This window comes from Anastrepha obliqua, chromosome 6 (genome assembly GCF_027943255.1).
Source record: "Anastrepha obliqua isolate idAnaObli1 chromosome 6, idAnaObli1_1.0, whole genome shotgun sequence".
Taxonomy (NCBI): domain Eukaryota; kingdom Metazoa; phylum Arthropoda; class Insecta; order Diptera; family Tephritidae; genus Anastrepha; species Anastrepha obliqua.
In genome coordinates, this window is record NC_072897.1 from 28776786 (window position 1) to 28920964 (window position 144179).

Genomic DNA, 144179 nt, shown 5'->3' on the forward strand with positions numbered 1-144179 from the left:
ACTCATAGCAATTCATTTTTTATTTATTTTGATAACATTCTTCATTAATGGCTGTTGCATATCTTCTTCTTTATATTTATATAAAAATGAATGTTTGTCTGTATGTCCTCGATGAACTCAAAAACTACTGGACCTATTATTATAAAAATTGGTATATAAAATATTTATTTTCACTTCTGGCGTGTTACATATCCGACTTAATTCTAATTCTTACAATAAAAATAACCCCTACTTATACTACCGAAGCCGCGCTACCGACGCCCGCTGTACTGCAGAAGCTCGTTGCGCTGCCCTACTGCTTGCGTTAGGTAAGAACTAACACAAGACTACGAATTGCTGACTCAGGCCACGCGCAAGTTTTTCGTGTGACTTTTGTGGCTGTTTGTAAGATGATCCTGTTTGTAAGATAAACGATCACGCTGACTTTTAACTAAGCTCGCTGCGCTGCCCTACTGCTTGCGTTAGGTAAGAACTAACACAAGACTACGAATTGCTGACTCAGGCCACGCGCAAGTTTTTCGTGTGACTTTTGTGGCTGTTTGTAAGATGATCCTGCTTGTAAGACGAACGATCGCGCTGACTTAGGCCACGCGCAACACTTTGGGGAGAGTTTAGTGGCTAAGCATTTTGTGTCAACTCCTCCCCTCCTAAGTGAGGGACGTCCCCGGACCTTCCAATTGGTGTTCGCGCTAAATTTTCTACCACTCTTGCTATTGCCGCTTGCCCCCTTCGCTTCTTAATGACAGTTGCGAGTAGAATTATGCCGACGGTAGTAACAAATATTATTAGGATCATTGGCGTGTCTGTTAACCCTGTTTTATAGCCGATAGCAAGATTGTTCATCAATTGTCGATTGTCTATTTCACGGTGTCGCAAGTATGGTATGCTCATAATATCGTCATTGCCCGTTATGTTTATCTGAGTGGCCCAAGGAATTTGCGCCGCCCTTATTTGAAAGGTATTTCGATTCAGGAACAATGTCCCGTTTACACTCGCCTTATCCAAGAACGTCACTAAATAAGTGCCTCTCGTTAGCAAAATAGTTTCGTTATCAGAGGTCACTATTGCGCTATGGCCGTTTATAACAATCGATTTCCTGAATCTAGCTGCCCGTATGTTGTCCTGCATTTTGCTATTTGGCCATTAATTGTTGAGCACATGTCATAACGGTCGATTTTCTACAAAATTTCATTACAGATCCTGCGCAGCCATCTAAAGAGAATATATCTTTTCCACATACCGCTACGGCGTTTTCTCGTAAGGATAGCATTTTATTGTTGTGGGCTACCGGTAGTATAATTTTTTTCTTACAAATAATGTTAGGTCTAGGATACTTAACTAAGAAATGAAGTAGATTATTATCATGAAAAACTTTAAACTTAGAAACTAACAGCAAATCAGTTACAGTTAAATTGTTGAGGGACTCGATTTTAAGAATTGAATCTATTTCGACGTTGTCTAAAATAATTGGATTTAATAATCCTAATTGTGCTAAAGCAATTGACAGAATTATATTGTCCAGGTCATTTATAATAGCCCTATTTCTAGCAAGAAGAATTTCGTACAGATGCCCAGTGTCTATTTGTTCTAGCTTCTCTACATTCAAAATTTTATTTACTGTATTTGTTAGATCTGCAACCTGCTTTTGTAAAAATTGTAAGTATAAGAAGTCTACGGAAGAAGAGGAAAAACGGTATAGAACTACAATGAATTACTTAGGTAGACTAATTTATATTATCGAATATTACCCTTATGGACAATTCTCCCGTTAACTCTGATTTAGGATCCCAAATCCTCTTGAACAACGCCCTTCACATACAAGGGCGTGAGTTTATTTCCCAAACGTTTATTTGATTTGATATGAACCTTCTCTCCTACTGAAAAGGTCCTTGCAGATCTATTTTTGTTATGGATTCTCAAAGCTGCCTCTTGCGCTTTTTCGACCCTATTTTTGGTTTCTCGCATTTCTCCTACTCGTGAATGGAAGACATCCAGAGGTTTCTGCCCTGTCACCGAGTGGATACTTCTGTTATATTCGACTCTGGCTAGCAGGATTAAATCTGTTGTATCTTCCATTCCTTTTTCTAATTTCAAACATCTAGCTATTTCTCCTATAGTACTATCAAATCTCTCAACCGGTCCATTTGAAATACTATGGAGCGGAGGAGCATTTACTATTTCGATATTGAAAAAGTCTCTAAGACAAGATCTAATAGTATTTGAATTAAGCGACTTTTCGCTATCGCAAAAAATAGTTTTGGTACCTGCGAAAAGGTTGACTAGTTGTAAGATACGTGGTTTAATGTCAACTATAGTTCGTGACGGAATGGACTGCACAACGGCAAACTTTGATAGCTTGTCGACGCATGTAAGAAAGTATGTAGAAAAAATATCAATATGAAGTATTTCGCCGGGAAAACTCGGTGTTGGTGTTTCTCCTATGGGATGTTTTACTGGGTGCCTATCGTATTTAGCTTTTACACAAATTCTGCAATTTGACGCTATTTCCTTAACCTTTTTCTCCATTCTTGGAAAAAAATAATCATTCCTATGAAGCGCGGGGAGCTCTGTCATGCTATTGTGTAATTATCTCCATTTGTTTGTTAGGATCAAATATATCAGTTACGAACTTTGATGTGTGACGAAATGTAGTATGAGGAAACATTTTCACTAGTTGATTCGAATCTGAGCCAACAAAGGTAGCTCACAATAGAGGCCATTAACCACATCCGTCTTTAATAACATTTTAAACAAAGTTTCGTTGTCAGGAAATATAATGTGATGCCGTAATTTGTTTCCGAAAATGATAAATGTCCTCTTGGACGGGTGATTTCCAGATTCTAAAATTAATTGATTTCTATACACATTTACTGGTTTTGACACGGTTTCTATTGTATAGGTAAGTGACTCCTCACTGTGGATAGTGGCGGCATCTGATTCAGGCTCAGGATCTAGGCAGTTTATGAATTGTCGTGACAAAGCATCTGCCACCAAATTATCTTTTCCTGGTTTGTAGTGCAGTTTTGCATTATAACCCTCTATAAAGGCTTTTCATCTCTTTATTTTCGGGTTCGGGTTGCGATCCGACACTGCGAAGGTTAGGGGTTGATGATCCGTGTAAATGCTTATTTCTTTAGCTCCATATAAATAATGCGTAAGGCTTTTTAATGCCCATACAATGGCCAAAAGTTCTCGCTCATTTGTGGCAAAATGCTCTTCCTTTTTATCGAGCGTCCTCGAAATCATTGTGATCGGTCTCCCCCCTTGAGAAAGCACAGCCCCAAGAGCATGTGAAGAAGCATCTGTAGTTAGGTCAAAAGCTTTCCTAAAGTCAGGATAGGCCAGCATTACATCTTCAGATGGAAGTATACTTTTTAGCTTATTAAATGCATTAGTTTGGTTTTGATCAAATGAGATATTAATTTTTTTTGATTGTGAGGCCGATACCTTACCAAATTCTCCTCTGAGGATACTTGTTAACGGTTTGGCAATTTTCGCATAGTCGCGAACAAAACATCTGTAGTAGCCGGTCATTCCTAAAAAGGAACGAAGGCCTCTTAATGTAGTTGGGGGTGGAAAGCTTTGAATGGCTTCAATTTTCTGCGAACATGTTTTTATTCCCCCATTTGATATAATAAAGCCAAGGTACTCGAGTTCGGTCTTAAAAAATTTCGATTTTTCGACAGAAACCCTCATGTTTACTTCCAGTAAGCTCCTTAAAACAGCTTCTACATGTGCCAAATGGTGTTCTGTGTCATGTGAGAAAATTATCACGTCGTCGATGTAAACCAAGCAATATTTACCAATATGCTCCCTAAGGACATCATCAATAGCTCTGTGAAAGATTCCTGAAGCATTTTTTAGGCCAAAGGGAAGACGACAAAACTCATATTTACCATGACAGACCGAAAAGCTGTTTTCTCACGGTCTCCAAGGTCGTAAATAGTTGAGCTTTGCCTAAATTTGCTAATATTACCCCTACGTTTGGAATAGGGTAGGAATCGTCTATTGGTTTTTCGTTTATTTTCCTAAAGTCAATAACCATTCTTTTTTTCTTTATTCCGTTCTCATCAAAACCCTTTTTGTCTACCACCCAAATGGGATTATTGTAAGGCGATCGCGAAGGTCGTATAAGGCCATTTCGGAGGAGATCTTTTATTTCTGCTGTCACGAAGTCAGCTACACCCAATGGGTATGTTTCGCATAGGATGGGTAAAATTTCGCATAGGACGGTTCGTTATCTCTAGTACGGATGGTTGCCACCACGTTAGTGTTATATGGCAGTTTTTCATTTGGATCGGCAAAAACCGCCGAAACTTGTTTAATCATAGTATTAAAATTTTTCTGTATGACGAGTGGCACAGACTCAGTCTGAAGTCGAAGATGGCTAACATCCTCACCTTTCAGAAAATGAATTATTTCCCTACCAGTGTCAAATTCAATAATATGTTTTTTTAAGTTTATATTTGCATGAACCTTATTTAACAAATCAAGCCCAACTATACCATCGAACATGGTTAGATCTGGCAAAATAAAAAATTCTGATACCACCCAAAATAAGTGCATCTTGCATTTGTTTGTTATATTGTTGAATCCAATCTCAACTTCATCATAAAATTCAATAACGCTAGAAGAGCTCTGTCTTAAAGTGGGTAGTTCCTGTTCTATTAAGTAAATTGGTTGCTTGTCAGAATAAGTGAAGTCAAGGCGGGCTATAATAGCATCAAAATTTAAAATTGTACTAAAAGATGATAGAAGTGCGTCTGCGGCACCACGGATTTTGTTTCTTATAATAGTGACTGCCTGGTAGTGTCGTGAACTGCCATCATGGGTCTTGAATATTTCATAAGCGTTGTGTGCTGCTTCGCGCCAGGACACATAACATTCCGATTGGCCCGAAAATTCGGGTAGTGACTTTACAACCTCAAGGGACTCCTCACATACTCTTCCTGCTGTTATCTTAATTTTCTTATATTTTGCCACTACAGGCTGCTGAGATAATTTGATCATCTGATCTTTTAAACAATTAAGCTTATCCTCAAATTCCCTTCTTTGAATTCCTAAGGCAGCCGAGACGGCTGCGTTAACTACCTGCGATAGCTGAGCTTGGTCCATGTCTCTACGTGAGTCTGATAACCTAATATTCTCAAATTCAAAGATTAGTTTAGAAAGATGAACTGTCTGTTCGTTGCTGTGGTTCATAAACAAGTCAGCACTTTATAAGATAATTTTTAACTTTAATAAAACTTTCAGAATTTCAATTCGAAAATACGAGTTTCTCAACTTACATCACTTCCATTTTTCGTACAGTCTATGGATTCCTCTGTTTAGAGCAGCTTGTTGCAAATTGTTTTACCACCGAAATAATCCTGGCTTCCTTGTTGTTTAATATTGATGCAGATTGTTGTTGTAAATTGTTTTACCACCGAAATAATCCTGGCTTCCTTGTTGTTTAATATTGATGCAGATTGTTGTTGCAAATTGTTTTACCACCGAAATAATCCTGGTCTCCTTGTTGTTTAACATTGATGCAAATTGTTGTTGCGAATTATTTTACCACCGAAATAATCCTGGCTTCCTTGTTGTTTAACATTGATGCATATTGTTGTTGTAAATTATTTTACCACCGAAACACTCCTGGCTTCCTTGTTGTTTAACATTGATGCAGATTGTTGTTGTAAATTGTTTAACCACTGAAATAATTCACTTGTTTCCATAACTCACTCGTGCCCCACGTTGGGCGCCAAATATTTATTTTCACTTCTGGCGTGTTACATATCCGACTTAATTCTAATTCTTACAATAAAAATAACCCCTACTCATACTACCGAAGCCGCGCTACCGACGCCCGCTGCACTGCAGAAGCTCGCTGCGCTGCCTTACTGCTTGCGTTAGGTAAGAACTAACACAAGACTACGATCCTGTTTGTAAGACGAACGATCACGCTGACTTTTAACTAAGCTCGCTGCGCTGCCCTACTGCTTGCGTTAGGTAAGAACTAACACAAGACTACGAATTGCTGACTCAGGCCACGCGCAAGTTTTTCGAGTGACTCTTGTGGCTGTTTGTGAGATGATCCGGCTTGTAAGACGAACGATCGCACTGACTTAGGCCACGCGCAACACTTTGGTGAGAGTTTAGTGGCTAAGAATTTGGTGTTAACTTATATATGTATTTTTCCACGGAGAAGGTTTGTAGAATATGCTCAGTGATACCACTCGCCACCAGGTGGCGCTGCAGAGTAGCAACCTCTGCCCCGTTCAACCGATTGTCATGAAAATCAGTATGACCATGTGTTTTTACACAGAGGAAACGAATATGATCTTCCGCAATTGATTCCAGAGCAACGCATTGCGTTTGACAGAATTATGCGTCTAATCACAGAACAAAGCGGTGGACTGTTTATCATAGATGCGCCCGGTGGTACAGGCAAGACTTTTCTTCTTTCACTAATTTTGGCAACCATACGATCACAAAATAATATTGCTCTGGCAATTGCACCATCTCGAATTGCGGCAAATCTTTTGGATGTGGCCGAACAGCGCATTCTGGAATGGGGAAAGTACTCCAAACGTGTCAAATTATCATATGGGGCGAATTTACAATGTCCCACATGAAAGCATTGGCAGCGCTTAACCGTACACATTCAACACCCGCTGATGAACTTATTGCAGGCCTTAAATCATCAGTTCTATGGCGTCATTTACAGACATTGACATTCAAAACTAGCGTGCGTCCAAAACAATTATTGGATATTGGAAATGGGCGAATGGAAATTGATGAATCTACAGAATGTATCACCCCGCCAGCAAACTTTTGTAAGATCACAGAAAGCATCGACGAATTGGTGCAAAAAGTTTTCCCAAACATTGTACAAAACTACAAAAACCATCAGTGGCTCAGTGCGCGTGCTACAATATATTAGCAACCAAAAACATCGATGTCAATACCATCAACTTCACCATTCAGCATGGAATACCCAGTGAAACAAAAACACATATGTCCATCGATACTGTGGAGAATCAAGACGAGGCTGTCAACTAACCAACTGAATTCTTGAATTCGTTTGATTTGCCAGGCATTCCGTCGCACGTTTTTACATTGAAAATTGGTGTACCCATCATATCGAGGCAACAGTTTTGACTGGAAAATTCAAAGGTGAAGACGTACTGTTGCCACGTATCCCAATGATCCCGATAGATATGCCATTCGAATTAAAACGTTTACAGTTCCCGGTGCGACTCGCAATGTCTATTAACAAAGCACAGGGACAATCGTTACAAGTGTGGGGATTAAATTTAGAGAATCCATGCTTCTCACATGGACAGCTCTATGTGGCTTGCTCACGTGTCAGAAAACCTTCTGATTTATTCGTCTACGCACCAGATGGAAAAACAAGAAATATTGTGTATCCCAAGCACTTCAATACACATCGAATTGAAACTAAATTTTGTAATGCCACAATTTTTTCGAAATAAACAAAATCAATAAAATGGTTTAGAATGACATATATATTTTTTTCCTGATTTTTCTGTTGTGGTTCTTAAATTTATTTTAGTTGTTGGCGTAGCAACGCGCGCCGGGTACAGCTAGTATCATATAAAAATGTTTCGTCAGCCATAAATACTTAAATCTAATGGACTATGAATAAGTTCGTGCGGTTTTACAACAGATGGCGTAACTTGATTATTATTCCATCGATCCACGTTTCCAAACATTCATTGGAGAGCTACTGTCGTAAGGCACAAACGTCAGTATAAGTTTTTTAATATATTTGAAGCGTAAACAACAATATTTTTACCACACTTGAAAATGTCGAATTTCGTGCCAAATAATGTGTTTTTGCGGGGAATTCTTCTTCATTATTTTAATATGAAGAAAAAAGCAGCCGAAAGTCATCGTATCTTGGTGGAAGTTTATGGTGAGCATGCTCTAGCTGAGCGAACGTGCCAGAAGTGGTTTGCACGCTTTAAAAGTGGTGATTTTGGCTTGGAAGACGAAGAACGCGATGGTGCGCCGCCAAAGTTCATGGATACCGAATTGGAGGAATTGCTCGATCAAGATCCGGCTCAAACGCAAGAAGAGGTTGCAAAAACTTTGGGAGTTGATCAATCAAATCAAATTCCAAACGTTTAAAAGCCATGGGAATGATCCGAAAGGTAGGCCATTGGGTGCCGTATGAATTGAAGCCAAGAGACGTTGAACGCCGTTTTATGGCATGCGAACAACTGCTTCAACGGCACAAAAGAAAGGGTTTTTTGCATCGAATTGTGACTGGCGATGAAAAGTGGGTCCATTACGACAATCCAAAACGTCGGGCAACGTATGGATACCCTGGCCATGCTTCAACATCGACGTCGGCGCAGAATATTCATGGCCTGAAGGTTATGCTGTGTATCTGGTGGGACCAGCTGGGTGTTGTGTATTATGAGCTACTGAAACCGAATGAAACGATTACGGGGGATGTCTACCGACGACAATTGATGCGTTTGAGCCGAGCACTGCGAGAAAAACGGCCGCAATACGCCGATAGACACGACAAAGTTATTTTGCAACATGACAATGCTCGGCCACATGTTGCACAAGTGGTCAAAACATACTTAGAAACGCTCAAATGGGATGTCCTACCCCACCCGCCGTATAGTCCAGACCTTGCGCCATCCGATTACTATCTCTTCCGATCGATGCAACATGGCCTGGCTGACCAGCACTTCCGTAATTACGATGAAGTCAAAAAATGGATCGATTCGTGGATTGCGGCAAAACCGACCGAATTTTTCACAAAGGGAATCCGTGAATTGCCAGAAAGATGGGAAAAAGTAGTAGTAAGCGATGGACAATACTTTGAATATTAAATTTGTAACCATTTTACGTCAATAAAGTTTCAAATTTCGAAAAAAACCGCACGAACTTATTCATAGTCCTATTAAAGAACACAAAAGTTAATAAAATATAATTCAAAACCACTTATAAAATAAAAAATTCTTCACTCAACACTTAAAACTAAAATTCAAAAATTCAGGTACTTATTTCCCTAGTTGTCGCGTAGGACTTCTAGTTTCAGTCCAATTCGCGCGATGCCTATTGACTGCGATGCTTCTCCTCTTTTATTGCCAACGTTCTCTCTTGAGCTGGCACCAGTTTGACCAAGTTTCAGTCCAAACTCCTTTGGAATTTACACATTGATTTAAAATTTTCTTAGACTAGCGCTAGCCTCTCATCATTCTAACTTATTTCTCGGGTGTTCTGCTCCGTGGAGTTTTGGTGCGAAAAAAAGTGTATGCTAACATCGATGGGCCTGATAAGGAGCTACGACAAGAGTTTACCGCTTCTTCACTGGAATCACTGTCACTGATATTTGTGTTGTTTGATGTTTGCGTAATTGAGGAATTCTAAATTCTTGTACATTTTAATACCATCTACGCAATCCTTAAGTCCAGCTGTCTCGATGATTATCTTTTCACGGGTAGTAATCACCTTTTTGCTAAAGGGTCCTCCACGAGTCCGCTGTTTGGATGCCTTGTTGAAGGCAAGCTTTTGTTTTTTGCCTGGTATTGCATATACATGTTTTTTGACGTGTTTTTTGTGGCTTATTTTTTATTTACTTAAACTTTGTATTATTTTTAGTGAATACGTGTCTCTTTGAACACTAATTGAGTATTCTACTTCTGTAGCCGAGTAAATAATTGTGTGTGCATTAAATCAAATAAAAATTGAAACTTTTGCAAATTATAACAAGCAAAAAATGTCAACAAGAGGTAAACTTACACGCCAAAAGGTATCCACTCCGCAAAGCAATGTGAGCAATCTAAATAAAGCGGAGTAAAAAGGGAGTTCAAATAGTGATAGCTGCGCATGTCACACAGAATGTGAAGATCCCGATACCCCAATCGTTGACGACGGAATTGTCGTGCCGCTACCCCACCATGACGAGGTGAGAATAGCGATAACGCGGCTAAAGAACAACAAACCACGGGCGCCGACGGACTGTCGGCTGAGCTATGCAAACAAGGAATTGGATTGGAATTTAAGTGTGCTCTGCCCAATCCATAAGAAGGGCGATTCTGCAATCTGTGCCAATTACCGCTGGATTAGTCTTCTAAATAACGCCTATAAGGTTCTAGCGAGCGTATTGTGTGAAAGGGTGAAGGCCTCTGTCAACCAACTGATTGGACCTTATCAGTGTGGGCTTGGACCTGGAAAGTCTACCATCGACCAAATATTCACAATACGCCAAATCTTGGAAAAGACTCATGAAAGGAGAATCGACACACACCATCTTTTCGTTGACTTCAAGGCTGCATTCGACAGTACGAAAAGGAGTTTCCTGTATGCCGCGATGTCTGAATTTGGTATCCCCGCAAGACTAATACGGCTATGCAAGATGACATTGCTCAATACGAGCAGGGCCGTCAGAATTGGGAAGGACTTCTCCGAGCCGTTTGATACCAAACGAGGTTTCAGGCAGGGTAAATCGTTGTCTGTGACTTCTTTAACCTAATGTTGGAGAGGATCGTACGAGCCGCAGAACTTAATCGCTCAGGCAAAATTTCTTATTCGCTCAGCGTACAATTGTTGACGTATACCGATAATATTGACATCATCGGCCTTAACAACCGCGCTGTTAGCTCTGAATTCTCCAAACTGCATAAAGAGGCAAAGCGAATAGGTCTGGTGGTGAACGCGGACAAAACGAAGTACCTACTGCCTTCAAACAAACAGTCGGTGCACTCGCGTATCGGCACCCACGTCACTATTGACAGTTAATATATAATTTCGAGGTTGCAAATGACTTCGAATATTTAGGAACCAGCATTAACACCGAGAACAATGTCAGCCTAGAAATGCAACGTAGAATCTCTCTTGCCAACAAGTCCTCCTTTGGACTAAGTAGGCAACTGAGCAGTAAAGTCCTCCCTCGACAAACAAAACTAACACTCTAGAAGGTCCTCCTCATGCCCGTCCTAACGTACGGCGCAGAAGCGTGGCGATAACAACATCCGATGAAGCGTCGCTTGGAGTGTTTGAGAGAAAGATTCTGCGCAAGATTTTTGGACCTTTGCACGTTGGCAATGGCGAATATCGCAGGCGATGCAACGATGAGCTGTATGAGCTTTATGACGACATAGACCTAGTGCAGCGAATAAAGATCGAGCGGTTTCGTTGGCTGGGTCATGTCGTTCAAATGGATACAAACGCCCCGCCTCCGAAAGTATTTGATGCGGTACCAGCGGGTGACAACAGAGGAAAAAGAAGGCATCCTCTACGTTGGAAAGATCAGGTGGAGAAGGACTTGGCTTCACTTGGTATGTCCAACTGGCGCCGGTTAGCACGAGAAAGAAACGACTGGCGCGCTTTGTTAAACTCGGCCAAAATCGCGTAAGCGATTATCGCGTCAATTAGGGAGAAGAAAAAGGGAGCTCGCTACCTCCTTTCTGGCTTGAGCGGATAGAGGAACAACTCGAATTGCAGAGAAGAAGTGTCATGGAAGAGATTTCGGAAGGAGTGAAAGCTTCCGAAGAACGAGTGATGCAGAGTTTTGGCGTAATATCGACTGAGATGGCAAACCTGAGAAAGGCAATGGAAGACAAAATAATGGAAGACCGTGTGGGGAAAGCTGAAGTAGAAATTGAACAGAATGGTCTACTGCAGGGTGAAATTGCGCTACTTAAGGCTCAGCTTGATGGGCGCCAAAATCAAGCTGTCTCCACCGATCTCATCATCAACGTTTTGACACATATGGATGGTGATAATATTGAAAATATTAGCACCTCCAGTGCGTCTCCTGTTATTATTAAGTTATCATCTTCTGCTGAGCGCTCAAGAGTGTTCAAATCAGTGCAAAGTCAAAAAGCGGTCACTATTACTCCGATTCTGGACTCATATCACAAGGTAAATTACCCATACACGAGTGTCTCACATTGCAGCTCAGGAGAGAGCAAAAAATCACAGCTACTTTCTCAATTCGTGGTTAAGGGTATGTACGTGTTCGCCCTAAATGCAAAGCGGTTAGGATGCTTAATATTGAGTGCATTCAAAATGCAGTTCCTGCAGCCACCTATAATGTGCTCTTTTTATGGCTATCCAGTATTTTTAAAATGTTTTTCATGCTCTATATAATTTCTGTTATTTTATATTCTTCCCTTATTTTACTGCCTTTCTCTATTGAGTAAGGAATAACAGACAGTCACAATCTCGAACAAAAATTATTTTGTATGGGGGGTGCCAGCACTGGCGGATGAAATTTAAACTGATAGCGAAGTCAAATACTCCAGAAATGAATACTTATTTACTGAAGTATCTGATGGCGCGAATAAAATTTTAATTCCATGTGTTTACAATCCTAACAAAGGTACACTATTTATTGGCCTGTTTGAAATTGTCTTAAATTACGAGCTTATCATGTTGTGTGGTGATTTTATTATAAACTTTTTAAAAAATGAGCCTAGTATTAGTAAACTATTCGACCAGTTGGCAAGAGCAGGACTTTGTGTTGTTAATGGAATTACACCAACGAGATGTGTAAATGACTCCCATCCTAGTCTTCTTGATTATTTTATAACCTGTGACTTGTTACATATTCTTAAATTCCACCAAACTGATTTTACCTCTAACCATGACTTAAGGGGTAACACCACTGTAGAAATTTCAAAAAATTGATTTTTTTTTTATAAGCTTAAAAAATTCTTTGAACCTTTTAAAATACAGAACAAAAAGTTGTATACGTTACCGAAGTTTATTTCATAAATATTTTAAGCTTTTAACCAAGCGTTAGTGACTGCTACCTAACGACTTCTCCAAATTTCCAAACTTTAAACGCGTTTTTCTCAAAACACGTTTTCTGAAATGGGCACGCAGCATAACTCAAACAATTTTAAATATTTTCAATCAGGTTTTTCACTACGTCTGTATAATAACCTTCTTAAGAGAAGAGCGTAGGGGATTTTCGATAGATTAATTTAAACGATTGTTATAATTATTTAAGTGCCGTTTTTTTAGTCCAAAATAGAGTTTTTTCCTTCAAATGCTTGCTAATTCCACAAAAATAAATATTTTTTAAATCCCCTACGTGTTTCTCTAGCTATTCTTATCTAGATTAAGAAAAAAAATGTTTCCTTGTTCCAGATTAAAATTTGCACCCTCTGTGCTGCGTGCCGCGGACCCCCTCAAGAGAAATCACATTACAAAAATGGCTCCAATGCCGCCATTTTGTAAAATTTTTCGATCAAACTTTGTAGTTTTGTATTTTAGTATATAAGTAATAACTTCCCAAATCAGAGTGATTGCTTCCCCTTTCCTTCTATACAAAAAAATTCTTTAAAAATCGTGTTTATTTTACGCGTGTACAGTGGTGTTACCCCTTAATATTATGTACTTTAGATGTTGTGATGAATCATCCAGATTTAGGTGCCACCTACGAGTATCGTGATTTTAAATCGTTGAATGTTAATTCTTTTTATTCAGATATGGGTTTTATAAGTTGTAATGAATGTTGGTTTCTTAGTACTATTGATAATAAACTTGACTTACTCAACCATTACTTGTCCTCAGTAATGCGTATGCTCCACTTTGTTCTGTAAAAGTTTTAAGTAGCTCATGTGACAGGTACAACTCATCACTTCGATCTGCCATTAGAAAACGCAACATGTTTTATGCTAAGTGGAGAAGGCCGAAATACGTGAGTTCGAGGAGCTTGAGATGCTTAAGATGCTGGCCAATAGGAACCACTCCCGAAAATTCTACCAGAAAGTTCGACAGCTTACAGAAGGTTTTAAGACCGGGAAGTTTTCTTGACTGGCGCGCTTTGTTAAACTTGACCAAAATCGCGTAAGCGGTTATGGTGTCAATTGTTTTAACATATTTTTGGGTGGGATAAAGTTTTTTAAAATTCGTAAGTTTATTTCAAAAACCATATTTAATTATATATATATTTTCACAATTTACTTACATCTTTGGTTTGATCGTTTACAGGCGGTAGTCGGCGTTCGAATAACAGTTCGATCAAACGAGTACGTACAGCACTAATTCACATATGTATGTCATAGTACGAAATATTCATGCTTCAGGTACGAGTGGTACGTTCACTGAAGTGGTGTTTCGAGCCCTACAAATGAAAGACATTGGAGACAGACCATCTAAAAATGAAATGGCGACAGAAAGTACTGTGGCTAGGGCATATTGGGTACGAGTGGTACGTTCACTGAAGTGGTGTTTCGAGCCCTACAAATGAAAGACATTGGAGACAGACCATCTAAAAATGAAATGGCGACAGAAAGTACTGTGGCTAGGGCATATTGGGTGCAGTCGAATACCTTTAAAACTTTTAATGTAGTTCTACATTGCTTATGGGAGATCGAAGACGGAAATCACTATTGTGATCTGATTATAGTTCCTGAATCCAGACTTACGTCCGTATTAGAGGAATTCCACAATGGGCCAAATGAGAAGTCGTGGAAAACTACAGCAGTACAACTCAGGTCAACTATTTGAGCAATTGGACATGGATGAGGCAGATCCGTTCCCAACAAGTGACGCCGGCAACAAATATGTGCACGTTGTTATGGACTACTTCAGTAAAGGCCACAAGTGTACGTTCTACCAAACCAGGTGGCCAAAACTATTGCTGAGGAGAACCGGGTGACTAGGTTTGGAGTACATATTGAATTGCATTTAGACCAAAAAAGATCTTCAAACCGGAGTATTTAAAAAGATGTGTTGCTAGTTGGAAATTAAGAAAACACGTACAACACCCTTGCACCCCCAATCGGATGGAATGGTGGAAAGATTCAAAAGCACTCCGGAGGAACACTTGCGAAAGGTAGTTGGAAAGTGCCAACAAAATTAGGACAAACACATTCAAATGTTCCTGTTGGCCTATCGCTCATCTATACATGAAACTACTAGCCACTGCAAGGACCATCTTAGCAAGGGATTTAAGGCTTCCGGGTGATTGAGCGTTCGGCTGCCACTGCCGCAATGGACGAATGTAGTCTTTGGGTAGTCATTCAGGGTGGCATGGATGAATTACACCATCATGTGAGGCAACATACCCAGCTAAATAGAAACAAGATGAAGGGCAGATTTGACCGTGCTATGAACTCCGAGGGATTCAGCGAAGGTAATTTATTGTATACAAAAATGCGAACCGAGATACTAAACGAACCTACTGTCCGCAACAATGAGCGAATGAGATACTAAAACAAAAATACGAATTCGGCTTCATACCAGATGGTACCAGAAACGATAGTTATTTAGCACATGTACATATATGTACATATACGCAGAGGGGCATGCGCATAGGTTATTCAAGATTAAGTTAGGAGATGAATGTGTAAACATAATGTAATAAAGCAAGGACATTATGTTGTCATAAGTTAATGACTTTGTATGTAACAATACAGTGATCGAACTCAGAGGAATTATTGTGAAACGTTTTATTTGGATAAAAACGTAGCAAATTTGTTACAATGTTCATTTTGCACAAGAATGATAGAATACAAGCCAGGCGAATTCAATGAAAAGAAAGTATAAAACTACGTACAACAGTTGCCATGCAGTTAAGGGGGGATTCTACTGTAAAAATCAAATTTTCATGGATTTTGTTTTCATACTTGTATTAATTTAATTAGTAAAAAAAAGTTTAGGGTTACATAAACACAGGTCTTGAGTGTACAAAAAAAATTTTTAAATTTATTTTCATTTCAAAATGGCAGCTGTACAGCCGCTCCCCCGAAACGCCTTTTGAAATCTGCCCACACTGTCGCGCATTTAAAAAAAATCTGAAATCAAAAAACCCAAATTTTTTTTATTATATATCATTATTTTTAGTTGTTAAGCCTATTACTTGCAAAAAAAAAATTTTTTTGTAAAATTTTTGAAGTTTTTTAAAAAATCGACATTTTTTTGTTGTCATTTTGTTATTAAAAAAGGGGTTATAAATAATAAATTTTTCCCCACCATACCTTTAAAAACTAGTAAATATTGTTAAAAATATACTATCAAAGTTTGAGCTTGATATGTTAATTTTTCACGGAGCTGTGATGTGGGCAATTTTGAAAACGTGGTTTCGAGAAAAACACGCATATGACCGTAAACCTCTCGAGCGCTCAGTTTATACCTGCTTTGCTAAAACTTTTATAACTTGAAAACTATTCAAGATTTCTTTTTAAGATTTTCATGGAACATTCTGGAGTTGTTTCTGAGTATGTTTCAACAAAAAGTAAAAAATCGATTTTTTTTCAGTTTTACAGTAGAGTCCCCCCTTAAAGCTAGAAGCACACGACGATAATGTGAATGAAACGTCGTTTCTTGATGACATCCTAATGTATACGGCGAAATAAAACAACACAAATTAGCTGTTCACTAATATCACGGTGTACAGAATAAAGAAGGTGGAGCCTTACGTAAACCGCTTCTTTATTTTTCGTAATTTTGGTCATCGATGACATTATCTACGAATAAACAAACAAAAGGGAGGGAGCTTACTAATTTGTAAATATACAATGAATTGTATATTCGCCATTCGCCACTCTTCTGCTAGCTAGAAAAGCATTCATGTGCAACATCAAAGTTATCGAGCCAGATTCGCCGCTGGGAAATTTGATTCGACGGCCCGATCTAGTAGATTTGACTGGCTTTGTTTCGATTGTAATAGGTTTAGAAATTGCTAATTGATTGTCTGAGTCGTCGATTAAGTTCTCGACAAACGCTGGTTTAAGGCGATCAATTGAAAAAAATTTATGTTCGCCGTTGATGTCTACCTTAAAGTGTTTAACTCCTTAAAGTGTTTAGCTCCTTAAAGTATGATATTTAAATCGGCGTTTAATGGTGCTTGTAATGGTGTTTAATGACCGCTAATACGGACGAAAACAAACCTTGCTTTTGGCAGCTCTGGATGTATTGAAACTGACGACGAATCATGAAAAGATATTTCAAGAGACTTTACTTTGTTTAATGATTGTTTTAATGAAGTGATAAAATCATTGTCGCTCGTTCTGATGATAGGGTCGTTGGAAAACTGTTGTGAGTGTTTTTTCAAAAGCAAGCTCAGCAGGAGATACCTTAAGATCGTCTTTCACAACTGAACGTAAAACAAGTAAAATGAGAGCTAATTCAGTGATTCTGATATGCTTCACTCCGAGCAACTTGTTTAGTTCTTTGAATAAAACGGATTCGAACTGACGGCCTTTGTCCATTGTAATGCACTTAGGTACGCCAAAGCGAGAGATCCACCTTGATAACAGGTCACCTCAGGCCAGCGGCTTGCCCTATCAATGCAGGTAAGAAAATATGTAAGACTTTTCGATTCGAGTAATGGCCCAACAAGATCGATGTTGATATGTTCAAAGCGGTCACATCTGTTGTTGTATAATATGTTTGATTGGCGATCGTGTGTGGCGATGAGCTTTAGCTTTCTGACATGCAAGGCAATTACGCACAAACTGCTTGCAATCTCTTCGCATGTTGGCCCACACAAATCGCTGAATTAGCTTCGTGTTAGCACGTACTCCTAGGGGACTCGGACTGTGGAGTTTACCTATAACGAGATTTCGAAATTTGTTAGAAGCAAAAGGGCGAATACAGTTACCAGAAATATGGTAATATGGTACTGGTAAAAGGAACTGTGATTTGACTGAGTTTAATACTTGTATTGTTGTCGTTGCGTAGTGAATTGAATGACTTGTCGTTTTCTTGTTCGTCGGACATTTCTTCAAAATGTATGTCTCTTAGTTCAATAGAGTCTATTCTTGAGAACAAATCCAGAACTACGTTGTTCTTTCCTGGAACGTGGCGAATAGTAATTGTGAATTCACTGATATAACTTAATAGCGCTGCACGACGTGGATTAATTTTTTCGCTAAATTTAGTGAATGCAATTGACAGTGGCTTGTGATCGCAGTAAACTTCAAAGTCTCGTCCAGTAAGTTCTCGAAGTATCTTATTGAACGATAAATCGCCAGTGATTCTCTGTTGTACGTCGGATAGCGGGATCGGTGTCGCTGAGCCGTTTTGAGAAAAACCCAAGCGGTTTGCAAATGTTTTTCTCAACTTGATGAACAACCCCTCCAATAGAAGTTTAACTGGCATCCGTTGCCAGAATGAGCTTAGCGTTTGCAGCTGGATGAACCAATAACGAAGCATTTGCTAACTGCTCCTTGTACTCGTATTGTTGGAATGCCTGTCTTACATCTTCAGTCCACGAGAGACTGCGTGAATTTGATTTCCGAAACCGATGTTATTTGGCTTGATATAGATCAGTTGATCTGATCTGCCGATTTTTGTTCACCAATTCTTCGTTTAATTGAATTTTAAGCGACTGAATCTCTGTTGAGAACTCCTCGTTGGTAAGCATTTTGTTGACATTCACGACCAACTAACGTACTTTTAATTAAATGTTCTAATGCGGGGCACCAATTTTGGTGCGTGAATGATAACACGTTTTTGTTTTTTTTTATTTTAAAGGTTTTATTAATGTTCAAAACATAAGTGCACAATTTAATAACTAAATAAGAACTTTTATCTTTAATTACCACGCTGAAATAGTCTTGTCGGAATGAAAAAAATTAACCGGTATGAATGAGGTACTCATATAGTACTCTCAAACAAATGTAAGCTTTGGCAGCTCTTTTCCAACACTAAAAACATACATATGGTAGTGAACCAATAAACTTTACGAACCGACTGACGACAATACAGAGTGAATAGACCTTTGCGCCAAGCGTAATAAAGTGGCGAATAGGTGAAGGAACTGGTATAAATGAAGATACATTGGCAACGCTGGAATAGAGCTGCCTTAAGTTACACGTAGTTGTAAGATAGTGAGTTATACAAGTTTAATGAGGCATAACCATACTCGTTAGCGGCGAATTTTGTTATATAACTTTGTTGTTGCTTTCACATTCAGATATTTCGTCAAGTCAATTGAGCATAGAGATAGCGAACGGGGAATTGGCGAAGAGAAGAGGCCTAACGAGATATTAAACAAAAACATGAATTCGCCTTGATACTAAAAGGCGAGACACAATTCGCCAGAAAAAACGAGTTGCTAAATCTAAAAATTGCGATAGTTATTAATCACATGTGCATATATAAGCAGAATATAATATAATCAAGTAATTTACTAAAGCCAGTAAATGTGTTGTCATTAATTCGTGACTCTCATTTGGCAATCTAGTGATTGAAGTCAGAAGAATTATTGTAAGAGAATAATTTGAATCTTAACGTAACTAAATTCTTAACAAGACTAGATTGTTCAATAAATTTTTCGGTTCGATAAGAGAGGGCGTTGCTACTAGCCAAAATTGTTTTTTTGTTATGTTAGCACGCTCTTCATATAGATAGATAGATAGATATGTGAGGTTGGCATGTGCATGTGTGAGATCATGTGCAGATGACTTCGCAGTCTGCAGTAGCGTGTGAGAATGCCCGTGAGCATTCTCAGATTATCCTTGGGAAGGGTTGTGAGTTTTTTAAACTTTTTTTTGGTTTACCATCCCAGTAAGGATTTTGCGGCCGCCGTAGCCGAATGGGTTGGTACGTGACTGGGGTCAAGCTGCTACTTCAGATACACGTCGATGATACCCCAATACCGACGGTTAATAACCCCAGAATATTGGGAGTCACCTTTGACAGCTTGCTCTCCTTCTCCGCGCACACAACCGCTATTGCAACGAGAGTACAGAATCGCAACAAGGTCCTCAATTCGTTCGCCGGCAGCACTTGGGGCAAAGACAAAGAAATGTTGCTGTCGACTTTCAAAGCAATAGGCCGACCGGTTCTTAACTATGCTGCGCCTGTTTGGTCGCCCGGAACCAGTGATACGCAGTGGACGAAGCTCCAGACCTGCCAAAATACTGATATTAGGACCGCGACAGGATGTCTCCTGATGTCCCCAATTCAACACCTGCATGACGAGGCCCACATGCTTCCTGTAAAGAAGCATAACAAAATGCTCGGCAAGCAGTTTCTGCTAGGGTGTCACCGTAGGCCTCACCCATGCAGACACCTGCTTGAGCCTGAGCCACCTCCCAGGCACATCAGGAGACACTTCCTCAACTACGTGGACGAGATCCTGGACAAAACAGACAGACCACTCCAGGATCAGACAGAGTATAGACAGGCCATAAACGACATTCATCGGGAGACCCTTACCACCTTCTTAAGCTCCCGACCCTCGAATGCCGTTATCGGAGTCCAACCACCACCTATTGCAGACGAAGAGCGCCAGCTTCCCCGAGAGTGTCGCGTAACCTTGGCACAATTACGTTCTGGATACTAAAGCAGGTTAAACTCCTACTTATCCAGAATCGACCCCGACATACTAAACATATGTCCGGCATGTGAAGGCCCCCCGCACGACACTAACCACCTTTTCACATGCCCCATCAAACCCACTCATCTAACACCTCTCTCCCTCTGGACCCAACCCGTCGAAAAAGCTAGTTTCCTGGGCCTACCGTAAGATGAGCTAGACGAAGACGACCGGTGATTACACTACACTGACAGGGCGAAGATACTGCTACAACAACAACAACAACAGCCCTAGCTCTTCACTCCTGGGATTCTCCTTGATGGTGTGTTATCCCATGACATGTTAGGGCTCGGATCCTATCAAAGGCGAGGCCGCAGCCTCTCTCGCCAATGCGTCCGTTACTTTGTTCCCCACGAGGGAGTGATTCTCGATACTCATGCGCCTGCTCCATGTGTCACCATTGGTCTTATTATCATGATGTACATCCCTCTCAGGATTCTTGTGTTACAGCAACAAACTTTTACTGCTAGACGTTTGCAGATCATGAGAGCCTTTGTTGCCTTGAATGCGTAAGTCTTCATTTTCCAGTTAAGCTTGGCATCCAAGACAAAAGCAAGATACTTAACTTCGCTGACCAAATCAATAGCAGCTCCGTCTATGCTGATCTCTTTCATTCCTGGTAAGGCTCTTTTCCTGGTGAAAGGGATGATGGGTGTTTTCGACGGGTTTAGGCCAAGAGCTACCCCAGCACACAATCTTTTTTGTCAGGTTTAAAACTATTTCCAGTATATCGCAAAGAGTGTTCTCGAACCCGCCTCCCGTCATTCGTAATTACAACGTCACCCGCATATCCCTGAAAGCGGATGCCGTTGCTTGTCAACAAGTGAAGGATGTCGTCTACTACTAGGCCTCACAGTAGGGGTGATAAGACTCCTCCCTGTGGGCACACCTCACTTGTTTTTAGGTTTATAGTACTGTCCCCTGTGGCGGTTTCGGCTATCCTTGTCTGTAGAAGGGACTTTATCCATCTGCAGATGGGTCCCTGCACGTTTCTCTTTTATAGTGCCCGACATACCCCTAAATGAGAGGCATTGCCGAATGTTCCCTCGATATCGAGGAAGGCACAGCGAACTGTTTCCCCGCAGTCAGAGGCACTATGGATCTCCTTACATAACTGATACAGTGTAATGTCCGTAGACCTCGCATAGGTTTTGATGGAGAGATGTTATACGCGGAGTGTTTCATCTGAATTCATTATCGATAATCTTCTCGATTGTTTTTAATACAAAGGTGAGACTGATTGGTCTGAAGGACTTTTCCTACTTTTGGTATGAAAACCACTTGTGCTTTTTTCCACACTGTTGGTATGTATCCCAGCGCAAGACTGTCTCGCATTATCCCAACTAGGTGTGGTGTAATTAGCTCCTCACCGTGCCATGGTACTACCCATTTTATAGATTGCTGAATAAAAATTTGTTTAGCCAGTTTCCAGTACAACTGGGTCGGGAGATCTAAGTTACGGCTCCCAGAAAATGTGTGACAAGACGCTTGCTCTTTCTACCTCATCGCATGTGGCACACATCTGTCTTTTTAAAATACCTCGTTTCATATTCACTCTCTCCTAAACCATAACTTTATGGAGCCTAACTGCAAAGGAGGTTGAGGTGATTTTCTCGCAGAACTTTCCGAAACTAGCCTCCTTTGCTTTAATCAGGGCTGCCATGGAATCCAATTGTTGCCGGAGTCGGATTTGAAATCGATAAAAAAATTGTCATGAAATCCAATGTTATCGATTTTATGTTCCAATTGACTTGTGTCGGATTTAGATGTCACAGGATCCAATTATATTGGTTTTGCTATCGGAAACAAACCAAGCGGCTAACATCTGGTGGATTTCATTTGTTTATTAGTTATTTTGTTGTAGAAATGTGAGTAAATGGTGTTTTGTTTTATAAAAATAAATATTAATGTAGTTATTTATATTTTCATTCTAACTAGGGGGAAACATAAAAATTTAACGCAATCCACTATTTTAATATCTAGAATTTATAGAAAAATATCCCGATATTGCAAAGGGCTTCAGAAAGCGGGATAAACCAAATGTTAAAGCTCTTTGGCAGATGCTAGCAGAATCTCTTAACAGAGTGGGTCCAACTCAAAAGGATGCGAATGGGTTAAAAAGATAAACGATTATTTGTACTACAAACTTAAATGTGTGTTAAAGTTACATTTTTTCTAATAAAGACGTGGGCAGAATGCCAAATGAAAGTGACGATATAAACCATCTACACCAAGCACATTACCGAAGCGGCAAACGTCTCCACTAAACACCACTCCTACAAGACAAAGAAAGGAAAATACTGGGGAACGTTTGAAGAAATTTCTAGACGAGGATAATAAAAGAAAGTTGCAAATAAACGAGAAATTGGATGATCTTATAAAAATTGGAAAAGGAGACTGCCAGCAACCTCTGGCGAGTGTATAGAGCCATTGAGACAACTAATAAATCTGTCGTAAATGCAGTAACACCACTGAAAGATGAATTTGTACGTATAAATAAAGGAAACGAAAAAGCAGCAACTGGAGCTGGAGCCAGCAAAATTTGATTACGAAAAGCTAAAAAAAAGTAACTCCATTGCTTACTTGAAAATATACCTTTCCTATGAGCCTTGTGATTGGTAAAGAAAGACTGAAATCTTACTTTATTTACTGATTAAAGCGATGTTTAATGAAGTTTCCTCATCAAATTGGTCTCCTTGCCGCGGGGATGAGGCTTAAGTGCCGGTTTAGCCCCCATATCATGAGGGTTAACCCACCACGAACTAAGAGGTAAGCTCCACATGGGTATTGGCTAGCAAACAATCCGGAGAACGGCGGAGGCCAGTCAATCACCATGTGGAGATTACCGTACCGACGACCATCCCACTGTTAGTCCCTAACCTGGTATCCCATCAACCCCTCTCCTGCACCCCCCTAATCCAGGGTGTTAGCGTCACCGTGCCCAATGGATGGGCACCAGGTGTAGCCAGGGGTATCCGGCTGTATTTTAACGGCGCCATTCTGAAACTGGGTCACCTCAGGAGGTAGAATGACCTTGCCATGGTAGAGGGGACTGCCATGGTCGACGTTTCCCTTTCCCCCCTAAAAAACTTGCCACGTCGAGCAGCGCGGACGATTATGAAATATGTAAAATGAGCAAAAAACACCTAGCCTCGGAAAACCAAAGCACAACAAAACCAAAACCTAATCCCTCGGGAAGGTCAGGTCTTTTCACAAAAAAGACCACTCACACAAGCGGAGTGAAGCCTTTAGCTAAGCCAGGGCCTAGTTCCCGCTCCGTCCCTTCAGGGACTGCCTCCACGGCAGCGAGGTCTCTTGCTGGCCTCCATACCAACAACCCCAACCCTGTCATAAGACAAGTTGGGAACAACACTCCATCCACGTCTGGTGCCAGTAGTAGACCCCCCCTCGCAACACAACTCTTGGGAAGCAAAATCTGCCCTGTCAAAAGACAAGCGGATCTTGCTGTCCCTGTCACTCCAGGTGACACGGGAGCTCCGGGAGGAGAAACACCCACAGCAACGTCGGCAGCACCGGACCACATGGCTCAGCCAATGGCTCCTGGTGCCTGCCCTTCTGACACTATCACTGCCCCGGGTAGTACCCACCCCTGGAAGCAAATAAGTGCCTCAGAAAGGTACTATCGTACTAGGCGATCCGCCTTCAGAATCCTGGAGAGACTGAAGGACATCAGACTAGGGACCTGACTGAGGAACAGTCAGACTTCAAGGCGTGGGATGAAGCTTTCATCACCGAACACCGGGAGAAGGCCAAAATAGACTCTACGCAAGACAAACGCAAACGATCGAGTGAAGGGGCATCGGCTGTAGCCAAAAGAACTAAGATGCTCGCCACTCAGACGATAAATGTTACGGCAAAGAAGTCCTTCGCGGATATAGCGAAAGAAAGCTACATACGGGCGGTGATTGATCGCAGTTCCCATGATGGTGCGATCTCTCAAGAAAACTGGGACCTGATAAACAGGAGTCTTTGGAAGGTGTACAGGGACATCCTGAAAGAGAATCCAGGACCTCCACCCAGCTGCTCGGATGCGGGATGGTTTCAATCCAGCGTCAAACTAATAAGGTGCGCTGATCAGCGATGCGTGGACCTTTACACCCTGGCGATTAATCGCATAGGGGAACCTTGGCCGGGGGCTCCCCTTGATGTCGTCCCTCGAGAAGACATTCCCAACCGGCCAAGATCGAGAACCTGGAAACAAGACTTCCATACTGACACAGAGGAAGTACTGGAACTGATTAAACTAGGCAACCCTGAGTTACCTACCAACGACCTGGAAGGTAGCAAAGATTGGCGAAGTGGACGGCAAGAGAAGACTAGCAGTGATAATCCTAAACGAGGAATCACTAGACCCACTCGCCAAAAGCAAATGGAAGATAAACTATGGCTTCCAATCACTAACTCTCCATGTCTACAGACAGGATGTAGCTAGTAAGAACACCTCCACAGAAAATACGACCACATCTGCAGAGGCGAACGAGGTTGTCACAGACAACGATGAGGTGGCATTCAACTCCGGAATGGTTGGTGAGCTCTTTGAAAGGGTTACCTTAGAGGATATGGGGGAGTACTCTGATCTCTCCGCTATGGAGGATGAGGAGTCTCTCCCCCTACATCCGATGAAGAGAACGCCGACCAACCCGTGGTTGGCTGCCCTTCAATAACGCATACAAGCGATGGTGAGGGCTGTACAAATCAATCTTCACCACAGTAAGGCGGCCTCGGCCGCACTCATCTTCCGTCTCGCAGAAAGAGAAGAGGATATAGTGTTCATCCAAGAACCATGGGTCGTAAAAGATCGGGTTTGCGGTTTGAACAACATATACAGAACACAAATTGGTTTATGTCACTGACAAAGCTAAACCCAGGTCGTGTATACTAGCAAAGAAATGTATTAATGTATATTTACTAATACAATTTAGCGATGCGGATAACGTCATCTTATCGGTGGAGTCCTGCGGAGGGACGATATCGCTTGCCTCTTCATATATGGCACATGACGCGGAGCAACCTCCTCCATCACCACTCATAAGAAGTGCAACTGAGCAAGCATCGAGATGCAGTACCCCATTCATACTGGGAGCAGATGCAAATGCACATCATCATGTCTGGGGCAGTTCAGACACAAATGCACGCAACAATCTTTATATTAGTAATATAGGTAATACCCCTACCTTTGTAACTACTACAAGAAGTGAAGTTCTAGACATCACTTGTGTCAATGAACAAGGGGAGCAAATCTTACAAGAATGGAGAGTGTCTAAAGACAACTCCTTCTCAGATCATAGGTACCTAATGTACAATATTTCATTACCAACTAAGAAGTGCAAGCCGGTCATAAACCGCAGACGCACAAACTGGGGCGTGTTTGAAACCACACTGGCCAGCAAACTCCCTGGCGCGACATACCAAATTGACTCCGAGCTACAGCTCGACACAGCGGTTGACGAGATAAACTCAGCATTTCGACAAGCTGCGAAAGCAGCATGTCCTCAGAGAACAAGAAGAGGCAAACCGAAACCCCCCTGGTGGTCCACTGACATAGCAAACCTTAGAAAGGAGTGTAGAACTATATATAACGAAGCGAAGAGAACTAACTCGTGGGATAGATACAAAGAATGTCAACGTAGATTTACGTATGCCATAAGGGCAGCAAAAACCGCGTCTTGGAGAGATTTCTGTCAAAAGATTGAAAGTGTTTCGGAGACTAGTAGGCTCCGGAAAGTCCTATCAACGAGCCCAAGCAACTCTAGCTACCCCATAAAAGAGAACGGCAACTGGACAACTAGCAGTGCAAAAACACTAGAATCACTAATGCAGACACACTTTCCAGGTTGTCTCTGCAATAAAGACAGTAGAACTCAAACTATAGTTCACAACGGGAATCCCCCAACAGATTTCATAACGGAGGATAACATAAACTTTGCCATTGGCAGCTTCAGACCTTACAAATCGCCAGGTCCAGGCGGAATCATCCCCGCTGATCTGCAACATACAAGAGATATGATCGCACCTATACTCGCCTTAATCTTCAAGGCGGCGATACGACTCAATTATATCCCCGAAAAATGGGCGGAAGTAAAAGTGGTATTCATTCCCATTATAGGTTCATTAAGGAATTTTCAAATTCAACATTCCTCACTAGTGGGGGATTGCAGATATTTACCACGCAAGTGGAGGGTTTCTATACTTACTTACCACGTTAGGACAGGAATTCAGATTTTTTCTGCGTTTACCACACTACTAAGGAATTTCATAAGATTTTTCGCCACACTACTAAGGAAATCGACTTATTTCATGCCCACAGCGAAGCGAATAAATTTGCGATTAAGAAGGCTGCGCGGCAGTTAATTAGTGGTGCAGAAGCTAAAGTCGGCGGAATTATTCGCTTTGTTTTTTGGCACGTATTTAATTCAGGTTCAAGTCCTGAAGTCATATTTTTTTCCTTGCACATTTTTTTTTACAATTCAAACCAGAAAGGTTGGTAAAATTTTTGAGTTTATTTTAATTAAAATTTCTTTAACATACTGTTTTTTTTTTTGTATTTCATAAATGGAAATTTCTTTTCGGTATAAAATAGTTCATACTGGATATAACCTGATTTTTATAATATATAAATCAATCAAAACAGAAAATATGTACATATGTCTTTAATCTATTTCATCAAATCCAAATTATATTGATGAGAAAATATCATTCTAATATCCGTCCAGAAAGCCAAACGCGCATACACACATACATATGCATATAATTACGCATACAAACTTTCAACTAACGCAGAATATGTGCATATAATGCGAATCGAATAAATGAGTGATTTAGAAAAGTTCATTAGTAAGTATAGTTTAGCCCAATCGTGAAAGACGTGTCGTGTATGCAGTACATCGCCCCATATTTGACTCAGGTTCAAGTCCCTTAGGTATTTTTCTTTGTTCGATATTTTTATTTAATCTTTTGTATTTGGTTTAATTAGAATTGATTTAAAATAGGGTATTCAGGTTTTTCTAATACCTGTTATTTAGAAATTTATTTTCTATATAACATTATTCGTACTTCTTTTGAATTGATTTATATGTAAAACAGCCGTAAAGGCAATCATATGAATATGCATTCCTATATTTAATCTCTTCAGTCAAATCTGAACTACTTACATACACATATTGATGAGAAAATTTTCTAATATCCATTGATGCATCCAGAAAGCCAAACGCGCATACACGCATATGTATATAAATAGGTATATATAAATACATATATACAAGCTTTCAACGAACGCAAAATGTATGCATATAAAAAACAACAACTGCGACCGCCTTCTTGTCCATCATTTAAAAGATGGGATATGTATACCCTATGAGCAAAAAGAACCGGGAAAGTGATGCTGACTGTTTTCTTCGATTGCCAAGGCATAGTCAACCATGAGTACCTTCCATCGGGCCAGACAGTCAATAAAGAATATTATTTATCCGTTTTGAAGGCTTTGAGAGATGTATGTTGCAAACGGCCGAAAATGTCAGCAAAGAATTCTTGGATATTGCGATATGATAACGCGCCATCGGACCGATCAAAAAGATCAAAGAAAATACGACGAAAGAGCTGAAGGCCATGTCGGCCTGCCGGGGGTGTTTGGAGGACTGGGTTAAACGTTGGCACATGTGTGTTGCTTCAGACGGGTCATATTTTGAAGGAGATAATATAAATTTGCCTGAAATTTAACTCTGTTATGTTTTATTTAAACATTCCCGGTACTTTTTAATCATAGGGTACATATGTATATGCGGCTTTGCGGACAGAAATGTGTGATTCGCTGGATTTGTTCAAGGAATCTAAGTCGCATTAAAAAAAAAAATTAATAAAAAAAAGTTTGCGCCGGGAATTGAAACCGAGTCTAACATGTGGCGAGGAAAAATAGGCGGTGCGTTTATTTCTTCGACTGCTTATTTTTTTACCATTTTGTTACTTTTGAAATGATAAGTGGATACATAAAATTTATTACAATTTTTTTTACGATTACATTAAAAAAATAAAAAAAAATTAATAACGAAAAAAAAATAAAAATTTGCGCCGAGAATTGATGGCGAGTCACGTGGGGAGGATAAATACGCAGAGCGTTTATTTCTGCGCCTGCGTTGTGAACAAAAGGTTTGTGATGTCTACGTAGATGTGTATGCGCGTGACGCGAATAAGTTTTAATAAATTCTGAAAGTAATTCATGACGTTTTTCATTACATACATTCATAAATGAACGTATACTCTATATGTACATAAATGATGGTACATGACAATATACATACAAAATATGTATGTACATGTCAATAGGAGGTATTTGCATTCAAAAAAAAGAACGGTTTAAGATAAATCAACACCTATTTTATATTGTATGGCAATTTATAGTTTATGTATTCGGCAGCATTTACATTTATATGTATGTATGTACATTTGTATAATGCACAAGCGCAAGAACATCATCCTCGTTTTATACAGATGTACATATGCATGTATGGCCTTGACTTATGTATGTAAGCACATCACAGCACATCACATTCTTACAAGAAATCAAATACACGTACGCACTAGTGAACGAGTTTCTTCCTAACAAGTGCAAAAAAAATTCTGCTCTATGTATGTATATATACCCACTTTATGTCCTAGCATATATACATACATATGTATATACATACCTACTTGCCTTCTAAACTTCCTACAAAATAATTGTATTCATATGTTACTACATCCATGCACGTTCATACCATATAGGCGCGAGCACAGCGCTCCCTTCTTGCTTCCGTGTACTTTTGTCTTTCACCAGTCGATATTCCTAATATTGTACTTACAAAAACACAATACTTTGATAGACGCAAAAGCAACAGCAAGCGCAACGCGATGGCCGCTTTGCCACCACACATTCTAAAATGTTCTAGAACACAACAAAAACACATACCTCACATGCACATGTCGCCCAAAGCTAAAATCTAAGCCTAGCGACTACAAAAACAAAATACATTCGTAGACGCAATCGCAGCGGCCATGATTCTATTAGCGACGGCGCTGAGCAATTTAGAACAAAAACCAAAAGTCCATTCACAAGTTCGAGCTCATATTTCAATTTCATTCATAAAACGAGCCGCCCATATGCCAATTTTCGCGACCATCCGAAAATAGTCAATATTGGAATACTTCGCGTCGAATTGAAATTATTTGCCAATATATTGTAAGACTTGAATTTTTGTGATGTCCAGTGGCCGCGGCTCCGTATATATGTATGCACGCTTCTATGTATGTAAATATGTGTTCCAACTGCTCGACAGCCGCAGCTGCTGTGAGTCAAGTGTTCGCAAAAGCTACAGTAATAGGCACAAAAAAACGAGAAGTAGTATATGAAAAATTCTGGCCCGGACATTTCGATACTAGGGAAAATTTCTAAGCCATTATTTTTAGTTCTCGCGTGGTATATAAATATAAAGTTAACATATTCCTTTACGTATGTGGTTCTCCGATTGATAAAAAGTGCACAAAAGCATATGCATATTAGCAGCAAAGAAATAAACTTACTGTTAAATAAGAGTGTGGTTTTTTTGTAGGCTACTGTGCAGACATTCAGCCTTCCCATGAAGCACAAAGTGCCAAACATTTAATATTGAAGAAATCACTGAAGCTTCTGTGAGTTGTGTTCAATGTGCAGTATTGTTCATAACAACAGAGACCGATGTCTCAAAATTTTTAACCAAAATTGTTGAACCAATATGTAGGTACTTTTTATTTCAAAGCTTTAACAGTTAACACTCGACATTAATATAAGTGTTCATATACCAAATAATAAGTTACACTTCATACAAAAGGTCTAAAAAGTTATCTAAGTATATTATGGGGCAGTTTTGTTTACGCTTCATAATTCATAATTTTCGGCACAATGCTGTGCCTTTGAATGCGTGCGGATTCCTTTTTAGCATTTTTAGCGAATCGTGTGCGAACAACCGCATATGTTTTGTAGATATACCGTATTTTCCTGAAGGGTAAGGAGTAGGGGGCCACAGCGAATGGTTGTTGTTCTTTACATGCCCTGTGTCAAGTGTGCGCAGAAGCTTGTGTTCTGGGTTTGTTAGAATGGTGGTAGTTTGTACATATATTTATACACATAGACATGTGAGTATGCGCGTTACGCTTTCTGGATGGATATTAGAATATTTTCTCATCAATATGTGTATGTAAGTAGTTCAGATTTGACTGAAGAGATTAAATACATACATACATATATGAATGCACATTCATATGCATTGCCTTTATGGCTGTTTTACATATTATATAAATCAATTCAAAAGAAGTATGAATAATTTTATATAGAAAATAAATTTATAGGGTATTTACAGGTATTAGAAAAGCTGAATACACTATTTTAAATCAATTCTAATTAAACCAAATATAAAAAATGAAATAAAAATATCGAACAAAGAAAAATACCTAAGGGACTTGAACCTGAGTCAAATATGGGACGATGTACTGCATACACGACACGTCTTTCACGATTGGGCTAAACTATAATTACTAATGAACTTTTCTAAATCAGTCATTTATTCAATTCGCAGTTTTAGGTATGTATGTATATGCACATATTCTGCGTTAGTTGAAAGTTTGTATGCGTAATTATATGCATATGTATGTGTGTATGCGTGTTTGGCTTTCTGGACGGATATTAAAATGATATTTTCTCATCAATATAATTTGGTTTTGATGAAAGAGATTAAAGACATATGTACATATTTTCTGTTTTGACTGATTTATATAAAATTCAGGTCATATCCAGTATGAACTATTTTATACCGAAAAAAAGTTTCCATTTATGAAATACAAAAAACAGTATTTTAAATTTTAATTAAAATAAACTCAAAAATTTTACCAAACTTTCCTGGTTTGAATTGTAAAAAAAATGTGCAAGAAAAAAAAGATGACTTCAGGACTTGAACCTGAATTAAATACGTGCCAAAACAAAACGAATAATTCCGCCGACTTTAGCGTCTGCACCACAAATTAACTGCCGCGCGGCCTTCTTAATCGCAAATTTATTCGCTTCGCTGTGGGCATGAAATAAGTCGATTTCCTTAGTAGTGTGGCGAAAAATCTTATGAAATTCCTTAGTAGTGTGGTAAACGCAGAAAAAATCTGAATTCCTGTCCTAACGTGGTAAGTAAGTATAGAAACCCTCCACTTGCGTGGTAAATATCTGCAATCCCCCACTAGTGAGGAAAGTTGACTTTGAAAATTCCTTAGTATGAATCTACAAATTAGTACTCGAAAAAAGCTCATTTAACATTTGCTCCTTCTCATAACATTCTCTGGCTAAAATATGATACAAATGCTTTGGTTTCGATGTTGTCAACATATCTTTGAAATACCGCGTCAATTTTTATTTTTGATCGTGTTGTCGATTCAGTGCGATTGTTACACATTTTTAAATTGAATGTTGTATTGGGAAAGTCAATTAAAGGAACGGCTGTGTCCAATGCAAAATTTACGTCAAAATCGCCACTTAAAATCATTGGAACTTTATCGTAATCTTTTCTAAGTATCCGCGATACTTCTGGTGCATACTTTATTAAATTTTCGTGAATGATTTCCGTGATGCGGTGAAATATAAATTGCCACAATTAAAACTGTTTTTCCATTGCTCAATCTGGTTTCGCATGCACATATTTCTCCCACTTTACAGAGCTGAACAGACAGTGATTCTAGTTGCTGTGCATTCAGATCTATCTGTGGAGTTACAATACGAGCACCGTCATTTGGATTGTGGTATATTGCAACACCGCCTGCAATTGCGGTAAATATTTAAAAATGAAAGTATTTACGAATATAAAAATATGGACGCAATACAGTACACACAGTTGCTATTATGAGCGTCGTAACGCGTATATTACACAAACGTACTAACATACACACAAACATTCGTAGGACGCTTGGTCTAAGCAAGTATCAGGTAGTCTAATATAGGTATACATAATGCCTTCTCGCTCACCGTGGCTCCGTAATACGCAGGCGCGCACACATACGTACTAGCATACATACAAACATACATACGTATGACGCTTGAACTAAACACCAAAGCAAGTAATAGGCAGTGTAGTATACATACTACAATACTCACTATACTAGCGTGGCTCAGCAGTACGCAGCCACACACATATACGTATATCAACATATAACGCTTCGTAGTGGCGCTTTTTCGTTTCATCGAGTCTCAAATCACTCCCAACGATTCTAAAGAAGTTTTCACTTCAAAAATAGTCTCTTGATCTGCATTTTTCGTTGTTATGCATCTCTAGTTTCACCCACTCTGGGCAAACTAACCGATTCATAACCGTAAGCACATCATCCAAAATTGTAGACACAGTGCTTCGACCCACACTTACACTTAAAATCGCAACGTTGCCGCTGGTTGAAGAACTGCCGGAACTTTTGAACATGTCAAATGCCCTTTAATGGTGTCAAGTACCATTCGGAAGGAGTCTTTGCTTAGGCGGTACAAAGATATGAACCTGCAAGTCCACTATAAATATTAATTTATAAGTGGAGATTAAAATAATCGACTTACGCTGTCTCTGGTAGGTCAAATGGGTTAGTGCAATTTTTCAAAAATTTTCTTTTCACCTTCTCACAACTTCCTTCTTCGAATAGCAGAAACGCTACAACTGCAGGAGCGCTTTTGTTCTTATTTATTATTGTTACAAACAATCAATTTTTATAAAATTTGTCAAAAAAAACTTGCATTAAAATTGCGGGTGCACATACAAGTAACCAAAACAACTGATTCGGAAATCGGTTTTCTCTTTGTTCGAAAAAAGCAAAACCATGACAACAAATGAAAACGATATTGGTTTGTAATTCCATTGAATTGCAAAACCGACTCGGATTCCCTGACAGCCCTAAATAATTTCCGTATCCATCCAAGCACGCGGTGCGTTTGACTTTATTAAATTCCCTTCGCACCACCTTCCGAAGGGCTGAGAGTTTCTTCGACCACCATATCGTGTTGGTTTGTTTCAGGACAGCTACATTCAAAGACAATAGTAATGGAGTCGTTCAGACTCTCTACCTCCTCTTCTTCCAGCATCATAGGTTAGTACCTGACCGCTTACTCAGGCTGGGTAAATTTATACCTAGCACACTTCTAGGTATTTGAGGTATTATATGAATGCACGTGAAGTTTCATTTCAATCTGTCAATTCATTCCTTGTTTACAAGCTATTTGGTATCGACGTGTCACAGTATTTTTGCAGTGATTGAATTTTTATTTTTGGAGGGTTTAAAAGCAAAGGAAATTTATGAAAAAATGTTGATAGGGTATAAGGACTTTTCGCCATCAATTAATTCAGTAGAACGATGGGTTACTGAATTTAAAAGTAATCGTACAAGCCTTAAAGGCGATCCACGTGAAGGACGTCCAATAACAGAACCAACACCAGAAATCGTAAAAACATGCAGGACATCGCATTGGAAAATCGTCTAGGGACTGAAAGAGATTTAGTAGAAGACATACGCATCTCATTGGTATGGTATATTTTGATTGAAGTATTGAGTTTCAGAAAGCTGTGTGCACAATGAGTACCGCATTCGCAAACAATGGAACAAAAACACATTCGAATGCGACTTTCTGAGCAACATTCGCGTTTTCGAAAGGGTAAAGAGGGTTTTGAGTGTCGATTCATCACGATGGATGGGACTTGGACCTAACACCGTGATCCCAAACCAAAAAACAGAGGCTAAAGAGTGGTGTGAACTTAATTCTTCGACCGAGAAACGGTTTCATGCCCAGAAATCGGCCAACAAGGGGTTAGCATCAGTTTTTTGGCATGCGAAACGACATTGCACCGTGTCACAAGAGCATACTGTCAATGGATAAAACCAATGAATTGCCAGATAACAGCTGTGTAAACGGTCTTTGCAGATTCTCATTTCAGGGATGGAACTCATGTATTGGAATCTCGTTGGAACAAGTGTATTCATGTTCAGGGAGAACATAATGAATAATAAAGTGTATTTCAAACCATAAAATTGTGTTTGTCTAATCGAACCGCAAAACTTATTGAACAACCGAGTATGTTGATTTATGCCAGTTGCTTCATCTATTCGCCGCTTGCTAATGCCTAGCAAATCGAAGCGTCTATTGTAATTTTAAAATTTAAAATTTTTCAACTCAACGAACTAATGAAAATGAGGTAGCGCGTGCTAAATTGTAAAACCACCAATTATAACTATACCTGAAATAGAATTTTTGCTTTTGTTTTGCCGAACATGCCGATAGATAGTTAAATTCGGCTTGAACAACTTTTTCTGTATAAGTTATTCCAGTTGTCACATATTTTTGTTTTCGCCAATGTAACAGAATTCAAAACATAAACAATGTACGATGTACAAATATGTATGTTATACAAAATCTTCCGTGAACAAAAGAAATTTTTTATCTATTTTAAGATTAAGACATCTCGACTAATTGTTTCTTTTTAGCAAGCAAATACATTGAATTTAAGTTGGTAACTAAAATATTTATCGCATTAATTTGATGTAAGAAAATACAATGAATTATAATTGGCAGTTGAATTATTTATATCGCATTAATTATGTAGATACGGTTTATAAAGATCAATCAATTTTTTAATCATCAAATGTTGAAGATATCAAAAAATTAGCGGCCAACTGCTCATCTTTATCGCACGCAAAATACGCTTGCAATACCAGACCTTCAGGGAAACCAAGAGCTGTAAGCTGCAAATAGATATCAGTTAATGAACAGTATTTTCTTTTAGTTAAGAATTAAACCTTACACGCTCAATCGCTTCTTTGTCATGCTGTGTTAGACGAACAGAACCATTCTCCGAAATGCCTGAGTCAGACACATTATTAGTAGCTGCTGTATTTGTAGCACTGCCACAGTCTTCATTCGGATCACGTCCGACCGCGGCCGAAGCAGTAGCAAGTAATTCCGCTACTGCAGCTGCAGCAGCAGCTCTTTCGCGCATGAAGGCTTCAGCAATAGCAGCACGGTGTTCTGCTGCTGTTTCTGACCGAGGTGGTCGAATGTGATTTGATAAGGTATGCGACCGTGCATCGCCACTTTCTCCAGGGCGTTGTTGTGGAGCAGGGGCATCACCACCTGCTCCTTGAGTTGTATCAAGAGGTCGTATATGCCAACCATCACCACCAGCTGCCAGCTGTGCACGCCTTTCTGTCATGTCAGGAGGAGGATATTGGCGGTTAGTACCAGTTTGCCGTTCCCTTGATCGGTTAAGCATGCTTAAAAAAGCTTCTTGGTTTTCCGATATCAGTTGAAGCAGAGGAGGATTAGTCCGCCCAATCTAAACTCATATTATACAATTTAAAACACAGCGTTAGATAGATTAATAATATTTATTACTTGCTGAAGCAGTGAATGTAATGAATCGGGGTTCTCATACACTAACGAGCGCATCAGTAAGAACTGAGGTTGATTGCGTAAAAACCGAAATGGATCTATAAAGATAACAAAATGTGAAATAATTCTAACAAATTGGTCTGATTTACCTTCATGGGCAGGACGCAACACATTACCTAATGATGCATTATGGCTTTCCGAAGAGTGTTGACCGTATACCCCGTCACGGGAACTCAAGTTGTCATCAATGCTGTAAATATGGTTTGCCGGTTCGACATCCTCACCGCCATCACTACTCGTGCGAGGTGTTTCCCCATCACCCGCAGCACTATTGTCTGGCTTATCTTCCCCAACAGCTGCTGTGGTTGCATTGAATCCGTCTGGAACCTCTGGTAATCCACTAATTAAGTATTCTACTGCCCTCTCTGGATTATTGTAACTAGCTGCCATAGCGCTTAAGACCATTGTACGAGAATAGCCCATTTCAATCATTGATGCAACTGTGCGATTATATTCTTCCCCCATGAGTAAATTTGATTCAGCTCGTGATTGCAGGGATGTATTTGAGAGAAAACCAGCAAGATCACCGCTCGAGAAAGAGCTATGACTAGTTTCGGAACCACCAGAGCCAACAGTGGTTCCAGAAAGAAATGCACCAGATCCCTTCGCTAAAATGCTTGCATTGTTTCCAGTAGAGCCTAAAACAGCAACCTTCTTGTTAATGTTCCTACCTTCATTCTCCACAGATTTTTTATCCTGGTCTGAGCTTCTATTACCTACGGATTTATGCTTGGATTCATCTTTCACAGAGATATTACGTTCCTTCGGGTTTTCTTTTATAGTTTCATTATCAGTGATTAATGATATTGGAGTAGATGTGGATGCACCGCCCTCGTCTGGTTTTTGTACATAATTTCCAATATCGCGTTTAATCATTACCACAACAAATTTCTTTTCATCTATGTTGTATGATGCTATGGTGCGTTTGTCATCAAGTATTACACCTATTTAACAGAAAAAAAAACACTTTAATGTTTTACTGAGTTAGTTGATAACTTTTATTGAACCAACCAGCATATATGAGCTTTTGTTTTCCTACAACATAATCGGATCCGCGCTCGTCACAGATTTTCTCCTTCAATTGGAATACCTATATAAAGTATAAACGTGAAGTTAAAGTTATAGTTTCCCATACAAAGCAAGAATATGTTTATCTTCATCAGCCCAATAATATTTTTGTATATTTTGTATAAGTTGGGAACTTCCTCCGAGGACAAACTCTTGGCCTCCAGTCAAGAGACAGTTGATGACAAAGCTGTGGGCCACAGCACACCATCAACTTTAAATCAACCATCCACATCCGCTGATGCCAAGGAGCGAAATCTAAAAGCAGGTCTGTCAAGATATAAGCTCAACCAGAGGTATTCTCGGCAGAATAAGCAAAAATGAGACCGAGGTAAAACTCATCCAAAAATCGCGGCCGATAAAGCAAGGTGCCAAAAGGTGGTCGACAAGTACCTGGCGTTCCAGGCCACCCAGAAGACAAAAGCCGTGAAAGGCAATCGTTCACAAGACGAAAGCAATAAAACCTCGAAAAAGCACAGTGTCCGTGCACACTACTTCAATGGCCAAACCAGCCAAGCAGATATTTAATGAGGTGTCACGGGACCTCCTGCAAACTGCGTTGGTAGACGAAATAACGAACCGCGGTAAAGCTGCTTTGGAGAAGTGGTCCGAAATTGAGGTTCGACTGTATCGTATTGTCGTTGATCAGGTCATGGGAAGCTAGGAGGGTCAATTGCCAGGATTTAACTCAATGGAGGTGGTCCGCGGATACATGGTGATTAAATGCGATGATCAGCTCTCACTTGATTTTCTGCAAACAGTTGTTGGCAAGATCCAGAAGGAATGGGAAGGTTTGAGGCTCAAACTAGTCCCGGCCTGGGAGATCCAACGACAGTCGGTTCTACGTTGCCGAAACGACCCGGATTTATATCCGGCCAAAGACTGTCACTCCAGCAGCATTCACAGTATGTAAGTATGGGGAATGTTTATGCTGCTACAACAACAACGGCCGAGAGCTCGCATCTAGATGCCGAACACGGAGTTCGAAGCCAAACAGCTGATTCAAGCTGCATAACCACAATGTTTGGATGGATGACTAGGACGTCGACATCGCATTAATCCAGGAATCCTCGGTGCAGACCACCGAGGTGAAAGGGGCTTTCTGGAAATAACCACAACCTGTTCTACAAACGGATTCAAGATAATCCCAAATCTTGTATTGTAGCTAAAAAATATTTGAATTCATTTTTAATCCCATCCCACAGGATGTGACGGCTGTTGAGGTGTCGGCATAATGCTTGCTTCCATCTACATGGCATATGATCGGATAGTACCGCCCGCGGAAGTTTGTCGGCTGGTACTCGAAACAACAAAACCCTGCTACTCGGATGCGACGCCAACGCGAGGCACTCTCTATGGGCCAGCTCGGAGACAAACGATCGAGGTGAGTCCTTTCATTATTAATACTACCCTGACGGTATGTAACTGAGGTAATACTCACACACTCACCTTTCCTAGTACGAAGTACTTAAGGGGATAGGCGGAAGTGATGGATGTTACTTTACTGTCTGAAAACAGTTCAGTAAGGGTACAAGACCAAGATTGGTACAGCACATTAAACTAAGGTGTCGAGGTACCCGTGCCGAGAGCTGCATGGCTGGTAATGCCAAACGAACCAGTCGCAAACGCTCCCCTCCGCCGCCCGGGCAAGGTCGGTTGTATTAAGTGCCCTCGCTACGCATGCCGGCTCTGCCGACGAGTGACCAACCCCTTCCGAGCATACTTGTGGGCCCAATTGAGAATTACATACTATATAAGACAAAAACAAAAAGATCAAACCAAATTAGATGACGACACTGATATGACCAAGGACAAACGAGAACAAAAATACCGGACTCCGGGAAAGATTGCCTTCGACTCGGACGAAGACTTTTGGCCTCAAGCCAAGAGTCCTTAACTAGCGTTCTGGATCACGTCAAACAAAGCACGCAAGCAGATTTAATGCCAAAAGCGGCTACAACTAGAGCGCAGGAAAGTACTAACAACAGTACACCTCTACCTCCAAAGCAGCATTCCAGGCGGCCTCTGACGCAGTCGCGCCTAGAGGGCACCAGAAAACAAAAATAAATCAAAGGGCATGATCATGAGGCACCGGTACCAGAAGACTGTTTACATGTTGGACAGAATAGCCAAGAACACGGCAGCTGGTGCCGCACACGAACGCGACCAAATCGGCAAGCAGAGGTACGACGCGGTGATCGAGGAGTACAAGAAGTTGTGGGACGTACACCCGCACCAACTACTAACGCAGGGAGTCAAGGACAAAAAAGGAATCGCTCTCAGAACGAAAGCGGCAATGCCCATCCCAAGAGGCCCAAAAACGGGAATGCGCAACAAGCTCTAGCAAACACTAGGTACTTCAGCGAGGTCGCAAGAGACCATCTACAGGTGGCGATCACAGATCAGAATACCAAAATACCGCAGTTAGTTCAGCAAAATTGGTTGGAGATCGATGTGGTAATGATTCATCGGAAATCTTTAAAGGGTATAAGGTAATAAAATGCGCACACCACTTTCCTCTGGATTTCTCCGCTAATAGTGTTGCTAAGCTAAGCGGCAGGGTATACGGCTTGAAGCTCAAGCAGATCCCGGCGAGTGAGATCCCGGAAAGACTCAGAGCTCGCATTTGGTTGCCGCCGATGGACGAACCAGGCGAAAAACTACTTTGATGTATCAAGCTGCAGAATAGCAGATACCAGCTGTCAGTGAATGGCAGCTATTAAAGGTAGAAGAAGCCAAGAAATCCTCTCGTCCACTCCTTTTGACCATAATTCGCTTTGTCATCCGAATGACCCACATGAAGACATTCCGAGGCGAGGCGAACCCACAAGAAGACGACACAGAGGAAGTCGACTTCGCGGGTCAGCTGCTGAACGTGAACATCACCGACAACAACAATGATGCTAAGGTTCCTTCAAAAACAAATCTTCAAAGGGATAGAACGCTGAATTTAGAAAGCTTAGAGACAAATTAAGGTAATTTTTTAACGAATGTTATATGACCGGTGTTCGTCAGCCGTACCATGAGAAACCGATAAAATGCAAAAAAGCACTAAAGAAAGATAAAACTGAGCCTTGCCAATCTTATTGCACTTCAATAGAAAATTCTAGAGAATCCGCAAGGCTGAGAGCCTGAGCTGTCTACAGACCCCTATCTTCATTAGCAGTGAGGCCACTAGAAACGTTAGTTAAATGCCACTTTCCCGGGTGCAAACCCTACGACATGCCAAGAACCAAGACTATCCAGAAGCCCTCAGAAGGCAAGATAGATTGAATAGTAGATACAGAAAAGATTGCCTTTTCAATAAACAGTTTTGAACCATATAAATCAGAGGGTGCAGATGGCATCATGCGAATTATACTTCAAAAGCTTCAGAAGCGCATGGAGATGACTCCTACGCCTCTTCAAAGCATGCCTTCGTCATACCCAAGATAAGAAAGAAAAAATATGAGGTAGCGAAGTACTTCTCACCGAATAGTCTCACCTCCTTTCCTTCCTCCTTAAAACACTAGAAAGAATCTTAGATATACACAATAGATCTTAAGAAAAGGCGGTCTCCATCTAATACTTCAATTATTTCAAATGGAACTTAAAATTTTGGATCTAGTTTAGTTTGGTGACGCTCTTCGTTTTTAAGTAATACATGATCACCTACGTTATGTTTAATAATTGTTGCTTTATTTTTATCGAACCTGTATTAATCATAGCCTGTTTTCTTAAATTATGCCTATCTATGTCATTGTCATCTTCTTCGATTATTGCCAGCAAACCAAAAGGTCTAACACCCTTGCGAATTAGTAATTCTAAGGGACTATACTTTGTTACTCGATTTGCAGTGCAATTCATAGCCAACGCATCTTGCAACGATCTTTGACTGGTTTCTACGGCCGTCAACATATTTTTGAGTGTACTCGTTACGCGTTCAACTTGGCCATTGGCCCTACTGGCCCCTGTTGCAATTAAATGCAAATTAATCTTTTGAGAACAGAATTCGCGAAAACCTGAACTCGCAAAACAGCGACTTTGATCCGCGATTATCCTTGTGGGCAAACCGAATATTGACACAACTGATTTTACTGCCTTGATACAACTTTCAGTATCTATATTCAAGGTGTGGTAAAAATACACAAACTTTGTAAAAGCATCTAGTATTAGTACTATGACGTACTCTTTCAAATCGTTTTTCCCGCGCAGTTTACCAGTTATATCAATATGTATGGTGTCCCACGAAATTTCTATCTTGGGAATTGGATGCAGCTCCGCTTGCACATTTCCTACAGGTGGCTTTGATACTTTACAGGTGGTGCAATAGTCTACAAATCGTCGCACGTATTTTGACATATTTTCGAACCAATAGTAACTATAGACCTTGTCTAACGTTTTTTCCCATCCGAGGTGCATAATAGATTCGTGTACGTGATTTATGACTGCACATCTAAAACTCCTTGGGATTACCGATAAGGTAAGTATTTTGTTTTACCATTTCGCTGTATTTTTCTGTGCAATATTCATTTTCGCAATTCATAGGTCTTGTCTAAATTTTTGGACAGTTCATTATTTTTGAGTTTCGTTAATATGTCTAGTATTTCAGTGTTGCGCTGTTGTTCTGATACCAACCAATTATCGGTTACCTCCGTCAAATTAATTCGCATTTTTGATACTTTGATTACGTTTCTATTACCTTAACTGTGTCACAGATTGCGGCGGCGGTCACTCCATTAATGCCTGAATTTTACGAGGATTTGGTCTCATTTCTCCGTGATTAATTTCAAACCCAAGGGACTCGATACTAGTTTTGAGAAGGAACGTTTGGTTATATTAAAGGAAAATCGAGCTTTACTTAAAGTTTCTACCTGATCGACTTTTTGGACAAGCTGATGCAAAATGTAAAATTTCGTCACACTTAAAGCATTTCACACTAGGCCACTCCTTTGCTCCAGACGTACTGCTTCCGTTCCTACCCTGCTCCAGTCTAGCTCGACAATCGGCGTATTTGTGACCGGCCTTTCCACAAAAGTTGCACTTCATCTGATTCTGGAACTTGGGCTTCTTCTGCTCAAAAGTAGTGTTCGCATCGCCATCTGAACTACGCTTCTTAAAAGCGTATGCTTGTAGTTGTTGTTGGAGCTCATTACGGGTTTTAACATTGTTGGTAAAAATCCAACGTGACAATTTACTATCAAGTTGAGCCATGTGTGCCAATGTTACGGAAACTGATATTTCTTCAAAGTTTTGAGTTTTCTATTTTGACATTAGCAGCGTTACGATGCGAGTTCCACACTCTGCGAGACCTTCTCCAGTTTTTGGTCGGCCATTAGATACGTTCGGTACAACAGCTGCACCAGTCTCAATCCCAACAAACCGTCCAATAAACAGCTTCTTAAACTGCGTCCAAGTGATGCGTTCAAAGCATGCTTGGGATAACCACTGTGACGCGCTACCTTCGAGTGCCTTGCTCAAAGCCATCACTAAATCGCTGCTTATACTTGCAGAAATATGGCGCCCCCGAAATATATACACACACGTACAATGCTCATACTTAGCTCTTATTGTGGAATCGGTACAATGGGCAAGTAAACCTATTCTGCGACATACAGGGTGGGCCATTTTCGGAGGTGCTCCGGCCTGCACACCACCCGTGAGTGGACACGCGATTTCGTTGCCCGCTGCTGCAGAGCTGTGCACCCACAACCGCCCCTAGTGGCGCGGCCACCAGTCAACGTCAGGCCACTACAAAGTTTGCGGAACGCACAGCAGGACCAACGTAGACAACATCACGCATCCCTCACCTCCCGAGTTACGACTATACTCCCGCGAAGCTTCAAGCTATTACAACAGAACTGCAACGGAATCACGAGCAAGATTTACGAAATAGTTGACTTCATGAGCCGGTATGGTATCAAGATAGCTGCGGTCCAAGAGACAAAACTGCACGCTAGCTCTCCCCTGATTACCAGGGACGGCTACAATGTGCATAGAAAGGACCGCGAGCGAGACAACGGTGGTAGCCTAGCGTTCACAGTCCACTATTCAGTGCAGTATCGTCTCATCGATGAAGGCATCGACCGCAGGGACAGCACCTTTGAATGTCAAGGTATAACTGTTCGGTCAGGCGATGCCGAGCTCGAAATTTATAATATCTATATACCCACTGTCATTTGCTGTCCGGCAGGATATCTCCCTGATATTGCTGCGCTCATCAGGGGAGAAAACCGATTGGTAGTAGGTGACTTTAACGCGCATCACGATCTTTGGCATTCAAACCTGCCAAATGATCGTAGGGGACAGCAATTGGAAGAGCAAATAGACGATTCGACGTTCAGCACTGTAAACGACGACACCCCCACTAGGGTTGTGGGCAATTGCAGCAGCTCGCCTGGCATCACAATTGCTAGCGATAAATAGCATAACCTGGCGACCTATGCTATCGCTTGCATCAGACCACTTGCCCATTATCATCTCGATCGAGAAACCTGCCCACTTTGTTTCCGCGGATCACCGGTCTAACATCAACTTTAAAAAAGCTGATTGGACCAGATTCGCGGAATTTACTGAGGACATCTTCGCAGTCCTACCCATTCCCACCGATGTGCGCGCAGGCGAACGCGCATTCCGCAAGGTGATCACAGCCGCCGCGGCTCGCTTCATACCCGCTGGACGGATCCGGGACATACGTCCCAATTTCCCAGCCGAAGCAGCTGTTCTGGCAAACGAGCGTGATCGCCTACGACAGGCCGATCCCGGGGATCCTCGAATAAAGGATCTCAATTCGGAGATCCGGCAACTGGTAACCCGACATAAGCGGACCAAATGGGTAGAGCATCTGAAGTCCTGCAACTTCACCTCTGGTGTGAGCAAGCTCTGGTCCACCGTAAGGTCCCTGTCGAACCCGACGAAGCACAACGACAAGGTCAATGGTCGTACTTCGTCGGATCCGAAGAGATGCGCGAGCTACTTTAGCCGGCAATTTATACTGCATTCTCCGGTAGACAGATCCAAACGTTGTGCCACCAGACGGTTGCACAAACTGACGTACAACAGTGCACCGCTTCCTTTCTCCAGCGACGAGGTTCAGGGGGCCATTAAACATATGAAACCATCTAAAGCCATTGGCCCTGACGGACTAAACATGCTGATGCTGAAAAAGCTGGGTCCATTGGAAGTAGAATTTCTCACCAAGGTCTTCAACCTGTCTATGGCCACCCAAACGTCAAAACAGAGAAAAATAAAGCAGGGAGTTCCGCAGGGTGGTGTCCTTTCACCCTTGCTTTTTAATTTTTACATTTCGAAACTCCCCTAGCCACCAGAGGGAGTCTCACTGGTCTCATACGCCGACGACTGCACGATAATGGCGTCGGGCAATGACATTGATGCTTCTTCACTGCAAGAAACCTACAACTTTCTCCCACTAAATCCACGGCGACCCTTTTTACCTCCTGGACAAAGGAGGTCAAAGCTGCAACTTCAGGTACACGTCGATGATACCCCAATACCGACGGTAAACAACCCCAGAATATTGGGAGTCACGTTTGACAGCTCGCTCTCCTTCTCAGCGCATACAACCGCTATTGCAACGAGAGTACAGAATCGCAACAAGGTCCTCAAGTTGCTTGCCGGCAGCACTTGGGGCAAAGACAAAGAAATGTTGCTGTCGACTTTCAAAGCAATAGGCCGACCGGTTCTTAACTATGCTGCGCCTGTCTGGTCTCCTGGAACCAGTGATTCGCAGTGGACGAAGCTCCAGACCTGCCAAAATACTGGATGTTTCCTGATGTCCCCCATACAACACCTGCACGACGAGACTCATATGCTTCCTGTGAAGGAGTATAACAAACTGCTCAGCAAGCAGTTTCTGCTAGGGTGTCACCGTAGGCCTCACCCATGCAGACACCTGCTTGAGCCTGAGCCACCTCCCAGGCACATCAGGAGGCACTTCCTCAAGAACGTGGACGAGATCCAGGACAAAACAGACTGACCACTCCAGGATCGGACAGTGTACAGACAGGCAATATACGACATTCATCGGGAGACCCTTACCACCTTCTTAAGCTCCCGACCCCCGAATGCCGTTATCGGAGTCCAACCACCACCAATTGCAGACGAAGAGCTCCAGCTTCCCCGAGAGTGTCGCGTAACCTTGGCACAATTACGTTCTGGATACTGTAGCAGATTAAACTCCTACTTATCCAGAATCGACCCCGACATACTAAACATATGTCCGGTATGTGAAGGCACCCCGCACGACACTAACCACCTTTTCACATGCCCCATCAAACCCACTCATCTAACACCTCTCTCCCTTTGGACCCAACCCGTCAAAACAGCTAGTTTCCTGGGCCTACCGTTAGATGAGCTAGACGAAGACGACCGGTGATTACACTACACTGACAGGGCAAAGGTACTGCTACAACAACAACAACAATAACAGCATGGTAAAATCAAGGGGCGCAACAATAGTGCGTACAATCTTTTCTATAGAAAAGAGCCAAGTAATCCTAAATCATGCATTTTTATCAAAAAAGGTATAAATGCTTACATATGTTCGTTTTGGTTTCGGCATACAGTCAGCGTCAAAATGATAGCACAATCACAAATAAACTAAAAATTGCTTCAATATGTTTGTATTCCTTTTGTTATCCTTTTTGTTTTGGAATATAAGAGTTAAATGTATCCACTTGTTCATTTTGAGCGGCATGGCGGTAAATATTTTTTAGTTAAACTACCGTTATCTGAAAAATGTGTGAAATCAGTGCGTCAAAATGATAGCACATTTGCACTAAATAATTCGTAGTTATTGATGGACAGTCGTTAAATGTGGACAATAATTTTTTTCGTGTTTATTTTGTACAATAAAGATAAAAATAACATTTATTGATAACAATGGGGCGAGGAACGAAGTGCAGAAGTGAAAGTGCAGAAGTGAAAGTGGCTCTAAATTTGCATAAAAACAAAGCAAAAATAAGTGAAATTGCAAAACAATTAAATAGAAGCCGTAAAGTAATTTCAAATTTATTAAAAGACCCCGAGAATTATGAAAAAGCTCATTCCGGAGGCCGCCCAAAATCAATTACGACTAGACAAGAGCGAGCGATTTTGCGTGTTGCATCCAATTTTGACCTCACTGCCAAGAAAATTGCAGAAGCAGCTGGTGTTGAAACACGTGTACGTAATGTACAAAGATTTTTGCAAAAATCTGAAACTATCCAACGCAAAAAACTTCAAAGGAAGCCATCACTAACAGCGACGCATCGGCACGAAAGATTACAATTTGCAGAAGAGCACATTAAGTGGAATAAACGTTGGCGGCGTGTTATATTTACTGACGAAAAAAAGTTCAATTTAGATGGACTTGCGGAAGGAGCCTAAGGTTTTGAGCCGTCGCCAACATGGAGGAGGATGTGTCATGATATGGGCCGGGATTGGTTATCGTGGAAGCAGTGAAATTAAATTTGTACCTTCAAGAATGAACAGCAGAGACTACATAAATCTGATTGGCAACGAAGTGGTAAACCGTGGCCATCATGTTGCAAAAGGTTCCCTAATTTTCCAGCAGGATAACGCATACAGCAAAAATTGTTAAACAATTTTTCAACGAAAAAAACATTAATATTTTGAAGTGGCCTTCCCGATCTCCTGACCTAAACATAATCGAAAATTTTTGGGGATCTCTTGCGAGAAAGGTTTACTCCGAAAATTGTCAGTATGATAGTATTGACGAACTTAAAAGCAGCATTTTAGCACAGTGGGACGAGATTCCGCAAAAGTATATTAAGAAACTATTTAAATCACTTCCAAATCGCATGACTGAAGTCATAAAGAAAAATGGAGGGTCCACTCATTATTAGAATAAATGTTTTTCTTTATTTATTATTGTTATGTGTTTAAAACTCACTGATTCCATAAATGTGCTATATTTTTGACGCAGTACGAAATTAATTTTTTTCACTTTAATGAAGAGCTACTAATTTTGGTTGTCCATAAACACTATTTTTAAATATACCATTACATATATATTGGAACTGTATGAATCTAAATTTATCATTCGTAACATATGTAAAATTAAAAATAAAAAATCAAATGTGCTATCATTTTGACGCTGACTGTACATGCCGAAGAGATTTCAAGGTTAGGAGGAAGTCCTGGATCTTACGCTGTTGACAGAGAGCTATAGTGTGTCCGTGGAGAGTTGGATGGTATCAGATAGAATATCAATGTCTGATCACTGTTTTATACTATTCAACCTCCAAGGCAGTGGAGGATCTGCCTCCATGTTCAGAAATACGAGAAGAACAAACTGGAATGAACTATGTATATAGTTAGAATCTCGAATCACAAACTAAGAGGTTGTAAACTTGGGGAGGGGATACACTCGACGGCCGACTTGGACGAGAAGGTAAGCGTGTTGGAGGGTGCCCTGAATAAGGCCTTCAAGAAGTCCACAAAAATCAGTGCCAAGAACAAATCTCCACCGTGGTGGAACGGTGAATTGAGGAAGCTTAGAGAAAAATTATGGTCAGTTTTTAACGAATGTTATATACCGGTTTTCGTCAACTGGAACAGAATTTCGGAAGAACGGAAAATAAATAAAAAAGCGCTAAAAAAATCTAAGGATGAGTCTTGGCAATAGAAAACTCTAGAGAATCCGCAAGGCTGAGAATCTGAGCTGTCTAAGCCCTACGACATGCCAAGAACCAAGACTGTCCAGAGGCCTAAGAAGGCATGGTAGGATTGAATAGTATATACAGAGAAGATTGTCTTTTCAATAAACAGTTTTTAACCATATAAATCAACTGGTCCAGATAAGTAGTATGCATGCCCAAGGTGGGTAAGAAAAAACATGAAGCATCGAAGCATTTTCGAGCGATTATTCTTACCTTCTTCCTCCTTAAAACACTAGAAAGAATCTCAGATACATACATTAGATCTATAGCACAGGCCGACCTACTTTCGAAAGGGCAGCACTTCGTATAAGCGCAAATCCAAAAAGCTCTTCAGGTGATTGGGAACATTGAATATTCTCTGTATCAAAAACAATTCACCATGGCGGCTTTCTTAGATATAGAAGGTGCCTTTAACAATATATCAGTCGAAACCGTAATCGATCCGCTAGCAACTTTCGAAGTCAATGATTGCGTGAGGATAAGGATTCGATATAAGCTTCAAAACAGAAATATTCTAGCATCAAGCGGAGATGCTACGTTCACCAAAATTGTGAACAGAGGTACTCCACCCGGTCTCCTCCCATATTTAGGGCTGTTGTCGTTAAACAAAATTTTACTGCCACTCAACAGAGGGGGAGTGAAATTAATCGTGAACGCAGACGACGTCGAGATCTTAACAACGGGCCTATTTACTTCTACTATTAGTGAAATGCTAAAAAGAGCTCTGGGAAAGTTAAGTAAATGGGCTACAAAGAGTGGTCTTAAGGTTACCCCAAGCAAAACCCAGTTAATGTTGTTTACAAATAAAAGCAAGACACCACAGTTTAGACTACTGTCAATCAATGGGGTTGAAATTCCGCTTTCAGAGCGACGTATCTAGAAGTAGTGTTAGATCCAAAACTGAGATGAAGCAATACTCCTAGATGGAGGCACAATGGAGAAAAGATTTAAAGCCTAAGCCTAAGCCACTGCCATAGTAAGATCGATTTTGACATACGGAGGATTGGAACGGTGGCCTGCATTAAACAAACAGTAAAACGTTAGACAGTTAAATAGAGTACAACGAGCAGCCTGCGCAGAAAAAACTGGAGTTATGAAATCGCGTCCAGCAGAGGCACTGAATGTAAAAGGCAATCCATCAGAGTACAGTACCCCTACTCTAGACTTCAGACTAGATTTCAAGGTAATGTTTCCCCCGCGAACGGAATGGAAAGATACCACTGCATTTTACACCGATAGATCCAAGATGGATAGCGGCATCGGCGCAGGTGTATATTCGAAAGACCTCGAAGCTTCCAAGTCCTTCGTCTGGCGAACTGGAATAGCATCTTTCAAGCAGAGGTTCTCGAGATAACGGAAGCTTACAAGATAATCTGGAATCATCCGCAACAACTATCATAACCACGTATTTTTACTGATAGTCAAGCAGGCATCTTAGCTATAAAGCCACCAACAACTAACTCAGAAATTATCAGACACCGTATCGAAACCCATTAAGAATTAATTGGAAAAACGTAATGTTTTATTAAAGAAATCAGATCAGATTTTTATCTCAGCTACTCAACAGGTAATTGGCAAATGTACAGAGAAAGACGGAGACAGTACAAGAAGGCAATTAGGGCCGCCAAGAAAGGGAACTGGAAAGATTTCTGTCCTTCAATCGAATCTACCAGAGATTCCGCGAGGCTCAGCCTAATTTGGTCCAAAGATCATTGAATGGCTTCTTGGGTCAAGAGGCCAGATGGTACTCTGATTTCTACGGCAGAAGAATCTCTAGAACTTCTTTTAAACACTCCATTTCCGGGATGTCGCGCTCACGATAGCGATGTTGGAGGAAACCGGCAGAGCCGCTATGATTCACAGCATCTTACTGATGTAATAGTCACAAAAGAGAAGGTTGCATGGGTATTCAAAAATTTTTCACCTTTCAAATCTGCAGGTCCTGAGAAGTTACAGGAAACTCTTGATAGTATTCTAATGGATTTTTTCAAAGCGTGTATAAACTTAGCTGGAAACTTGTTAGAGTCGTCTTCATACCAAAGGTAGGTAGAAAAGGACATGAATCAGCGAAGGACTTTAGGCCAATTAGTCTTTCTTCCTTCCTTTTAAATACTTTTGAATGGCTCTTAGTCATACACATTAGAAGCTCGCTGGAGAGCTCTAATATATCAATTGCACAACACGCTTACCTCAAAGAAAAATCTACGAAGACAGCGCTTCATGAGGTAATCCGAACAATAAGGGGTCTTTAGTAAACAAACAGTATACCATGGCAACTTTAGCATTGATGCTGTCCAACGGGCGTTAATAGATTTAGGGGTGGAAAATAGTATCAGAATTTGGTTCATATCTGTGTTAGAAACTACGATCATCAGAGCTAATATGGGTAATATCAATATAACTAAGAGAGTCCGCAAGGGTACTCCACAGGGGGGAGTATTAGCTCCCCATCTCCACTTGGTTGTGTGATTAGCAAAATCTTAATAAAACTTAATGGAGGTGGGGTAAAAGATGTTGCGTACGCTGATGATGTGGTGCTAATGGCATCAGGACTGTGTCCCAATATGATCAGTGGGATCATTCAAAGGGTGCTAGGCGAGTTTAACTCTTGAGCCACAGGCTGTGGCCTAAGTTTAAAAGAGCGTATAACAGAACTTATGCTATTTACCACCAGATATAAGGTCCAAATTTTACTCTACCAAATATTAACGGACAAACTCTCTCACTTTCAGCCAGTGCAAAGTACATAAGGACTCCAAACATAGCCGGAAATTAAACATAGAACAACGGGTGAAAATAGGCAGAATACAAAGGTCAGCCTGTGCAATAACAGTCGGTATAATCAGACAAGATCCTAGGGACATTGGCACACGTTATTCCGGCGGATTTACATATAATATTATGGCAACCATGAGTGCATTTAGGTTAAATAAAGCGGGTCGCTGGAAAGAAAAAACGTTTGGCCATGCCAGTCTATTACTGCGACAAACCCAGTATACCTCGGAGAGGACTGATTATATCATCCCGACGGTAACATTCAATAGAAACTTTGCTACTCTCATTCCATCTCAGGTGGGATGAAGTAAGAGATTCTCACTTAACAACTTCGACATTACAGTCTATCCTCCAAAATGGAATATGGTGTTGGAGAATGTATAGTATATACAGAGTTTGATTGAAAAGTAATGAGCCTTATTTTTTTTAAGCAGTTTTATTAAACCTTTTGGCTTATATAACTAATATTCTTCAAAATAGGACCCTTGAGCGTCAATATACCGCTGGTAGCGGTCCTTCCACTGCAGGAAACATTTTTTAAACCCATCCGCCGGAATCGCGTTCAATTCGGATGTCACAGTTTTTTGGATCGCCTCGATGGAGTCAAAACGCCTCTCCTTCAGCTTTCTTTTCAGGCGCGGGAATAAGAAGTTCGGAGGGGACAGGTCTGGGCTGTAGGAAGGGTGGGGAAGGGTCCAATTGTTGACGAGGTTCAAGATTTCCGGCCACGATTTCCCGCACATTGTAATAAGTTAAATTTAACTCTTCACTGATCTCACGTAGACTAGCACGACGGTCAATGTTCAAAAATTCACGAACCCGGCTCACATCTTCGTCTGTTTGCGTCGTCGAAGGCCCTCCAGATCGCTGTTCGTCTCCGACGTCATCCCGGCCTTCCTTGAACTACTTGTGCCACCGTTTTACCTGGGCACTGGACAGAGATTGGTCCCTGTAAGCCTCCTTCAGTAGCCCAATGGTTTCGGTACTCGTTTTGTTTAGCTTTACGCAAAATTTGATCGAGTAACGTTGCTCCATCGATCGCTGCATTTTCGCCACTGCAAAATCCTAACACACTTTTAAAATAGCTTTCACGCGCGGAGCGATGTTGACTGCACCGCTGCTGCCAGCGAACTGGAACCGGTTTCTAGTGGAAGGGGAAGGTCCAACGATCATTTTCCCCCACCAGCCGGTTCGCTTGATCGCTTGACAGACGCTCCGCGCGGGATGGCTCATTACTTTTCAATCAAACCCTGTATTCTCAGACTTAAAATCGAAAAATTCTGTACGTATCGACGACAAAAACCAAGAAAAATCAATCTTATTTCGTTTTCAGCTATATTAGCACAACACAAACATTTTTTAATGTTATCATACTTTTGCAGCAACAATATCTTGAACTGAAAATGTACGAATAAATGTTTTGCAGCATCTGCTAGACCTGCCTGCTTTCTTTCAGACCCTTCAGTGTGAGTTGAAATGACGGGAGTTTTGTTTGCGGCAATTCATTAGGAATGTAACATGCTTACAGGGACCCAAAAGAAATATATTGTCACAGCAAATATTTTGCGCAAAACTGAAGTTTTTTACGAACTACACAGGATGTACGAATAAATTGCGTAAACACTGTAGACGAAAAAAGCCTTAATTAAAAAATATTCATATTTTTCAGCTAACCAAACTGAAGTAATTGAGTTTATAATTCACTATGGATAAGAGCATCACCGCACCTTTTGTTCAATACAAAAATTCTTTTTAATTCATTTAATTTACTTTCCAAACAATACAGATGAAAAAATCAGAATGAAAACGTCGAGTTCATTGCCTCTCATTTCTCGTCGTTCGTTACTCGAGAAACCCTTAAGTCCTGAGTTTACCAAGTAAAGCTATATACGAACTCTGCGTGCGGCAATGACATTAATAGCTTCAAAAGTGAACGAATCAAAAACGGTCATCAAAAACGTTACTGACGAAATTTAAGGCAACGGCTGGCCGATTCGATATTATTTAAAATTTATCTAGAAAACTAAAAGCGTATATGTAATAAGCCTGTGTAATAAAATAATATAATAATAAAAATGGTGAAGCAAATACGAACAAGACCGCAAATTTAAATAAATTAATAAAATGCAATAACCTCAAGCTTAATATAATATAATAGGACTATGTTTAAGTTCGTGCGGTTTTTTTTCGAAATTTGAAACTTTATTGACGTAAAATGGTTACAAATTTAATATTCAAAGTATTGTCCATCGCTTACTACTACTTTTTCCCATCTTTCTGGCAATTCACGGATTCCCTTTGTGAAAAATTCGGTCGGTTTTGCCGCAATCCACGAATCGATCCATTTTTTGACTTCATCGTAATTACGGAAGTGCTGGTCAGCCAGGCCATGTTGCATCGATCGGAAGAGATAGTAATCGGATGGCGCAAGGTCTGGACTATACGGCGGGTGGGGTAGGACATCCCATTTGAGCGTTTCTAAGTATGTTTTGACCACTTGTGCAACATGTGGCCGAGCATTGTCATGTTGCAAAATAACTTTGTCGTGTCTATCGGCGTATTGCGGCCGTTTTTCTCGCAGTGCTCGGCTCAAACGCATCAATTGTCGTCGGTAGACATCCCCCGTAATCGTTTCATTCGGTTTCAGTAGCTCATAATACACAACACCCAGCTGGTCCCACCGGATACACAGCATAACCTTCAGGCCATGAATATTCTGCGCCGACGTCGATGTTGAAGCATGGCCAGGGTATCCATACGTTGCCTGACGTTTTGGATTGTCGTAATGGACCCACTTTTCATCGCCAGTCACAATTCGATGCAAAAAACCCTTTCTTTTGTGCCGTTGAAGCAGTTGTTCGCATGCCATAAAACGGCGTTCAACGTCTCTTGGCTTCAATTCATACGGCACCCAATGGCCTACCTTTCGGATCATTCCCATGGCTTTTAAACGTTTGGAAGTGGTTGATTGATCAACTCCCAAAGTTTTTGCAACCTCTTCTTGCGTTAGAGCCGGATCTTGATCGAGCAATTCCTCCAATTCGGTATCCATGAACTTTGGCGGCGCACCCTCGCGTTCTTCGTCTTCCAAGCCAAAATCACCACTTTTAAAGCGTGCAAACCACTTCTGGCACGTTCGCTCAGCTAGAGCATGCTCACCATAAACTTCCACCAAGATACGATGACTTTCGGCTGCTTTTTTCTTCATATTAAAAAATTCCCCGCAAAAACACATTATTTGGCACGAAATTCGACATTTTCAAGTGTGGTAAAAATATTGTTGTTTACGCTTCAAATAAAAAACTTATACTGACGTTTGTGCCTTACGACAGTAGCTCTCCAATGAATGTTTGGAAATGTGGATCGATGGAATAATAATCAAGTTACGCCATCTGTTGTAAAACCGCACGAACTTAAACATAGTCCTAATATAATAATAACATACAACATAAATTGTCTACAAAATAAATATATCTTTACAGAATTCTTTGACTACATTGGAAATCACGATATTTTCGCACTGATAATCACATTTAGCTGATGAAAAAATCAATCAGGCTAATAAATACTTCATGGGTTTCGATATCTTTTGGAAGCCAGCAACCCGTAACAACAAATTTGGAAGAGCCAATGGAATTTAAGAAAAGAGGAATCCAGTATAAGATTATAAATAAAAACAGAGTATAGTTATAAAAATCAACATAAACGATTTTTTCTTCGTTTTAGCACGAAGAAGCATCAACGTATTTAAAAGGAAGCAAGGAGAAATATCTTTTCATAAGGGGCGAAATGAACGTAAGGATAGGTGATGATGGTTAACAACCGTTAGATGTTTGCCGCAGATACGGGAACGAGAAAATCGAAAGATACTCTACTAAGCAATAAAGGAAACAATTTTCTCGAAATATGCATTGAATGCTATAATGCAGGTCCCTCCTTCGAGTATTTGAACGAGTTTAGAAAATCAAATAATATAACTGACAAACAAAAGTACTTACGCGCGAAGCACATAGATAAATACATATGCGAAGATGCAAGGGGAAAGTTTGCCAAAATTGAGAGAGCATCAACCGAAATAATTGTAGAGTTAGGGAAATTACTACAAAATGCCACACAGAAATTCCTACAAAAGCTGACAAAGTTGTATAATGTGATTGCAGAAAATGGAAAACTAGATGAGACAATAATTTTTCCCAAATCTAAGAGAAGTGATCCAAATTTAATCAGAAACTACAGAGAAATTTTGTTCATAAAGGTGCTGCTGGGAATAATAAAGGAAAAGTTCTCAAATTGGTTCGAAGAGTATAACATATTAACGGAGTTTCAAGCCGGTTTCAGAAAAAAACGTTTGAAAAGTGGACAATATTTATTATTTGGCGTCATTGTACACTCAAAGTTCAACGAAAACAAATAATTATATGTAGTATACCAGAGTATAACATATTAACGGAGTTTCAAGCCGGTTTCAGAAAAAAACGTTTGAAAAGTGGACAATATTTATTATTTGGCGTCATTGTACACTCAAAGTTCAACGAAAACAAATAATTATATGCCTATTTTGCGCATTTCATTTCAAAGTAGCTTTTGCCAGAGATCCCAGAATATCTTTGCTATATTTCCTACGTCAAATGGGAATATCTACCAAAGTATTTGATTTTATCGAAAATATTTACCAAACTGGCTGTGTGGGCAGGATAAGAAGTGTCTGATTAGGAAAGGACTGGTACAGGAGCGAAGCACGGATATTTGTTATCACCACTATTATTTACGTTGTACTTGGGGGTCGATTCTCGTTCTGCGTAAATGTGAAATTAAAACTCTTTTCCCCGTTTTCATTACACCTTGGATTAACGTCAAAATATTGTCGTATGAAAATTTTCTTTTCACTGACAATTTATGTGTGAAAAAATGGAGAAAGGAAAGGCAAGCGTGCAAGTGCGAGTATAGTTGCATGGCTACAAAACCCTATATACACGAAAAGTTTCTAATAATTTTGTTAAAAAATTGAAGAATTTTAGAAAAATTTGAGATGTTTTTTAACTTGCACAAAGTTAAAACTAGAATTTATATGGTTATTGTTATAGAATGAACTTTAATTTAAAAGTCAATATCAAGTCGAATCCTTGATTTCCTTGTATTTGCGACTTGTTAAATTAAACTCCTTATTTTAAATTTTGAACTCACATTTTATTCTAGCTTTTTGTTCATTAAATAAATTGCATTAAATTAACTTGTCTGTGCTTATTTAAAAAACTGTCATAGCTTTTGATATTTTCAGAAACAGCTTTTCGGGCTGTGTTGTGGCTTTAACGTGAGGAATGTTATTTGTGGGTGTGCGTGCATGTTGTTGGTAGTTTATTAAGGGGGTGTCAACTAATATATTTACTTAAACAATTAACGAATAAACAATTGTACACGAACAATGTATTATAGTAAATATGGTAAAAGATAATACTGGACTGCACTTTGTTTGGGAGTTACTGTATGCATCTATGTATATTCAATATTTCTTATCAAAAAAAAAGAGCTTATTTGAAGTATTTTTATTTAAAACATAAATATTTTGGTACAATTAAATACCTTTAAAACAATAGTTTATCTATTAGTTTATTTTCAATCAAAGCCTATTTATTTTATTTAAATTATCACAAATAAGGAATTGACAAGCCTTAAAGTATTTATAGTGAAAATAACTTTCACAAAAGCGGTAAGCTCTTCGCATTCCGCATGGAGTTGCCTGATCTCCCATCGCGTGAGTCCCAGGTAGTGGATAGGGAAGCAATGGCATCACAATAGTGGCCTTCCCAGTTGGGTTAGGTTTCAACACTCGTGGGAGGACTGAAAGTTGGTATAGAACCAGAGTGTCATACGCGAACCAAAATGGCTAGGGAAGAGTCCCGAACAAAAACCGATAAAGGTAATAGAAAACGACGGATTGATTACTCCAGGCGGAGCCCACACAAATGGCCACCCACCCGCTTTGGCAGCAGGGGCATAGATTTTGGAGGCCCCAACCATTACGCAAGTCTCTCAGCTGTATGAGCGTGAGCGCATCCTGGAGGAGACGGGGGTTGCTATCGCAATCCCCTCTTCTTCAGAGACTGAAAAACGTTTCCCAGTTTCGGGGGGCCTGAGTTGTGAGGTCACTGTGGGGGCGGCACGACCTTCCAAAGAAGCAGGGAAACTGAAAAAGTAAGACGAGGAGGGAAAGGAGAACGCGGTTGGCGAAGCTCATGCGGCAGAAATCCTCATGTGGCTCTATCGGCCCACTGCGTCTGTGTCTTTCAAAAGACCTCGGTCGGCGGAAGTGACACCCACAGAAACCACCGAGCCTTCGGTGGGCCCGGGCTCTCCCAAACCGTCCCGCTTTCGACGTAAGCGGAGGAAAACGGTGGCTGAAAGCAGCAAACCTTCTTGCCCTGAAGCTGATATCCGCGCCACGACCCCCGCAAAATACGAGCGTCATCTCGGCGCCGGTCAATGTGGCGGACGATGGTTCTGCTAAGCCACGGTCTGACCGCCGCCTCGACAACAACTTCAACTCAGCTGTCTGCCGGCGAAAATTTCGTCAGTGGCGAGCTGGGCCTTCGTCCGAGCACATCCAAGGGTGTGGCCAAACCATTCTATAGCGAGAAAGCTGCTGACCCACGACCGGTGGCCGTGATCGGAAAACTGACGCCTGACCATCAGCTGACTGATGCAGAAAATAAATACTGCAAAAGCCGGCTGATGCGTCAGGTTGTTGCCTCTGGTCCTGAAGCTAACGCGAAGGGGTATGAGACAAAGGACGGCACCATAAGCGTAACGTGCGCGTCTCTGGCCAACTTTAAGTGGACCAGCGCCATGGTAATAACGTGCCCCCATAGGGACCACTCGCTCCGCAGCCTACAGCGCGGAGACCGTATCCCTCAGGAAGGCCATCTGCTCCATCCGGATCCCGATCTGTCTACAGCGGATGTCCTGTTCTGCCTGAGTGCCCAGAATCCGGGCATCAACACGAGGCTTTGGCGAGTCCTCTCCCACACCAAGTGTAGCAACCGAGAGGGGAAAGAAAGGGGCTTCTCTTGTGGTGCGGGAGGATGAGGCCAGTGTTGATGTCATGGGCTCTCGGTACAGGAACCGTCTGAGTCTCTTCTTTGGGACTGTCACCTTCCATGTCTATCCCAGACGATTGGCGCGGACGGTTCCTGTAGCTACTGTCCTTGACGGTGACACAGCTTAACTTGTAGCATTCCAAAGCCGCTACTGCACTACTAAGTAGAAGGCTTACCCAGCTGCACACATTACCCCACATAACAACAGTACAAGAGCCCTGGGTCTTTAGGCGCCGCCTCTGTGGCTTAAGTGCGTCGAAAGGGGCCACGTTATTATATGACAGGAGTTCGAGTAGGAGGACCGGTCTTATAGTATCATCCCATCTCACTGTACGGGTCTTGAGCAATTCTTGGCGTTGCGCCACCAAGACTTCAAAAATAACAAGCCATTGAGGCGGCTGTTGAGAAACTCAACGCTGCCCTAACTGAATGTTTTGAGTCAGCCTGTCCAATTCGACCTCTCCCTAACCGGACTCCCGTTCCTTGGGGGAATCGTGAGCTCCAGATGTTGAGGCGTGAGTCGAGAAAACTTCTAAGCCGGGCCCTCAAGACTAACCTTGCTGAGGACTGAGAGTGATACCGTGATTTTCAGAAGAACTACAAGAGGCTTATTCGGGAATCGAAAAGAGCCTCATATAGGGAATTCTGCAGCGGTGTTGAATCTCTGAGTCACACGGCGAAATTGGCAACAGCCCTTATTGATAGAGGCGGTAGTCAGAGCTGCTGCACCTTCTCGGCATGACTGGTACGTTGCCATATCTGTGGTGAATGAAGCCGTCATTCCATTTGCCATCGAATGTTTTGGCGGCTACAAGTCTACGGGCCAGATGGCATTTATCCTGCTATGCGGAAGGAAGGCCTGGAGTCCGTGACTGTAGCCCTGAAAAAATTCTTCGCTGCATGCCTGGCACTGACTTATATACATACAACGCTCTTGGAGTATGGTGAGGGTCGCCTTCATCAAAAAGGTTGGGAGAGATGACTAAACCAGCCCTAAAAGCTTTAGACCGATCAGCATGACCTCTTTCATGCTGAAAAGTCTCGAACAGCTAGTGGAATTGCATATGCATCAGAAGTCGCTGAAGGTTCAGCCACTCTCTCCATTTCAGCATGCCTATCGAAACAGAAAATCCTGCGAGGCGGCACTGCAAAACCTTGTTGCTAGGATAGAGCATACCATCGACAGGAGAAACTACGCTATGGACATATTTTTGGTTATAGAAGGGGCGTTTCATAATGATAAGCACCAATGAGATTTGTGAAGTTTACGGAGACGATGCTGTATCAGTTCGTGTAGCACAACAATGGTTCGCTCGCTTCCGTTCTGGAAATTTCGATGTGAAAGATGCACTGTAAAAAAATATTTAATAAAACACGCTATTTTCGTCCCGAGATTCTTACTATATTTTTAAATCGTTATAAAAGGTAATACAAGGTATGAGCTTAGAATGTCACTGTGTTGAAGCTTTTCTCTCTCATTAAATAACGGATATTTCTAAGTAAATAAAGAGTACTAATTTGTTGGTATTTAATTTTCCTCCGCCCGGCCATAGAAGACGTTATTTCTAAAGGATATAATAACTGAATTGGGCGCTTCAAAATCTTTTGCTCGTGCAGCCGGATATCGCAAGCCCTAACGCGACCATCTCTTCCTTGATATGTTTGCTGCACAACCGCTAGCTTCCACTGGAGCCGAGGCTTATTATCATCGTGTAGTAGGACAACGTCCCCGACCTTAACACTACGGGTTGGACCGCCTCTATTGTGGTGTATGGTACGGAGTGCGCTTAAATATTCTGTGGACCATCTCTTCGTATACCTCTTTATTATAGCTTGTCGCTGCTGCCCCGACTTCGCCAAGGATGAGCCATCGCTTTTGTAATCTGTTTGAAGTAAAAGAGGTTTAAAGTTAGTTAAAAAATGTGCTGGAGTCAAAGGGTCCGAATCGTTGTGATCGCTGCTTATGTAAGTCAATGGTCTTGCATTGATCACTTCAGTTAGTAGCGTTGTCAATTCGTCTTCGGAAAAATTCGCTTTTCCTATGGCCGCCTTCAGACAATCTTTAACAATTTTTATTAGGCGTTCCCAAAAACCGCCTCACCACGCTGCTCTTTCAGGTATAAACTTCCAGTTTATGCTTTCATGCGCTACTAACCGCTGAACCTCGCTATTATTCAAAAGATCGTTTAGTTTTCTTAACTCAAAATCCTCTCGTTTAAATGTCTTGGCATTATCTGACATTATAGTTGCTGGTGCACCTCGTCTCGCTATAAACCGCCGTAATGCATTTATACAGCTGTTAGTTGTCAAGTCTCCAACGAGTTCCAAATGAACTGCTCTAAATGCAGCACACGTTATTAGCATGATGTAAACTTCAGTCTCTTCTTTAACATATAGTGGCCCAGCAAAGTCGACTCCAATAGTCATAAATGGTCTGTTTGTTTCCACTCGTTCGCGTGACGCACTTTTTCCACGTAGCCGTCTGCAGATAACACATTTATGGAGGCAAGATTTTATGAGCTGACGCGCTTGTACTAACCAAAATGTTTGTCGTAAATGGGCTAAGACCGTATTCATGCCTCCATGCATCGTTTGCTTATGCGTTTCCCAAACAAGTAAACTGCTTAAATGTGAACGTTTTGGTAGTATCATTGGATTATAATTACCGTATAACTCAGGTGGTAACCTGCTAGTAAGCCTCAAAATACCATCGACTAAAACTGGATTCAACAACAAAATTTTTAAATCAGCAGGAATTGAACGCTGACTTTCTAAAGCAACAACTTCTCTATTATAATAATTTCGTTGCACATATCTGATCCAATATGACTCTGCTTTGCTTAACTCGTGCGCAGCTATTTCATTAATTACGCTGAACGGTTTTGATAAATATTTTCTTTTATGTTTAACATTTTTAACAAATTGGAAAACAAACGCTGTAACTCGCAAAAGCCGCTTCAACTCACTGTAATTTTCAAGTTTAATAGCAGTTTCGATAGTGCTTCCCTTGTTGTTGTCTGTAGATTCGGCGACCAGGCTCATAGATTTTTCTAAAATATACTCCGAAGGCCAATTCAACTCCCCTTCAACTAACCATTCAGGGCCAAACTTCCACAGATTTGATTCCACTAATGCTTTTGCTTTTATACCTTTGGTAAGGAGGTCCGCTGGATTGTTTCTGCCCCGGCAATGCTTCCAATCATGAATGTTCGTTATGTTATTTATCTCGCTTACTCTCGCTTTTACATAGGGTATTTGTCTTCCTTGCCCATTAATCCAGTTGAGAGCTATCGCTGAATCGCTCCACAATAGTTTAATAATTTGACGTTTGCTGACGTGTAAACACGTGCTTTCGGCTACTCAGTGTTTTTATTAAAAATAATTGGTAAATTGTGCAGTATTATCCGCAACTCTGTAATTAATGTGATTCTGCGTGCTACCTGTCGTAACTAACACCTGTATCTACTCTTCTACACTCTGTTCCTGTAATTATGGGACCAAAAAAGTTAAACGTAGAAGTGGCATACTGTGGCAAGTGCTCTGTAATTGTCCGCGAGGGAACATCTAGTATTCAATGCACAGATTGTCGTCTCTGGTTTCATCATAAATGTACCAATCTCTCAACCGCTGATTTTAGGAATCTGGCAAACCGTATTAAGAAAGGTGAAGCGACCTGGCATTGCTATCCGTGCGAAAGTGAGGTTAGCGTCCGCACGTTCGGCGATTTATTAGAGGAGGACGACAAACGGGATCCGATGGGCAATCTCGATAGTCTGCTGGATAAACACTTTGTGCGTTTCACCAAGCAGTATGAGCAAAAATTTGAGGCCTTTAGGTCCGAAATTACAAGCAATCTGGCAGACATCAGAGCAGAGGTTAGTAAGCTGTCCCAACAAAATGTTAACCTCTCCAATAAATGCTCAAAAATTGATGACAGGTTAACGTTAGTCGAGAATAAGATTAACTCCCATGTAAGCTTACCGGCATCCAATGAAGCAGTTTTCGTAGAGCTGAGCGAACGTAAACGCCGCGAGGCTAATGTCATTGCGTTCAACGTCCCTGAATCATCTAAAGCAACTGGAAAGGAGCGGCTGGAGGACGATAGATCAAGTCTGTCATCTATCCTGCCACCAGAGTTATCTTGTGACTCAACTGGCCTAAAACTTCGTAGACTGGGACGACACACAACAGGTCGTTCCCGTCCACTACTTGTAGTGACCCCAACTGCAACGGATGCACTCACCTTACTCAAAAGTAAGCCATCTGATGGTAACACCACGATATCTTTCAAACCGGATCTCACTCCAACACAGCAGGAATATCTGAAGAGCTTACGCTCTGACTTTGCCTCCCTTGAGAAGAATGGTGATTTGAGCAAGACAATAAAATATGTGAATGGCATACCGAAAATAGTAACAAAGAATTTTCGTTCGATCAGAGAGGAGGAGGAAAGTGACAAATCTCACCGTCTACTACCAGAATGTTCGCGGTCTACGCACAAAACTCTGTGAATTTCTCAAAGCCACGTCAATTAGTCACTACGATATCATCTGCATCACCGAAACCTGGCTACAGCCCGCTATACATGACGGTGAAGTACTGGACCCCACTTACAACATCTATCGCAGAGATCGTAACCAGGCAACGAGTGGTTGTCAGCGTGGTGGAGGTGTGCTCATAGCTACAAAACGGCACATTCAAGTAGAATCGATTCAAATCATGGAAAACAATATTGAGGAACTCTTTATTAAAATTAAGATTAACAATGGCAATCTTATTTTAGGCTGTGTCTATATACCGCCACATACCACGTACGAAGCCTATCACACGCACTTATCTGCTATTTCTTCTCTTTCCGATAGCTTCCAGAATGTCAGTCTATTGGTCCTTGGTGACTTCAACATGGCAAGTAGCTCACCCAGAAATGAATGCACGAGATTGTTATACGACAGCTACTCTACATCCGGATGCAAGCAATGCAATCGTGTATTCAATGAGCAGGGAAACTTACTCGACTTTTGCTTCAGCAACACCAACACAATCCCGTATGGAACTGTTGCTCTGGTTCCTGAGGACAAGTATCACCCGGCCCTAGCCTGTCAGCTCAACTTCCAGCCTAGCTTAACACCGGTCGGTATCCCTAACTATGCTTAATGAAATATTTACGCTTTTCAATTGAGCTGTATTTTTTGCTTTTTTGTCACCAAATGCAATAATTTGAACGTTCTCAAAACCACAGGTGGGAAGATTAAGCCCCTCCGCCAATTTTTCGCTTATATAGGTTCTTTGACTCCCTTATCCATAATAATTCTGGACATTACGCTATGACCGCTATCCACTTCGCTAATTATTGCTTTTGCGGTTTGCAGAAAAATACCAGTCTCTTTTCATTCAATTGCATTTAATGTTGTTGCGTCCGCTGCATTCGTTATTTCTGTAGACTCCCCGTTATGTTTACTTTTTGGTTGTTTCTCATTTCGCGCTTTGTCATTTCGTTGTTGTCGGTCGCACATTGCTGATATATGTCTACCACTACATCTGTCGCATTTCACCCATTGTGTATTACAATATTTGGAATTATGGTTACGGTTTGTACATCGAAAGCATCTACCTTCTTATCTCAATATAAGCTTCTTCTCTTCGACAGGTAGGTCGCTCTTACAGCTTTTCGTGGTATGCGTATTTGTTTTGCAAATAGCACATTGATAGTGCTGGCTGTTGTCTACGAAGAGTCCCGCTGCAGTACCTCCATCTCGAAACCGTGTTTCTCTTCTTTCCTTCACATTAAATTTTTTGTCTCGCTCAGACATTTGCGCCTTTTCTAAGGCTTCTATTTCGGTCTTTAAAAATTTCAGAAGTTTATTTAGCTGATCATTTTCTGTTCCGTTACTTGTGCTCTCCTTAACTGTATCAATGCTGGAATCTAGTATTGTACTGCAAGCTGCATTCCTTTCAAATGAACGGTAAAATTGCACACGCAATGTTGTTGTTATGGATTTCAACAAAATTGATTTTACCATTATATCGTACTGAGCCGATGATATGTGAAATGCTACAAGCGATCGCATAGTCGAAGTTGCCGTAATCCATATACATATATCTGCTGTTGACTGCACTGTTCTAATATTCATTAATTTCTGAACAAATTTCTCCATGATTTTTTCATTGTTTCCATATTCTTCTTGCAAGAGAAATATGGCTTCGCTGTAACACTTTTCGGTGGGTGTAAAACCGGCTATGGAAGCAGCGGCCTTGCCTACTAACGCTTCATTCAAAAAATTAAATTTTGTAGATGTAGACAATTCTGGATTTTCGTGCACTGCTCTTTTAAACTGCTCCCAGAAAGGAAGCCAATTTTCGAAGTTTCCATCAAACTTTTTTAACTTAAAGGACTTGAATTTTATACCACTATAGCCACTATTTCCCTCCGTCGCTACATCCTGCCCTGCGCCTTCATAGGAGTTATTTGATGCTTCAGCACGTGTTTTGAAATTAACCCGAATAAAATGCTCCAACTGAGCTAAAGTGGTTACCGCCTTATCATCATATTCAATTATGGTATCGCATTCCTTCGCAAGATTGTCTTGTCTGACAAAGACTTTCATGGCTTCATCGGCGGCTTTTAGATTTGAATGCGGGTTTTTGAGCCTTTCTAATAAAACAATCAGCTCGGACTCGACACCTGATGGATCGCTATGGTCTGCCAATTTAGCATTTTTAAACGATTTTAAATATTCGCTTACGCTGTTGCACAATTCAGTGACTTGTGCTCGGCACGTAGACCGATACACCGCTTCCATTTCTACACGCTTTTCGCTGGACTCACGAATTTCACTTTCAAATTTATAGTTTTTACTATGTCTTTTCGCTTGTAATTTATTGTATTTAAAACAAACCGCACGCTAGTGAAAATCCGATTACACAACTGTCGTCCCTGGTTTCGGCACCATGTGAAAAAATATTAAATAAAACACGATATTTTCGTCCCGAGTTCGAACAGTCTCGGCGGTCAGATTCTTACTATATTTTTAAATCGTTATAAAAGGTAATACAAGGTATGAGCTTAGATTTTTACTATGTTGAGCTTTTCTCTCTCATTAAATAACGGATATTTCTAAGTAAATAAAGAGTACTAATTTGTTGGTATTTAATTTTTGACACGCACCTCGCTCCGGTCGACCTATTGTTGAAAAAGTCGATGAAACTATGGAAAATATTGACCAGGACCGTCCCATAAGCTGCCATGACATCGCCAAGGCACTAAACATTCATCATCAAACGGTTTTGAACCACTTAAAAAAGGCTGGTTACAAAAAGAAGCTCGATGTTTGGGTACCACATGAATTGTCTGTGAAAAATTTAATGGAAACGAAACGACATCGAACCATTTCTGAAGCGAATGGTAACAGGAGACGAAAAGTGGATCGAATACGACAATAATGTGCGAAAAAGATCATGGTGCAAGGGTGGTGAAGCTCAAAAAATGGTCGCAAAGCCAGAATTGACGCCTCCAGTATGAGCTGCTCCATCCTGCTCGAACGATTGATTCTACACTTTACTGTCAAAAACTGATGAGATTGAAGCAAGCAATCGAAGAAAACGGCCAGAACTGATCAGCAGAAAGGGCGTCGTCTTCCATCAGGACAACGCTAGGCCACACACATCTTTGATGTCTCTGCAAAACCTGGGAGAGCTTGGCTGGGAAGTTTTGATGCATCCACCATATAGCCCTGACCTTGCACCATCGGACTACCATTTGTTTCGGTCAATGCAGAACTTCCTTAATGTAGTAAAGTTGGTTTCAAGAGAAGCCTGTGAAAATTACTTGGCGCAGTTTTTCGCCGAGAAACCACAAAAGTTTTACACTGATGGAATAATTTCTCTAGAAGAAAAATGGCAAAAGATGGTAGACAAAAATGGTATTTGGTTTAATAAAGTTCATTATAAATATAAAAAAAATGAGTTGAGGTTCGATTAGAAATACGAAAAGACTTTTTCGACTACCCAATATAATTGGCGCGTACACCCTCTTTGGGTGTTTGGCCGAGCTCCTCCTCTTATTTGTGGGGAGCGTCTTGATGTTGTTCCACATATGGAAGGACCCATAGTTTCAAGCCGACTCCGAACCGCAGATATTTTTTATGAGGAGCTTTTTCATGGCAGAAATACACTCGGAGGTTTGCCATTGCCTGCCGAGGGGCGAACGCTATTAGAAAAAACTTTTCACAAGCAGCTGCAGAGGTATGGCAGAGCGGGCGAGAGTTTAGGCAAGCTTCTAGTTCAGTCAGCAGTATATTGAGCTCTTCGTATGACAGTAGAACTTCTTCCAATACACCTTTTAAGTGATACTTGACACGTTTGACTCCAGCCTTCCAGTAACCTACCTCCCATATAAAGTGCAGCCGATGGATGAAAGCCCCATTCGATATTCGAATCCGCAAAGGAAGAGCGAACTTGGGTATCAGTCAAGCACTGTTGAAATTTGGCACGCAACTCCTTTTCGGCTCCAACGAAATTAATACCGTTGTCTGATGTCATAACCTTACAAAAGCCTCTGCGATTTGCGAACTTTTTAAACGCCTACGGAACGCTGACGTAGGCTGCCAATTACTGGAACAGCCGCGTCACTTCACTAATGTGGTGTATAACAGCACAACTCCTTCGACTGGGATGGGCGGATTGGACGCGTTGCTGACGTAATGATCCACTGCGGTAACGGTCATTGAAGACACGGCACTAAGCGACAGTGTTTGATAACGGTGTTTTCACACGCAGCAAGTGAAAACATTGTGACACCGATCTTTATAGTGACCTGAGCTTAAGCTGTTGAAACATACACGACCTCGCTTCCCAAACTGTGATTTTACGAAAAATCTAACTCACACCTCCCCCAGCCATGCTTCACAGTTGGTACCAGATTTTCTTTTTCGAGCACAGTAGCACTTTTACGCCACACTAGTATTCATCGTTTAATGCCAAATATGCAATATTTGCTTTCATCAGAAAATAGAAAACGTCCCCAAAATTCTGGAAGCTTCTTAACTCGGTTGCAAAATCCATGCGTTTTTTCTACTGATTTCGGATATGTACAGTTTTCTACGTGCAACACGTCCCCGATACCCATCTTTTTTAAGTATTTTACGTACAGTATCGTTGTGCACATGCACGGCCAGAGGAATTGGAAATGTTTTAACATATTTAAGAAGCCGTAATTCGAGGATTATTTTTCACTGATTGCAATATGGATCGTTTTCCACGTACGGTCAGCTGGCTAGGTCGACCAGAACGTTGCTTTGACACAATTGAACCAGTTCTATTGTATATTTGCGCGACATACCTACTGTACAGAAGAGTGACTTCTTATGATTTGCCCAATTTCGGGGAAAGATTTGCATTTAAGTTTCAGGATAATTTTTCGCTCGCCAACACTAATTTCCTTAGTTTTGAGGGCTATCGCTATTTCTTGTACACAAAAACATTGAAATAACTCCAAAACTAAAGACACAGCAAAATCAATTACAAACCAAAATAAAACCGTTACAGAAACTTTTTCTGCTGCTCTGCGTTGAAGTGGTTTTTTGTTTTTGTTTTGTAAAATTTAATTTTTAAAGATTTACTTAAGAGAAAATGTATAGAAATTATAGAAAAATTACTGAATAAACATTTGACATAAAAGTTTAAAATGTTTTCGTTTTTTTTACAATAAATTTCTTAATATATTGCTTTCATTTCTTTGCGTACGTACAACTTGAAATATTTTTAGGGGAACTAACATGTCCTTGTTGTTGTAGCAGCTTTCTAAACACTGTTAGTGCAATGTAGTTACCGGTCGTCTTAGTCTAGCTCATCTAAAGGTAGGCTCGGGAAACTTAATGTGTGGACATGTAGGATCCAGAGGGAAAGAAGTGTTAGATGAGTGGGTTTGATGGGGCATGTGGAAAGGTTATTAGTGTTGAACAGGATGTCTTCACATGCCGGGCATATATTGGGTGTATCGGGGTCGATTCTGGATACGTAGGAGTTTAGTCTGCTACAGTATCAAGAACGTAGTTGTGACAAGGTTACGCGGGTCTCTCGGGGTAGTTGGCGCTCTTCATCTGCTGTGGGTGGTGTTTGGACTCCAATTACGGCATCATTCGAGGGTCGGGAGCTTAAGAAGGTGGTAAGGGTCTCCCGATGAATCTCGTTTATTGTCTGTCTAAACAGTGTCCGGTCCAGAAATTGTCGATTCGTTTTGTCATGGATCTCGTCGTCGTAGTTGAAGAGGTGTCTCCTGACGTGGTAGCACCCTAGCAGAAACTGTTTGCTAAGCAGTTTGTTTTGCTCCTTTACAGGAAGCATCTGTGCATGGGGATGTAGGTTTTGTACAGTGGGCATTATAGGAGGCATCCCGTCGCTGTCCGAATAGCAGTGTTTTGGCATGTCTGAAACTTTGTGCACCGTGTACCCGATTGCTTTAAATGACACCAGCAACATTTCTTTGGCTTTGCCCCAAGCACTGCCGGCTAGCGATTTGAAGACATTGTTACGGTTTTGGACTTAAGTCGCCATTGCGGTCGTGTGGGTTGAAGAAGAGAGCAAACTATTGAAGGTAGCTCCCAAAATGTTGGGGTTGTTTACTGTCGGTATTGGTGTGTCATCGACTTGATTCTTAAGCTGTAGTTTGACCTTTTTGTCTAGGTGATAAAGTAACGGGGGTTACCGTGGAATTAGTGCGCGAAGTTGGAGATACCTCGCAGAGTAAAAGCGAAAGGCTGTCGAGATAAACGGTAACTTTGGAACACAAACCATCGCTGTCGTTGCACGACGCCATTATCGTGCAGTCGTCAGCGAATCAGCGAGACCAGGGAGACTCCCTCTGGTGGTTTGGGGAGCTTCTATATATCGAAGTTGAATAGCAAGGGTGAAAAGACACTACCCCGAGGAGCACGTTGCTTGATATTCCTCTGTTTGGAAGTTTGGCTTCGAAAAATCACTGACGAGTGACGACCGCTCAGATAGTTGGCGGACCACCTTGTTGTTGTTGTAGCAGTATAAACATTCCCCATACAAATATGGATAAAGTCTGCGGACCACCTCTTCAACCCTGGCGGGAGTATCGACTGAAAAATACCCTGTAGTAGCGTGGAATGGCTGACAGTATCGAAAGCCTTCTTCAAGTCCAACGCTACTAGGACAGTTCTCTCGCAGGGGCGGTTTTGGTTAAGACCGCGATTTATCTGGGCGTTTATGACGGTGAGTTCCGTGGTGGTGCTGTGCACTCATCGGAAACCATGCTGATATGGGGTTGGGGCCAGGTGTTTCGAGAAGGGTGGGAGTAGGAGGGCTTCAAGTGTCTTCACTACTGGCGAAAGGAGAATTATTGGCCAATAAGATTCCCTTTGGTTGGCGGGTTTCCCAGGTTTCTGTAGCGGGACCACTCTCCCTGCTTTCTACTTGTCTGGAATGATGAGAGTGGCCATAGACAAATTGAAAACCTTTGTGAGGTATCCTACTCCCAATGGTCCCAGGTGCTTCAGCATCAGGTTGTTCAGTCCATCAGGGCCAATGGCTTTACATGCTTTAGTTTTGTAGATGGCCCCCTGAGCTTCATCACTGCAGCAAGTAAGTGGGGAACTGTCGTTCGTCAGTTTGTGCAATGTTAGCCTTGAAATCCAACCGAGAATATCACTTGCCAACAAGTGTCGTCCTAACATATGGCGCAGAAGCTTGAACGAAGCCGATAAGGCGTCACTTGGAGTGTTTGAAAAAAATATTCTGCGGAAGATTTTTGAATTTTTACCCGTCGGCGACGGTGAGTATCGGAGGCAATGAAACAAAGAGCTGTATGAGCTTTACGACTACATAACTTAGCGCAGCGAATAAAAGTCCAACCGCTTCCTTGGAAAGGTCATGTCGTCCGAATGAATACAAACGCTCCGGCTCTGAAAATATTCGTTACGGTACCACCTGGTATTGGCAATACTATTGTGTTGCCGGATGCCGGCATATGAAAATAAAGATACGAACGAAAATAAAGTACACTGCCGGGAAAAAGTATCCGTATACAAAGAAATGAAAGCAAAATATTAAGAAATTCATTGTAAAAAAACAACTTAAACGTTTTAAACTTTTATGAGATATGATTAGTCAGTAATTTTTCTACAATTTCTGTAAATTTTATTCTAAGCCCATCTTAAAAAATTAACTTTTACACAACAAAAACAAAAAACTTGGGATGGGGATACACGCGTCTATCGCCCCATTGTACTTTTTTCAAAACGCGCGGCATTATACTCAACACTTCCCCCAATATTGTCATAAATAGTGAAAATTTGAATAAACATTCCCATGAATTTTAGTCTAAATTTTAGCTTATACCAGCTTTTTTTTTTAATATACATATTATATATTATGTATTATAAAATCTTACATAAGCGCTAGCTAGGTTAAGAAATGCGTGGTTCATTCAGTATGTCAAGAATGAGTTTTGACATTGAAAACAAAATAAATTTTTGGATTTCAATAGAAAAAATACCACTCCTAGTTCATCTTTGACTTCTTTTTTGAGCTGAACTTTCTTTTACTACCACGATATATTTCAATGGAAAGGTAGCGGTAAGAGGCGTGGCACCACCCACCACGCCCATTAGAAAGAGCTAGGTCACACCATTGTAACTGTGAAAGTCCCAATCTATTAGGGTCCCTATAGAATCCCCAGGAGAAGTTTAAAAATTAGGTTTTTTACGACCGCATTTGCAGTTTGTACTGAAATGCAGTTGAAGATAAGTGTGTACAGCAATCGTCAGCTGAGTAAGCATTTAACTTAGGTCTTATAATTCATAGCTCTTATGAAAATGTTGTTTTATCGTAACATTTATATGTGAGTGCAGCTGGCGAAAATTTGGGCTAAAAATTTTCCGATTTTGCACTATTTCACTATTTATAAAAATTTTTTTTTGTAACATGTATGCATGTATATTTGAAAACAGAAAAGCGCCGCAAGCGAAAATTTGGGCCAAAAATCGCGCGATTTTTATTCCAAATTTTCAGTATTTGCACAAATATTTTTTTTTTCGAAATCAAATTGTTCCCTTTTGGTTGACTGGGGTTTTCTTATTTCGCTTTGTTCTTCTCTCTTTCATCGTTCGTTTGACAGTTCCCTCCCTCATTTATTCTGCACGGTATTACAAACGTTTAGAAGAACATTTGTATTAATAGAATTTGTAGTATTATTTAGTAAAAATAGCTTTAAACCGAATATTCAATTAATAAAGTGTGTTTATAAATTAATATTGTTACTTTTCTGTGTTTGTATTTAAGTAAAATAAGCGTCTGTAATAGGTAATTTTTTCAAGCCTGTGCAAAAAAGAAGAATTTTTAACGTTAAATATTGCTTTTACTTCTTAATTGTAATTTATAAAAAGCACATCAAAAAGTAAATCAAAAGGCTGATATAGTGACTACATTTGCGTGTTATAATTTTTAAATTAGGTCCACGCACTTAGACATTATAAACAACTTTATCGTGGTAGAAATGAAAAGTCAACCCCTGTTTTGTATTGATTCACATTTATTCACAGCATTTAAAGGGAATTAATAAAAAAAAAAACCTCAAATTCGTTCGGGGAAACAACAACTAAAGAAACAAAAACAATTAACACACTATTTCGACATTGTCAATAAAATGCTTTTACAAACTTCAAAACAGGCTTTTTTTATTAAATACATAATGAATACGTAATTCTTAAAGTAATAATAGTAATACCAAATATTAAGGTATGATAACCGTTAGCCTCAATAACATTTTGCACACGCTTTTTCATGGAATGTTTGTTTATGTTGTATACGTTCGGTATATTCTGCCATTCCTCCAGTATTGCAGTTTTTAACAGCGTTGCCAATTTAGCGACTTTGTCGCTAGAATTGACGACTTTTGCTTGAGTCTTGGCGACAAAAAAAAAGTTTTGACGACAAAAATTATTTAGCGACGTATCTGGCGACTTTTGGAGAGCAAATCAAAACCGTTTTAGGCAAAAACTTTTCTGTCAATTTGATTACCCGCGAATGCATTTTACCTTCCATACTCTAGAGTAACAATTTACTGACTATTGATAAAATAACGCAATCCGTCGCCATTTTTTTCAAATGAAAATTTTCGAAATTCCGTACGTACAACGATAACTACATTTATACAAATTAACAGGAATTTCAATTTTTAATTCCAGATGACCCGTTTTTGGGTAATCGATGCGACCATGGAGGAGGAAATACTCCACGAGATTGTTTATACTTTTTTTTATAAATTAATATTTTTCCATAAAAATTTAGGATGACAGTCTTTAATGGACACTTAATAAAATAAAAAAAATCCGATCCACAAATCCCTTCATTTTCCCCCTAAAAAAAATCACTTATTTCTTTGGCTGTCACAGTGGTGTTCCCCCTTAAAGCGTAGCTTTTTTATGCCACTTTTTCTTTACTATGCTTAAATATAATAATAATATAGTAAATTGTTGCATGATTTTCCTGGTTTTATTATAAAAGAGTAATAGTTAATATTATTAATTTTATAAATTTTCAAATTTCCATTTGAATCCAGTACTAGATCAAGTTCGTAAATAACTTTTTCAACATTTCTCATGCTTTCCAATGATATTTTAAAACACAAATGCTTTTCAGACACAAATTAACAAAGCGTTAGAACATTTAGTAGATTTATCGAATAATTATAAAACAAAAAAAAGTATTTCAGGAGATTGAAACTAACTTCCGTTGATCTTAAAATTCAGTTGAGTTGGTATTACTGGTTTAATTATTAATAGGACTATGAATAAGTTCGTGCGGTTTTTTTCGAAATTTGAAACTTTATTGACGTAAAATGGTTACAAATTTAATATTCAAAGTATTGTCCATCGCTTACTACTACTTTTTCCCATCTTTCTGGCAATTCACGGATTCCCTTTGTGAAAAATTCGGTCGGTTTTGCCGCAATCCACGAATCGATCCATTTTTTGACTTCATCGTAATTACGGAAGTGCTGGTCAGCCAGGCCATGTTGCATCGATCGGAAGAGATAGTAATCGGATGGCGCAAGGTCTGGACTATACGGCGGGTGGGGTAGGACATCCCATTTGAGCGTTTCTAAGTATGTTTTGACCACTTGTGCAACATGTGGCCGAGCATTGTCATGTTGCAAAATAACTTTGTCGTGTCTATCGGCGTATTGCGGCCGTTTTTCTCGCAGTGCTCGGCTCAAACGCATCAATTGTCGTCGGTAGACATCCCCCGTAATCGTTTCATTCGGTTTCAGTAGCTCATAATACACAACACCCAGCTGGTCCCACCAGATACACAGCATAACCTTCAGGCCATGAATATTCTGCGCCGACGTCGATGTTGAAGCATGGCCAGGGTATCCATACGTTGCCCGACGTTTTGGATTGTCGTAATGGACCCACTTTTCATCGCCAGTCACAATTCGATGCAAAAAACCCTTTCTTTTGTGCCGCTGAAGCAGTTGTTCGCATGCCATAAAACGGCGTTCAACGTCTCTTGGCTTCAATTCATACGGCACCCAATGGCCTACCTTTCGGATCATTCCCATGGCTTTTAAACGTTCGGAATTTGATTTGATTGATCAACTCCCAAAGTTTTTGCAACCTCTTCTTGCGTTTGAGCCGGATCTTGATCGAGCAATTCCTCCAATTCGGTATCCATGAACTTTGGCGGCGCACCCTCGCGTTCTTCGTCTTCCAAGCCAAAATCACCACTTTTAAAGCGTGCAAACCACTTCTGGCACGTTCGCTCAGCTAGAGCATGCTCACCATAAACTTCCACCAAGATACGATGACTTTCGGCTGCTTTTTTCTTCATATTAAAATAATGAAGAAGAATTCCCGCAAAAACACATTATTTGGCACGAAATTCGACATTTTCAAGTGTGGTAAAAATATTGTTGTTTACGCTTCAAATATATTAAAAAACTTATACTGACGTTTGTGCCTTACGACAGTAGCTCTCCAATGAATGTTTGGAAATGTGGATCGATGGAATAATAATCAAGTTACGCCATCTAAAACCGCACGAACTTATTCATAGTCCTATTATTTATCTAAAAATTTTAAGTCCGCAGCTGGCCTCTTATGCACCTCTCAGAATGAAATTTAGGATCCGCCCCTGATGAAGTTAGCGACTTTCTAGCGACTTTTAATATTGGCCTTAGCGACTCAGATTTATTGGCGTTGGCAACACTGGTTTTTAATGCTGCTGCATTCTTTGGATGTCTTTTAGCGATTCTTTGCTTCAAAAAGGCTCACAAGTTTTTGGTCACGTTTATGTCGGGACTCCATACTGGTGTATTTATAACTTTACCGCAATTGTAGAAAAGCCACATCTGCACATTATGCTTCCTATGTTTTGGATCTTTATCTTGTTAAATTTAAAATTTTGTTTATTTTTAGTAATTTTAGTTGTAGACCCACCTGCACGCTTTTGCTCTAATCTTCCCTCTTTGTCTGCTCGATTTATAACATTATAAACTTTCTGACGTATTACCGAAAACATTTCATACAATTGCTGAACTCTTTTAGCCATGTGGTAAATATAATATAATAATTCCATAATACCAATCAAAGGGTAACCTTTTGCCAGGCATTTTAAAAGCACAGTATTCAAATTTGAAGTCCAAATAAAGCAAACATTTTTCATCGAATGATAAAACGAAAGCATTATAGTGATCATTACAAAGCAGAGATAACGGTAAATCGAAGTTAATCGCGCAACACACTCTAAAGAAATTGAAAAGGCAAAATGTAAAAACAGTTTATTGAAAGTGTTAAAAATAGTGCTGTTTTTGTTGCTTTAGTTGTTTTCCCAAAAGTTTCAAGTTTTTTTTATTAATTGTCTTTAAATGTTGTGAATATGTATGAATTAGTACAAAAAAGAAGTCAAAGATAAATAAAAGAGTGCTACTTTTTTTCAATTGAAGTCGAAAAATGGAATTTATTTTCGATGTTAAAACTCACTCTTGACATACTGTACAATTCTCTGCACCGATATTTTAGTACAATAAGCAAATATATAGTTAATTATCGGGAAAGACGGACGTGTTTTCGAATCGCTCTGTGATAAAGATAATTAAGGTAGTGATATCAAAATCAATATTTTATATCATACATTCACATTAATACAAAAGTGAGATAGAGACTCCGTATCGGTGGCGAATAAAATTGTGATTTTTTAATTGCTTACGTTAAACTGAGTTATTGAAGTCGGTTGAAATTAAATAGCAAGCAAATAAACAGTGAAATTAAAAAGTGCGGGGGAAAAAAAAACATAATCGGCCCAAAAAGTAAACAAACGGACCATCAGCATAGTCCAAAATGACGGCGAGTATAAAAATTCAACAAAATGTTGAAGAAATAACAAAAATAAGAAAGGTAGCGGAACAAATGAAATGAGCAAACTGAACCTGCGGGTAAAGAGAGTGAAAAACTATGTAAAGAAATCAAAACATTGGTAGTAGAAAAAACAAAAACACATATGCAAACATGTTAAAACTCAACAATGACCCAAACAAAACAAAGAATATACCAGAATTGAAAAAACGTGTGCCTATTATAATAAAACCAAAAACAAAACAAACAAGTAATAAAACAAAACAAGACTTGAATAATAAAATGAACCCTAAAGAGCTAAACTTCGCTGACACAAAAACACGTCAAAATGGGACTATGATAATAAATAGTGTGAAAAATAAGGAAAGAAATAATTAAATGTAAGCCAAAACTGATGATAACAGGTATGGCTTTCGAACAGAACAATGAAGATTTATTAGAATGTTTGAAGAAGCAAAACAAATGTATGGAGCAAGGTGAAATAAAGGGCTTGAAACAATAAGCGGTCCAAAAAAATAATAAAACATATTACAATGCCATACTGGAAGTGGTTGAAGAACATTTCTCGAGCCCCCTAAAAATTGAAAAAGTCAGTATTGGATGGGAAAAATGCAAGGTGTATGGCGGAGTTGACGTGACGGTGTGCTTTAAATGTAAAGGATACAACCACAAATCACTAGAATGTAAAAACGAAGAAACATGCAGCAGATGCTTTGGAAAACATAAAACAAGTAAGTGCAAAGGCGACCTCAAAAATAAATGTATTAATTGTATAAGAACAAACGAAAAATTCAATTTGGGGCTAGACGACAGCCATGTTTATACAAGTAAACAATGCCTAGTGTATATAAGACATTTAACGAAAAAACAAAAGATAATGGCCCTTATTATGAGCAACATTCGATCTTCGACTATAGTCGAAAGTGCTGATCGAACGAATTTTCATTTGGTATTATGGTGCTCATTCGTTGAAGAATAGGACTATTGTGAATTTCGATCGCTCGACGCATTTACAATAGATAATTTTTCTCAGCTGATACAGCAAATCAAAATAAAAGAAAACCCGATTGTGTTGAAATTCTTTGCTAACAACAATTTTAAAAGTTAAAAAAAGTATTTTTTGTGAAAATGAGTACAACGGAGTTGTGGTTCGACGATTCATCGCTCGATGATATTACAGAAATTTCCTTACAGTTTTTTAAAGAACTTTGGATTATCTAAAGAGGCGTTTATGAACCTACTGTCCAGTACAGAAAACCAGTTGCAGCAGTGCACCCGAACCAAGAGCTCTTCTCTATTATCCAAAAAAAGCAACACAAATTATTAATGTGTGTGCAGCTTTGCACAACATTTGCTTGTTTTATAATGTTCAACTTCCGGATGAAGAGTTATCCGATGAGACCCTCAACGATGATGCTGAAGATATTGAAGTGGAGCCAAATAACGGAGAAGCAGAAAACATAAGAAATGAAATTCTTGGAATATTATAGAAAAATCTAAAAAGTATTAAATAGAAACCTTTACGCCACAGTTTCTGTTTTATTTTTGTTATAAATTTTCTTTATTCAATTATTCGTCATTCGAAAAAAATATGTATTTCAGTTCCTCTACGTATTTAAGCCCATACCTGCCAAGGGAAAATAAAAATGTATTTCTATAAACATCAAAAAACCACCAAAAAAACCATTATTAACCTTAATCCATTTTGCTGCCGTTCTAACTGGTGGTCCCAAGCAATTCAGCTCCGTTGTAAATTCCTCCCATTTTTTTGCTGCTTGTACTTTGGTGGAAATCCATTTTGCGAATTGTGGATTCTCTTCCATTAATGCAACTAGCCTTTCTAATTGCTGTTTGGTACTCACGACTTTCGACCTGCATAATATTAACAAAATTAGTATATATTTATTATTTGGTTACTATAAAACCATAAATAATCGCAAACAACTTACATTTTAACAAGTTTTCCCACAATACGCTACACAATCGAAAGCAAAATTGCATTCGACTCTAAATTCGGTATACAACGAAAATTTCGACAGCGTTGCACCGCTCATAATACCAAATTGACATTCGATTTTCGATCTTCGACAACCAACGAATATCGAAGATCGAATGCAACTCATAATAGGGGCCAATAAGATATTAGCAGTCAAAAACTATTCAAATGAATAATCCTTCAGAAGGCAACGGGAAACCACTGAAGGTACACTCTCTCATGGCAAATACAAAAAACACACAAATAATAAGAGTAAAAATATTATGAAACACTTAAGGAACTTAAATATTGCGACATGGAATGTACGAAGTTTATACGAAACAGGTAAATTAGATAACACAATCTGTGAATTTAACAGACTGAAACTAGACTTTCTCGGTATAAGCGAAAGGTGGTGGCAATCAAACGGCTGCATAGAAAAAGGCGTACACTTTTATTACTCAGGAAATTACTCTTCAAGACATAGAAGAGGAGTAGGCATTATGATCACGAAAAAGCATTGGGGGAAAGTTAGCGATACTCTGACAGGATGGCGATCCTAAAATTGAAAACAAATCCAGTTGATTTAAATATTACCCAAGTATATGCTCCCAATGTTGACTGTTCTGATGTCGAATTGAATGTTTTCATAATGACCTTAAAAAAATTCTAATGATGACTAAGAAACATGATATAAAAATGGGCGACTTCAATGCAAAAGTAGGAAAAGGGGAAACAACAAATGTGACTGGAAAATTCGGTCTAGGAGACAGAAATGAAAGAGGAAATAGACTAGTGCAATTTTGTCAAGGAGAAAAATTCATCATTGGTAACATGTATTATAAATTACCAGAGAGACGGCTGTACACATGGAAACCACCACAAGATGAAATGGGAAATATAAAACGTAATCAAATTGACTACATCTTGATTAACGAAAGATTTAAATCATCTATGATACGTGCTAAAACTCTACCAGGCGCAGACGTTCCTTCTGATCATAACTTATTGCTGGCAACGATACCAACTCGATTAACATCACGGAAAACAAAACAAAAAAAATCACATATCGATTACAAAAATTGGAAAACGACGATATTAGAAATGACTTCCAAAACAAGCTAAATGAATTATTGACAAGTTGCAATACTGGTGAAAATCCGATTGAATGCTGGAATAATACTGCTGACAAGATAACAATACTGACAACTAATACACTAGGAACAAAAATTAATATAGCAAAAGAAAAATGGATGAATGATGACATTCTGAACTTGATGAATGAGAGAAGGAAATATTGGAGCCTAAACATTGACGAATATAAACGAAATAAAATATAGCTTAAAAAACTAAAAAAACACGCTTTTATTGCTAATCGAACTAAAAAGTAGAAAATTAATTTTAATGACAAAGGGACCTATAATGAAGTAATAGCAAATCGAAGGATTAGTCATAGTCAACTACCTCAGAACAGAATTATAACAAAAATTAAGACACAAATAGAGTAATTCAAATTAACGAGGGGCGACCACTATTAGAAAAATATTTTTCTTAATTTTGGTGTTTCACCGAGATTCGATCCTACGTTCTCTCTATGAATTCCGAATGGTAGTCACGCACCAACCCATTCGGCTAAGGCGGCCTTCAAATGCTTACACAAAAGTCACAGGAAGCCAACCAAGATATCTGCATGTGTTTCATAGACTACTAGAAAGCCTTTGACAAAATATAGCGTTTTACAATAGGTTCGCAGCAACTTTTTTCCGATAGGGAGGGCGAACGACGGAATATTTTTTATTTTTCGCTTGTCATTTGTAAACTTCATTAGTATACATTTCATCATGGAACGCTACACACTTGAGCAACGATTGCAAATTGTGCAAATTTTTTATGAAAATAATCGTTCTGTTGCTGCTACTTTAAGAGAATTACGGCCATTTTACGGTCCATTTAACAAGCCATCCTGTTCGACAATCGACCGTCTAGTGAAAAAATTTGTATCTACGTTTTCGCTACATAATGTTCCGGTGCCAGTGAGAGCAAGAAGTGTACGAAGTGTTGAAAATATTGCTGCCGCCAGGGTTTCAGTTCAAGAAGACGCAAATGTGTCGCTCACACGACGTTCTCAACAATTGGGCCTTTCTGTGTCGTCATTGTGGCGAATTTTGCGAAAAGATCTTGGCCTACATCCGTACAAGATCAAGCTGACACAAGAACTGAAGCCGTTTGACCATTTGAAGCGACGTCGATTCGTAAATTGGGCTAAAGATCAACTCGAAAATGATCCAGATTTTTTCCAAAAAATCATCTTCAGTGATGAAGCTCACTTTTGGCTCAATGGCTTTGTCAACCAGCGTTACTGGGCAGAAAGCAATCCACACGTGATTCATGAGGCACCGTTGCATCCCGAAAAAATCACTGTTTGGTGCGGTTTACATGCCGGCGGCGTAATTGGCTCATATTTTTTCGTTGACGAGAACGATCGCCACGTTACTGTGAATGGAAATCGATACCGCGACATGATAAACGATTATTTTTGGCCGCAATTGAATGGTATGGACTTAGACGACATGTGGTTTCAACAGGACGGGGCCACAAGCCACACAGCACACGCTACAATTGATTTGTTGAAGAGTAAGTTCGATGAGCGCATTATTTCCAGAAATGGACCGGTCTAATGGCCGCCGCGCTCGTGTGATTTGACGCCTCTAGACTATTTTCTTTGGGGTTATGTGAAGTCATTGGTCTACAGTAACATGCCGGCGACGATTTGTGAGCTCAGAGCCAATATTGAACGCGAAATTGCTGAAATTTCGGCCGATTTATGCAAAAGAGTGGTCGAAAATTGGGTTCAACGATTGGACTTCGTAAAAAGTGCACGCGGTGGTCATGCAAAAGAAATCGAATTTCATACTTAAATGTTATGTTCAAACTCTATAATAAAAAAAAAATTAGTTAAAAAAGTCAAACCGTTTGTGTTTTATTCAAAACAAAAGTTGAAGCGCTCTTACTGAAAACCGCTTTACAACATAACAAGTTTTTTGAAGTAATGAAAGACTTGGACATAAACAAATATGACGTCAAATGTATACAAAATTTATATTGGAATCAGACTGCAGAAATTAGATTCGGAGACAGCACCACAAGAGAGTCAAAAATCTACAGAGGAGTGAGACAAGGGTTGTTTTAAATGTTATGTATGGTCAACACTCTTATATGGATGCGAGGCCTAGATATTGAAAACCGTAAGCATAGATCGACTAGAATCTTTTGAAATGTGGTGCTATAGAAAAATGTTGAGAATAAGATGGAATGAGAAAATATTAAATGACGTAGTGCTAAATAGAATGCAAACCGCTAGGAACATGCTTACGGACATAAAAAGGATAAAAGTAGCTTATTTCGGACACATAACAAGAGGTGACAAGTATGATATTTTAAAACTGCTGATGCAAGGAAAAATTGAAGGATAAAGAGGAATCGGTAGGACAAAGAGTGAACAGGTCTCGCGGCAGTCCACGCAAGTGGGGAAAGTTACTGATCGCCATTCACTTGGGAATGGCCAGGACGATTCTTCTGCATATGGTTCAAGCAGCTCACAACGGCCGGGATTAGCCCACGTATCCTCTAGGTAGCTTCCGAACACCCGTTCGGGAGTGAGCTTAAGTGAGAAGGGGAAACATTCCAGGATAGCTGGTTGTGCGTTGGGTTTGGGACCCGCCACTTAAAAATCCCCCCAATGAAAACTTTAAAAAAGCCTCGGATGAGACCTCCCTATACTGATGACAACCCCTGCAAACGAACTAAGGACTATGATTTGAGGGCATGCACCTGGAATGTCCGGTCCCTTAATGGGGAAGGTGCCTCTGCCCGGCCGGTTGATGTCCTCGTGAGAGTAAAGGCTGACATCACTGCCATCCAAGAGATGCGATGGACGGGGCAAGGAAAGAAAACCATAGGACCTTGTGACGTCTACTACAGCTGCCATGTAAAGGAGCGCAAATTCGGTGTCGGATTTGTTGTGGGAGAGAGACTTCGTCGCCAAGTACTGTCGTTCACTCCGGTGGACGAGCGTCTCGCAACAATCCGCATCAAAGCCTGTTTTTTTAACATATCGCTAATTTGCGCCCACGCCCCAACGGAAGAGAAGGACGATGCGACCAAAGATTCTTTCTATGAGCGCCTGGAACGTTCCTATGAGCGCTGCCCCCGCCACGACATAAAAATCGTGCTTGGCGACTTCAACGCCAGGGTCGGCAAGGAGGGAATTTTTGGTCCCACAGTCGGAAAATTCAGCCTGCACAACGAAACATCCGGTAACGGACAGAGGCTGATCGACTTCGTCGGGGCCCGAAACATGGTAGTCTGCAGCACCTGATCGAAAAACACGAAACCAAATCGATCATGTTGTGATAGATGGAAGACACGCTTCTAGTGTATTAGATGTACGTACGATCCGAGGACCCAACATTGACTCGGATCACTACCTTGTTGCAGCCAAACTGCGCACACGCCTCTGTGCAGCAAAAAACGTGCATCTACCTACGCAAAGAATGTTCGACATCGAAAAGCTGCAATCACAACAGACAGCCAGAAGATTCGCCACTCGACTCTCACTCCTGCTCTCAGAGAGTACTGCCCAACAAACCGGCATCCACGAACAATGGAGCAACATTTCTCGTTCTCTACGTACCGCCGCCGAAGAAATATCGGATTCCGGCGAGCCCGAAAAAACAATTGGTACGACGAGAAATGTCATGCTGCCGCAGAAAGAAAGGATGCCGCCTATAGATCCACGCTGCGATCGGGCGCAACGCGAGCCATGTGGGATCGCTACAGAGAGCTGAAAAAGGAAGAGAGACGTATTATCCGAAAGAAGAAACGAGAGGCCGAAATACGTGAGTGCGAAGAGCTTGAGATGATGGCCAACAGGAACAACGCCCGAAAATTTTACCAGAAAGTTCGGCGGCTTACAGAAGGTTTTAAGACCGGGGACTTTTCCTGTAAGAACAAAGACGGCGATCTGGTGACTGACGTACAGAGCAATCTTAAATTATGGAGGGAACACTTCTCGAACCTGTTAAACGGTGACAGCTGCGCATGTCACAGAGAATGTGAAGATCCCGATACCCCAATCGTTGACGACGGAATTGTCGTTCCGCTACCCGATCATGACGAGGTGAGAATAGCGATAATGCGGCTAAAGAACAACAAAGCCGCAGGCGCCGACGGACTGCCGGGTGAGCTACTCAAACATGGCGGCGAGGAGCTGGTAAGGTGCATGCATCAGCTTCTATGCAAAATATGGTCGGATGAAAGCATGCCTGCCGATTGGAATTTAAGTGTGCTCTGCCCAATCCATAAGAAGGGCGATCCTACAATTTGTGCCAATTACCGCGGGATTAGTCTTCTAAATATCGCCTATAAGGTTCTAGCGAGCGTATTGTGTGAAAGGCTGAAGCCCACCATCAACCAACTGATTGGACCTTATCATTGTGGCTTCAGACCTGGAAAGTCTACCATCGACCAAATATTCACAATACGCCAAATCTTGGAAAAGACTCATGAAAGGAGAATCGACACACACCATCTTTTCGTCAACTTCAAAGCTGCATTCGACAGTACGGAAAGGAGTTACCTGTATGCCGCGATGTCTGAATTTGGTATCCCCACAAAACTAATACGGCTATGTAAGATGACGTTGCTCAACACCAGCAGCGCCGTCAGAATTGGGAAGGACCTCTCCGAGCCGTTTGATACCAAACGAGGTTTCAGACAGGGTGACTCGCTGTCGTGTGACTTCTTTAACCTGATGTTGGAGAGCATCGTACGAGCCGCAGAACTTAATCGCTCAGGCACAATTTTTTATAAGAGCGTACAATTGCTGGCGTATGCCGATGATATTGACATCATCGGCCTTAACAACCGCGCTGTTAGTTCTACCTTCTCCAAACTGGATAAAGATGCAAAGCGAATGGGTCTGGTGGTGAACGAGGACAAAACGAAGTACCTCCTGTCTTCAAACAAACGGTCGGCGCACTCGCGTATCGGCACCCACGTCACTGTAGACAGTTATAATTTCGAGGTCGTCTATTTAGGAACTAGCATTAACACCGATAAAAATGTCAGCCTTGAAATCCAACGTAGAATCTCTCTTGCCAACAAGTGCTACTTTGGACTAAGTAGGCAATTGAGTAGTAAAGTCCTCTCTCGACGAACAAAACTAACACTCTACAAGACTCTCATCATGCCCGTCCTAACGTATGGCGCAGAAGCTTGGACGATGACAACATCCGATGAAGCGACACTTGGAGTGTTCGAGAGAAAAACTCTGCGTAAGATTTTTGGACCTTTGCACGTTGGCAACAGCGAATATCGCAGACGATGGAATGATGAGCTGTATGAGCTTTACGACGACATAGACATAGCGCAGCGAATAAAGATCCAGCGGCTTTGTTGGCTGGGTCATGCCGTCCGAATGGATACAAACGTTCCGGCTTTGAAAGTATTCGATGCGGTACCAGCTGGTCGTAGCAGAGGAAGAGGGCGGCCTCCACTGCGTTGGAAAAATCAGGTGGAGAAAGACTTGGCTTCACTTGGTGTGTCCAACTGGCGCCGGTTAGCACGAGAAAGAAACGACTGGCGCGCTTTGTTAAACTCGGCCAAAATCGCGTAAGCGGTTATAGCCCCAATTAAGAAGAAGATATATATACACATACATACATATATTTTATTTAAAAAAAAAAAAATAGCGCCGCAGGCAAACATTTGGAATAAAAAATCTCGCGATTTTTGATTCCAAATTTTCACTATATCTTTATATATATATTTCTTATGTTCGTGTGTTTGTCACTGAACTCCTCCTAAACGACTGAACCGATTTTGATGAAATTTTTTGCGTGTGTTCAATGGGATTCGAGAATGGTTTAGATTCACAATTTGGTCTCCTGGAAAATGTCTAGGGTCTCGAGATAGAGACCAAAACGTGGAGCCTAGAATGTGTATGTACAATATGGGTATCAAATGGAAGCTGTTGGTGAATGCTTTAGTTCAGAGTATTTTTCACGCCGCTCCGTGACTAGGGTCTCGAGATAGAGACCAAAACGTGGAGCCTAGAATGTGTATGTACAATATGGGTATCAAATGGAAGCTGTTGGTGAATGCTTTAGTTCAGAGTAGTTTTCATGCCGCTCCGTGACTAGGGTCTCGAGATAGAGACCAAAACGTGGAGCCTAGAATGTGTTTGTACAATATGGATATCAGATGGAAGCTGTTGGTGAATGCTTTAGTTCAGAGTATTTTTCATGCCGCTCCGTGACTAGGGTCTCGAGATAGAGACCAAAACGTGGAGCCTAGAATGTGTATGTACAATATGGGTATCAAATGGAAGATGTTGATGAATGCTTTAGTTCAGAGTATTTTTCATGCCGCTCCGTGACTAGGGTCTCGAGATAGAGACCAAAACGTGGAGCCTAGAATGTGTATGTACAATATGGATATCAGATGGAAGCTGTTGGTGAATGCTTTAGTTCAGAGTATTTTTCATGCCGCTCCGTGACTAGGGTCTCGAGATAGAGACCAAAACGTGGAGCCTAGAATGTGTATGTACAATATGGGTATCAAATGGAAGCTGTTGGTGAATGCTTTAGTTCTGAGTATTTTTCATGCCGCTCCGTGACTGGGATCTCGAGATATAGGTCAAAACGTGGACCCGGGTAACCTTTGGTTGTGTATGTACAATATGGGCATCAAATGAAGACGTTCTAATACCGAGAATTCCAATGATTCCACCTGAATTGCCATTTGAATTCAAGCGTTTGCAACTACCCATTCGCTTAACATTTGGAATAACTATCAATAAATCACAAGGGCGAACTTTAGAAATATGCGGGATGAATTTAGAAGAACCAGTATTCACCCATGGTCAACTATACGTTGGCTGTTCACGTGTTGGGAAGCCAACAGCATTATATATTTACTCAAAAACAAATAGAAAAACAAAAAATATTGTGTATGCCAAAGCGCTGGAATAAAGAATAAAGAAATAAATAATATGAAAACCATATCTTTTCTGTTCTAAACCATATCTATTCTATTTTAGTGTGCCCAGCGAAGCGGGCGGGGTTTGCTAGTCTATATATATAAATGTGAAAATCTGTCCCTATATTCGCTTAAAACTCGAGAACGGCTGAACGTATTTATCTTATCTTGGTCTTGAATTATTCGTGAAGGTCTAGGGAAGGTTTAAAAGGTGAGAAAAATTCGAATAATTGCCGGGAAAATGGTCAAAACGTGGACAGGGGTTACCTGGGGATGTGTATGTACAATATGGGTATCAAATGAAAGCTGTTGATAAGTACTTTAATACGGGGTCATTTTCATACCTATTGATCACTAAGGTCTCGAAATATATGCCAAAACGTGGACCCACCGTGTCTTTGCACCGAATTAAACCAAACTTACACACATTGTTAAGGAGGTATTGAAGATGGTTTCCGTATAGTTTGGATACCTATTGGTAGATACGGTCTCGAGATATAGGTCAAAACGTGGACCCGGGTAACCTGGGGATGTGTATGTACAATATGGGTATCAAATGGAAGCTGTTGGTGAATGCTTTAGTTCAGAGTATTTCCATCCGCTCCGTGACTAGGGTCTCGAGATAGAGACCAAAACGTGGACCCTAGAATATGTTTGTACAATATGGATATCAAATGAAAGCTGTGGTTAAGTGCTTTAATACGGGTTAATTTTCATACCTATTGATGACTAGGGTCTCGAAATATATGCCAAAACGTGGACCCACCGTGTCTTTAAACCGAATTAAACCAAACTTACACACATTGTTAAGTAGGTATTGAAGATGGTTTCCGTATAGTTTGAATACCTATTGGTAGATAGGGTCTCGAGAAATAGGTCAAAACGTGGACCCGGGTAACCTTCGGACGTATATGTACAATATGGGTAGCAAATGGAAGCTGTTAATGATTTCTATAGTATAGACTATTTTTCATACCGTTCCGTGACTAGGGTCTCGAGATATAGGTCAAAACGTGGACCCGGGTAACCTTTGGTTGTGTATGTACAATATGGGTATCAAATGAAAGCTGTTGATAAGTGCTTTAATATGGGGTAATTTTCATACTTATTGATGACTAGGGTCTCGAAATATATGCCAAAACGTGGATCCACCGTGTATTTGCCCAGCGAAGCGGGCCGGGTTTGCTAGTATAAAATAAAGTCAACTTTTTGTGTGTGTTCGCTAACCGGCCGTGTCTTTGCACCGAATTAAACCAAACTTACACACATTGTTAAGTAGGTATTGAAGATGGTTTACGTATAGTTTGGATGCCTATTGGTGGATAGGGCTCGAATTATAGGTCAAAACGTGGACCCGCCGTGTCTTTGCGCCGAATTAAACCAAACTTACACACATTGTTAACACTTGATGATCATGAAAAAAGGCTTTTTTTAAATTTCAAATCAACGCAAATGAATAACTAAGAAACAATCGTCAAAAAGAAAAAAGAAATTTATTATTTTTTCAATTAACAATCGCTCACGTGCTTATATTTTTCTTATACATTTAGGAATTTTCACGTGGTAAATTGGAATTAATTAATGTAAGTTTTCATCAAATTTAGTGGATTTATTTTTTCGGTTCATATGCGATAAACTACGATGCGCCATGAGTGAATCAAATGATAAAAAAAAATAAAAAAACAAAAAATATAATCCACAAAATTTCAGAATACCATAATTACAATAATGTTTATTACAGTACAAATGCCAAGACAATCGCGTATTCATATTAGTCGCTCGACAAATAATAATAGGCGCATGAGAAATGCTCGGAATAACGCGACATCAGAAGAACGTCAAGAAGAAAATGAAGCAAATCGGCAACGAATGGCACGGTCCAGATCAAATCGACCAAGAGACATCAATTTGAACAAAGCTGCTATGTAACGGAACTAGACTTGTAGTCAATCGATTGATGAATAATGTTATCGAAGCAACTATTTTAATTGGCAACTTCAAGAATGGAGACGTTCTAATACCGAGAATTCCAATGATTCCACCTGAATTGCCATTTGAATTCAAGCGTTTGCAACTGCCCATTCGTTTAGCAATTGCAATAACTATCAATAAATCACAAGGGCAAACTTTAGAAATATGCGGGATGAATTTAGAAGAACCAGTATTCATCCATGGTCAACTATACGTTGGGTGTTCACGTGTTGGGAAGCCAACAGCATTATATATTTACTCAAAAACAAATAGAAAAACAAAAAATATTGTTTATGCCAAAGCACTTGAATAAAGAATAAAGAAATAAATAATATGAAAACCATATCAGACCATGGATGCTGGAATGTCACTGTTTCCTCGCTTCTTATCTTTGATATAATTCCAGAAGGCTTTCTACCTTATCAACATACACATTATAATACTTGATGCAGAGATTTTTGCACTATTGTCTCAGGTTACTCAAGGGTGTGTAGTTTAGCCTGATTTTCTGTGTTTTATACTGTGTGTGCGCTGCTTTTTTCAGGATGATTTTCTCAGTCAATTCCCTAGAAAGTCAATGTGGAAATCTACTGGGTTTACTGAAGTAAACCGGCACGAATTGGGTAACACCTTCCTGAATAATGTTGTAGAGCCAACGCAGTTTATCAACAGATTCTTGCTGGTATAAATCTGTCCAATTGGTTCTCATAAAAAAAGAAATTCAAGCTGGCATAGTCCGCCTTCTTGAAAGCATAGTTAGGGATACCGACCGGTGTTAAGCTAGGCTGGAAGTTGAGCTGACAGGCTAGGGCCGGGTGATACTTATCCTCATGAACCACAGCAACAGTACCATACGGGATTGTGTCGGTGTTGCTGAAGCAAAGGTCGAGTAAGTTTCCCTGTTCATTGAATACATGATTGCTTTGCTTGCATCCGGATGTAGAATAGCTGTCGTATAACAATCTCGTGCATTCATTTTTGGGTGAGCTACTTGCCATGTTGAAGTCACTAAGGACCAATAGACTGACATTCTGGAAGCTATCGGAAAGAAAAGAGATACGTGCGTGAGATAGGCTTCGTACGTGGTATGTGGTGGTATATATACACAGCCTAAAATAAGGTTGTCATTGTTAATCTTAATTTTAATAAAGAATTCCTCAATATTGTTCTCCTTGATTTGAATCGATTATACTTGAATGTGCCGTTTTGTAGCTATGAGCACACGTCCACCACGCCCACAAACACTCGTTGCCTGGTTACGATCTCTGCGATAAATGTTGTAAGTCCAGCACCTCACCATCATGTATAGCGGGCTGGAGCCAAGTTTCGGTGATGCAGATGATATCGTAGTGACTAATTGACGTGGCTTTGAGAAATTCGCAGAGTTTTGTGCGTAGACTGCGGGCATTCTGGTAGTAGACGGTAAGATTTGTCACTTTCCTCCTCCTCTCTGATCGAACGAAAATTCTTTGCTAATATTTTCTGTATGCCATTCACATATTTTATTGTCTTGCTCAAATCACCATTCTTCTCAAGGGAGGCAAAGTCAGAGCGTAAGCTCTTCAGATATTCCTGCTGTGTTGGAGTGAGATCCGGTTTAAAAGATATCGTGGTGTTACCATCGGCTGGCTTACTTTTGAGTAACGTGATTGCATCCGTTGCAGTTGGGGTCACTACAAGTAGTGGGCAGGAACGACCTGTTGTGTGACGTCCCAGTCTACGAAGTTTTAGGCCAGTTCAGTCACAAGATAACTCTGGTGGCAGGATAGATAACGGACTTGACCTATCATCCTCCAGCCGATCTTTTCCAGTTGCTTTAGATGATTCATGGACGTTGAACGCAATGACATTCGCCTCGCAACGTTTACGTTCGCTCAGCTCTAGGAAGACTGCTTCATTGGATGCCGGTGAGGTTACATGGGAGTTAATCTTATTCTCGACTAACGTTAACTTGTCATCAATTTTAGAGCATTTATTGGAGAGGTTAACATTTTGTGGGGACAGCTTACTAACCTCAGCTCTGATGTCTGCCAGATTGTTTGTAATTTCGGTCCTAAAAGTCTCAAATTTTTGCTCATACTGTTTGGTGAAACGCATAAAGTGTTTATCCAGCAGACTATCGAGATTGCCCATCGGATCCCGTTTGTCGTCCTCCTCTAATAAATCGCCGAACGTGCGGACGCTAACCTCACTTTCGCACGGGTGGCAATGCCAGGCTGCTCCACCTTTCTTAATACGGCCAGATTCCTAAAATCAGCGGTTGAGAGATTGGTACATTTATGGTGAAACCAGAGACGACAACCTGTGCATTGAATACTAGGTGTTCCCTCGCGGACAATTGCAGAGCACTTGCCACAGTATGCCACTTCTACGTTTAACTTTTTTGGTCTCATAATTACAGGAACAGAGTGTAGAAAAATGTGTTAGTTACGACAGGTAGCACGCAAAATCACAATGGCCACAGAATTGCAGAAAATACTGCACAATTTATCAATTATTTATAATAAAAAACACTGAGTAGCCGAAAACACGTGTTTACCTCGTCGTTGCTGTCGTCGTAATGTTTTATTAAAAAAAAAACAGCACCGCAGCTTCTACGTTACCAAAATGACTCGGGTCCGACCAAGGGCTGCCGCCCCAGTAAACTAACTCTGTCTAGTGAAAAGTATATCACCCCACCTCTTACGTCACAGGAGCAACTCCTCGCAGCAACCTTGCTCCAAATACTTCTCCTCAGGGCTGGAGTTGAACCCAACCCTGGGCCAGAAGTATTCCATTGCTGCGTCTGCCATAAACGGCTCCACCCGAACTCCACCTCGGCTAGGTGCAACAAGTGCAACGGGTGGAGCCATCTTAAGAACTGTTCAGGCCTTAAGACCCACAGGGAGTGGACCACACGGTATGTGGCCTCGTGTTGCTCCCGCTAGCAGGCGTCTAATGCCTCCACGTCTACTACCCCCCCCCTGATAGGCCGGCACTACCAACCGCCACCACAACCAGTACCTCTACGGTAAGGAGCCTATCGGAGCAACACTACTCCCCTGACTTAACCCATCCCCTTACCACCTTACAAACCAGCAGCTCTTGGTCTCCCGCACAGTCTGTTCCGTGTGTCAGGCTGTAATACCTCGGAATCTGACATCAGTCAAGTGCAATTCTTGCAATGGCTGGTGCCATTTTCGGAGATGTTCCGGCCTGCGCACCATCCGTGAGTGGACAACTGCCTACGTTGCCCCCTGCTGTAGAGCCATGCACCCGCAACCGCCACCTGTGGCGCGGCCGCCCACCATCATCAGGCCGCAACAACAACAGCGGATTGCACAGAAGGCAGAACGTAGGCAACCCCATGCGCCCCTCACCCCCCGAGTTACAACGACAACCAAGAAGCTTTAAGCTTCTTCAATTTAACTGCAACGGACTTACGAGCAAGGTCGACGAGATAGTTGACTTCATGAGCCGGCACAGTATCAAGATAGCTGCGGTCCAGCAAACCAAGCTGCACGCTAGGTGCTCCCTGATCACCAGGAATGGCTATAACGTGCACAGACACGATCGCGAGCAAGACAATGGTGGTGGCCTAGCGTTAATAGTCCACCATATAGTGCAGTATCGTCTCATTGATGAAGGGATCGACCGCAGGGACAGCACATTAGAATGTCAAGGCATAGCTGTTCAGTCAGGCGATTCGGAGCTCGAAATATTTAACATTTATATACCCCCTGTCACCTGCTGCCCGGCAGCATATCACCCTGATATAGGTGCGCTCATCAGAGGTGAAAACTGATTGGTTGTAGGTGACTTTAATGCGCATCACGATCCCTGGCATTCAAGCCTGCCAAATGATCGTAGGGGACAGCAATTGGCAGAGCAAATAGATGATTCGACATTTAGAACTGTGAACGACGACGCCCCCACCAGGGTAGTGGGCAATTGTAGCAGCTCGCCTGACCTAACAATAGCTAGCGCGGGTCTCATAAATAGCATAACGTGGCGACCTATGCTATCGCTTGCATCAGAACACTTGCCCATTATCATCTCGATTGAGAGACCTGCCAACTTTGTTTCCGCGAACCACCGGTCCTATTTTAACTTTAAAAAAGCTAATTGGGCCGGCTTTACGGAATTCACTGAGGACACCTTCACCGCTCTTCAGATTCCCACCGATGTGCGCGCAGGCGAACGCGCATTCCGCAAGGTGCTCACAGCTGCTGCGGCTCGCTTCATCCCAGCTAGAAGCTTTAAGGACATCCGTCCTCATTTCCCAGCCGAAGCAGCCAGCTTGGCAAACGAGCGTGTTCACCTACGCCATGCCGATCCCGGGGATCCCCGCATAAGGGGTCTCAATTTGGGGATCCGGCAACTGGTAGATCAACACAAGTGGACTAAATGGGTTGAGCACTTGACGACCTATAACCTCACCTCTGGTGTGAGTAAGCTCTAGTCCACCGTTAGGTCCCTGTCGAACCCGATGAAGCACAACGACAAGGTGGTCATTATCTTCAACGGTTGTACTTCGTCGGACCCGAAGAGATGCGCGAGCTATTTTAGCCGGCTTTTTATACTACATCCTCCGGCCGACAGATCCAAGCGTCGTGCTATCAGAAGGCTGTACAAACTGACGAACGACAGTGCGCCACTTACTTTCTCCAGCGATGAGGTTCAGGGGGCCATCAACAAATCGAAAACATCAAAAGCCATTGGCCCTGGCCGACTAAACGCGCTGATGCTGAAGCACCTGGGACTTTTGGGAGCAGGATTTCTCACAAAGGTCTTCAACCTGTCCTTGGCCACTCTGATCATCCCTGACAAGTGGAAAGCAGGGAGAGTGGTCCCACTACTGGAACCTGGGAAACCCGCCAACCAAGAGAAATCTTATTGTCCGATAACTCTCCTTTCTCCAGTAGTGAAGACACTTGAAGCCCTCCTACTCCCACTCTTCACGAAACACCTGGCCCCAGCCCCACATCAGCACGGCTTCCGACGAGTGCATAACACCACCACGGAACTCACCGCCATAAACGCCCAAATAAACCGCGGGCTTAACCAAAACCGCCCCTGCGAGAGGACTGTCCGAGTAGCGTTGGACCTGAAGAAGGCTTTCGAAGCAGTCAGCCATTCCACGCTACTAGATGATATTTATCAGTCGACACTCCCGCCACGGCTGAAGAGGTGGTCCGCAAACTATCTGACCGGTCGTCACTCGTCAGTGACTTTTCGAGATCAAACATCAAAGCAGAGGAAAATAAAGCAAGGTGTACCGCAGGGTGGTGTCCTTTCTCCCTTGCTGTTCAACTTCTATATCTCGAAGCTCCCCCAACCACCAGCGGGAGTTTCCCTGGTCTCATACGCTGACGACTGTACGATAATGGCGTCGGGCACTGACATCGATGGCCTGTGTTCCAAAGTGAACATCTACCTCACCGACCTTTCTCGCTTTTTCACTGCGAGGAATCTCCAACTTTCCCCCACTAAATCCACGGCGACCATCTTCACCACCTGGACAAAGGAGGTCAAACTGTCCCTTAAGGTAAAAGTCAATGATACACCAATACCGACAGTAAACAACCCCAAAATTTTGGGTGTAACCTTTGACAGTTTGCTCTCCTTGCTCCAACCGCAATTGCCACTAAAGTCCAAAACCGCAACAAAGTCCTCAAATCGCTTGCCGGCAGCACTTGGGGCAAACACAAAGAACTGTTGCTATCGACATGTAAGGCAATTGGTCGGCCGGTTCTAAACTATGCAGCGCCTGTCTGGTCGCCTGGAACTAGTGACACGCAGTGGACAAAGCTTCAGACATGCCAAAATACTGCCATTCGGACAGCGACCGGTTGTCTCCTGATGTCCCCGGTTCAACACCTACACAACGAGGCATAAATGCTCCCAGTAATGAAGCATAGCAAACTGCTGAGCAAGCAGTTTCTGTTGGGATGTTACCGCAGGTTTCACCCCTGCAGAAATCTCCTTGAGCCTGAGCCGTGTTTAGTGTTTGTGTTAATTTCGAAACCTTAGTTTATATGGATTTTATTATAGTACGAACCGTATTTTTATAAACAAATAATTGAAATTTAAAAAAAAGTAAACAAATAGTCAAATTTTTACAATATGTGGTGTACACTTTATTTTAACGCCGACGGTATATATATATGGGCATTTCTCCAATGTCGAATGCGACATTCGTACGCATTCAAAGTGAAAAAAAACATATACCAAACATTATTTTATTTTGACAAAAGGCGAAAGCTATAGCACTTGATTAGCACCACGATTGGTGCTAAGGTTGATTTTGGGAAATTGTTCGTTTTCAAGATAATTACAAAAAATCTGCGACAAAAACAGAAGTCGCTTTCAAAGCAAAAAAATCAAACACTTTTTTCAGCGAAACCTGAAGAAATATATTAATGCGACTAATTTTTAAATGTTATGCACTGATGTATCTTAATAATGCTTTTTATTTTATTCAAAAATATTAAGTAGTTTATTTTTTATTTAATTTTAATCAGTGTCATGCGACATTTTGTTCCATCATACTTTTTATGTTTATTGTTTTACTTTTTATGTAATTAGACATGCAAAAGATGATTATAAATGATTTTTAATATATTCAATATATTTATTTTCACAACCAAAATTATAAACTTAACAAAATATCTTCAATAAAGAAAAACAAAAATAAGTATATTAATGTTATAACATATACTATGTAAAAACAAAGAACGGAAACTAACTTAACTGAGAATAGTATTACTAATGTCAAATAACGTTCTTTTAATGGAATATGCAGTCCTAGCTGCTTCTAACTGTTGGCCATCGCAACAAAACGAATGCAACTGGGATATACCTGGAATATTTTTCACTTCCTTCCATTTTTCGTCCAACTTATAATGAAGAGACACATTTTCAATTTGAGCAGATGGCATAAAATACATTTTAATTCCATTTGTGTTGTTTTGTGCACATTGATAAAACGATAGTGCATCTGGTAAAACAACGTTTTTAGATTTTGTTATTTGCCACACTTTTCTTTTAATGACGGCTCCAACTCCATCAACGGCTCCCTTTCCGTGAGAACTGGCATTACTAGTCATTAACATAAAGCGCTTAGCTACTAATTTGCCTTCAATTATATAATGGCGTCTTTCTTTCCCGAAGCTTGCACACTAATATTATCATTCTGATAAAAAGCATTGATGGCATTAATTAGGCTTTCTGGTACGGTTCTGCTGGATTGGTTAACGTTTTTCTTTTCTTCAAACTGCCTATATTTTTTTACCAGGACTTCAAGAACTTTTAGCCTTCTGTGCATGTCTTTTGGCATCGCTTTCTCCACTTTTTTAACAGCTTTCGCCAAGGTTTGTCTACATTCGTAAGATGCGTTTTGGCTTTGACGTGCATATGACATTCCATTTTCTAAGAGTTTTTTGCACCTCTCTCGTTGTCGTATGCGATTATATCTCCGTTTTTCTTGAATTATATCTTCACGTCTGTCTAGCTTTCCGCATTCTTTTTTTTCGTTGTTTCTTAATTTATAGTTTTGTAATTTTGTTTCATCATCCTTAAACCTTGGAAGTTCTCATCCGAGGCTTTGTATATGCCTATGGTACAGAAACTTGGACGATGACAACATCCGATGAAGCGACGCTTGGAGTGTTCGAGAGAAAGATTCTGCGTAAGATTTTTGGACCTTTGCACGTTGGCAACGGCGAATATCGCAGACGATGGAACGATGAGCTGTATGAGCTTTACGACGACATAGACATAGCGCAGCGAATAAAGATCCAGCGGCTTCGTTGACTGGGTCATGTCGTCCGAATGGATGCAAACGCTCCGGCTTTGAAAGTATTCGATGCGGTACCAGCTGGTGGTAGCAGAGGAAGAGGAAGCCCTCCTCTGCTTTGGAAAGATCAGGTGGAGAAGGACTTGGCTTCACTTGGTGTGTCCAATTGGCGCCGGTTAGCACGAGAAAGAAACGACTGGCGCGTTTTGTTAATCTCGACCAAAATCGCGTAAGCGGTTATCGCGCCAGTTAAGAAGAAGAAGATCCTTTAACCTTTCTCTCAACCGTTTACAGTTCGCCTTATTTTTCTCGCCGCCGTTTTTACTCATCTACATTCAAAAATTTTATATTTCGTATTTACATATACTAATAAAGATATTTTCGAACGAAAATTTTTTTTGAATCAGTACATTTTACACTTACGATGTCGCACGCTACAAGCTTTAAATATGTAAAAAGAGCAAAGCGCTGATTATTTTCCAGCAAAGTTTTGGGTATTTAATTAGCAATAAAAATATCTATTTGCTACTAATATTTGATGCAAATTGTACAAATACCTTCGACTCACTGATAACAAATGTTCTTTTTCAATGTCGCACGCGACATCGAGTTATACGGTAAATCAAAGAAAAAATGTACTGTAATTGGCAATCGCATCGTTCCTTTTATATTTTTCTTACATTCTTTACATATAAACAGAGATTTAAAATCGCAAATGTCACGGCATAATATATCTCATCAAGATCATTAATCAAAACAAAACATGCAACAGAAATGTTTAAAACGGAACTTTTGCACTGGTTCGACTTTGCATTCGAATATTTCAAAATGTGGTATGTACAAATGTAAAATTTGTTTACATTAGTTACATTTAATAGATTCCCTATAAAAAATATGTTAAAACAACATAGTTTTATAGACTTTGAATTTTTTGGCTTCGGTTGACATTTCTGTGGAAATGCCTATATATATACATATAAAGGGTGATTTTTTAAGAGCTATAGGAAAGTTTTCCAAGCAAACACACGTAAAATTCAAAAAAATTTACGAAATTTTTATTTAAATCGATAGTACAGTACATATAATTTAATGTTTGAAGATTATTTCATGCAAATGTTGACCGCGACTGCGCTTCAAATGGTCCATCCGCTTAGTCCAATTTTGGCATACTCTTTCCAATGTTTCGGCCGGTATCTGATATATATGCTTGAATGTTGTCTTCCAATGCGTTAATTGAAGCAGGCTTGTCTGAATACACATGATCTTTAACATAGCCTCACAAAAAATAATCTAAAGGCGTTATATCGCACGATCTGGGTGGCCAATTGACAGGTCCCGAACGTGAAATAATATGTTCACCAATCTCGCCTCTCAACAAGTCCATTGTTACGCGTGCTGTGTGGCATGTGGCACCGTCTTGCTGAAACCACATGCCATGCAAGTCAAGCTCTTGCATTTTGAGCAAAAAAAAGTTGGATATCATTTCACGGTAGCGCTCACCATTCACGATTCGCAGCATCTTTGAAGAAGTACGGTCCAATGATACCTCCAGCACATAAACCGCACCAAACTGTGACCTTTTCTGAATACATTGGTAGCTCTTGCAATTCTTCTGGCTGATCTTCACTCCAAAATCGACAATTCTGCTTATTTACGTACCCATTGATCCAAAAATGAGCTTCGTCGCTGAACAAAATTTTTCGATAAAAAAGTGGATCTTCAGCCAACTATCTAAGGGCCCATTCACTAAAAATTCTGCCTTGCGGTAGGTCGTTTGGCTTCAATTCTTGCACCAGTTGTATTTTGATAGGCTTCACACTTAAATCCTTTCGCAAAATTTTCCACGTTGTTGAGTAACAGAGGCCCAATTGCTGCGAATGGCGACGAATCGATAATTGATGGTCATGTTGTTGTTGTTGTTGTTGTAGCAGTATCCTTGCCCTGTCAGTGTAGTGTAATCGTCTTCGTCTAGTTCATCTAACGGTAGGCCCAGGAAACTGGCGGTTTCGACGGGTTGGGTCCAGAGAGAAAGAGAGGTGTTAGGTAAGTGGGTTTGATGGGGCATGTGAAAAAGTGGTTAGTGTCCTACGGGGTGCCTTCACATGCCGGACATATGTTTAGTATGTCGGAGTCGATTCTGGATAAGTAGGAGTTCAACCTGCTACAGTATCCAGAACGTAATTGTGCCAAGGTTACGTGGGACTCTCGGGGAAGCTGGAGCTCTTCGTCTGCAATTGGTGGTGGTTGGACTCCGATAACGGCATTCGGGGGTCGGGAGCTTAAGAAGGTGGTAAGGGTCTCCCGATGAATGTCGTTTATTGCCTGTCTGTACACTGTCCGATCCTGGAGTGGTCTGTCTGTTTTGTCCAGGATCTCGTCCACGTAGTTGAGGAAGTTCCTCCTGATGTGCCTGGGAGGTGGCTCAGGCTCAAGCAGGTGTCTGCATGGGTGAGGCCTACGGTGACACCCTAGCAGAAACTGCTTGCTGAGCAGTTTGTTATACTCCTTCACAGGAAGCATGTGAGCCTCGTCGTGCAGGTGTTATATGGGGAACATCAGGAGACATCCTGTGGCGGTCCTAATTGCAGTATTTTGGCAGGTCTAGAGCTCCGTCCACTACATATTACTAGTTCCAGGCGACCAGACAGGCGCAGCATAGTTCATAACCGGTCGGCCTATTGCTTTGAAAGTCGACAGCAACATTTCTTTGTCTTTGCCCCAAGTGCTGCCGGCAAGCAACTTGAGGACCTTGTTGCGATTCTGTACTCTCGTTGCAATAGCGGTTGTATGCGCTGAGAAGGAGAGCAAGCTGTCAAAGGTGACTCCCAATATTCTGGGGTTGTTTACTGTCGGTATTGGGTATCACCGACGTGTACCTGAAGTTGCAGCTTGACCTCCTTTGTCCAGGTGGTAAAAAGGGTCGCCGTGGATTTAGTGGGAGAAAGTTGTAGGTTTCTTGGAGTGAAGAAGCGATAAAGGCGGGCGAGGTAGTCGTTTACTTTTGTGCATAGGCCATCAATGTCATTCCCCGACGCTATTATCGTGCAATCGTCGGCGTATGAGACCAGTGAGACTCCGTCAAGTGGCTGGGGAAGTTTTGAAATGTAGAAATTAAAAAGGAAGCGTGAAAGGACACCACCCTGCGGAACTCCCTGCTTTATTTTCCTCTCTTTTAACGTTTGGTCTCGAAATATCACCGACGACTGATGATCACTCAGGTAGTTCGCGGTCCACCTCTTCAGCCCTGGCGGGAGTGTCGACTGTAAAATGACATATAGTAGCGTGGCATGGCTGACTGTATCGAAAGCCTTTTGTAAATCCAACGCTACTCGGACAGTCCTCTCGCAGGGGCGGTTTTGGGACGGTGAGTACCGTGGTGGTGCTGTGCACTCTTCGGAAACCATGCTGGTTTGAGGCTGGAGTCAGGTGTTCAGTAAGGAGTAGGATTAGAAGGGCTTCAAGAGCCTTCACTACTTGGGAAAGGAGAGCTATCGGACGATAGGACTCCCCTTGGTTGGCGGGTTTCCCTGGCTTCAGTAGTGAGACCACTCTCCCTAATTTCCACTTATCAGGAATGATGAGAGTGGCCATAGACAGGTTGAAGACCTTGGTGAGAAATTCTACTTCCAATGGACCCAGCTTTTTCAGCATCAGCATGTTTAGTCCGTCAGGGCCAATGGCTTTAGATGGTTTCATATGTTTAATGGCCCCCTGAACCTCGTCGCTGGAGAAAGCAAGCGGTGCACTGTTGTACGTCAGTTTGTGCAACCGTCTGGTGGCACAACGTTTGGATCTGTCTATCGGAGAATGCAGTATAAATTGCCGGCTAAAGTAGCTCGCGCATCTCTTCGGATCCGACGAAGTACGACCATTGACCTTGTCGTTGTGCTTCGTTGGGTTTGACAGGGACCTTACGGTGGACCAGAGCTTGCTCACACCAGAGGTGAAGTTGCAGGACTTCAGATGCTCTACCCATTTGGTCCGCTTATGTCGGGTTACCAGTTGCCGGATCTCCGAATTGAGATCCTTTATTCGAGGATCCTCGGGATCGGCCTGTCGTAGGCGATCACGCTCGCTTGCCAGAACAGCTGCTTCGGCTGGGAAATTGGGACGTATGTCCCGGATCCGTCCAGCGGGTATGAAGCGAGCCGCGGCGGCTGTGATCACCTTGCGGAATGCGCGTTCTCCTGCGCGCACATCGGTGGGAATGGGTAGGACTGCGAAGATGTCCTCAGTAAATTCCGCGAATCTGGTCCAATCAGCTTTGTTAAAGTTGATGTATGACCGGTGATCCACGGAAACAAAGTCGGCAGGTTTCTCGATCGAGATGATAATGAGCAAGTGGTCTGATGCAAGCGATAGCATAGGTTGCCAGTTTATGCTATTTATCAGACCCGCGCTAGCAATTGTGATGTCAGGCGAGCTGCTGCAATTGCTCACAACCCTAGTGGGGGCGTCGTCGTTTACAGTGCTGAATGTCGAATCGTCTATCTGCTCTGCCAATAGCTGTCCCCTACGATCATTTGGCAGGCTTGAATGCCAAAGATCGTGATGCGTAATAAAGTCACCTACTACCAATCGGTTTTCTCCCCTGATGAGCGCACCAGGTGACAGCGGGTATGTAAATATTATATATTTCGAGCTCGGCATCGCCTGACGAGACAGCTATACCTTGACATTCTAAGGTGCTGTCTCTGCGGTCGATGTCTTCATCGATGAGACGATACTGCACTGAATAGTGGACTATGAACTCTAGGCCACCAGCATTGTCTCGCTCGCGATCGTGTCTGTGCACGTTATAGCCGTCCCTGGTGATCAGAGATGACCTAGCGTGCAGCTTTGTTTCTTGGACCGCAGCTATTTTAATACTGTGCCGGCTCATAAAGTCAACTATCTCCTCGACCTTACTCGTAAGTCCGTTGCAGTTAAACTGGAGAAGCTTGAAGCTCTTCGGTGAGGTCTGTATAATCCGGGGGGTGAGGGACGCGTGGGGTTGTCTACGTTGGACCTGCTGTGCAATCCACTGTGGTTGTTGCGGCCTGATGGTGGTGGGTGGCCGCGCCTCCGGGGGCGGGGGTGGGTGCAGAGCTCTGCAACAGGGGCAACGTAGGCAGTTGTCCACTCACGGGTGGTGCGCAGGCCGGAACATCTCCGAAAATGGCACCAGCCATTGCAGGAATTGCATTGGACTGATACCAGATTCCGAAGTATTACGGTCTGACACACGGAACAGACTGTACGGGGGACCAGGAGCTGCTGGTTTGTCCCCGCACTGGGGTTGCAGCAATTCTGAGGCCAGATTTGGATTCAGCGCATCATAAACCTTCGGAAATATATAGTCTGGTTTCTCGGTCTGAATGTTGGTTAAATTTTGTCGGCCTGTGTAATCATGTACGCGCTTCGCTAATGTAATGGTTGCTCCGCTTAGCAGCTCAAAATCATACGACTAAATAAAGATAGCAGAAAAAACTTATAGACAAAAATGTTCACAAAAGAATGCTCTATAAAAAAGCTCTGATGTATATTTTCCATAAAATCAATAAAAAAAAGTTATTGCGCTTTAAAACAATTCATCCCTTAATTTTTCGCGTAATTTTGTTTATAACTTGTTTATTATTAATTTTACAATAAAAAGTTTTGAATGAAAGTTGTAGATAATATTATTATCTACAAAAAAGTATTTACAAAATTTTCGTAACTTTCGAAATTCACGAGATAATCGCAAAAACCAGTTGCACCCTTATTTCCAAGATGGCGGCCGCGGGACACAACCCCCGACCCCGAAAACTCAAACTTAAGTTCACAGTGATGGGCTTTACATAATAAAATCATAAACTCGCATACTCCTAAAATTACTAAGTTAAATCTTCACAGTGATGGGCTTTACATAATAAAACCATAAACTCGCATACTCCTAAAATTACTAAGTTAAATCTTCTTTTGACTGGACTAAATGTAACTTGCGTAATTAAATATATTCTTAATACTAAGAACTTACTTATATATTCGGAGTCGATGGCCATTGTAGCTTGCACTCTTATATGCAATTAGGTTTAATATTTATATATTAAATAATAATAATAATAATAAAAATACAATTTCAAATAACGGCAATAATGCTGCCTTCACTTTAACTCAAAATAACAATAACAAAGACACTCACAAAAACACACCTAATAACTTAGCAAAAACCACTGAAAATTCTAATAACTCTTCTAATATTTCCTCTTCTACTGATCATACTAACTTTGCAAATTCCCCATCAACAAATCTCATCTCACTCATAAATGTTCCATCAGCAACAAATACTAATGAATACAAGTTCCCTTCTTACTCCCCAAGCTCTAATATCGCATATAATTATACTAAAATTAACGAAATTGACGCGAAGTTTACCACAAATCAACTATCTTCAAAAATCATATCTTACTCTCATCCTTCACAGTTCCAAACTCTCTATGATCCTCTCCCTAATCTTGCACAAGTACTCTCCGTTACTCAAAATATAATTACGACAGAAGACGAAATGTAACAAATATCCAAAACCTCATATACATACCTACATAATAAAATTTGAATATATATCCCCATCTGCTTCTCTTTTATTGTATAATGACGTTAAAAATAGTTCAGTGGGACATAAACGGGTATGTCAATAATTATCATGAGCATCAATTGCTTATCAAAGAGAAAACTCCAGATGTAGTCCGTATTCCCACGTGAAGCACGGTCCTCGCCCTTTTCGAAATATACCTACTTTTCCTGTTTCTAAAAAACAATAAAAAAAAAATCCTCCAATTCCATTCCCCCAAAAACTTATTCTTTCCATTCTTGTTCCCAAGCGGCAGGCTAATCATCTACCCTGTCAGAAAAAAAAAACGATTAAAGAAACCAACGCAAGACTGAGTCTTGTCGAGGCCCTATGCTCCCGAGAAGAGTGAACAAGGAAAAGAAAATCTGTATTCAATATACACACATTCCTACATTATCCAACAATAATTTTCCTTATCCGAAACATATGTATATTGGATTTTCTAATTTGAAGAGAGTCAGAACTAACAAACGTATACTCTCATTATATTGAACGCGAAATTGCTGGAATTTCGGCAGATTTATGCAAAAGAGTGGTCGAAAATTGGGTTCAACGATTGGACTTCGTAAAACGTGCACGCGGTGGTCATGCAAAATAAATCGAATTTCATACTTAAATGTATATGTTCAAACTCGATAATAAAATTAGTTAAAAAAGTCAAAGCGTTTGTGTTTTATTCAAAAAAGTTCAAAAGTTGAAGCGCTCTTACTGAAAAACCCTATATATATAAATGGCGCGTACACCGTTTTTGGGTGTTTGGCCGAGCTCCTCCTCCTATTTGTGGTGTGCGTCTTGATGTTGTCCCACAAATGGAGGGACCTACAGTTTTTAGCCGACTCCGAACGGCAGATATTTTTATGAGGAGCTTTTTCATGGCAGAAATACAATCGCAGGTTTGCCATGGCCTGCCGAGGGGCGACCACTATTAGAAAAATGTTTTTCTTAATTTTGGTGTTTCACCGAGATTCGATCCAACGTACTCTCTGTGATTTCCGAATGGTAGTCACGCACCAACCGAATTATTTTTACTACTACTATTTTTAAAATCCTATTTCAATACCCAATAGAAATATATAACAACAAACATATTTAACTTGCATTTCTTAGAAAAATTTGAATTTGAAGCTGCATGTATGTCCGAGTTCTTTATTGAAGCACTGTATATTGTCTAAGCGCGTGAACCGAATTTAAAAATTACACTGTGCTACAAAAAAAAAAAAAAACGAAATACACCTGACAAATTACACACTGTAGGTTGTTTATATGGTCGAATAATGCATAAAAATATTTGTGTCATATTTTTTGTACCCTCCAATTTTTATTTATTTATAAAAAACCGTGTTTTCAGACTTTGCGCGGTAATCTACGGATATCTCAGTCATTAATTTTTCACCGATTTTCAATATTTTATATGTTTTGAAAATGATATTGTCAGACCTTTCAAATGATGTACAACAAGTAATTATTCAAACTAGTTAGTTGTGATTTTTATTTGATTAAACCTGGAGAAAGTGCTTTTTTTATCATTTTTTTAACTTTAACAACAATTTTTTATTGCATAATTTTGCAACAAAATTAAAGATGTTTGTTAATATTCTTTGAGTGCATTTATTAACGAAGAAATTAATGTATTACTTTCAATAATCGGACAAAAATTGCGTAAACTACGCTAGTTTTTCGTTAATAGAAAATATGGGCCATCATGTGTATTGCAGTGTGTACAATGTATTGGTCATACATTTTTTGTCAACTTTGAAAATTGGGATGAAGTTGTTCTGACTTGGAGTAAAAAGAACAATCTTTACTCCAAAAATATGTAGGTACTCTGTAAAAATAAACGAATACATGGAATAATACCGTTATTCTTCTTAGTATCAATAAACAACAACTTTTCATCGTAGTGTTTTTGTGTTTGTACCGTTACTTTGAGCACGAGTCAGAGCAATTCGTTACTACTTTTGCCGTTTCATAACTATAGAACGCATTAGGAATTGAAGCTTTAAAGTGCATTTATGTGTTCGCTGAGTACAACTTTTAATTTAAATTGTTTTTAAAGTAAATAAATATCAATATGCCACGCGGTTCAAAACTTACCGAATTAGAGAGAGGTAAAATTACTGCGTGGGAGTCTGGGTCTCTGTAGAAACACGTAAACCTTTCATTTGTAATATATGATAAATTGTCATTGTCAAACATTTATTGTCAATACATAAAGAATGCAGTGATTTTTCCAAGTAAATAATCATTAAAGACAAAAACTATGGTTCCACAAATGGATAGATATTCAAGGCATTTTTTGCTATTTACGGAAAACTAGCGTAGTTTACGCAATTTTTATCCGATTATTGAAAGTAATACATTAATTTCTTCGTTAATAAATGCACTCAAAGAATATTAGCAAACATCTTTAATTTTGTGGTAAAATTATGCAATAAAAAATTGTTAAAGTTAAAAAAATGATAAAAAAAGCATTTTCTCCAGGTTTAATCAAATAAAAATCACAACTAACTAGTTTGAATAATTACTTGTTGTACATCATTTGAAAGGTCTGACAATATCATTTTCAAAACATATAAAATATTGAAAATCGGTAAAAAAATGACTGAGATATCCGTAGATTACCGCGCAAAGTCTGAAAAAACGGTTTTTTATAAATAAATAAAAATTGGAGGGTACAAAAAATGTAACAAAAATATTTTTATGCATTATTCGACCATATAAACAACCTACAGTGTGTAATTTATCAGGTGTATTTTCAGTGTTGCACCGTGTTATTACGCACAAATGTCGTCACTATATCAGCCTTTTGATTTATAGCACCTTTTTTTAATTACCAGTGAGAATTAATAGCATAATTTAACGTTAAAAATGCATAATTTAACGTTAAAAATGCCTAAAAATAAGAATATTCAACTTATAAACACTCTTTATTAATTGAAATATTGATGTAAAGCTATTTTTGCAATAGTGCAATAGTGAGAAAAGAATAAAGCGAAATAAGAAAAAACCCAAACAAGTTGACGTTCGATGGAACTTTTGTGGTTTTTAGAAATATTTGAATTGATCTTTGGCTTTCGATAAAACCATATTTTCAAACGCATTGAGAATTCGGACTAAAAAAACGCGATAATCTTTTCACAAAAAGGCAAATTTGGAATAAAAAATTACAGGATTTTTCTTTTAAAATGAACGTATGTTTTTTATGTTATGTATTTTTAGAAATATTGAAAATTTGGAATAAAAAAAAGCCTGATTGATTTTATGTTCAAATTTTCACTTGCCTCGCTTATAAACATTTTCATAAATAGTATGAATTATAAAACCTTAGTTAATTGCTTGCTAGGTTAACAATTGCTTTATACATTTCCCTTCAACGATATTTCAGTACAATAAGGAAATGCGGTTGTGAAAAAAAAATGTAATTTTTAAGCTTTTTCTGAAGGTGACCCTAGGAGGTTGGGACTTTCATATTTAGAATGGTGGGACCCTGCTCATTCTAATAAGCGTGGTGGGCGGTGCCACGCCTCCCTTTAAATATGTCGTGGCAGTAATGGAAAGTTCATAAGCTTGAAAAAATGCCCTATTACAGACGCTTATTTCACTTAAATACAAGCACAGAAGAGTAACAATATTCCTTTATAAACATTCTTTATTAAATGAAGATTCGATTTAAAGCTATTTTTACTAAATAATACTCCAAATTCTATTAACACGTTCCGTGTACTAATACAAAAATGCAAAATTGACCGACAAGTCCAATATTTCACAACGTAAACATGTCATATAATCGGCTCTCGTCAATATTACGTTGCTGGCACTTTGTTGATAATGAAGCTCCGAGGGATCAAAACGAACTTGTATACAAAATAAAACCACTTTTGGACCTTGTTATCAATAACTGGAAGAGCTTACTAACACCTGGTGAATGTATCGTCATTGACGAGTCGATGATGCCGTTTAGAGGCAGGATATCATTCCGTCAATACAACCCATCAAAAGTTCATAAATCTATAAACTGTGCACAGAAGAGGGTTTTGTCTGGAATTATGATATTTACATAGGGCGTGACCCCGAGATTGCTGATTTGGATAAGCCTGGGAGTGTCGTAATAAGAAATAATTAAAAATAATTAGTGATTTCTGCGTAAAATAAAAATATTTTTTCGTATGTCCCGGCGTTTTTCTTTACTTTATTATCCTACCAGCACGTCCAGTGCAGAAACTGTACAGTTCCGTTACGTCCAGTCGAATAATTTGCTTTAGAAGTTTCATATACCCCCTGACGCACATATGGCTCAGGAACGTATCAGTGTTTATCAGGCGCACGTTTCCTGAACCATATGTGGCTCAGCGGACAGGGAACGTGTTAAAATTCTATTATTACAAATGTTCTAAACGTTTGTAATACCGTGCAGAATAGATGTGAGGAGCGAACTGTCAAACAAACGATGAGAGAGAACAAAGCGAAATAAGAAAAACCCAGTCAACCAAAAGGGAACAATTATTTTATTATTATTTTTATTATTTAGAGGGGCGCTTTTTTGATTTCGAATATACATACATATTACACTAAAAAATATTTTTACAAATACTGAAAATGTGGAATACAAATCGCGCGATTTTTAGTCGAAATTGTCACCTGCGGCGGTTTTTTGTTTTCAAATATACATACATGTTACAAAAAAAAAATATTTTATAAATAAGGAAAATTCGGAATAAAAACCCTGAGATTTTTAGTCCAAATTTTCGCATGCGGGGCGTTTTTGCTTTAAAATACACATACATGTTACAAAAACAAATATTTTTTTTTTTTATTTTTTTACCTGCGGCGCTTTCTTGATTTCAAATATACATACATATATATATGTTACAAAAAATATTTTTATAGTGAACTAGTGCAAAATCGGACAATTTTTAGCCTAAATTTTCGCCAGCGGCACTCATAACTTTTACGATTCATTCATACTACTTAGCATATAAGCACATAACTGTATAAATTAGGTTTTGAGACCGTAAAAACTAAAAAAATAAATAAATTTTAAAACCTAAGTTAAATGCTAGCTGGGTTGACGACTGCTGTATACACCAAAGATGACTAGATGTGAAACTCTTTTTCTCGTGAGAGCGCTGAAAAATGTGCATTTTTTATAACATTTTCCAATATTGCCACACCGGTAGAAACATGAATTGGGTATTTTTTTAAACAAAAACTGGGAATTTTTAGTTTCGACACCACCATTGAGGTTAGTATTTAGTGTGCGGTTGCCCAATAGTATATTACTTGTAAACACCTACATATACTAAAAATAAGCACAATCCGTATGAAATATGTACATAAATAAGCAAAAAATTTAAAAATTTATATTTTATTTATTTATTTATTTAATTATACAAACGCCAAACGGCAATATACTACATAGATTTAATTTATTCAAAAAAGGGAATAATTTATAATAATATAATAATATAGAGGGGGTATTTATTAGTTTGAGATAACAGTAAGACTAATATGTTAATAAATTGAGCAAACAAATTATGTTAGGTGCCGTTTAACAGCTGCAACAAATGCACCAATGGATCCGCCATAGAATTCCACGTCATTATTGAGTGTATTGACTAGATTCGCAATACGATTATGTGGGCCACCAATTACGTAATTTTTGCTTGACTTGACAGTTTTTAATAGGCGACGACGCCTCAGATGTAGGTTAGCCGGCGCAAATTCAAAGCAGGCTGCTGCGTCTGGAGCATCTATCAGGCCATTGAGTACTTTGTAAAAGAAAACTAAGTCTGTCACCTGTCGACGTCTTTGCAGTTCCTCGATTCCGTAATGAATGTAGATGTCATCAGTTGAGGTGCAGCCTTGAGGCTTATACCGGTGGGCTAAAGTCCTGCAGAACTTCCTTTGGACTGACTCGATGCGTTTGATCTGGTAATCTGTATATGGAGACCATATGACAGATCCGTATTCCAGGATCGGTCGTACGAGAGTGTTGAAGAGAGATATCAGCGTGTGCGGATTGGTGAAATCTTTGCTGGTCCTTGTTATGAAACCCAGAACTTTATTGGCTTGAAGCGTGATCTTATCTATGTGTTTACTAAAAGATAGCTTGCTATCCACAATGATGCCTAGGTCCTTGATATCCTCGGTTTCATGGATGTCATCATCATTTAACGTATACATTGCGGCTTCACGGGTGTGTGACCTTGAATACGAGACCACAGCACACTTTTTGATATTTAAATCAAGCTTGTTCTTGGTACACCAATCAGCCAATGTGTTGATATCTTGCTGTAGTAGATTCATGTCCTCGTAACGATTGATTCTTCTGTAGATTTTTAGATCATCAGCGTACAACAGGTAGTCTGAGTGAAGATTGTTTCCAATGTCATTAATAAAGATGTTGAAAAGTATGGGACCCAGGTGTGATCCTTGCGGAACACCTGATTTGACATCGTATTTCGTCGAAAGGTGCCCATCTATTCTGACTTGGAGCTTCCTGTCAATCAGATACGATTGAATCCAACTTAGTGCCCTGCCTTGGATGACATAACTACTTAGTTTCATTACCAATATCTCGTGGTTGACTCTGTCAAAGGCTTTGCTAAAGTCCGTGTAAATGGAATGTACTTTGGCGTTATCGTTCAAGGCATCGATTAAATAGTTGGTGTAAGTAAATAGGTTGGACGCAGTGGATCTTCCGCCCACAAAGCCATGTTGTCTATTCGAGATGATATCAGTAAAGTGCCACGTAAGTTGAGGCACAATGAGTTTTTCAAACAGTTTAGCTAGCGCTGATTGTATGCAGATTGGTCTGTAGTTGGCAGCATCAGATCTGGGACCGTCCTTATGAATGGGGCTGACAAACGAGAGCTTCCAGACAGATGGGAAGGTACCTGATTCCAGCGAGGTGCTAAAAATATCCGTTAGTGGCTCACAGAGACCGATTGCGCAGTTTGCAAGGAATATGTTCGGCAGGCCATCTGGGCCAGCGCCTTTTCTTGGGTTTAAATTTGTTAGAAGCTTAAAAACTAGATCTTGGCTAACTTCAAATTCACTCAAGGCATTAAACATAGCGTTAGGGTTGCAGACAGACGCAGTGTTATCACGTTGCATATTTGAGGAATAGACACTTTCGAAAAAAGACGCAAATAGGTCGCAGGTCTCAACACCAGTGTTGGCCGACTTATTATTCCAATATATTGAGGAGGGTATATCGCAATTGTTCCTTTTTTTATTCTTGACGAATTTCCAAAACTCATGCGGGTCAGACAACACCTTCAGTTCCATGTTGGAGACGTAATTTTTGTAGCACAAGTTACTCAAATTCTTGCATACACGACGAAGATTACTGAATGTAAAGTAGTTTTCTCTGGTGGGCCTTTTTTTATACGTTGAATGAGCTGATTTTTTTTGTATTATTTTGAATTTTAAGTCGTTAGAGAACCAACAAGGGAAGTCACTAGTTTTTCTGCTGTATACTGGAACGTAGTGAGATATACCTAATTCCACAATGTTGTAGAGGATGCTGATCTTCTCATCGACGTTGTTAGTTGAATATAGATTAGACCAGTCAGTGTTGGTGAAGAAGGCGTTCAGGTTGGTGTAATCGGCATTCTTGAAGGCCCTGTAGGTTGATTTGGCGGATTTTAGATTAGGCTGTAATTCGACCTCAATAGCAAGCGCCGGGTGGAAGGAATCCATCTTGGTTAGTTCTTGAGTGCTTGTAACTCTTGCTTCAATATTACTGAAGCAGAGATCTAGCAGATTATTATTGTTATACAGTATGGCGTTATATTGTGTACATTCAAGTGAGGAGAAGCCTTCGTATAGCAGATATTCACAGTCAGAGCGAGGAGTGCTACTCGGAAGATTGTAGTCTCCTGTTATCAGGAGTCTGGCGTTAGGGTATTTTTCTTTCAGAAAGAAGAGAGTGTCTATGTGTATTTGGTATGATACAGGGGTTGATCTTGGTGGTAGGTAGGCACAGCCGACGATGAGATCCGCATTATTACACTTTATCCTGATGAACACTTGTTCAACGGTTGTGTCCGCAGTTGCTATGCGATCTGCTTGGATAGAGCGCTTAGTAGCAACAAGCACGCCTCCACCTCGTTCACACCCACTAGTAGATAAATCTCTGTCTCTCCTGAAGATAGTGAATGTATCATCCATGATTTCGCCATCAAGGATGGCTGGGTGAAGCCAGGACATTATACAGATGACATCAGTGTTACTGATCGCCGTAGCGGTCAGAAATCTGGTTAATTTTGTCCTCAGGCCTCTGACGTTCTGATACAACACTCTTATTGCTGAGGGTTTTGCGATCTTTGCTGAGCGAGCGAAAATTCTTGTTGACTATTTTAGGGGTGCCGTTTATGTATTTAATAGTCTTATTAGTGTCACCATTTTTCTCTAATGTGTCCAACTGAGTGCGCAGGTTCTTGAGATGAAGTAGTTGAGCAGGAGTAAGGTCCGATTTGAAAGCTATCTGGGTTCCATCAACTGTAGTAGGAGGCTTAGATTTTAGAATAGTTAAGGCAATAGTTGGGGACGGAGTTTCAATTAGCAAAGGACGCGAACGTCCAGCTATGGGGCGACCAAGCCTGCGTAGCTTTAGGTTGTCGATGCTAGTTGATAGGTTAGGTGGCAGGATGGCAGATATCTGTGTCCTGTCTTCATCAAGCCTGTCGTTCCCAGAGGCTTTCTTCGACTCCATGACGTTGAGCACTACGACGTTTGATTCACGGCGCTTGCGTTCGTTGAACTCAGCAAATACTTCCTCGGGAGACGTGGAGTTAACGGTGTAGGATGTGAGTTTATTTTCGACTGTGGTTAGCCTATTGTTGAGACGGGCACAAGTATCAGTTAAAGAGGTGTTTTGTTTAGCGATTTTAGTTACATCGTTTCTGAGATCGGCTATGTTGTCCTCGATGGCAGCTTTGAATCTGTCAATCTTTGCTTCTAGTTTCTGAGATAGACGGTTAAACTGATTGTTAAACAATTGCTCCAGTTTGTCCATAGTGACTGTGTCGTCGGCATCATCTGACATCAGGTCTTCTTGGGTGATGACACTAACCTCAAATTTGCAAGTAGCGCATTTCCAGATCACACCATCCTTTTTAATGCTCCTAGCCAATATTTTGTATTCATCAGGGGTAAGTCCCGTGCATTTTGAGTGAATCCATGTACGGCATCCAGAGCATAGAATGCTGGGCTCCATTCTTTCATTAATAATAGTTGAGCAAATACCACATGTGTAGTGATGCTGGTGAGAGCCAAGTTTTTTTGGAGGCATATTTGAGGTTTAAGGGTATGATAGCGTTGAGATATATGCAGAGTATCAGCAAAATTATACTTGAATACTTGAGAGTACACTAATTTGATTTATTTATTAATAACTTAAATATCGGATCAAAAAAAGACAAGCGATAAATCACAGCACTACAGTTACGCGCCCTCTAGCGTTGTCCAATTATATATGTCCAATATTATATGTAAATGCAATTATTTAAAAAATACAAAAGTAATTTAATAATAATAAAGTAATGAACGCTAAAAACATACAGTGAGTCACAGTCAAAGTGAGCCACACTTCCTAGTCATCAGATTTAGTAGAAATTTGTTTAAAAATACCACAGATTAGAAAAAAGGTTTATGTGTTTTTATTGTTTGAATATTAGCTTCAATAATTCATTGCTTACATAAAGAACTTTTTTTGTTTATTATAAAAAAATGAACAAAAACTAAAATAATTCACAAATCTATCTCACAGTGAAAGTGAGCCACCTTAGCTGAACTGAACTTAAATAACAAATTAATACTTACGTCGGGGCATTGATTCTAATAACTTACAGGTATATGTGGAAGGAATTCCACGCCACTCGTCTTGTAAGGCATCTAAAAGACTTTGTTTTGAAGAAATGCTATGTTTCCGCAGGTTTTGGTCAAGACGGAACCATAAGTTTTCAATTATATTTATATCTGGAGACTGCGGTGGTACTTCCAATACGTGGGGGCAGTTATATAATAGATATTCCCGCGGAACAATCGACTTGTGCTTAGGATCATTGTCCTGGTAAAAATAGAAGTCGCCTTCGATCCCTAGTTTTTCGACATTTGGCTTAAGATTTTGCTTCAAAACGTCTATATAAACGTATTTATCCATTATGCCTGGAATATGTTGAAGATTTCCAGTTCCACCATTTGCCATGCAGCCCCAAACCATGAAGGAGCCACCGCCGTGCTTCATACTGGGAGTTAGGTTTTTCGGCTGAAACTCAGTGTTTTTTTGTCGCCATACCATCTTCTTACCGTCAGAGCCAAATAAGTTGAATTTACTTTCGTCTGTGAAGAGAACCTACAACAATATTATTATAGCCTCTACGTTGCATTATACCGTTATGAACACTTTGCCAGAAACTCATATCCTTGTAGACATATTTCAGCGCAAACTCCAACCTTTTTTTCGATTTTTACTGCTAATAAATGGCTTGTTTCTGGCCGTACGACCATTATAACCATGCTTTCTTAGAACTCTTCTTACAGTTTCGGGGTTAACGTGGATATTTAGCTGCTCCTCAACCATCTTCGTCAATTTTGGAGCACTAAGATGAAGATTTTTCTTCACTTCCCGCAAAATAAATGCCTCGTCCCTTTCTGAAAACGCCTTTTTTTTTTGCTTTCTTTCTGCTTGTTTCCTACTCTTCCTCCTCTAGTAAAGCGATGTATGATGTGCTGGACAGTTCCTCGACTTTTATTCACATATTCCGCAGTTTTTCTTTGGGATTTTCATTTTTTAAAAAGATCAATTAGACAGTTAGTCTAATTTCAACACTTGTTTGTCGACCCATCTTTATAACCCGCTTGACAATAAACAACTAAAACACTAAGAATAAGATGCAAGCGAAAATTAATATCCAAAAATACATATCCCGTTATTTTAAAGGAAACAATGTTAGGTGGCTCACTTTGAGTGTGACGTTAGTTTGTGCGTTTGTTTTTGTTCTTCATTATTACTCTTACTTCGGCAGCAAACAAACAGAAAAAATACAGTTAGATTACACAAGCATGCTCACTTGATAAAGTTGACAAAAAATAATGGGTGTTTGAAAGTATTTACAAAAGTTGTTTAAACAAATATCTTCAAGGAATTGGTGGCTCACTTTGACTGTGACTCACTGTAAGTTATAATTAAAAGCATGACATATTGCAATTTTTTAATATAACACAGAAAGTGGGTAACAAAGAAAAAAGCTCTCAAACAACGAACAGAAAAAGTTGAAGCAGATTACCTTTACTTTTTGTAAAATATCTCAAACTAAAATTCAATTCCCTTACCTACTCTTTTCAACCATAGAATATTTACGGGCTCCGACTCTATGCACTACCCCCTCACTTGTTTTGAGAGAAATATTACGAATTTTCCAATGAAATTCACAGGAGATGTTGATTTCGTGCTTATTTTGCTAAAACTAGCACCAACACTATTCTGTTAATAATAGTTTTTAAGTTATTTGTTGATAAAATTTTTCTTTTACCTTCACCAAATTTTGATACAATAAGTGCACTTATCACATTTATTTTAATAAATATTCAAACTACATTAACATACACACACGTTTTTAACTCTTTTTATTGATATATAAATTAACAATTTAAATTGCATTTATAACTTGCAAACACTTGACGCGCCAGCTAAATTTACAATAACTGAAAAGCATGGCTGAATGGAGTGCTGCCAGAAGCAAAAAATAATAAAAAAATATAATGCGATTGAAAACGAAGCAACATAGGAACATAATTTCCACACACTCTTTTTTGTTAGAATTATGAGGGAATGGGGGTTTACAACCTCTAAGGTGTATATATTGAGTTCATAAATACATATATATAAATACAATATCGATATGATTTTCGAAATACAGTTCAGCTTCACGTAAAACTCCTATGTGCAGCGGAGACGGGCCAACGCGAAAAGGAGTTCTACGCAAAAATACTGTGGATTGCGTAGCCGGAGTTGGACTGATGAGGGTTATTTTTTTTAAGTGCGGCCGAAGGCCGCCTACGCAGAAGAAAGTTTTACGCAAAAATACTGTGGACAGCATAGACGGTCTAGTATCCGGTTATTTTATTTATTTATGCGGCGCTATTTTTTTCTTTTTTTTAAAATATATATATGTTTATATATATGTCATATATTGATAATATAGTGAAAATTTGGAATTAAAAATCGCGCGATTTTTTATTCCAAATTTTCGCCTGCGGCGCTATTTTTTTCTTTTTTTTTAAATATATATATGTATATACAGCTGTTGACAGCTAATTAGAAACGACACTTATTTCAAAATAAATTTTCCATTTTCCTTTTAAACACGTATTTTCATAACTTTTTGCCAATTTTATTTAAACATATGATAAACTTAAAAACTAGTGGAAAACAATTTAATCCCAATTCTTTATTAAATATATATGGGGCATTCTTTCTGAACGTGAGACCCCCTGCCCCCAGAATAGATTTTGACGAAAAGAGGTCTATGAGGGCTTAAAATGTAGGTAATTATGTTTACTTTCGAAAGCAAAGTGGCACTTCTTGAAATTCAAAATGGCGGATCCAATATGGCGGATTCAATATGGCGCAATTTTGCAGTTCGTGCATCAGATTTATGCTATGAACTGATGATAAAAAATGTGATGAATAATCAGTGACCAATAAAAATAAATAATTAACTTGGAAATATGTAAAATTAAATCCAATGCAACAATTTTACTTAAAAATAAATAAAGAAAACACGAAATAGCATAAATCTGATGCACGAACTGCAAAATTGCGCCATATTGAATCCGCCATATTGGATCCGCCATTTTGAATTTCAAGAAGTGCCACTTTGCTTTCGAAAGTAAACATAATTACCTACATTTTAAGCCCTCATAGACCTCTTTTCGTCAAAATCTATTCTGGGGGCAGGGGGTCTCACGTTCAGAAAGAATGCCCCATATATATTTTTTTAAAGCATGTGAAATGCACGATTTGGATAGGGCAACTAATTAGAAACAGTAATGTATTATCAGATCAACATAAAGATTATGTTAGTATTTAGTTCCATAACCCTTTTGCTTCAACACTGCCTCACATCGATTGCGCATTGATGTAATGAGATTCTGACAGCGCGCCACAGGTATTGCTTGCCATGCCGTTTTTACTTCGGAAAAAAGGACATCCATATTTGGGATATTTTTGGCACTCACGGCTTTTTTAACGTCACCCCAGAGCTGCTCTATTGGGTTTAAGTCCGGACTGGATGATGGCCATTCCAAAACATTGATGGAATTTTCGTCGAAAAACTGTTTCGTCAACTTTGCCGTGTGCTTTGGATGATTATCCTGTTGAAACTTCCATATAACAGGCAAATTTTCCTCAGCCCACGGCAACATTACATTTTTTAGTATATCGACGTATTTCTCCTTATTTAAAATTCCATAAATCCTATGGATTGGGCCAACACCATTCCACCAGAAACATCCCCACACCATGATTGATCCTCCACAATGCTTCACTACCCGTGAAACGTAGCGAGGATTGAATTCTTGGTTGATTGGCCGTCGAACATACCTTTTACCATCTGGGCTTATGCGATTGGATTTGGAGTCCATGACCAATGGGATCTCGCAAAGACTACTCGTCGTCTCCTTTGTATCTTGGTTAGAAGGGGCTTCTTGCCTGCTGCTCTGCCATGCAGTCCAGATTCGACCAGACGCCGAGCAATTGTCCTCTTGGATATTTCGAAATTATATTGATCCTGAATTTCCCGTTGGATGTCAGTGGAAGTCTTTTTTGAGTCTCTTTTGGAGATGATTGCTATCTTGAGGTCAATTTCTGCTGATGTTTTCCGGGGCCTTTTCTTATGTGGAACATTGTCAACAGTCTTAAAAAGTTGGATATGCTTTAAGGGGTAACACCACTGTAGAAATTTCAAAAAATTGATTTTTTTTTTAAAAGCTTAAAAAATTCGTTGAACCTTTTAAAATACAGAACAAAAAGTTTTATACGTTACCGAAGTCTATTTCATAAATATTTTAAGCTTTTAACCAAGCGTTAGTGACTGCTACCTAACGACTTCTCCAAATTTCCAAACTTTAAACGCGTTTTTCTCAAAACACGTTTTCTGAAATTGGTACGCAGCATAACTCAAACAATTTTAAATATTTTTAATCAGGTTTTTCACTACGTCTGTATAATAACCTTCTTAAGAGAAGAGCGTAGGGAATTTTCGATAGATTAATTTAAACGATTGTTATAATTAAGTGCCGTTTTTTTAGTCCAAAATAGAGTTTTTTCCTTCAAATGCTTGCTAATTCCACAAAAATAAATATTTTTTAAATCCCCTACGTGTTTCTCTAGCTATTCTTATCTAGATTAAGAAAAAAAATGTTTCTTTGTTCCAGATTAAAATTTGCACCCTCTGTGCTGCGTGCCGCGGAGCTCCTTCAAGAGAAACCACATTACAAAAATGTCTCCAATGCCGCCATTTTGTAAAATTTTTCGGTCAAACTTTGTAGTTTTGTATTTTAGTATATAAGTAATAACTTCCCAAATCAGAGTGATTATTTCCCCTTTCCTTCTATACAAAAAAATTCTTTAAAAATCGTGTTTATTTTACGCGTGTACAGTGGTGTTACTCCTTAAGGCATTAAAAACCATTTTTTTTTTGAGCATTTGACTTGCTTAGAAATTTCACTGTACGACTTTCCAGCTTTACGAAGGTCAAAAATGGAGCTCCGCAGGGCAGGTGTACAGCTGCTGCTTTTTCCCATTACACATCTTGAAGACGAATATTTTAGTTGCTTTTAAACAACCAATTTAAAATATATACATACCAAAAAGTCGATTATATTACTATTAAAATAACACAACTTGCCGAATATGCTTCCATTGAACAACTGTTTCTAATTACTCGTCTCAGTTTATTTACCTTGAACTAAGTAACCCATGCACTACGTTGGATAATATTAACGGTACTTCAATTTCACAACTACAAAACTAGGCGCATTGTAACAAAAGCAATGCAAATAATTTTAAGAGAAAAAATAACGGTAAATTTAAACAGTTTAATATTATGCTCATCAAGCGTTTATCAAAAGGGAGCGTTTCTAATTAGCTGACAACAGCTGTACATATATCATATATTCATAATATAGTGAAATCTAAATACACCCAGCAATTACAAATCTGTAAACTCAAAATGCATACAATCAAACATACTTTACTGAAAATCAAGCATTAATATATATATGTATATAAATATATACATATATCCATAAATATACCTATATATATATATATATATATATATGTTAATAAATGCATAAAAATACAAAATTTTACAAATTATTTCTATATTAAATAATTTGTAAAATTTTGTATTTTTATGCATTTATTATCTTCTAAAATTGTTTATTTATACGATGTCTGGCAGCACTTCGGCTGGTTGTAGTAACCAAAATAGGAGGATTCTTGGTCAATTTTACAATTTTTAAAATCAAATAACTTAAAAATGAGTCGCCTACAGGTGAGGTTTTCATTTTTAGAAAGTAGAATACCCCCTCTACCCTCCCTTATACCCCTTTTTTTTAAACATACGGGGTAGGGGATGGGTATTTTGCCTATTTACGTATATACAAATTTACATAAACGAACACACAGTTTTCAATAAAATTACATTATGTACATGAGACGAATTAAAAGTCGAAAGGGATATAACGAGCTTTGGATTCTACAAACTCACTTCAAATATTACATTTCAATTGAATTAATTTTAAGACAAATAATTATAAACATTTCAACGCGTCATTTCTCCATTAAGCAAAAAGGGACTGTTTTCGTCAGTTATTTTTGGCGCGTTTCTTTTGGCAGCCTGCCATTTCGCCTATCAGCTGCTCAAAATCCCATAATGTGTGAGTGCTGCCAAGTTTTGAAACGTCCTCATGGGCGCGCTCTCTCTCAAAATGAAAGAGTTTCACATCGTCTTATCTATGGTATACACTTCCCTTCAACTGTATTTCAGTACAAACTGCAAATGCGGTCAGAAAAAACCAAATTTTTAAACTTTTTTTTACGTTTTCCTGGCGGTTCCCATGGGTCCCATGGACTGCGATTTTCAGTTAGAATGGTGAGTCCTTGATTTTTGCAATGGGAGTGGTGGGTGGTGCCACGCCAACTCCAACGAAATGCATTGGGGCCGTAAGGGAAAGTGTAGCCATTATAAGAACTACGGCTGGAATTTAGAACAATGCCTATTTTGGAATTTCTGGCAAACTATAATGTTTTTTTTAATGAAACTTGGTGGAGATGTTAGTGAGGTGTTAAGGAACACTCTTTATAACTTTAAATTAATCGGGAAATAATAATTTTTTAATTATTTACATTCAAAATGCCCTTGGGAACATCACTATAATTTGCCACATTACACTCTATATTTTTTAACATTTCACTATAAATCACCAAATATACACTCACACGCGTGTTTTTACCGATTTTTATGCTAATATTCTAATTATATCTATTAAAATTAAATGCAAATACATTTGCCTATGCAATCACATTCCAATTTTAAGCGCGAATAAGAAGAAGATTGGAATTACAACAGTATGGTGTTGCCGGATGCCTGCAAATGAAAACAAAAATTAAGTACTTGAGTTTAGTGTTAATGATGGGAATGGGGGTTATTGTGCCTGCTTACTACATACACGCATATGACGTTTTAATTTTGGGTTCAATGGTTTTAACATGGAAAGGAGTTTTACGCAAAAATACTGTGCATTGCGTAGCCGGAGTTGGACTGATGAGGGTTATTTTTTTGAAGCGCGGCCGAAGGCCGCCCACTCGAAAAAGAGTTCTACGCAAAAATACTGTGGATTGCGTAGCCGGAGTTGGCCTGATGAGGGTTATTTTTTTGAAGTACGGCCGAAGGCCGCCCACGCGAAAAGGAGTTCTACGCAAAAATACTGTGGATTGCGTAGCCAGAGTTGGACTGATGAGGGTTATTTTTTTGAAGCGCGACCGAAGGCCGCCCACGCGAAAAGGAGTTCTACGCAAAAATACTGTGCATTGCGTAGCCGGAGTTGGACTGATGAGGGTTATTTTTTTGAAGTGCGGCCGAAGGCCGCCTACGCGATAAAGAGTTCCACGCAAAAATACTGTGTTAATTAATTACAGTTACACAAAAAATAATTTCAGACATGGAAAATAAACGATACTGCGTTGCTGTATTTTTGGACGTCGCAAAAGCTTTTGACAAAGTTTGGCACAAAGGCCTCTTGCATAAAATTAGGACAATATTACCACTCGACTATTATTTATTTATCAAGAGCTACCTTACCGACCGATGCTTCTACATTAAATACAATGACAAATACTCACATATACATCCAATAACAGCAGGAGTTCCTCAAGGCAGCGTTCTAGGACCACTGTTATATGTCTTATTCACCTCTGACATACCACTACCAGACGAAACTAATTCTACTATAGCAACATTCGCAGACGACACAATTTTATTGTCATCTGACAAAAACCTCTCAACCGCAACAACAAAATTACAGATGTACACCAACAATGTAAAGAAGTGGTTTGACAAATGGAGTTTAAAAGTAAACGAGGACAAATCTGTACAAGTAATATTTACAACAAGAACAGGGATTGCTGCTATGCCGATTAAGCTCAACAATAAAAATATACAAATAGAAACATCTGCAAAATTTCTTGGAATCCATCTGGACTCAAAACTAAATTGGAAAGATCATATCAAAAAGAAAATAAAACATATAAAGGAAAAATTTCGACAATTGCATTGGTTAATAGGCAGAAATTCTAAGCTCAATATTCCCAACAAACTTTTAGTATACAAGGCGGTCATTAAACCAATCTGGACCTACGGACTTCAAGTGTGGGGAACTGCAAAAAGAACTCACATAAACAAAGTACAGCGACAACAATCAAAAATCTTACGTATAATAACTATGTCCGACAGGTACACAAAAAATGATGACATCCATACTACGTTTAATATACCATTTATCGACGAAGAAATAAAAGCGATATCAACAAGGTATTTTAACGAAATAAACCAGCACAAAAATAGAGAAGTCAATACACTCTCACAACTTGAAAGAAAAACTTTACGACGTCTGAAGAGAAACCGACCAATTGACCTATTAAATTAAATATTAATTCTCGTATACTAAAATAACTGTATATATAAAATGTAATTCTTTTCCTAAAATGTAATAGCTGTATTCGTCTTGGCACTGGCCATGAGGAAATATATTTAATAATTTTCCTAACTAATTGTCAAAAAATGTACTAGATGTCAGTATGACAGATGTATGATTAATGTAGGAATAAAAAAAAAAAAAAAAAAAAAAATTAATTTAATTTAATTTTAATTACTTTATTATTTTTTGTGATACGCTTAATATCATTGTTTTTAAGTTTAAATGAGTTGTATGTTTTTATTTTCAAATTTATTTCTCAACTTTAAATTACAGCAAAAAATACTGCAGTTTTACAATGAACCTTCCACTGAACATCCCTGCGTGCGAACTTCGTTTTCATTTCAGGTGTATGGCAACACCAACTTTTCGCTAAATTATAGAACTTTAACATTAAATTACTTAAAAACTATAAGCCTCCGGCAGGTTCTGTTTTCAGTTTTAAGATGGGGATACACCCCTCTATCACCCCCTTTTTACCGTTTTTTCCAAAGCGATAGGCATTATACTAAATTCTAGCCAGAACTACTGTTTTACTATGCATAAAAAATGTAAAATTGTACGCTTACCGTCCTTTCAGGATCGAACTCAATTGTGAACGTCTGTTGCTGCAAGTTTTTGACGGTGACAATCATTTTGTAACTTTCTTATTACCGAATAATAAATAATGCCGAGCATATGAGAACCAAAATTTTGTGGTAACAAGAAATTACTATACTTCGGAATGTATGGATGTAGAATTTATAATCTATATCGTAGATTGGTTTGATTTACCAAACATCATTTGACCTATATTCGAGAAGTAAAATTTCATTTACCGCAGAAATAATACGAACGCTTAAATTTAGACTAAAATTTTGCCGAACTGCTTTCAAGGGACGAACTGGAAATAAGTTACTATAAGAGACCTAAAGAGAGGTAAAGTAGAACCTCACAGCACTGAAAATTAGGCCATTTTCAGATTGGCCAATTCGGAATTACGCTCACATTTAGCTGCTCTTACACGCTCAACTTTCTGACGAAATATGCATACTAACTGCAATTTCTGCCGTGTGTGGTCTTTTGATGTTTTCAATGTTAAATGAGCGTCAAACACATATTTCTGCAGTATGTGGTGTATGGATGGCTATTTATAAGATACGCCCCTGGCTTTTTTATGAGATATATCAGAAATTTTCGGCTGGATTCGCAATAATGTATATTGGGCAATTTTTGGCAAACTATTATGTCTTTATTAATGAAACTTGGTGGAGATGTTAGGGAGGTGTTAAGGAACAATCTGAACAACTCCAAATTATTCGGGAAATAATAATTTCGTAATTATTTGCCTTCAAAGTGCCTTCGGGAACGTCACCATAATTTGGCACGCTACACTATATATTTATTTACACTTCACTAAAATTCGCTAAATATACACTCACACGCGTGTTTTTACTTATTTTTATACTTATATTCGAATTATTTTCATCTTCTTCTTCTATAGTATTATTTTAAAACATGGCGCTTATTCTGACTAAACTACAATATGTACAGATATGAAATATATATCAAAAGAAAGGTTTTGATTAGCATATTTTTCTGGAAAATTATAAAAATTAAAATTGGTTAATTTGTTTATGAAATATTTGCGTGTAAAGTTATCAAAATTTTCATATTGATAACAGCGATGTCTATGCAAAGCGGGATGACACACAAATATACGCATATATATGAGTACGTTTGCTTTGTTTAGCTCTCTCTCTCTCTAATGAGCACAGCATTGTATACATTTGGATTCTCAATAATTGAAAGTATTCGATGCGGTACCAGCTGGTGGTAGCAGAGGAAGAGGGAGGCCTCCACTGCGTTGGAAAAATCAGGTGGAGAAGGACTTGGCTTCACTTGGTGTGTCCAACTGGCGCCGGTTAGCGCGAGAAAGAAACGAAGAAGAAGAAGTTGCCTTAGAGTGCTGGAGATTTATCTAAAGAATCTTCATCTTCGATAACCTTCTCCAACATCCTAAGGTCAGCCTCCTCATTATCCGAGGCCAAAAGTCCCTCCTCCTCCGCCCTGTCGAACAGTTGCCCGATACTGAAGTCTGACCCCGCTAGAGAGGGGGCATCATCAGCACTGCCCCCATCCGACATGACAGATTCCACATCCATCTCCACGGGAGCTTCCTCTACCGTGGGCCGATCCCCTCCCAACACTACCGGAGTTGCAGAGACATACCGCCTGGCGTCGGTCTGGTAAACCTGCAGGACTACCTTCTCGAACGAGGTCGTCTTCATACCAAAAGTAGGTAGAAATGTTAAATGCACAACACGCATACCTTAAAGGCAAATCTACGGAGACAGCGCTTCACGAGGTAATCGGAACAATAGAGGGCTCTCTAGAGAGCAAACATTATACCATGGCGGCATTCTTGGATATCGAAGGCGCCTTTAACAATGTTTGCACAGATGCCATCCAACAGGCGTTGATAGACCTGGAGGTGGAAAGTTGCATTAGTACCTGGGTCATCTCCATGCTAGAAACCAGGATCATCAAAGGTAATATGGGTAATATCAACATAACCAAGAAGGTCCACGGGGGCACTCCACAAGGTGGAGTATTATCTCCACTTCTTTGGCTATGTGTGATCAGCAAAGTCTTAATAAAACTTGACGGAGGTGGGGTAAAAGTGGTGGCGTACGTTGATGATGTGGTGTTAATGGTGTCAGGACTGTGTCCAAATACGATCAGTGGGATAATCCAAAGGGCGTTAAGCGAGCTTAACTCTTGGGCCACAGGATGTGGGCTAAGTTTAAACCCGCGTAAAACAGAACTTATGCTTTTTACCACCAGATACAAGGTACCAACTTTTATCCTACCAAATATCAACGGACAAACTCTGTCTTCATCAACCAGTGCAAAGTACTTAGGGGTAATTTTGGACTCCAAACTTAGCTGGAAGCTAAACGTCGAAGAACGGATAAGGAAAGCAGAAATTGCTTTATATGCCTGCAAACGTATGCTTGGAATAAGATGGGGTCTTCAACCTAAGCATACATTATGGCTGCATAAGGCGGTTATACGACCCATTTTATCGTATGGTTCGGTAGTTTGGTGGAAATCTCTAGGCAGAGAGTACAATACCAAATTACTCGGAGGAATACAAAGATCAGCCTGTGCAGTAACGGTCGGTGCAATCCGATCATGTCCTAGAGAGGCTCTCAATGCACTGACACACGTTATTCCAATAGACCTACATATTATATAAAGAAGACGGCAGCCATGAGTGCATTTTGGTTAAATGAAGAGGGTCGCTGAAAAGGAAAAACTTATGATCACGCTAGTCTATTATTGCGACAAACTCAGTTAACCTCGGTGAGGACTGACTACATCGTCCCGATGGTAACGTTCAATAGGAATTTTGCCACACTCTTTCCATCTAAAAAAGAATGGAATAAGGGATTCTCTCTAAACAACTTCGATACCACAGTCTATACAGATGGCAGTAAAATGGATTGTGGTGTTGGAGCTTGTATATATTCTCATAGACTTGGAATTGAAAAATCTGTGCGTCTCCCTAATACCAGCAGCGTCTTCCAAGCGGAAGAACTAGCAATTTGGGAAGCCTGTAGGTTACTAATCGCAGATTTTTCTTTTAAGGGCAATATCGCTATTCTTTCGGATAGCCAAGCCGCAATCCAGGCGTTGGACGCGACTATAACAACCTCTAAAGTGGTGGAACAAAGTAGGAATAGCCTCACCAACTTGAGTGAAAACCATAGAGTAACCTTAATTTGGGTCCCGGGACACCGCAACATAGAAGGTAACGAAAAAGCTGATGAACTGGCAAGAGGGGGATCTGCGATGAATAGCGCTCTTGCAGTACCAGTATTCACTCCACTAGGTGCGGTCAAGAATGCAATTTCCCTAAAATACCTTCGAATTGCAGATTGTAGATGGAGAGACCAGACGAAATGCAAAATCAGCAGAACGTTATGGCCCACCTACAACCTCGAGCAATCGTCGACATTGATAAACATGAAACGACGGGACGCCTGGAGACTAACGGCAGTCATAACTGGCTTCTGGTCTATCGGAGAACAAGCCGCGAAAATGGGCGTCCCTCACAACACATACTGTCATAGTTGTAAACAACCGCAGAAAAAGGAAACTATCTTCCATTTCCTCTGTGAATGCCCTGCCCTATGGAAGGACAAATGGTTAACCCTGGGCAAACCGCTGTTCAAGAGTCTCAAACAAGTGTCTGCCTTAGACGTCAACAACCTAATAAGGTTCCTAAGCCGCACAGACTGGATATAGTCCTGCTGCAAATAACTGTTAAGCAATTTGGAAACGAGCATGTGGCAACAAAATGGTGCAGAAGCGCTAGTTGGATTCTGGATGAATCACCACTCTAACCAACCAACCAACCTTCTCGAAACCATAGGTGATGTTTCCTTCAGTTTCAGCGAGAGGCCCGAGGGACTCTGCATTTAGCAGAATCAGCGCTTGCCGAAAATGTCCCTCGGACTTCTCCACCTTGAATACCCTCCAGTTGTGCGTAAGAAGTTTGGGGTTGCAAGAACGGAGGATTTCTTCCATATCCTCTGCTTTTTGTCCACAGTTTCCAGCCTGGCTCCCTTCCAGACCTCCCCCACCAGAGCTATTGCCGCCCTGTATATTGTGGCCGACCGCTCATCGGCGCACACAATACGCTTGAAGGTACCATGGTGCCACCCGGCACGCTCACAGCACGTTGGAGGTTCTCTTACCACCTTCACAAAAACCGCAGAGACGGCGAATGCCACTATTTTCCACTGATTCCTGGAAATGGCGCCGTCTTCACTGCTGTTGTCAACCACATCCAGACTGATGGATCCCTCCAGCTTAGCGAATTCGCTAAAAGATTTCGTCGGACCACTCCCAGTCCTCGGTTTCTTCGACCGGAGAATTTCCTCCTCTTGAGAGCGTTGCCGCTTCATTGCCAATTCTACTGGCGGTGCTACCGCACCCTCCCTCTCCGCCCGGCCTTTCTCTGTCCAACTAAGTACCATCCTGGCCCACTCAAGCGTCCTTAAATACTTCTCAGCTTTCCTGCTGTGTCCTGGTAGCCATTTAGGCCTAACGAGGGATCCCTAAAGAAAAGTCCTCGAAACCCCCGGAAAGTTTGGGGAAAATCCATTACTGGTACTGGCCATCCCCTTCAGTGCTACCCCACCCCATGGGATGGTGCTCGAAGTCTATTCCGACCTCCTCCCAGAGACCCGCCCAGATGACGCCTTGAGCGTCGACTCCGACACCCTTCCGCCCCTACTTGTTTTGTCCCTCGAGGCGGGCCCTCGATTAGAGCTGGTTAGAGAAGGCGGTTCCGCCCCTCTTTCCTTAAGGCTCCGAATTCCCACTGCCGCCTAAAGTTTTTGGGTTTATTATTGCGTTTTAATTTTTGTTTTTGTTTATGTTTTATAAGAGCCAGATCGGACGCAAAGCGGGAGTCATCTCAACCGCACCTACACCACCAACCCATTGGCGACGAGTTTCGAACGTACTCCAAGGTCTGCCAGGGTTTTAAAGGGACGGGGGCAGTCATGGAATTGGCCCACCAGCCATTCCGGTTGAGTTTCACCCCAACGTACTCAGGTGGCAGAATGCCGTAACCACCAGCTCAGGAATCAAAGTTCAGGTCCAGGGAGTATAAACGTAGCCAAAGAGAATGCAGGGTCGTCACCGTTCAGTTTTAAGGCCGTTAAGGCCGCAGATCATTTGGCATTACCCAGGGTGAACTACGCGGAGGCGATCTGCCCTACACCCCACACGTTGAAGCTTATAATGGCGACGTCTGGAACGCAAAGTACTTGGCTGATGTGCTATATGTACCTGGTATTAAAATGAATTTATTTTCATCCAACGCATGTTTAGATAAAGGTTACTCATTAATAGCGAAGGGCAACGCTTGCTATTTCAAAAATCAAGGCAAAGTATGGTTATGACGGCTTCGAAGCTGAGGCAAATTTTAGTGCAAAATCTGAGTCGCTGCAACTTTGGCATGAACGCATGTGTCAAGCTAAAGACCATGTGAAGAGCATACTAACTCAACGAAGTACTTCTTTTAATAGCAATGATTTTTTTTGTGAGGGATGTGTATTCGGTAAACAGCATCCATAGGTGAGCTTGATCACACTGATTTATGCGGTCCTATGCGGTCCTTTGCAAGACCGATAGCGGACTAGGGTTCGTCAACAAAGAAGAGGCAGAAATATTTGATAGCGAAAAAGTGGTTCATCAAAAATCAACACCAAATACGCCAGAACACAATGACCGCGCAGAAAGAGACATGAGGAAAGTTATCGAAGGTGCACGGTCTATGATTCACGCCAAAGAATTGAGCCTGAAATACTGTGGAGAAGCAGTGAACAATATCGTGTACACTCTTAATCGGAGTGGTAAAGTTTGTAATGAACAGCCAATGGTGTTAGACGTGTTTTATTCACTCCGTTTTATTTCAATTTATTTTGCTATAATTGTAATAATGCAAATGCTATTAAACAACCATTTGAGACAGTGAAAAATAAAAGTTTATTATAATTAATTTGCAAAGGTGCAAATTTAATCTTCCGAGACAGTGACTCTTTCTAATTCGTTTAATCCAAAAAGTTGAATAATGCCGTGTGTGTGTGGTAATAAGGTTGACCGCGCGCAACCAAAAGTTCAATGTGCGAAGTGCAATAATTTCTTCCACACAGTGTGTGTTGACATACTTCCATCAGACTTGGAGCTCATGCTTAGTGAAAACAAGAATTTTTTCTGTAAACTCTGCACTACTGCTCGTCGGAATTCAATCCGCTCACCTCCCCCATCTGCTGCTGTGGAGAATGTGCATCCAGTAGAATTCGCGACCACTGCTAAGCCAACTTCTTTGAGTACAAAATCGCCTACTATTGTGAAGCCTACTGCAACTACATCTGATGACAGCAAAAAACAGGACTCTTCTTTGGACCACTTAGAAACTCGGCAGCTTTTATGGCTTCTAATGTAAATTCTTCAGCCGAAATTCATGTCATTGATAGCTTTTTAAGCATTGATTTATCACAAATTAATGGTTTTTATAATAGCCTTAATAGAATCCTAGATCTAGTATTCATTTCAAATAACATCAACTACACGTTGTCGGAAGGCATTGCTCCCATATCTTTAACTGATAAACATCATGTTCCTCTCTCTCTTGAGTTGGAATTTTATGAGTTTTCTGAGGCATCCGATGAGCCTAACATCAAATTCAACTACAACTTATGCGACTTCTCAATTTTAAACGAAATTTTATTAAATATTGACTGGGATAATGCCTTCCACGACAATGATGTCACCTCTAGTTTTCATTTTTTTAAGACTAAGGTTTCTGAGCTGTGTCTGAAGCACATTCCTGTTTATCATAAGAAAGTATATAAGTCACCTTGGCATACCAAACGGCTTAGGCATCTAAAGAATCTAAAAAACAAATTTTCTAAACTGTATAAAAGGTCTGGAGACCCAATGCACTTCTCAAAATTTCAATGCCATTTAAAAGAGTTTAACTGTTTGAACAAGTTCTTATATAGAAATTACATCTTGAATTTCGAAAACACTATTATTTCGGATTCGAAGGCCTTTTGGCAATTCATCAAATCAAAAAAGTCTTGCTCAATGGTGCCAAACAATGTTTTTTATAATGGCAAATATGCAAATTCTGCCATAGAATCTGCCAATTTATTTGCTGACTTTTTCTGCTCTAATTTTGAACCCGACTTAGACTCCGATTCTAGTTTACCCTCTAATAGTTTTTCACCTCTCAATTTTGGCACTTTGTGCCTATCTGTTACTGACGTCGTCAAGGGTATTATGAAGCTTAAGTCTACAACGAAAACTGACTCGGATGGCCTTTCGGGCATTTTGCTGAAGAATTGCTTGTGTCTCGCTGAGCCTCTCACAATTATATTCAATAAATCGTTGTCCTCTGATATCTTTGTTGACGACTGGAAATTTACTTCCGTTACGCCTATATTTAAGAGTGGAAATAAAAACGATGTTAGCAACTACAGACCGATTTCGAAGCTTTCGTCTGTCTCAAAACTTTTTGAGATAACAGTGAATGAAAAGTTATATTTTGCTCTCAAAGGCCTAATATCTACCAACCAGCATGGTTTCGTTGCAAGTCGCTCCACTATCACTAACTTGTCTATTTTCAATGATTACTGCATTTCAGCCTTCCAGAACAGATCTCAAGTTGATGCAATTTATACAGACTTCTCTAAAGCGTTTGACAAAGTATCGCACCGAATACTCTTGTCGAAGCTTGCATCATTGGGTATACACTCCACGTTTTTGTCGTGGATCAAATCATATTTGTCCAACAGGCACTGCGTAGTAGCCGTTGATAATACGACATCCCGTACATTTATTGCATCCTCTGGTGTCCCACAGGGAAGTATTCTAGGACCCCTCCTCTTTATACTTTTTATTAACGATATTGGTTCTTGCTTTTCGTTTGCAGAACACTTGTTGTATGCAGATGATCTGAAAATATTTGCGGTGATTAACAGTCTTAGTGACTCTGAAAAGTTGCAAGCTGACTTGCACAATGTTCGGAACTGGTGCTATTTAAACCGTTTGTCACTAAATATTAGCAAATGCTTTCACGTAAAATATGCTAAATCAAACAACACTTTGCATACCTCGTATAATATTGCTGACTTACCTTTGCAATCCGTTGAGGAAATTAAAGACTTAGGCGTTATTTTCGACTCTAAGCTGAATTTCACCAGCCATGTTAACCACGTCATAAGACGATCATATGCGATGCTAGCTTTCGTTCGCCGTAATTGTTCTGCATTTACCAACCCACACACTCTCAAAACATTGTATTGTGCTTTTGTTAGATCAAGATTAGAGTATGCCGCTATTATTTGGAGACCGTACCAAATAGGTCTGTCTAATCGGATTGAGAGAGTTCAGAAAGTCTTTCTTCGTTTTGCGCTCCGATCTTTAAACTTTTCTGAACCTGTACCATCGTACCGCTCTCGATGTTTATTAATTGACTTAAAACCACTTGATAGCAGACGATCTATTCTATCGTGCTCATTTATTATCCGTATCATTTCTGGATCTATTGATTGTCCGTCCCTTTTAAGTAAAATTCAATTTAATATACCCAATATGAGGCTCCGACAGTATGAAACCTTTAAAATTGGCTTCTCGAGAACCAACTATGGGGTGAATGCTCCGATTCCTAGGGCATGTGCAGATTTAAATATGTTTTTCAATTCTTCTGGTGCTGATTTTACATGGCCGTATGGCATCTTAGTCAATCATCTTAAATCGTTCTTTTCATAGTATACTACTAAACTATTGTACATTAGCTTAATATAGTCTGTAAGAATGTATCCATTCAAAGACAATAAATAAATAAATAAAATGTCAAGTGGATGGTTAATCACCGTTTGACTTGTCTGTACTTCGAGTTTTTGGATAGAAGGCTTTTGTGCATATACCACAGAAAATGCGAAGAAAGCTTAATGCGAAATCCGAGAAAGGTGTGTTTGTAGGCTACGAGGAAAACTGCAAGGGCTATAGGGTTTGGACACCTAATGAAAGAAAAATTTAAGTATCAAGATATTTTATAATCAAAGAAACCTAAAAATCACCGCATATGTACACGAAGAACACGCTGAAGCAGAATCGTCAGAGGAAGAACCAACTACGAATGCTGGCAAACCAGAAACCATAACTGACAGCTGTGACAACCACGAGAGCGAAGATACAACTAATCAACCGCAGCTATGTAGATCATGACACGTTCGCAAAGAAGAGAGATTGAAAGTAAAGTTGCACTAAGCTTTGCGTATGTTGCTGAAGCTGATGAGCCCGATTGCTATGAGAACGTAGTGTCTAGTAACCATTGTGCGCAGTGGAAGCGTGCCATGGATGAGGAGTTGACATCGTTAATAACAAACCAAACCTGGTCCCTGGTAAGTTTGCCTACAGGTAGAACTGCGATTTCTTACAAATGGGTCTACAAAGTCAAGCGTGGAAAAGAAGGTGAAATTGAACGTTTCATGGCGCGTTTAGTCGCTCGTGGCTTTACGCAGAAGTTTGGTACTGATTATTTCGAGACTTTTAGCTCTGTTGCCAAGTTTACGTCAATTGGAATGATTCTTGCGATGTCAGTTGAGCTTGACATGATTGTAAAGCAGTTTGATGTGAAGACAGCGTTGCTCTACGGTACTCCAAATGAGGAGATTTATATGCATTAACTTACTGGTTACGAAGATGGAACTGACTAGGTGTGTAAGCTGAACAAAAGTCTTTATGGCTTATAGCAGGCATCGAGGTGTTGGAATACGAAATTTACTCAGATGCTGTAGACTTCTAATCTAAAAGTCAGTGCAGAGGATCCATGCGTTTTTATCGGGAGTTTTAACAGTACGAAATTAATTATTGCAATTTATATTGACGATGGCATCATAGCAGCGCAGTCAGCAGAAGCACTTAGTAAGCTGATCGACCATCTCACGAAAGACTTCGACATTTAAGCTTTTGAGTCGATATTTTACCTTGGGATGGAAGTTGTCAGGAAATCTGGAAAATATTGATTCGACAAAAAGCATACGCAACAAAAGTGTTGGAACGATTTGGAATGCTCGACGCCAAATTTAAACACAGAGAGCGTTCAGTGACACGGCCGGACCTAGCTTATGCGGTGTCGTATACAAGTCGTTTTCTGGACACTTATACCAGGGAACATTCGTCTTGATAAATCGAATTTTCAGATATCTGCGAGGTACTCTCAGTGAAGGTATTTTATTCGAAAAAGTTAATAATTTGTCCTTGACCTGCTTCAGTGACTCGGATTTTGTTGGTGATTTGGGGACAATGCGATCAACTGGAGGTTATGTAATCATGTTATGCGGCGGTGATAATTCGTGGTCATCAAAAATTCCGCAAACAGTTGCACTCTCAACAACCGAAGCAGAGTACATGGCCGCTTGTGAGTCGGTAAAATAACTAATTTGGGTTCGTCGTTTATTGGAGGAAATGTCCGGAAATCGCACGGTATCAGAACTTTGTTTAGACAAGCAAAGCGCAATTAAACTGGTGAAGAGTTCACAATAACACAAGAGGACCAAACATATTGAGGCCAAATTTCATTTCATCAGAGAGGTGTATGAGAACAAAGGCTTCACGCTCAACAAATACACAGCTGGCGGATATTTTCACGAAGCCTCTAAAGAATTGAAACTTCGATAATTTTAAGTCACTCTTGAAAATTGTTAATTTTTTGAAAATGGATAATCTGTTCAATGAAAGTGGAAGTGTTAGGCACACAAACAGCTGATTGTGCGCTGTGTTCATTGCATCGTTTTATTCTCATACTCATATGTACTACATGCGTTTTTATGTAATAAATTCGTTTATTCTCTTTTCTCATCTGTAAGCGTAAACACACGACTTTTAGTTCTAAGAAAAATACTACATTATCAATTTTTGTCAACAAAAAATAAGTGAAAACACGATTGCGAGTTCATACCTACAACCATAAAACACATGGCATTCCTCATGATATGGGGGTTAAATCACCACTTAAGCCACATCCTCGCGGCAAGGGGGCCAACATGATGAGGAAATTCATTGATAAGTTCGAGCGCATACCTTTGCGAGCTAAGTACTCTCATTCATTAAACGAGCCGCCCATATGCCAATTTTTCTCAACGATGAAAAAATCCTTTCACTAAGATTGAAAAAATCACAGACGAACATTCGAAAATAGTCAATACTGAAATAAACTGTATGTATGTAAATATGTCTTTCTAAATGCTCGACAGCTGCAACTGCTGTGCGTCTAGTGTGCGCTTGAGCGTACGCTAAGTTGCAGAGTTCTGTATCGGACATTTCAATAATACAGAAAATCTCAAAGCCATTATATTATATAATGTTCTTTGATAATAGGTAAAGAATTAATTAGTATGTTATTTTACGTATGTAGTTTTCAAATTGATAAAAAGTGCACCAAAACATCTCTATAGGGTGGGCCATGTAAAATTTGCTTTTTGAATCGGCTATAAAAAAAACTAATCAATATTTTTTCAAACTTTTTTTTTTTATTTTGAAGATTGAACATTGTCATTTATGAATGAAAAATAATATCGTTCAAATGACTGCCACGACTGGTTTTACAGTAGGCCATTCGATCAACCCAATTTTTAAGCACATTTTCGATTGTTTGGGCTCCAATTTCATGAATGGCAACTTCGATTTCGTGTTTTAAACCATCAATCGTCTCTGGATGGTTTGCATAGCATATGTCCTTAACGGCTTCCCACAAAAAATAGTCCAACGGGCTTAAATCACAGCTCCGAGGCGGCCAATTGATATCGGAATTTCGGCTGATTATTCGGTTTTCAAAAACGGTAGCCAAAAGTTCGAGTGTAACTTTGGCAGTGTGACAAGTTGCACCATCCTGTTGAAACTAAATGTCGTCCATGTCATCCTCTTCAATTTCTGGAAACAACTCGTTGAGCATGTCACGGTAATGCTCGCCATTTACTGTAACCGCGGAAGAAGAAGAAGAGTTTCCACTTTGGAAATAGGTTTTCAATATTTCCCAATTTTGTTCAAGCGTATAGCGTCCCATTTCGTAAATGTCAAACCTTTAAGTAAATTATGAACACATTTGACATGTCATTTGTGTTACTATTCTCAAGAAAATAGGTGGTTCTAAAAGTAAACGCTATGTAGCCCACCCTGTATAAAGTCGGAAAGTTAGAAACTTACACTGAAAGAGGAGGGTGACTTATTCGGATGTTACTGTACATACATTCAGCTTTCGGATCAAGCCCAAAGTGCTAAATCACTACATATTATAAAACAAAGTCGGTTTTTCTGTCCCTATGTCCCCGTATACGCTTAAATCTTTAAAACTACGCAACGGATTTTGATGCGGTTTTTTTTAAAGATAGATTGATTGAAGAGGAAGGTTTATATCTATATAATGTGAAGAAATATATAAAGGGGGCGTGGCAATCGGTCAAAATGTGGCAAAAAAACATAATTTTTTTGTTTTCACGGCCATAAATCATAAACGAATTAACCAATTAAAATGAAACTTTCTTAGAGTTTAACTTTGAAATATTTACTTTCGTTCTGCATCAAAAAAAAAATTGATATATTTGTTATTTAACCAAAATTGTTTAAACAAAAGCAGCTCTTTTTCCAAAAAAAGCTGTTTGTGTGTTTGTTCGCTGTCAACCGAATGAAGCAACAGGCGTTAAGCGATAATCTCACCACACCTCATTAATGTTGAATTACATCGTATGGTGACGTATGTATGTATGTATTTACGAATCGCTCGCATTATTTCATTTCGGACGTATGTACATATGTATCTATGTATGTACTGAATTTCATGTAATTATATGCACATACAATTTTACAGCGAAATAAAACGCTATTTTCACGTTCTATATTAGTAAATCGCACATACAGTATGCAAAGTTCGTATTAGTACACCCTATTACAAATAAAAATACCACGTATATTTTCAAATTTACTTTAAAGCAATTGATTTCAATCGTAGTGCGGTATTGTATAATTCATAAAAAAATAGAATAATAACAAAAACTCCGAAACATTTGCATAGAATTGAAAAAAATAGCTTTAGTAGCAGTGTAGCTATTTCTACTGCAGGCAAAATTCGTATTAGTACACTTAGTATGCGTTGAATTTGTAAACAATTTGTTGGTATTTACCTTTATTTTCGAAACGATTCAATGTTTAACCTTGGGCAGTTGCGTTTTAGTAGCCATTTGTTCAAGTTCGCGGAGTTAGCTTGCAATGTCGCCAAAGTCAAACGAAACTAGGAGATTAATAATAAATATGAACAAAAACGGAAAGTCTTTACGCGAAATTGCGAGAACATTGCAGAAAAGTGTGTCTACAATACAAAACTTAGTCAACATTTTTAGAGGCAGTGGAAGGATTGATAAAAAGCTTCGAAATGTGAACAGGGCAAAGCTTGGGCAGAGGCACAAGACTTATTTGAAACGCCTTATGAGAAAAGACCCCACCGTCAGTGGAGTTTCACTAGCTGCAGAACTAGAAAAATACTTTTCTATCAAAGTTACACCTCAAACAGTGCGCAGTTATGTAAAAAAATTGGGATTTAGAAGCAGAACTGCGGTTAGAAAACCGTATGTAAGCTCAGTCAATAGAAGAAAGCGTGTTATATTCGCCAGGCAATATTTAAACAAAAATATGCGGTTTTGGAAAAGGGTAATTTTTTCAGACGAGTGTGAATTTAATATAAAAATGTCCGATGGACGCATAAAAATTTGGAGAGAGTGTAATACTGGCCTTCAAAAACGAAATCTGCAGCCTTCTTTCAAGCACGGTGGTGGTTCTCTGATGGTATGGGGATGTTTCGGGGCAAACGGAGTAGGAAAGTTGCATTTTATTGATGGAATTATGACTGCGAGGCAATATATTGATATTTTAAAAAAGAATCTACGCAAAGGTGCCAAAAAATTGGGTTGCAAAAAAAAAATGTATATTCCAACAAGATAACGACCCTAAGCACACGGCGTTGGATACAAGGTTATGGATGCTTTATAACTGTCCAAATTATCTCAAAACACCACCACAAAGCCCGGATATTAATCCCATAGAAAATGTATGGTCGATTTTCAAAAAGCAGCTGGAACATCATCAAATAAGGAACCGAGAACATTTAAAAAAAGTCCTCAAATCAGAGTGGAAGAAGATTTCTCCAAATCTCACAAAAAAATTGGTGGAATCTATGCCGAAGAGATTGTCTGCTGTTCTAAGGCAACGAGGGTATCCTACAAAATATTAATTTTCTGAACTATTTTTTATTTACTCTTTAAATCATTAAAAATACATGTGTACTAATACGAATTTTGCTTCTGTGAAAAGTGTTCATTTTTTTCTTTCTTATTTTTTTTTTTTGCATTTCAATACACTTTGTGAGCGGTTTTTTTATTTGGCCTTATTTTAGTTAATTATCTATAAGATAAAACGGTTTCAAGCATTTGTTTTAAAATTAATTTGAAAATATACGTGGTTTTTTTATTTATTAGGGGGTGTACTAATACGAATTTTGCATACTGTAATTAAAATACAGTTTTTGAATAGTTTTTATTGATTCGGAGCGCGTTTAGCTTGCTATCGATTCCATACAATAACATGTTTTGTCATTTACTTTTTACGACAACTAATAGCTTATTTTCGAAGCGATTTCAACAAATAGGTACAACATTAATCCTTATCCAATTAAATACCTTAAATACATTGTTGTTTTCATATAGATCTATGTATATGGCTCTTTACAGCATATAATTAAAAACAATATTTTTCAAGATATTACATCAGTAGTTAGTATCTACCGGAAAAATTGCGTTAGCTGTTGCGTCATCCGGCATTGCCGCTACTCCTTTGGAAGGAGGCCGAACCGTACACTCTACATTCAAGCTCCCGCTGAAAATCGCAACCGATGATGATAACAGCGTCTGTAGTGTTTCTAGACAGAGCAATACAGGAAAATTGATGCGTGACTGCTCATTAATAGTCTGGGACGAAGCTATCATGTCAAACAAGACGTCTGTGGAAGCATTGGATAGGACAATGCCCGATTTGAGCAACAAAAATTCACCTATGGGTGGATGTAAAATTCTGTTCTCAGGAGATTTCCGTCAAATCCTACCAGTTGTGACTCGAGGAACACGTGCTGACGAAATAAATGCTTCGCTAAAAAGATCCCACCTTTGGTCGCATGTCAATAAATTAGATCTTAAAACTAATATGAGGGTTTCGTCATCTTCACGTGAGAACAGGCTATTTCCAGAGATCCTGCTAAAAGTTGGCAATGGAGAATTAACACAAAGTGAGGGATGGATTAACCTAGAAAACCTTTGTGTTTTGATAGACAACATCCAAGAGTTAGTCAACAATGTTTATCCTGACATTGATAACATAAGTTATAAGACAATATCTTGGTTTAAAGAAAGAGCTATTCTGTCACCAACTAACGAACAAGTAGATAAAGTAAATAACTTGATTATTTCAAAGATTGATGCGCCGACGAAAATATACTACTCGGTCGATACTGTTCTCGATTTGGAAGAAGCTGTTCAATTTCCTACAGAATTTCTAAATTCTTTGAACCCGTCTGGACTCCCTCCTCACAAAATGGAGCTGAAAATAGGTTGTCCTGTTATTTTATTAAGAAACCTAAGTCCTCCTAAACTTTGCAATGGCACGCGTATGCTGGTAAAATCACTGAAAACTTTCATAATAGAGTGCCCAATACTCACAGGATGTGGTACCGGAAAAGATGTATTGATTCCCCGAATCCCTCTGATACCATCGGATCTACCACTCCAATTTAAACGCTTACAATTTCCGGTAAAGACATCTTTTGCAATGACCATTAACAAATCTCAGGGTCAAACCTTCAACGTTGCAGGCTTAGATTTGAGTGTTGACTGTTTTTCACATGGCCAACTGTATGTCGCTCTTTCAAGAGTAACCTCTAGAGAAAACATGTTTGTATTGTCTAATGACAAGAAGGCTATGAACGTTGTATATAAAGACATTCTGTAATGTAGTAATTGTTGTAAAAATAAAATAAATACATATTTAAAAATGCAAAAAGTTAATATGCAAAAATGTAGGGTATGAATTTAGATATCCCAAAATTAGCAGGACATCTTCATGCTATAAAGAAAGGGGAATTGTTTTACTCCAAATTTAACGCGGGCGGGCCACGGGCAGTAATGAATAAGCCAAAACTACTGGATCGATTTTAATCATTTTTTCAGTGAGTGACATAGGGTATATATTTTATACCCGTGCGAAGCAGGGCGGGTTGCTAGTATTTTATATTGAAGCTTTTGTGAACTGTTCATCGCTGTTCATAACAACAGCACAATGGTATGCCTATGTATGCGCCCTGGATTCCTTGGACATTTTTTGCGAATCGCAATATTTTTTCTGTGGCCAGTGCACGCGGCCTCATATTTATATAAATTCACATATTTGTATTTACATATGCCATATGGTAATGAATCATTTCCTTATGAGGATTATTAATTTGATTTGATCATCCTTACCGAATTTATAATTAGTAATATATATGTAAACATACAATTATCCAATCAAAATCAAATCTAATACAGTCATACATTTTGTCCAACATTTGGCGCAATTTTCATATAAACCTAATATACATACATATGTCCTATGCTAATATATATAAACATGCATACTTACAATTTTCATAAAAAAACCAAAAAGAACAAATCTAAAGCTAAATACACACCAGGCAACCGTTGCAGCAACTCGGCCATGTTGAAGCAACCGTTGCCTCGTGTGTAGCTGTGTTGCCAAATGATTTTCGTGTTGCTGCAACCGTTGCCTGAAATATCAAATAAATTTGATTTTTGGGATAGGTTGCTGCAACCGTTGCTTCGTGTGTATCATTGTTTACTGCTTTTACTCGTTCAGTTCGTTGAACACAAGGAAAGAAGAAGGTTCGTGCGGAGTAAAATAAAGTGAAAAAGGAAAAAATGGCAATTGAAAATAATGAAAATTATGTTAATTTTATTAACGAATATAAAAATTTGAGAGAGCTGTGGGATATAAGTAGTGAAAAATATAAAAATAAAAATTTTAGAAAAAAAGCATATGAACCAATTATAAATGAATACAATAAAATTGATAAAAATTTCAAGTCCGCAAAAGCGTTTCCTGTTGCAAGATACCGCAAAGTTATTGCCAGTCTAATTTCTGCTGATATTGCCTCTCTCATTATGGTATCTTGTTTCGTTATTTTGGCCTTTACGAAGTCCAACAATTTTCTAAACAGGGCTTCGTCCATCCTCATGTAATTTTTATAGTCCGCTGGCTCATTTTCCTTCAGTTCTTTCAGCAGCCTCTCGTTCGAAAATTCGATTTTTTTAAAAGCCAATTTTTGGACCAGATTTTTTTTCTCTTCTTTTGTTGCATCTGTTCTTCCTCATTTTCGTACAAAAGTTCGTCAATTATAATAAAAGAAGTAATTTTACGCAATTCGTCGATCATTTAAAAAATTTAATTTTACGTATCTTCCGCTTGTACCTTTCCTGCACCACAGTTATACACAATACTGAGATTGAAGCAACGGTTGCAACGTGTTTCTTAAACAAAGGCAACACGTTGCTGCAACCGTTGCTCCAACGGTTGCCTGGTGTGTATTTAGCTTAATATGTAAACTTGCATACAGATCATTTGGACATATCAAATGAACAAATCTATTATGTACGCAATAAATGTAAACTAATGTAAACTACATTTTTTCACACTTACGTGTGACGCTCTCCCTCTCATTTCTCTTCGCCAGCCATATTAATAAATTTCTTACTGTTAACTTGTGGTGAAGTAGTTTCTGAGTTGAATCTCTTACCCTTGTTTTGTTACTGCCCAAAATGAGGAACGGGCCAGGACTGAACCTTCTCTATGAATTTACGTTCTCTGTGCATACTACGACAAGCTGAACCAGTCATTAAATTTGGTTTTCTCAAAAATAAAATGACGCACAAAAATAAGTACGTAGCCAACGTCCTAAGTAAAGCTACGCCGACAAGCTCATGCATTTGCTGTCCAGCTTATATGTGTGCGTGTCGCGTGTATGACGCTTGGCCGCGAAAAAATCTAAATTTTTTGATTTTCATCATGCAAAAGCCAACAAAAAGTATGTGTGACACGAAACAAGTAGAAGGGACATCTGGAAGGTAGCAAAGATTGGCGAAGTGGATGGCAAAGGAAGACTAGCCGTGATAATCCTAAACGAGGAATCATTAGACCCACTCGCCAACAGAAAATGGAAGATAAATTATGGCTTGCAATACTGACTCACCATGTGTACAGACAGGATGTAGCTAGCAAGAACACCTCCACAGAAAATACGACTGCATCTGTAGAGGCGAACGAGGGTGTTGCAGACAACTGCGGCATGCTTGGCGAACTCTTCGATCAACTCTGATCTCTCTGCTATGGAGGGTGAGGAGTCTCTCCCCGATACATCCGATGAAGAGAACGCGGACCAAACCGAGGTTGGCTGCCGTTCAATAACACATACCAGCGATGGTGAGGGTAATACAAATCAATCTTCACCACAGTAAGGCGGCCTCAGCCGCACTCATCCTCCGTCTCTGAGAAAGAGAAGAGGATATCGTGCTCATCCAAGCTCCATGGGTCGTAAAAGATCGGGTTTGCGGTTTGAACAACAAATACAGTACACAAATTGGTCTATGTCACTGACAAAAGTAAACCCATGCCGTGCATACTAGTAAAAAAATGTATTAATGTTTATTTACTAATACAATTTAGCGATGCGGATAACGTCATCATATCGGTGGAGTCCTGCGGAAGGATGATATGGCTTGCCTCCTCTTACATGGCACACGCCGCGAAGCAAACCTCCTCCATTACCACTCATAAGAGGTGCAGTTGAGAAAGCATCGAGATGTGGTACCCCATTCATACTGGGAGCAGATGCTATTGCACATCATCATATCTGGGACAGTTCAGACACAAACGCACGTGGTGAGTACATTTTTGAATTCATTATGTGCAACAATCTTTATATTAGTAATACAGGTGATATCCCTACCTTTGTAACAACTACGAGAAGGGAAATTCTAGACATCACTTGTGTCAATGAACGAGGGGCGAAAATTTTACAAGACGGGAGAGTGACTGATATAGCAGATCTTAGAAAGGAATGCAGAACTATGTATAACAAAGTGAGGAGAAATAATTGGGATGGATACAAAGAATGCCAACGTAGATTTAAGTATGTCATAAGGGCAGCAAAAAAAAAAAACGTCTTGGAGAGACTTCTGTCAAAGATAGAAAGTGTTTCGGAGACCAGTAGAGTCCGGAAAGTTTTATCAACGAGCCCTAGCAACCTTAACTACCTCATAAAAGAGAATGCCAATTGGACAACTAGTAGTGAAGAAACACCGGAAATGCTAATGCAGACAAACTTTCCAAGTTGTCTCTGGACGGAGACAGCAGAACTCAACCTATAGTTCACAGCGGAAAAAACGGATCTGATGCTATTTATTTTAGGATGGTTCCATATGTAGAAGTCCACGCAAGTGGGGAAAAGTTACTGATCGCCATTCACTTGGGCGTGGCCAGGACGATTCTTTTGCATATTGTTCAAGCAGCTCACAACTCCCGGGATTAGCCCAAGTAACCTCTGGGTAGCTTCCGAACCCCGTTTGGGAGTGAGCTAACGTGAGAAGGCGAAATATTCCAGTATAGCTGGTTGTGCGCTGGGTTTGGGACCCGCCACTTAAACCCCATTCCTTCTATGAGCGCTTGGAACGTTCCTATGAGAGCTGTCCACGCCCCGACATAAAAATCGTGCTTGGCGACTTCAACGCCAGGGAGGGCAAGGAGGGAATTTTTGGTCTTACAGTCGGAAAATTCAGCCTGCACAACGAAACATCCGGTAACGGACAGAGGCTGATCGATTTCGCCGGGCCCGAAACATGGTAGTCTGCAGAACCAGATTCCAGCATAAGAAGATTCACCAAGCCACCTGGCTGTCTCCTGATCGAAAAACACGAAAACAGATCGATCATGTTGTGATAGATGGAAGACACGCTTCTAGTGTATTAGATGTACGTACGATCCGAGGACCCAACATCGACTCGGATCAATACATTGTTGCAGCGAAACTACGCACACGCCTCTGTGCAGCAAAAAACGTACATCTACCTACGCAAAGAATGTTCGACATCGAAAAGCTGCAATCACAACAGACAGCCACTCGACTCTAACTCATGCTCTCAGAGAGTACTGTCCAAAAAACCGGCATGCACGAAAAATGGAGCAACATTTCTCGTTCTCTACGTACCGCCGCCGAAGAAGAAATCGGATTCCGGCGAGCCCGAAAAAACAATTGGTACGACGAGGAATGTCATGCTGCTGTCGAAAGAAATGATGCCGCCTATAGAGCCACGCTGCGATCGGGCGCAATGCGAGCCATGTGGGATCGCTACAGAGAGCTGAAAAAGGAAGAGAGACGTATTATCTGACAGAAGAAACGAGAGGCCGAAATACGTGAGTGCGAGGAGCTTGAGATGCTGGCATATAGAAACAACGCCCGAAAATTCTACCAGAAAGTTCGGCGGGTTACAGAAGGTTTCTAGACCGCTGCGTTTTCGTCAAAAATGGGAAAAAAGGCAGAGCCTACAGGACCTTCATCAGGTATAGGCATGGAGTGATTATGGCTGGATTTTCGCAAATAGAGTAGAAAATTTCTGAAATATCAGTGGAAATGGCATCGCAGGCACAAATGTCAGCCGAGTTGTCGTTGAAGTTAGAAGCGCAATTGTTGAAGTGAGAAGCTGAGAAAACAGGATGCTGTGAAGACGAATAAGAGGTCGGGACTGGAATCGCCTTTGTGAATTGCAATTGAATCGTCCGAAACAACAACAAATCACTAGAGTACTTCAGACAAAGTTGCTGCGATGGTTGTCTCGCAGAAGGATTCCGCCGCCGAAGTACTGCAGGTAGTTCCAAAAGCTGATCGGGGCAGACTTCGTCGAGAAGCTGAAGTGCCAGGTATTCATAAGAGGTAGACGTGATCCGGGCACGAAACAGGCTGCGTACTCAAGGGGCGTTTGCTGAAACAGTGTCATTTGCGCTGATACAGGAAATAGAAGCTATCTTAAGTAAGCCAACGCACAAAGTCCGATTAATGTTGAAGAGCCTATCTGGATGAAGGAAACCATGAGGAAAGTAATAATAGAGTCCTTTTCTCAGCATATCAGCATGTGCTGAGAGGACTCCACTGGAAAACATGTTTGACCTATCTGGATGAAATCATCATTATGGAGGAAAATTTTAGCGATCATCTGAAAAATTTGGAAGAAGTCTCTCGTCGCACTGCCTCCGCGGGATTGCGACTGAATCCAAAGGTAACAACCGAGGGCATCAAGACGAACAAGGAGAAAATAAATGCAGTAAAAGATTGGCCACCACTAGGAAATGTGCGCGAAGTGCGAAGCTTGGACGGCCTGTGCTCGTATTACCTTCCTTTTGTTCCAGGATTCGCATGTGTTGCTCGGTTTCTCCACAATCTCAGTAAGAATATTTGTACGTTTATTTGGAGGAACAGGAGGAAGCGTTCCAGCTATTGAAAGAGCTTCTTTGTACTGCGTCTATGATAGCGTATCCGGTCGCGTGAGAAAAGTTCGTTGTGGATATAGATGCTAACTCATACTGTCACAGATCATAAATGGGTGAGAAAAAGTGATCGGACACTATAGCAGAATCCTCGGAAAGCCGGAGGTGAATTATAGCGTGACCAGGTGAGAACTGTTAGTTGTGGTTGAGTCCGTAAAACATTTCCACTAATACTTGTACGGTCAACGATCCCAGTTATAAGCAGACCACGCAGCATTAAGATGGTTACACCAGTTCGAGCATTTAGAAGGACGAATTGCACGGATGTTGTCGTTGCTATGGACTACCTCAGTAAGTGGCCAGTAGTGTACGCTCTACCAAACTAAGAGGACAAAACCATTGCTGAGATTTTTGTGTAGAATTGGGTGACTCGGTTTGGAGTACCTACTGAGTTGCATTCAGCCCATGGAAGGAACTTCGTTTCTGCAATTGACGAAGGTAAACACAGCAGTATGACATGGAATAAATACAGAATACATAAAGAGTAAAAAGATGAAGGACAAATTTGACCGTGCTGTGAACTCCTAAGGACTCAGCGAGGGTTACTTGGTACTTCTTATAATCCGCAAAGAAAGAAAGGGGTTGCTCCAAAGCTGCAAGCGTCATGCGAAGGTCTATATATGGTAATTAAAAGATTAAATGATGTGGCAATGCAAAACTGGCCAGAGAAAAGTCAAAGAAGTGCATCAGGAAAGTTTTACTCCATTTATATCGTACGATTTGGTGTCTGATCGGGACGATCAGACTTAAGCGGAAGGCAGTGTTGCAATAGCGAAGTCTCGCGAACCGACTGGCAACAATAGCGAACGAGAGGCCAAAACAAATACATGAATTTGCTTATAAGGTTCTAGCGAGTGTATTGGGTAAAAATCTGAAGCCCACCATCAACAAACTGATTGGACCTTATCAGTGTGGCTTTAGACCTGGAAAGTCTACCATCGACCAAATATTTACAATACGCCAAATCTTGGAAAAGACCCATGAAAGGAGAATCGACACACACCATCTTTTCGTCGAATTCAAAGCTGCATTCGACAGTATGGAAACTAGTTACTTAGATGCCGCGATGTCTGAATTTAGTATCCACGCAAAACTAATACGGCTATGCAAGATGACGTTGCTCAACACCAGCAGCGCCGTCAGAATCGGGAAGGACCTCTCCGAGCCGTTTGATACCAAACGAGGTTTCAGACAGGGGATTCGCTGTCGTGTGACTTCTTTAACCTGATGTTGGAGAGTATCGTACGAGCCGCAGAACTAAATCGCTCAGGCACAATATTTTATAAGAGCGTTCAATTGTTGGCGTATGCCAATGATATTGACATTATTAGAAGTGCTACTTTAGACTAAGTAAGCAATTGAGTAGTAAAGTCCTCTCTTGACGAACAAAACTAACACTCCACAAGGCTCTCATCATGCCCATCCTAACGTATGGCACAGAAGCGTGGACGATGACAACATCCGATGAAGCGACGCTTGGAGTGTTTGAGAGAAAGATTCTGCGTAAGATTTTTGGACCTTTGCACGTTGGCAACGGCGAATATCACAGGCGATGGAACGATGAGCTGTATGAGCTTTAAGACGACATAGACATAGCGCAGCGAATAAAGATGCAGCGGCTACGCTGGCTGGGTTATGTTGGTCGAATGGATCTTTCCTCACGCAGAGACGAAATTTTTTGGTGATTTTTGTCTTGGCAAGTACCGACATCCTCGTATATATGTTACCGTGAATGTCCGAAATTGGAGAATGTGGACTTTCACCGGTGAATGTCAACAGATAAGATCGAATATTTCATTACATTGTTGTACATTCGGACCCTCTCCGGTGTGTGTCGACAATCACAGATATGCTCTAGTGGAAGTCCAAAACAAAAGAGTCAAAAAACAAGTGGCGGCTGTGTCAGTCTTATACAAGCTTTGATAACGCTTCCAATACCTTAATTTATACTAAATGGATAATGCAGTAAATCGCGATCTTTTTCTGGAAAAGTTAAATGCATTAGTGGCGGGTAAACGAGAAGACAATTGTTTTTATTTTTCTCAAGAAAAGTATTCTTAAATAGTTTCTGATGGGGTTTCTGCTAAAATTAAATGCAAGACACCTTTGGATTACAGACGATTAAAACGTTTTGATGTTTTAAAAATTAATGATGAAGAGAAGTTCATTGTACCATTAAAACCAGGGGAAACGAACATTCGGTATTATGTTGCTAATTAAGAGTTGTGCAGTATACTATATGAAACTCAGAAGAAGATGCATGCTTAAAGAGTTGCAAGTTAAATACAAAAATATTACATATGAAGTTGTAATGTTGTATTTAAATTTATGCAAACAGTGTCAAATGAAACACAGAGCACCTAAGAAAGGTATTGTTGTGAACCCAATGGTTAGTTCTGAATTAAACTCAAGATGTCAAGTTGCTCTGATAAATCTGCAGTCAAACAAAGATGGCGAATATAAGTTCATAATGGTGTATCAAGATCATTTAACTAAGTTTGTTCAGCTACGACCTTTGAAAACTAAAAG

The 144179-nt window shown here is 40.0% G+C and overlaps 2 protein-coding genes across 5 annotated transcripts; both read right to left on the reverse strand.

Moving 5' to 3' along the window:
- Positions 1-34848: 34848 nt before the first annotated feature.
- Positions 34849-120306, reverse strand: LOC129250838 (UV excision repair protein RAD23 homolog A). Of its 4 annotated transcripts, none has more exons than XM_054890435.1 (7): positions 119963-120304; positions 36807-36885; positions 36512-36739; positions 35885-36433; positions 35739-35833; positions 35149-35679; positions 34849-35089 (listed from the first exon to the last, which is right to left on the reverse strand). In XM_054890435.1, exons 1-7 carry the CDS (start codon positions 120026-120028, stop codon positions 34979-34981), a joined length of 1659 nt encoding a protein of 552 aa, XP_054746410.1. In that variant the 5' UTR covers positions 120029-120304; the 3' UTR covers positions 34849-34978. The 4 variants fall into 4 exon arrangements, with proteins under 4 accessions (XP_054746410.1, XP_054746411.1, XP_054746409.1 ...); XM_054890436.1 differs by lacking the exon at positions 119963-120304 and adding exons at positions 41542-41649; positions 41714-42111 and having other exon boundaries at positions 35885-36739; XM_054890434.1 differs by having other exon boundaries at positions 35912-36739; positions 119963-120306.
- Positions 109409-110444, reverse strand: LOC129250840 (uncharacterized). Its single transcript, XM_054890437.1, has 2 exons — positions 110026-110444; positions 109409-109963 (listed from the first exon to the last, which is right to left on the reverse strand). The coding sequence occupies exons 1-2, from the start codon at positions 110419-110421 to the stop codon at positions 109943-109945; spliced, it is 417 nt and encodes a 138-aa protein (XP_054746412.1). The 5' UTR covers positions 110422-110444; the 3' UTR covers positions 109409-109942.
- Positions 120307-144179: the final 23873 nt, after the last annotated feature.

Coding starts and splice junctions, on each gene's coding strand:
- LOC129250840 (XM_054890437.1), bottom strand. CDS start 110,421: ATGCCTCCAAAAAAACTTGGCTCTCACCAGCATCACTACACATGTGGT. Junction 109,964..110,025: donor TAGCCGATCTCAGAAACGAT/GTAACTAAAATC, acceptor TCTCAACAATAG/GCTAACCACAGTCGAAAATA.
- LOC129250838 (XM_054890433.1), bottom strand. CDS start 120,028: ATGATTGTCACCGTCAAAAACTTGCAGCAACAGACGTTCACAATTGAG. Junction 36,886..119,962: donor AGTTCGATCCTGAAAGGACG/GTAAGCGTACAA, acceptor TACTTTATATAG/GTATTCCAATTGAAGGAGAA. Junction 35,680..35,738: donor TACATTCACTGCTTCAGCAA/GTAATAAATATT, acceptor ATATGAGTTTAG/ATTGGGCGGACTAATCCTCC.